The sequence below is a fragment of the Cupressus sempervirens genome, chromosome 3 (assembly GCF_028749045.1).
Source record: "Cupressus sempervirens isolate cs-2001-9-10 chromosome 3, ASM2874904v1, whole genome shotgun sequence".
Classification (NCBI taxonomy): domain Eukaryota; kingdom Viridiplantae; phylum Streptophyta; class Pinopsida; order Cupressales; family Cupressaceae; genus Cupressus; species Cupressus sempervirens.
This window is the reverse complement of record NC_143120.1, coordinates 719,642,902-719,787,080: the sequence shown is the minus strand read 5'-3', so window position 1 is coordinate 719,787,080 and position 144,179 is coordinate 719,642,902. Positions and strand designations below refer to the sequence as shown.

At 35.0% G+C, this 144,179-nt stretch overlaps 1 long non-coding RNA gene and 1 other non-coding gene across 2 annotated transcripts; both read left to right on the top strand.

Annotated features, from left to right (window-relative positions):
* Window positions 1-61,209: 61,209 nt before the first annotated feature.
* Window positions 61,210-61,297, top strand: LOC149568786 (small nucleolar RNA Z103). The gene has a single exon (XR_016363168.1). It is a non-coding gene; the product is annotated as a small nucleolar RNA Z103 (small nucleolar RNA).
* A 7,491-nt stretch (window positions 61,298-68,788) lies between these two features.
* Window positions 68,789-115,125, top strand: LOC149568785 (uncharacterized). The gene is made up of 2 exons (XR_016361703.1): window positions 68,789-69,044; window positions 114,813-115,125. It is a non-coding gene; the product is annotated as an uncharacterized LOC149568785 (long non-coding RNA).
* The last annotated feature ends 29,054 nt before the right edge of the window (window positions 115,126-144,179 follow it).

Sequence of the window (144,179 nt, the reverse complement as noted above, 5' to 3'; positions counted from 1 at the left end):
GTAATCAAAGTGAGAAGAGTGGTTCAAGCAATCCAAGAGGAGGATTTAACCAAAGAGGTAGAGGCAATAATAACTTTAGGGATAGAAATAGTAGTCAAGGTAGATGAACTTCATACTTTTCCACTATGAAGTGTTACAACTATAACCAACTAGGGAATCCCTCTTATAGGTGTCCAGACAAGGATTCTACCTTAGTAAAAAGAAAGGTGGCTTATGCACAAGAAGGCAGTTGATATCCCACTTGATTCAAAAGAAGTTGAGAATATGATGTTCAAAAGAATACTCATTAGGGATCCTATGAAGGAGGAGCCAAGCCAAAGAAGAGCATGTTGATCTCAGATTGGTTTTGGCAAGTGAGTGTCAACACACTTAAGTCATTTAATTAGTTCATGCCAAATTAGTAATACATATCGAGGACAACATATATATATTAGACCATGCCAAGTTACAATGAGTGTCAAATCACTCATGTGCCAAGTCACTCAAGTTCCAAGAAAATAGACCATGGCAAGTGATTCAGGAGCTGAGTAAGCAATGGATGTCAAGAAGTGCAAGTGTTGAGTCAGAGCAAAAATATAGTGCATGTCGAGCATCACTGACTTCATATGTTGAGTGACACAGTTTGGACATATTTTTTTGTAAGGGCACAAAAAACAATGTAAAAAATTTGTGAGTGAACTTAAGGATAGATTATGATCTTTTGGAGATAAGGACGAATCTCTATTTGGATTCCCTATGCAATTACATGTAGCCAATTAGAAAATGAGAAGGTTTAAGAAGCAATATGGATGAATCTCAGTTGTAGATTCATACCTAACCCTAAGTCTCCTAGTCTTCTTAAGGTGAAAAAAATCATAAACTTCATATGAATGTTGAAGAAGAAAAGAAAGAAGTTTGCATGCACAAACAAAGCATTCATAGAGACTTAGAAGTTACGAATAAAAAGGGAATTATAGAATCAATTAGAGAGAAATAGATGATAGATAGAAGGATACAACATTGAGACATCTGATCGAGAAGGATCAAGAAGATAATTGTTTACATGTGATCTATCATTAGGAAAGCAAGTGTGAATTGTAGGATCTATGCTGAGACATTTTAATAGGTGAATTTTGTCAAATCTCTTAACAAAGTAGTCCTAGTAGACTATATGAAATACTTTAACAGAGGAGTTACTTAGTTGTAAGTTAAAGTCCTCTAACAAGGCACACTTCTAATAGGGTGTTGAAATCCTCTAACAAGGTGAGACCTAATAGTCTGTGTAAACCTTTAATAGGGCATACCTTTCATAGGGTAAATCATGATTCATGGTCAAAAAATTGTAACCTTAATTGGATACACTTTAAAACTACAATAGTGAAGATTTGTGGGTGTCATCCCCACCCCAATTTTACCTTCTCACTTAGAGGGTTTTTGGGTAATCATATCTAGTGTTATGTGTGTGATTGCTTACATGTTTTGTGTAATTTAGATGTATGCGCTTTACATGTTATTCCAATTTATCTATTGAATGAATGAGATGGATGTGTGGTGAAAGTTTTATGGGTTCAAGTTTTTTGTTGATTCACCCCCTCTCTAGAAGTTTACCTTTCCTATTGTAATTCCAATAGAGCCCTATTCAAGGTCAAATACAAGGTGAAAAATAAGGTATGTTAGGTTATCATTGAATCAAGTTCTACTGATAATATAGTGTAAAAGGAAGCAATAGATAAGTTGAAACTTAAAAAGCTTCCTCATAACAATCCTTACAGAGTCACATGGCTAAATAAGGGTCATCGTGTAAAGGTAAAGGAACAAGCTTGGGTTGACTTCAACATTGGTAGGTATAAGGATAGATTTTTATGTGATATACTACCCAAGGATGCATGTCATCTCCTTTTAGGGAGACCATGGCAATATGACAGAGAGGCCCAATATGAGGGCAGGAAGAATGTTTAAAAATTCAAGAAAGGGGAAGAATCGTACACCATTTAATCTCTATTAGAGGGAGAAGGAACACCATTAGTAGAACTTAATGGACTCATGATAGGTGAGAAAGAGTTCCTAAACACCATGAATGAAGGGGAAGGCACAAGGTATGTCATTATTGTCAAGCCACAAAAATGCACAAAACACAATCAAATCATAGTTGCCTAAGGAGATGCAAGACCTATTGAATCAGTTTGAGGAATTTTAAGTGATGGGAAGCACACATAGCCACCTAAGAGAGCTATCAATCATTAGATAGACTTCATCCCTCAAGCATATTTTCCTAATAACGAAGCCTATAAGATGACACCTAGTCAACATGAGGAGATAGCCAAGCAAGTGCAAGAATTGTTAGACCATGGATTAATAATGAAGAGTGTGAGCCCATGTGTAGTGCTAGCTATCTTGGTGCTAAAGAAGGGAGGTACTTGGATAATGTGTACTAATTCAAGGGAAATTAATAAGATTACAACTAGTACAGATTCCCAATCCCAAGAATTTAAGACTTACTTTATTGCTTGGGAAATGCAAAGTACTTCACCAAAATTGACTTAAAAAGTGTCTATCATCAAATAAGGATTAAGGAGGGAGATGAATGGAAGCTTTCTTTTAAGATCACTAAATGTTTGTATGAGTGGTTAGTGATGCCTTTTGGTTTGTCAAATGCCCCCTTCACATTCATGATGCTCATGAATGAAGTTTTTTCTGATTACTTGGGTAAGTTTGTTATAATTTACCTTAATGATATCTTGATTTTTAGTAGTACAAAATAAGAAAATTTAAGGCATTTGAGTCTGGTTTTAAAAGAGTTGTCTAATGCTAAGCTCACCATTAACTTGGAAAAGTGTGATTTTATGAAAAAAAAATTGGTCTACTTGGGTTTTTTCATCTCATAGGGTCATTTCAAGATGGATCCTAGCAAGGTGGAAGCTATAATTAGTTGGCCAACACCTAATTTGTATTAGAGGTAAGGAGCTTCCATGGATCAACATAATTCTATAGAAAGTTCATTAAGTAGTTTAGCCATATTTGTGCACCATTTTTGGAGACCATAAAAGGTGGGGTTAGAGACAAATTCAAGTGGACTAATGAAGCCACTAGGAAGTTTAAATTATTGAAACAAAAGATTGCCACCCAACCTCTTTTTGTTTTACCTAGCTTTGAGAAGTCATTTGCTATTGAATGTGATGCTAGTAACCTTGCTATTGGAGTAGTCCTTAGCCAAGAAGGTAAGCCAATTGCATTTCATAGTGAAAAGTTGAATGAATTCAAGAGAAATTATTCTTCCTATCACCTTGAGGTGCATGCCTTGGTCCAAGACTTGAGGAAATGGAGGCATTACCAATTGCCTAAAGTGTTTTTTGTATAGTTCTATAATCAAGCCTTGAGCTTTCTAAATTCCCAAGATAAGTTGAGTCACAAGAACATGAAGTGGGTGGAGTATATCCAAGCACATACCTTCACTATTAAGCATTAAAAAGGAATTGCAAATAAAGTTGCAGATGCATGAAGCCACAGGTTGTTGACTATAGTGTAGATTAGGAGTGTGTGAATTGAAAACTTCAAGGAATTGCATCATGATGATCTAGACATTTCCAAGCCCTATAAGATGTGTACCTATTATACAAACCATTTTCATCATGAGTATTTTGATTTCACCTTGCTAGAAGGCCTCTCATTGAAATATAATCAACTATGTGTCCCAAAGGGATCCATAAGAGAAAACCTAATCCAAGAGAAGCATAATGGTTCTTTGAGTGGGAATTTTGGAGTTCACAAAATAGTAGATTTGGTCCAAAGGTTCTACTACTAGCCTACATTGAGTAGGGATGTGAAGAGGCATGTGGAATGTTGTATCATTTGTTAGAATGCCAAGGGAATTGCCACCAATGTAGGGCTCTACCAATCATTTCACATTGCTCAAATACCTTGGGAATGTTTGAGAATGGACTTTGTGGTGGGGCTACCTAAAACAAAGCAAGGTTATGACAATGTTTATGACATTGTGGATAGGTTCAGAAAAATGGCTCACTTTATGCCATGTAAAACTACTCATGATACATGTGCCATTGCTAGTTTTTTTTTTAGGGAAGTAGTAAGGATACATGGACTACCTCTTAGCATTGTGTCTATTGGAATACTTAATTTATGAGTCATTTTTGGAAGACTTTTTGGCATAAGTTGGGCACTAAACTTCCATTTGGATCTACCTACCATCCTCAAATGAATGAGTAGATAGAAGCTTGGGAAACCTTTTGAGGTGTTTAACAAATAATATGGTCAGATTTGGGACCACATAATTAGACAAGTAGAGTATGCCTACAATGATACCATAAACAGAGCTATTGGGAAGAGTCCTTTTGAAGTGGTGTACAGAGTGCATCTTAGAGGCATTCTTGAACTCACAGACATGAAAATAGGTGTAGAGGACAGTGGAGTGGCTAAATAATTTTCTCTTTCCATGAAAGAGATTCATGATATGGTCAAAAAAACCTTGGAGAAGAATACAACAAAAATGAAGCATTGGGTAGATACAAAGAAGAGAGATGTACAATTTTTAGTTGGGGACTATGTCATGGTCCATATTAATAAGAATAGGTTGTCCAAAGCAGAGTCATACAAATTTCATATGAGAAAGGTGGGGTCATGCAAAATTCTGGCCAAGTATGGAGCCAATGCATACCAAGTTGATCTACTAGCAGATATGGGCATCTCTACTACCTTTAATGTTGCAAATTTGGTAGCTACAAGAGTCCCATTCCATCTTCTACTATAGTAGAAGATGCAAACCTACAAGACATTGTAGCCACCTCTCCTAATCCTTCTACAAGAAAGCCACAAGCTAAGAAGATTTTGAGTTCTAAGGTAAATAAGGTGACTAAAAACAAGACTTACATGAAGCATCTTGTCAAGTGGCATAGAAAACCTGATGGTGAAGCCACTTGAGTTGTAGAAGCAAACCTCAAAAAGAATGGAATTGACCTTTTTTTGATTCCCTCTTAAAGTTAGAGAAGGAATTTTTAGCTCATTGGGGGAGTATGGTGCAGGAGCACCTAGGATAGATCATTAGGAGGAAATCAAAGACTTGATAAGACCTAGTAGGAATAAGGAATCATGCATGTGAAGAATTATTCTAATGCATGATGGGAAAATTAGTTCTAATGTTTACATTTATTGTTAATTAGGGAAAAAGTGCAAAATTTTATTTAGAGAGCTAAATAAGTGATTTAGTAAGCTTGTCATATGAGCTTGGAATGTCCTAATGTTAGAGCTAGATATTCATCTTGGATATATTAGCCTAGTGTTTGAAGCTCAGTGTCATATCATGTGTATTCATGGATTTATTATTGATTTTTTGTTTGCAGATTTGGTATATAAAATTTAGGCTAAATTTTGGAGGCCTTAAAGTGCTTGGATGACATTTGAAAACTCAATGGATGGGTGTTTGCATGCATTTGAGCCTATAGATCAAGAGCTAGGGTTTTCAAAAAGTGTTTATAATAGCCAATCATAGCAATGGTTTGAGAGTTGTGGGCTTCCAAAGTTGGGCCAACCAAAACATCCAAAATTAATGTAAAAAATGTATTTGGCTATCTTTATATGTATTATTAGGTTCTTTTGGCCCCAGGTACTAAGTTTGAATGTCTAGAACCTTCCCAAGCGGCATAAAATTACCTATTTAAGAAATGTTCTAACATTGTCTAGGAAAACTCTGGGTGATAGTTCGGAGCTTTGTCTTGAAAATTACTATAATGAAGGCACCCATTTGGGTTAGCATACAATTATTATAAATTTTGTAATTTCACATTTGTGGTGATACTAAGAAGCTCATATTTTGTTCTCACAATTACTGTTGTTTCTTTGCTTCTGTTATGTATTTATGGTATTAAGAGCAGCACCCTCCATTAATAAGCATAGCAAGGTAGTTAGGAATGAAAATGGCATAAACATGGCCTAAATACCTCCCATGCTTGATTTGGATTCTTAACATGAAGTTTATCAAATCTTAAGGTGTCAAAATGCAAAAGTTGTCAATTTTGCAAAAAATGCACATTGATAATTTTTGCAGTTTTTGCAATGTTTCTTGTCAAAGGTGCAAAGTTGATTAAAAGAAACTAGGAATTTGGTAAAAAATTAAATTTGGTTCAGTTAGTTCTGAAATGAGTATGTAAAGCCTTCCAAGTCAATTTGTATGGTTGGAAATTTTGGAGTTGTATAGATGCATATAGCAAACAAGCAAATCCATCATAGTTGAATGAAAAGTTTGAGTTTTTTATTGGAATGAAATTGGATCAGTGTTTTTCCATTTCAATCTAGTTTATGAATTGTATATACCTTGTTTTTATTTTGGTTAGGAGTTCTCAACAATCCATCTATGTTCACAATAAATGTTTTATTAAGTTCCCTATTTGCTGGCCAATACCAAGGCATACCTTGCAAAATGGTGTTTACTAGCATTCCCCATAGTTGAAACTTCATGAAACCTTGAAGAATGCTAGTAGACACCCTTTCTACTATGTATTAAGAAGGATGGAAATAGGAGTTAAGGGCCAAGCTATTTCCTTGGAAGCCCTAGGCCAAATAATGGTGTACTCATCTAGAAATTGAGCCAAGGAGAGAAGTTTTCTTGCAAGGGTGAAGTGATTTGAATGGGATAGGTGTTATGGAAGGTTAGAGAATAGAGTAAGTATTCTATGGTTAGAGGGAGAAACTCTAAAAGTTTCTAGGAAGTGAGGAAGAGAAAATTTTCTTTTGATTGGTTTTAAATGTTGATAAGCCCAAGAAAACCCTTAAAAATAGAGTTAGGGCATCTTGTAGAAGTTGGAAACCCGATACCTTAAGAATATCAAAGGCCTTTGTAAAGGGTATTTCAATTTGGATTTTTTTTTCCACCTCTCAAAACTAAATTTAGTCCATTAGGAGGGCTAATTAAGGGTTACTAGGCCTAATAGGAGTTTTCCATGAGTTTGAACAAATTGTATTGATCCCTAATGAATGGATTGTTGAAAATGGATGAAAAGAAGTCTAAGTCACCCTAGGAAAAGCTTCCAATGCTTGTAAGAACAAGTGACCCATGAAGGAGGCCTAGAATGAAGTTTCAAGTCAATGAGAAAGCCTAAATAGATAGGTTAGCAAAGGGGAAAGTTGTCCTTAGTTGATTAGGGTTAACTTGTGTAAGTAGGGGATAACTAGGAGTGTTTATTCACTACCTACATTACCCTATGCTAATCCAATCACTATGGTAGATACCTAAGAGAAAATCCTTAATGCTTTCAATTCTTGCTATTGTCCAAAAGCACCTTCATAGACAATGCACATTTTGAGTTTTTGCTTCTTTATGTCGTTAGAAATACTTGTCTCTCATTTAGATGCTAGGGTAGGTAGACATTCCCTAAATGTCTATTTTGCTTGCTTTACTTTTCGTGCTAACCTTTATTTTTTTATCTTGCATTTATTGTTTACAATAGGTGTTGGGCATTTTGCATGGCTGAAAATTTTTCGGTATGCTTACATGGCTACCATGTACTCTCAACTACAACATTCTCTATTTTTCTTAATTAATTCTCTTTGCTATCACAACTCAATAAAATATTCAAACGTACTTCAATTTAATTCTCTTCTACAAGGGCATTTTCTAGTTTTGTCAAATTCACTACTTGTTCTATGTATTTAATCATTCTATTAGCCAACCCATAATTGTATACATATAGGTATCCTTTGGAGGAATATGAAGCTCTACTCTCCCAAAATATCACTACGACAGTCGTCTATGGAAATACTCAATGGACCAATAAAAGAAAACAAAACATATTTTAGAAAAGTTTAGAACTATTTTCTTTCTCATTATTTTTAAAAACTTGTAAAATATTTGTTAAATCTTTATATGATTGCAATCAATATTTGTTTAAAACATTACGCAAATTGGTGTTGAAATATTTAATGCATAGTTGGTTTGTCCCTCGAGCCAAACACCCACCTACCACCTTTGATGACCTACACAACATTTAGAAAATTTAATACGGGTAGGTGAGTTTCAAATTTGGAAAAGAGGGGGAAACATTTTTGGAAATGAGAAAAAAAGGAATGTCTCACATTCATTTGACCAATCAGTTGAGTAGATTAAGAAGTTGCATGAAAGAGTACAAAAGAAACAAGTTGATTAGTAGATCAAGTCAAGTTCATAAGATAGAAGGAATTGTTGTCTTGCCTGAAATTACACATGTTTCTACCTATCATTCTATAAGTTCATAGTTTATTGTTTTTGATCTATTGAAGCAGTGATTGCTCCAGACATTAATGTTTGCAGCCATTAGAGATGCAAGTTTAAAGTTCTAAGTTCTAAGTTTCACTAGTTTAAAGTTTTAGGGTTATTTTAGGGTTTTTTGGTTGAAGCCGAATGCTCCCAAATTTTGTAATGGTTTGAATCAAAGTTGAATATCAAGCAAGTAGGCATTTGTGAATGCATTTTTCTTCCTTATTTATTGCATTTAAGAAGTTTATTGTTGAAAGCTCCAAGCTTTGGCTCTCTAGTTTATTCACGTTGAAAATCTAGTCTTTATCTAAGTTATAATTTTTTAGTTGAAGCCAAGCTTACTCATCATCCATTTGAGCCGAGTTACCCTTTGAGTGCTGATTTCACTTGGTATCTTCTTATGCTGAGCTAGCTCGATACCTTCTCCTATCACTCGACATCTATTGGTGCTAAGAAAAATTACCACTCGACACCTTCACGTGCTAAGAAAAACTAGCACTCGGCAATAGTTAGTGCCAAGCAAAATTATTAAAGTTGTGATTTAATATTTTACAATTGGGTCCTACATTAACCATTCTTGTATTGAATCTTTTCAAGTGTTTATTAAGGGGTTTTGGGCATTTGAAGTTCCAATGAGCTTTTGAATCTTCTCTATTATTTACTATGGAGGTAAGTTATATTAATGGTTGGAAAACACGAAAGCTCTACCTATGTAGACACCTTTAAATGTGTATGAGATGCCTCATGGAATTCTCACCTATATGTATTTTGAGTAGTATTTTGTGGAATAAATGACATTAGCAAATGTCTATCAAAGTAACACATAGAAATTATCTCTTGGTATTATCTTCTAACGTTGTATATCTATGGCTTTCCTAGTCTCTTTGTTCATATTTGTTCATATTGGTGGAGGAATTCATTCTTTTTTAGGACACAGAGGTTCATTTCTGAGTGCATCCATTCAAGTACTACAAGACTTTACAATGCATGCTCTTAAGTCATTTTCTTGAAAAAATACAACCAATGTTATCATCTTCAAAATTTATTTGGTTTAGTTTTGATTACTGATGACTTCTTCCTTTCATTCAGAGAATGTAAAACCCTTGGAAAAATTAAGTTTTGACCTCTTTATTTCTTTCATTTCTAGTTGTAGAACATATAGCATGATATCCTCCATAAGTCATGGCTTCTTTGACTCTTTTGTATTATCTGTATATAAATGTCTTTCTACGAGATCTTGAACTACAACTTTGTATAGTTCTAATTGAATCATTTGTATCAAATTTTTTTTTAAATGCCTTATAAGCCCTTGGATGCCTTGGCATTAAGTACTTTATCATTTCCTTTTCTTTCTCATCTTAAAGCTGAATTGTCTTCTATTGAATGAAGTGTCTTGTTATTTCTATGTTTATGATATATTCTCTTTTTTTAGTAGTCTTTGTTCATGTGACTGAGGTACCATATCAAAAGTGACGTTCCTTTCTAATTTCACTTTAATATTGACATACTTGTCATAAGAAAACAACATTATCAACCATCCTATTCTGGTTATTCATCAGATCTAGTTTGTTGTCCAAACTTTCCTTCAATGAGTAATTAAGGTTTAGGCTTCCTAGACAAGATATTCTCATAATTAGTTGTTGACATTCTCAGAAGCTGAATCTTGAATTTTATGTGAACATAATCTTCTTTTACTACTAAAATATTTCATCTTGCATTCTTGCACTGCCCTGTATCCTACTCTCTATCCTTAGTAAGTTACTAAATGCATAATCCAAGGAACTTTTCAATGATTTTTCTTTTAAAATTAAGCAAGCTTCAAACCATAATTGAAACTACCTTATCTCAGTCAATAATAAGTTGGTTCATACTCATAAGGATGAGTGATGTGTTTTCACAAAGGCAATTTCAATGTTAAGTCTCAAATCATCTCAGAAGTTGATGCTTAATAATATGAATTATTGAAGAATTTGATGTAATTATAACTTGTTCTTTGGTCAACTTCTGTTTCCATTTAGTAGGAATAATAGAAATATTATAATTTCTTTCTTAATAATTCCCAAAACAACTACAACTTTTTAATCCTTGCTTGCTGGAAAGCTAACATATTGTTAAATAATGTTAAGCGATTAATTACACCGAAAGAATACCCTTTTTGAAGTTTAAAAATTCAAAAATGCATCTATGATCAACAACTCACTAGAATCAATGCAAGACAATTCAAGGTAATCTGACCATCCATCACTTTTGACACACTTGTCATATTACATTGTGCATTATTTATTGAATGACACACTTGTCTAATTGCATTTGCATCCAATGCTCACCTGATAGAGTGACACATAGGTAACATGGATTAATTCAAGTATTTTAAAAAATATTTATCCACATCTACCTTGTTTTTGTATGGTTGTTTAGCATAACCACAATTTGAGGGTTAGTGTTGGCATCGTCTATCCAAGAACATAATAGGATACTTGCCAAAGAAGTTCCATACAAATATGTCCATCTTGAGCAGCCCACAACTCAAGGAAAATGTTTTTTCTCTAGAATATGCAAGCCCACAACATGATAGCTCAATGAGGTTCTCCTTTATCTTTTTTATTATAAAGTACTCATGTTATTGGCTTTAATGTCAGCTTATTCCCCCAATATAGTAGAAGAGTTCTTCATAGCTATCATCGGTGCCAGAATATTTTTTGCATGGATACTCAAAAGTGTATAATTTGGCCATCTAAAATGATTTTGTAAACATAAGATGTTCTTTTTTCTAAGTTATTTAAGTTTATGGAGTGGTCATACATGTTGTGTTATAAGTTTTGATGAGGATCATGCATATCTATTTGGTGCTCAAATTGTTTCCATCTTATCTCTATACTTTTTACTAAAATATTTTAAGAAAATTACCACATGCAAGGGTCATTTACATAGATACATAGGAGCTTAAAAAGCTATGAAATCTTTGGATTGTTAACTCTTCAAATTAATTTTATGTATCATACTTGAATTTCCTTATAGATTACTACATCAATGATGACAGGCATTTTTATAAAGTATATAGATGTAGATTGTGTCTAATCCTTGGTTGCATTATTCTACTATAGTTTGTTTCCTATATTAAATGTGCAAATCACTCATTAAACTTATCATATGACCTAAAATTAGATTTTTTTATTTGTTAGAAATGTCTATCAAAAAAACTTTCTTTACAAACATGTCAAGAAATTGGATTAAATGTACGAAATGTCTACCAAAAAGATTTTTTTGGACATTGGATTAAATGTATGCATACTGTACATCTGTGGAAATGAAGCCATTTACTTTGTCTCATGAAAATGGCCATGCTTATCTAAGTTCATGATGTGAATCAACAATAAAGTTCATATCATATTCTATTATTTAATACCAATGATATTCTTTAGCATACCTATTGCACCCTTAAGTGTGATTGCCAATTTATAACCAAAGAGAATTTCCATGCTCTAAGTTGTTTTGATAGCGTGCTATTGCAATCTCTGTATTATTTTCTAATTTTAGTTATGCTTTCAATCTCTATATCATTTTATAATTTTAGTTAGGCTTTTCTTTTTCTTAAGTTATCTTAATTATCGTAATTGGTAATTGGTAATCAAGTAAATGCTCAAACAACAAATGGACTTTATATTTGTTTTACAATAATACTTGCATTAATTTATAAGGGTATTGTTCTTTATTAAGAACATTCTTCCCAATTTTAGTATTTATAACTAGAGAGAATTTCTAGACTCTAAGTTGTTTTGACAACATGCTATTGCAATCTTCATATTATTTTCTAATTTTAGTTAAGCTTTTCTTTTTCTTAAGTTAGCTTAATTATCATAATTGGTAATTGATAATCAAGTAAACACTTGAATAACTGAGCTTTATATTTGTTTTACAAAAATACTTGCATTAATTCATAAGTGCATAGTTCTTTATTTAGAACATTCCTCCCAATTTTAGTCACAAAAAATTATATATTTCTTCAATATAAATGTTATTCTGAAATGACTAACATAGAATTTTTTTGTGAATAACTACAAATGCATGTAAAGTCATGATGATATAAACAATTGCATGCATGAGGTTAATAGATCTTTATAGCATTGCAAATGAGAGGGCTCAAAAAAACATGGATAAAGTTATGCTCCTTGGGTTGTAGTCTACTGATAATGGAGGTCACTTAGAGATACAATTAAAAATATTCCAAATGAATGTATTTTCTTTCTTCTTTAATTATATCCAAAATTGATCTCAACTAATTGGCAAGAAGCATGATTGAGTTTAATTTTTTAATATTTTTAATATATTTTACCCTCACAAATATGTTCCCTCATTAATTATTTTTTGTTAGTTGGCTAGTTTGTAATAGACCATAATTCACATGTCCCATGGTTTCTTAGCAAATTTATTAATTTTTCCCTTATAAGTTTAAGTTGAAAGAATTAAGAATTAATAATCTAAGATGACAATTTCTTATGGTTTTCTTAAAATAGAATCTACAAGTAATAAAATTGTGTGCTTTTCCATTATATCATTTTTAGATCTAAAAATTAAGATATGTATTTTTGGTTAGTACGTAGGTATTCCAAAGTCTTCAAAGATCGGAAGACAATACAAAGTGATGTCATTAGAAAAGAATATATGTATTTAATAACTTGCAAGTTCCCCTTAAAATAAGATCTGCATAATTCTACACATAGCCTATCAAACTTTTCTCATGATGTAGAATATAGTGATCTCTTAAATTTTTTCGTAAAGAAAGTTAAGTCTACATTAATCCAACATGTTTCCAAACTAATAAGTTAATTTTTCTATTTTTACCATTGCAAATTAAGTGCATACTCAAAATATGCAATAAAGTGCATGCTCAAAATTTGCAATATTTCTTGAAAGAGTATTAAGACCAATATTGTCTCATAGGAATGGAAAACACTCTATTTTTTCCCTCCAGCATAGTAATTATACTCAAATTAATAATAAAGGTTTCTATTGTTCATTTATTCAACAACTTTGGCTATCATATCTGCCAATAAAAGAAAATTGTTTCATCTATATAGATAAGCCCACAAATTGGAAATGTGTTAAAAAAATGACCAAACGAAAAAAGATAAAAATTGTAAATGTAGAAATATACGAAAAACTAATACTATTTGAACAATTTGATATCTATAAAGTATTAAAGAAAGGACTATATAGATTAAATACATTTACATACAACATTAGAGACTAATTGTTTGACTCAGAATACTTACTTGACAACAAGTATATGTCAACTCTATTATGTGAAGGAACTATTAAATAATTTATCACATGTCTACAAAGACATGAAAAAGAATTAGATTCCCAAACACTATAGACTCATATAATCTTGAATTGGGCTCCCAAATACTATATGAAATACTATGTTATTGTATAATTATTTATATTTTCAATGTTAGAAGCATTTTCATGTTTTAATTTCCTTACCATTTATACCACATTAGACTATGTAGTATATGTACTAGGATATTACATTAGCACCTTTGAGATTTCTTTATTTAATGATAGCGAAATCAAGAGTTTTTAAGACAACACACTTATCTGCATCTTTAGAGAAAATTGTAGTCTTAGGTATTGTTGTTTTAACCACACATACTAGAATCATGTATAGTATCTACAATAATGTAGTTTAACTAGACAGAGAAATTATTTGAGTCAGTATTTTTTGTTTTTAAAAAAGAGTGAATATATATATATATATATATATATATATATATATATATATATATATATATATATATATATATATATATATATATATAATAAACAAATACAATAAAGTTGATTCAACACGAAAGAAAATACTTCTAAACTACAGGTAATCTGATTTTCTATAGATATATAGTAATTATTGAGACATGAATAAAGTTGAGTGATCCTAGATTCCTATATATATATATATATATATATATATATATATATATATATAGATATATATATCTTTGAAAATACTTATAAAAGAAGTAAAATGAGTGAAAGTGATAGTAGATGTAAAATATATAGGTTAATTGAAATCAAAGTAAGTGACAATGATGTAGAACTAGATGAGACTTACCGATGTAGTTTTTTTTACTATAGAATTTTGTGTGTCAGAAGTAGATTGTGTTAGTTGTAAGTAGTGAGATATAAGCACTTGAGATACAAAAAATAGGTAGATTTTATTATCCTTTTAAATGGTGATGGTTTGGAAATATGGAAATGAACAAAAATAAATAGTAGTATAATTTTTTATATAAATTGGTTAAAAAATTTTAATGATTGTATTTAAAACAAGAATAAATGTGTATTCTACCAAATTAATTTAAACTACTACAACAAAGCAATGTTTGAATAGCCAACTCTGCTATGATTTTCTATTTTGTATGATTATTTTGTCATTTTACTTGATTTTTTTTTACATAACTCTTAAGCATACAAAATATAGAAATACTACAACAAAGTTACCAAGTGAATGTCTAACACAACATTTGCAACTATAATATGAAAAATTTGGTGTAGGACATGTAATTTTCTTTTACACCAATGTTGATAAATCCTCAGGTGCAACCATATTTTAAACTTTGGTGTGTATTTTGTTAATTTTATGATAATGAATCATATTATGTTGTTGGAGATTCTATGTTCTTATATCATCAATAATTATTAGTCCTTTCATTATAGCAGAAGACTTATGTTTTCACTTCATTATGGCTATTAGTTTTAGATTTTTTGAAAGGTAAATCAATGGTTAATCTATAGTGTATGTCAATATTCTATATCAAACCTAGATTTATTTGGATTTATTTGTTCTTTCATTTTTTATTGTAATTTTTCTAGTGGTTTTAAATTTTTTTCTTATAATTTTTTTTTAAAAATTAGCCATGATAATTTTATATGCATGATGACATCTTTGTATAAATTCTTTGATAGTTAACTATATTTTCTTTAGTCCCATCTATTTAATTTAAATTGATTATCTTCTTTGATAGTTAAATCTATTTTCTTTAATTAGTTTGATCTCTTTGATTTAAATTGAAGATTTTATGATCAATATTTTTTATCAACCCTGAGAGCAATTAGGTTGATATCTTTTTTTTGTACTCTTCTTTAGCTGCATTTAAAGTTGATTCATGTATCAAATTGGTAATAAAATTTCCTAATTTGTTTTAATAATCGCCTTCTTTGGGTTGTTTGAAATCATGGTTTCAGAATGATTGTAATCAACTCCTTGCTATAGTTTGGAATGTATTATCCAAAAACTAATTCATAATTAGTTAGTTCAACCAAGTTCCAAATTGAAAATATGTATCATTGAACCATGATGTCAATTGCCTTGTTCCATTTATGGGATGGAGATCGTTTTAATTTCTCTATAATTTCTATATCACCGGGCTTCTTTAGTAGTGTTTGATGTCTAAAATGTCTCACCATATTATGGGTTGCACATGATATGAACTGATTTTGATATGGAAATTGACTCTATAAAGTTTCTCATTAAAAGCATATTCAATATGGTATAAAATTTGTTTGCATGTAGAAACACTAATTCATATCCCCTTGGATAATTGTTTAATCTTTTGTTTTACATGTTTATAATAATCAGTTTTATAAGGGACATGACACCGGTTTAGAAAGAGAGTGAAAATAATTTAAATTACTATGGTATCGGTTCTCATGGGTGTTGTTTGTGACCCATACTCAAAGACTTTCAGGTGTTTTTCTTGATTCAATGACCAAAAATTAGAATGGATCATTTCCCTTGAATTCGTAACCGATTCAAATATTAGTTGAATGATATTCTAATTACATATGATTGGCTATAAAATGAACTTTCTAAATTATTTTAATGTTCCATGATCGACCTTGGTTGGCAATTCATATCTTATGACATGCATTGAATTTTGTATGATTTCAGAGTTTATGTCTGGGAAGATATCGGGTATGGAAGATTTGATGTGGTTTGGTATTTACTCGACATTGATATATGATCAAAGGAAATAGTTCATTGGTGAGGATTACTAATATTTATGTTGCATGAATTTTGATTAGAATGAAAAGGAAATGTGTGATTGAAATCTGGTTCTGATGAACTTTACTAAAATGGGGTTTTGGATTATAAAATAAGTGTTGTAGATCGTCTGGAGTTGAAAAGTAATGTCAAAGAATGATTTTTTTCCCTCCTTTTGTCAATTTTTGGATGAGCCTACGAGAGTTGAATTTCATGTTTTTGAATTGTTCCCTATCTACTTGCATCATATTTCAATTTCAAACATAATGTTAAAGGTTTACTTGATGTAAATGGTTTCTTAAGTTGTGGCATTATTTCAAATATTACCATTTTAGTCAAAGATTTAAGTTTAAAACATAATATAAGGGTTTACTTGGTGTAAATGGTTTCCTAAATTGTGGCATTGTTTCATACATCCTATTTTAGTGAGATAATTTTAGTATTCATTTACATATATAAAAGTTGTTTCTTATATATAAATATTTGAAGTATAGGAATAAGCTTGTTTTCTATAGGTTTCTAGTGCCAAGGTTGAATATATTATAATGTTTAATAAAGAAAATAAGTCTAACATATATTTGTCCCAGTGTTGTCTTTCTAGGGTTCTGATTGCTAGACATTTTATTATTTTCTGTTTACAATGCAAGGTTACCTCCTATAATTTTCAACAGGTACAATTACGAGTCTCAAAACATTATAGACAATTACTAGTCATAAAAGACTTAGGCTATTGTCCATATATATTTAAAACATTGACTCCCCTAAACATATCTTAACTTCAATGTTTTAAAATGCTTATTTGTTCACAAGAGGCAGGGACTCCAGTTGTAGCAAAGCAACCCTTGTTTCAAGTGATTTCTATGTAACAACATCCTCAACTTCATAGAAATCTAGGCATTGAGGGGTCTTCCTCTTAAAGTGGGAGGTTATTGTGCCCATCCTTTAAGCCCCATTGTTTAAGAAAATTTAGTCACTACCAACTACTTGCTTTTGAAAATCACATTACAAATGGGGGGCACACTAAAAAGTACTTTAGCAATTAATAAGTCAAATTTGATTGAATGCTTCTATACACCAAAGTCACATTTAATAATGGCATTATGATTTAATGATGCCTTAACCTATATAAACTAAATTCATAGTTGTTGCCATCAATTTGATCAGTAAACAATTCAAGAAAACTACAAATTTAATTATGGTTGCTTGATTGGAATCTAAAGAACACCGGTCATAATTATTTACTTCTACATTCAAATTGATTTAAATTCCAAAGAAATGAAAATTTAAGATTGATTATTTTTAAGCTTGGTTCTTCATAGTTCAAATGTGACATTTAGATAAGTGGGGACAATTTTTTTTTTTAAAATTATGCCTCCTTTAACTAAGCCACATTTATGTTCTTTTTTTTTTGCTTCTATTGACTTCTTCCTAGGTATTCACAACACAATGCTAATAAGTAAAATGACAAGACTTATGTCTAAATTAAGACCTATGGATGAGTTCAAAGGAATTATTTGGAGGAACAACTGATTTAGTCGATACTGATATTAATTACTTCTGAAATGTATAAGTTATGATTTTGATTTTGAGTTGATGCATGTGTTAGATCTACTAAATGTTGTAGAATAGTTATGATGATTTGGTTTTCGAATTAAAGATCTAGGCAAAAGACAAGAAAATTAATAGTTTTAAATATGAGTTTGTTTAATAGTTTTAAATATGAGGTAAATCAAACAAATCATACATTGCATATTTAGAAATAATGATAATTTGTTTTCCCTAGATAGCCTATTGAGGAGAAGGAATGGGTAAACTCTTAGTCCATTGTTTTCATGAAATCCTAGATTGTGCAATCTTTACCTTGTAGTGTGGTTTAACATTTGTTGCAACAAATAAAGCTTTACTCTGATTACAGCCTGTGTGGACACTCCTTCCATCTTCTAGTGGAATGCATGATTCCATGACTTGAGTAGCGTGCTAAATATGGAAAATAGTATAGCTATTTGTATTTGGTGTTTGCCTCAACATAACCAATCCATAAATATCATTGATAATCCATCCATACTAATTCCATCAATTTTACAAACCATTATTTATGAGACCTTTAGATCTAACATGAGCTAACAACCTTTGCACAATTTTATTGAAAATTTTAGGGTTTGAGGAAGCAAAGAGGCTAGAGTCTTCTAGAGTTTTCTAGGGAGAATGAATCAGTCAATTTGGGGACCGTTCTTGAGGATTTCTTTAATTAAATTTTATCAATATGTTGTTGATTTTTCTTTTTTATTCTAGTTTTTGAACTCCTTAATCCCAACAAAATTGTTAATGACCAATCACAATATTGAAATTTGTGCAAAGATTTTTTTCAAAAAAAAAAAAAAATCCAACTTTTTGATTTTAGAGGCAAAAGAACATAAATTTATTGTCTTATTTGTAAGAGAGGAACTAATAAGACATGGACTAAAACTGATTTTGTGCATCTGAAAGATATGAAAAATTAAAAAGTTAATTGTAATAGCTAAATTTATTTATTTTAAATAAAAAGTGGGGGTCTATTCCTCATGCAACCATTCTATAATAATGATCATGCCAAAAGTAAGTTTTTGCAATGAAAAACATAGTTTCATGTAGCATGCTTAGGGAAAACATCATAGCCATTTGAATTTAGTGTTCGCCTATACATAGGTTGTCCTAAAATCTTGCCTATAATCCATTTAAACTAATTTTGTCAGTTGGACAAACCATTGTTTCAGAGAGCCTTAAATTTGACATGAGGTAGCAACCTTTGTGCAGTTTTACTGGGGCTTTGAAGAAGTAAAGAGACTAGAGCCTTCTAGAGTTTTCCACGAAGAATGAGTCACTTAGTTCCAAGATTCTTTAATTAATATGTATCTCTTTTTTAGTGATGATTTTTCTTTTCTTTTTTCTTTTTTTAAAACTCCTTAACCCTAGCTAAATTGCAAATGACCAAAGTACAAATTTAAATTTTTACACAAAAGTAATTTTCAAATAAAAGATCCCTTAATTTTATGGTTTCAAACTTTTCAACTATATAAAATTAATTCATGTAAACTTATAACATAAGATCACTACCTTATAGATAAGATACAAAATAATAAGACAAAGGCTAACAATGATTGCTTAGATCTAAAAGATATGGAAAATAAAAAAGTTGATCACAATAGCTCAATTTTTTTTAAAGAAAAAGTAAGTCTATCCTTCATGTGATCATTCTAGAATAATGGTCATACCAAACATAACCTCTTGGATATATTATTCACTCATAATTATGCATCTAGAATTTATATGATCAGTTGTAAAAATAACTATTTTTTACATTTAAAGTGGTTCTACAAGTATAGAAGTAATAGGAAAACCTCTTGAAAACAAAAACTAAGAGTGATTTAAACTGACATCCTCCTTGGTTGTTATTTTATGCATGGAACATTGACAATGTTTGATTATGTTTAGAATTAAAAAATTGAAATTTGCAATTGGACATAGTAGAAAAGCTTTTTTGGAATTCTATTTGGTCATGAAGAGCATGCAGACTTGCTTTTATATTCATGGTTTCTATTTTTAGTAAAGTTGAAATTAAAAGTAGGAAAAATTAAAGGCACTTCCCAATATCCTATATCAACTTCCTTCAAATATCGAGAAAGTGCTTGAGCCTCAACAACTATGATGAATTATGTAATAGTATTCAACTAGCATTGTTTTGTGAAAAATAAAATCATAGACCTAAAATTTTTCTTGGCAATAACTATTGCCGAGTACCAGTTTTGCTTGGCACATGAAGGTGCTGAGTGGTAGTTTTTCTCAACACCAATGGATGTCGAGTGATAGGAGGGTGTTGAGTGAGCTCGACATAAGAGGAAGCTAAGTGAATTTGGCACAAGAGGAACTTGGGACAAATATATGCCAAGTGAGCTTAACAACAAGCAATGTCGAGTGTGCTTAGTAGCCACTACAAAGTGGTGTTTGGCAGAAGAGGATGCCGAGTGACCTTGACAATAACTATAAAGAAGGAGCCCAATCAAAGACTAGATTGAGTGACCAGAATAACAACCTAGATTTTTCCAACATTAAAACTAGAGAGCTGAAGTGTGAAGCTTTTAGATATGAGCTTATCAAATGTGAAATATTATGTAATGAAGAGTAGAAGGAGAACAATAGATTTTAGTATACTTTCTTGCATTCTTGATTTCTATTAAATATGATAAACTATTACAAAATCTGAGAGCATTCAGTTTCAACCATAAAACCCTAAAATCTTCAAACTCGTTAAAAAATTTAAACTTTAAACCTGCAACTCTAATGGCTGCATAGAATAACACCTAGAGCAATCATTGCTTCACAAGTCGAATCAAACAACAAACGTATAGAATGACAAAAGATCCAACACATGCAACTCATGAAACTAAAACCCTTATGTCTTTTGAACTCTTTACTTAGATCTTCTGATCAATTTGCTTCTCTACAACTACTTCAATCCTTCTCTCTACTTTACTCTACAACTTCTCTCTTGCTCCACTCACTAGTCGAATGAATCAGATCATTCATTTTTGTCTCTTGCCAAAAATATTTTCCCCATCTTTTCTAGATTTGAAACTCACCTACTATGCATTAAATTTTTCTAACCATTCTGCTAGTGGTCAAGGTGGTAGGTAGGTGTTTGGCTCAAGAGGAAACCAAAATGCGTGAGATATTTCAACACTTCCCCTTTTTCTCAAGCCAAAACAACAAGGATCACTGCTGATCCAAATCAACTACACCAAGATACTCTCTTAGGTGTACAAAAGTTCCAATGCCTAAAGGCTTTGTGAAAATGTCTACTAGCTATTGCTCAGACTTGCAAAATTCCATTTTGATATCCCCTTTCTCCACCAACTCTCTAATGAAGTAATATCTAATCTCTATATGCTTTCTTCTCCCATGGAAGACTAGATTCTTGGACAATGCAATTGATGAGATGTTGTCACAATAAATTATGGTTCCATCCTCTTGCTTTTCATTCAAATCTGTCAAGATCCTCCTTAACCAAATAGCTTGACATGTTGTTGCATTTTTTGCTATATATTCAGCTTTTGCTATAGATTGAGCAATAATAGGTTGCTTCTTGGATGCCCGTGAAATTGCACCTTATCCCATATGGAACATGTATTTGGAAGTTCTCTTCATATCATCTAAACTTCCAACTCAATCACTATCTGTGTAACCAACCAACTTGAAATTATTATTTGTAGTATACAAAATCCCAAATCCCTTGGTACCATTCACATACCTTAGGATCCTCTTTCCTATTTTCCAATGGGAATCCTTTTGTGTTTCCATAAATTTGGAAAACCAAACTTACTGCATGCATCATGTCTAGCCGAGTTAAAGTCAAATACATCAAACTTCCAACCATACTCTTGTATAGTGTTGGATTTATACTTTTACTGCGATCTTCCTTGCTCAACTTTAGACCTACTACTATTGGTGTTGGGGCTGCCTTACTATTCTGCATTTTGAATCTCTCCAAGATCTACCTTTCATATTTTTCTTGAGAGATGAAGATGCCATCATGCATTTGTTTTACTTCTATGCCTAGAAAGTATTTCAAGAGACCTAGGTCTGTCATTTAAAATTCATTTTTCATAACCTCTTTGAACTCACCAATAAGGAAATTGTCATGTTTGGTGAAAATTAAATCATCAACATACAAGACAACAATCAACATATTACCATCTATTGCCTTGATGTAAAGTGTGGGTTCACCATCACTTTTGCTAAAGAGATTGCTCATCAAGTATGAGTCAATCCTATTGTACCACACCCATGGAGCTTACTTGAGCCCATATAAAGCTCTCTTCAATATATACACCTTGTGTTCTACACTTGCAACTTCATAACTAGGTGGTTGTTCCACATACACTTCTTCCTTCAATACACCATTCAAGAAGATGAACTTCAAATCAATTTGATATACCTTCCATTTGTGTTGGGATGCAATTGCTATGACAACACACATAGTTTCTATTCTTGCAACTAGGGCATATGTCTCATCATAATCTTTTCCATACCGTTGCTTGTACCCCTTGACCACTAAACGTGCCTTATGCCTATCTATTTTTCCTTCAGCATTGCACTTGGTCTTGTATACCCATTTCACTTTAATTACTTGTTTCTTGGGAGGCAATGTAGTTAACTACCATGTCTCATTTCTTTCAATGGCATCTATTTCCTCATCGATGGCATTACACCATTTCTCCTCTTTCACAACTTCCTCAAAATATATTGGATCACTATGAGAAAATAATGCAAAATTTGCACTCTCATCATAATCTTCATCATACCTTTCTTCTTGATATATCTCCCTTATACTTTTAGTATTTCTTGGCAATAGGGAGGTGAGAGTGAGATCTAAATTTTTAGTATTACTATTGCTACTATATACTAGCTCAAGGCTATCTTAAAGTTCTTGAAGCTATTTCTTGGCATGTTAAGGGCCACTTCCCTTTTTTTCTTTGTTTGCAATCTATATTTGCTACTCCATCTTCTTGCTAATCATAAATTTCATCTTCTTCCTCTTCAATGGTAGGCACTTTACTTGAAATACTTGAAGATTCATCTACCGAGCCATCCCATGACTAATTTTCAAGAAATTCCACATCTCTTGAAATGATGATCTTCTTTTCAATTGGATCATATAGCCTATAGACCTTTGATTCTGAGCTATACCCTATGAAGATGCACTTCACGCCTTTGTCATCTAGCTTTTTCCTTTATTTTTTAGGCATATGTGCATATGCTACACATCTAAACATTCTCAAGTGTTCAACTGTCCATCTGTTCCTTGACCAAGCCTCAAGAGGTATCTTGTCATGAACTAATTTTGTAGGACACCTATTGATCAAGTATACTACTATTGCTATAGCTTCTCCCCAATACTCAGTTGGTAGCCCTTTTGCTTTCATCATGCTTCTAGCCATTTCAACAATGGTCCTGTTCCTCCTCTTAGCCACCCCATTTTTCTACAGAGTATAACTGGTTGTAAGCTCTTTTCTTATGCCATTTTTCTTGCAAAAATTTACAAACATATTGGAGGTATACTCCCCTCCTCTATCTAAGCTAAGGACCTTAATATACTGTCCACATTCATTTTTAGCTAGTACTTTAAATTCAAAAAATGTATCAAATTCTTCATATTTATTCTTCAAAAAATACACCCATGTCCTATGATTGAAATCATCTATGGATTTCATAAAATAAGTACTCCCCCCAATAGAAGTAGTTTACATAGGGCCTGCCAAATTAGAATGCACTAACTCTAATGGTGCTCTAGCCCTTCTAGAATTTTAAGAATTAAATGGAAGCCTATGTTGCTTATCCAATATGAAAGTCTCACACTTGTCATATGAATCTACAATGCTTGGAAAACCATCTACCATTCTTTTCTTGGACAACAAATTTAAACCAGCAAAGCCAAGATGTCCATACTTGAGATGCCATAGCTTGGAGGGGTCTTCAATCACACTCCTAAGAGCTGATTTTTGGTGTACTATTGTACATGCATGCTTGGGAGGTGTAGCATTGACTTGAGAAGAGAAACATGTCTCTATTCTTAACAGGAGCATTTGGTTCTTTTTCATTGGGACTATTGCAAGTAATCTATTGCTCCCATCCTTCTCATGAATGACACACTTGCCATTTTCCATCAGCACCTTGTATCCATTTTGGATGAGTTTTCCAACACTCATCAAGTTGTGCTTCATACTGAGGGAAAAATACATATTCTATATCTCCTTCTTCTCACCTTGGTTGGTGTGGACCATAATAGATCCTTTACCCACTATGGGAATGGTTCCATTATTTCCCATTTTAATTTCAAACTTAAAAGTCTTATCAATGAAAGAGAATAAACTTTCATTAAAACTCACGTGGTTGCTACAACCGTTGTCCAGGTACCATACCTTAGGGCTTCCTTCTTCACCAATGTTACACATGATGAAGGTTGTGGGGTTGTTTGCATTCCCATGTTCACATTAGCCACATTAGCATTCTACTTTGACTGATCACCTTGTTTCTTCTAGCATTCACTTGCATAATGCCCATACTTATGATAGTAGTAGCATTCAACATTTTTCTTATTGGAGTTGTAATTCTTCTTACCTCCTCTAGAGTTTCTTTGAGACGTGCTTGCTCCCTCTTGGTTGCTTGCTCGTCCTGAGCTTTTTGCACCAACATTCTATTGACCATTCCTTCCATGACCTCTACTTCTTGAGCCTCTACTGAAGCCATTTCTACCTCTCCCCCTACCTCATGAATTATCTTGAGCCTTCAAAGATTGCTCTTGGGAAGATCTATTTATCTAGTGCTCATGGGTTTGAAGAGTTCCCATCAACTCATCCATGGTCAATGTGGTGAGGTCATTTGCTTCCTCTATGGTCATCACAAGGTTTTCATATTTCTAAGGTAAACTCTTCAATATTTTCTCTACTATTCTCTACTCATCATATTCTTCTCCATTTGATTTGAGCTAGTTTATCAAAGTGGAGATTCATGAGCTAAACTCTGTAATAGGTTCATTGTCCCTCATGTGAAGGTTCTCAAACTCTCTTTTGATTATCTCTAGCTTCACTACTCTAACCTTATCAATCCCCTTGAAGTTTGTCTCAAGGATATCCCATGCTTCCTTTGCATAATTTGCTACTACAATCTTGAAGAAGACTATCTCTATCATCACTGCCTCAATTAGACTTAATGCCTTAACATCTTTTCTCCTTGACTCTTTCAACTGAGTCTTTTTTGGATTTGTAAGAGTAGCATACTGAGCTAGTTTTGTCACATCATTGAACCCATTTATCACAAACACCCATAAATCATTTACAACCATTATGGTTTTCATTTTCTTTGCCCATGTATCATAATTTTGTCCATTGAAGAATGGTGGTTGCTGCCATATATTTCCTACATCTCCTGCCATGTCAATTATCCCAAAAAAAAAACCCTAACTCACTGTGGATGTGGGCCCTCAAAGCTTTGATGCCATGTGAAAAATAAAATCATTTACCTAAAAATTTTCTTGGCAACAACTATTATCGAGTACCAATTTTTCTCGACACCATGTGAAGGTATTGAGTGGTAGTTTTGCTCAGCACCAATGGATGCCAAGTGACAAGAGGGTGTCGAGTGAGCTTAGCACAAGAGGAAGTAGAGTGAACTTGGCATAAGAGGAACTTGGAAAAAATGAGTGAGCTCAATAGTAAGCAATGCTGAGTGTGCTCGGTAGCCATAGCAAAGTGGTGCTCAACAAAAGAGGATATCGAGTGAGCTAGGCAATAACTGTAGAGAAGGAGCCTAGTCAAAGACTAGAGTGAGTGACCAAAATTACAACCTATATTTTTCCAACATTATAACCAAAGAGACAAAGTGTGAAGCTTTCATATATGAGCTTATTAAATGCAAAATATTATGCAATGAAGAGTAGAAGGAGAAAAATAGATTTTCGTATGCTTGCTTGCATTCTTGCTTTCTTTTAAATATGATAAACTATTACAAAATATGGGAGCATTTGGCCTCAACAAGAAAGCCCTAAACTATTCAAACTCATAAAAAACTTTAACTTTAAACCTATAGCTCTAATGGCTGCATAAGATAACACCTGGAGCAATCATTGCTTCATAAGTCAAATCAAATGACAAACTTATAGAATGACAAAAGATCCAATACGTGCAACTCACAAAGTTGAAACCCTTCTATTTTCTTATGTCTTCACTTAGATCTGTTGATCAATTTTCTTCTTTGCAAGTACTTCAATCCTTCTCTTTTCTCTGCTCTATAACTTCTCTCTAACTCCACTCACTAGTCGAATGAATCAAATCATTCCTTTTTGTCTCTTGCCAAAAATATTTTCCCCCTCTTTTCTAGATTTGAAACTCACCTACTATGCATTAAATTTTTTTGACTGTTCTTCTAGCCGTTAGGGTGGTAGGTAGGCATTTGGCTCAAAGGGCAACCAAAACATGTGAGATATTTCAACATGTTTAGTGAATAATTTAAAAGTATACTAGGGTAGTTAAGATGAGTTTCAAAGAGCATTGGTGACTTCCATGACAATGATTCAATTTTAGATTTGTGGTTGTAAAGCTATAATTAAGAAAGTGAATATAAAATATAAATAATATTTTAATCATTTTAAAAGAAAAAAAAATGTTTTTGAATTAAAAGCATCGAAAACTAGGGGGCTAGCCCTTAAGCAGTAAAACTGGTCAACTACTAGTAGAATACCAACAACCAAAACTACCCCCTACCACTTAATAAAACAAAAACATAGTTTGAAAACATAATTAAAAGAGTATCAATAGGCCTAACATACATACTACCTATATTGAAATTAGAAAAACTATGGAAATATATAAACAAAGGCATAACAACCTTAAACCCAACCAAAATCAACAACCAGCAAATAAACAACATGAAAAATCAGAAGGAGAGAAGCATTAAGGCTTCTTAGCCTTCTTCCTCCCTAGGTGGATGTTTACCCAATCTTTTGCAAGGAAGTTAAATAGCATTTTGGAGTCCTCCTTTGGCAGATCTCCCTCCATGTCTTTTAGCAGGTTAAGTTTGGTGGTAGCTACATGTGCCACTTTGACATTGAACTTTGTCAACAGATGCATTCTTTGTTCCAGTGCATGAATTATATTCAACACCTCATTTCCAACCTTCTTCTTGATCTCCATGTTGACCTCCTACATGTCGTTAGGGAAGTCATCCACCTACACCATAGTAACATCTTGCACAATTGATGGGTTAGCATTATCCTTAGAAAAAGCCCTAACAGATGTTAATAGCAACTTTTATTAGAGATGAGTGGAAAACAAATAGTTTTTCAATATAATTTCATTTTAAATAAGTTTCTTAGGATGATGCTTTACCAATCTTAAGGAGGAAATAGGGTGAATTTTATAAGCAATTCTTAAAACATTGAATATTTGGTAGGAGATAATTTTGTAATCATATATTAACAAAGATTAAACATTTTCCAAATGAAAAAAATAAAGATGTTTAACTTTAAGAAAGAGTTGAGAGAATATGGTGATTGTTCTCTATGTAGATAGGCTTGAAAAAAATTTCTATTGCTAAAGGATCCTTGAGTGAACAACATGAACAAAGTATAACAAATGTGTTGAAAGATTTTTAAAATTTTCTATAATATAGTTGAATATTGAAACATATTATAACCTAGAGGTTGGATGGCTCTCAAAGTGAACTATATGGTAGTAGTGTAACATTTTGAAGAAAGGGCATAAAATTGAATCTCTATTACACCAAATCAGATCCACAAAACCTTTAATGTCATCTTTTTAACTTTTTTGTAGATTAGATTTAGATCATGGGCTTTTGTTTTTTTTGTTTCTTATACATCGAGGTTTTTCTTCCAAGAGATGGTGATTACTTTCCAATATTAGATTATTTATTGCATAAATCAATCATATTTAGATAATTTAAAATATCCATCTCAAGAAGTGAGAAAAAAATATATAGTTTCTTTTTCTCCTATTTATATAGCTTGTTCTCATGACAAGATTTTGTTTTTGCTAGCAGTATTGCATTTTGACATGTTATAGATTGATGAAGGGTGCTCCCCTTAATATCGTAAACTCATAACAGAAACAAAGAAACAACAACAAATGTGAGAACACAATATGGAATTCTTATTATCACCACAAAGGTGGAATTACAAAATTCTCAATTACAATATGCTAACCCACATGGGCACCTTCATTACAGTAATCTGCAAGACAAAGCTATGAACTACACCTAGAGCTACTGTAGACAATGTTACGGTCTTTCTTAAATAGATAATTTTATGCCGCCTGAGAAGGTTCTAGATGCTCAAATGTAATACCTATAGCCGAAAAACCATAAAAAAACATGTAGAGTTGGCCAAATACATCTTTGACATTTATTTTAGGAATTTGGGGTAGCCCAACTTTGGAAAGCCATAACTCTTGAATTGTTGCTCTAATTGGCTATTATAACCACTTTTTAGAAATGCCAGCTCATGATCTTCAGGTCTTGAATTGCACAAGTGACCTTATATCAAGTTTTCAGACCTCACTCAGACACTCTTAGGCCTCCAACAATGAGCTTGAAGATTTTTCTACAAATTTTTCCACCAAAAATTTGTAATAATTTCTCTGATATTTAAGCTAGAGCAATGAGATTTTTATGGTAGGCTTATAATTTTGAAATGAACCTTTACGTAGAAAATGAGAAAATCTTGAGCTCATATGAAAAGCTTACTAAAAATAGTAAGTTCCCATGAATAGTAACCACCCTATCTACTAGTCCTTATTAAAATAGAAAAAGACTAAAATTAAGAATATTTTTGGGTGATGCAAGATTGCTCTTACACCTCGGATGCTCTTGTATTAGACACCTAGGGTAATTTGAGAAGTGACCCCATCACATCTTAGGTACTAAGAGGAAAACCAAGATGGTTAACCTCCTCCCCGTCTAGCCATGATGAATCCTCTACTAGTATCCCTTTCCATTTGACCAGGTATTCCTCATAAGTTTTGTTCCATATACTTTTGCCAATATGATTGTCTAGTATTGAAATTTTGTGATGGGGACACAACCCAAGCACAGAATGGACACAACAAGAAAAGGGAAATTGTATTAACTGTGAAAATAAGCTAGTACATTCAGTACATAGATAATAGACTTCAAAACATGCCCTAAGGGCTTACAATAGCACAAAACTGGAGATAATTTCTCCTTTTGATACCTCCTCTCAAACTCCACTCCGAACTGCCTTTTACAATGCCAGTAATGTCCTTAAATAGACCCTGGAGGGTTAAGGACTAGTAGTACATTCTAGAAAGTGCTATTAGGCATCCACTGACCAAGTAGAAGGCTCTAGAAGCCGTTTTAGAAGTTGGCACAAATCGAGAAGAATCTAAAAATGGTAACCGAACTTCCAGGAGGCATAACTTTTGAACCGTAGCTCTGATTGACGAACCGTTTACATTTTTGGAAAGCTCTCGAAGCACTCTATAGCCCTATGGACCAACTTTGCTCATCCCCCATTTTTTGGCCCTTTTCAAGGTCATTTAATGCCCCTAACCTGACTTTGAAGCATTCTTAGGAGGTCTCCAGTAACCGAAAAATTGCAATAACTTTCAAAACGTGGGGCCTTTTGACCTGATTCTTTTTCTGGAATGCTCTAAATTACAATTACATTCATCCAGCCAATTTACACTTTCTAGTTCACCAAAATGATGGCTCAATTACATACTCCTATTTTTTTGGCATTTACACGTATCCCAAGGTGTTTAAATACTCTATCCTAGAACACTGATAGTGGAACTATGAGAGTTGGAACCTTTATTTGACCCAAATGGGTATCAAGAAATGAAAACACATGAAACAAAAACTAAGTCTAAGTACTTTTTTTTTTTTGGGTGACACAGGATTGCCCTTATACCTCTGGATGCTCCTGCATCAGACACCCAGGGTAGATTAAAAAGTGACCCTGACACTTTATGAATGGTAGAGGAAATCTCAAATGAGAAACCTTAGCTGCTGAAATCCAAGTTGAGTCCTCTATCGGTCATCCTTTCCACTTGACCAAATACTCTTCATACTGCCTATTTCTGGTACTCCTACCCACACGATGATCTAGAATGTCTTCTATCTCCTCCTTCTTAGAAGTAGGAATTGGACATGGCTCTAACATCAGTTCCTCATCTACACCATCATCATGATACTCTGTTAAGTCTGCAATGTTAAAAATAGGAGAAATGTGAATACCATCTGGCAACTCCACCTCATATGCATTTCTTGAGTCATGTTTCTTCAGAATTTTGCAGGGGCCAAATTTCTTCATTTTTAGCTTGTTGTAAGTGCTGGCTAGAAATCTTTCTTTTCGTAAGTGTACCATGACTAGATCCCCTACTTAGAATTCCTTATGTCTTCTCCTTTGATCAGCCCTAGCTTTATACTCTTGATTCATCTTGGTAATGTGTGCTTGAACCTCCTCATGTAGACACTTAATATGTTCAACAAATTCTTCAACTTCAACACTTGTCCTTTCCCCTTGCTCTATCTTCCTCAATTCTAGTGCAGTCCTTGGGCTACTTCCATATACAATTTGGAATGGTGATCTACCAATACTCCCATTTACAGAGTTATTGTAAGAAAACTCGGCTTGTGGTAGAATCAAATCCCACCCCTTGGGCTTATCCCCAACTAAACATCTCAGCAAATTGCCCAGACTTCTGTTTGGTCGTCAGTCTGTGGGTGATGTGTGGAACTAAATTTCAAGTCTATTCTCAACTTTTTCCACAATGTTCTCCAGAAATACCCCACAAATTTAGTGTCTCTGTCAGAAACTATACTCCTTGGAAGACCATGTAGTCTTACCACCTCTCTAAAAAAAAAGTCTGCAATATGGACAACATCATGAGTTTTGTGGCATGGAATGAAATGTGCCATTTTGGAGAACCTATCAACTACCACAAATACTGAGTCACTACCCCTTTGTGTCCTTAGCAATCCAAGAACAAAATCCATACTTATGTCCTCCCATGGCTTTGATGGAATAGGCAATGGCTGATATAGTCCAGTATTGTGGCTAAATCCCTTGGCAACTTGACAAACTTGGCAACTCTGTACAAACTTCTTCACATCTTGTGAAATCTGAGGCCAAAAATAATGTTCTCTAAGAATGGCAATGGTCTTATCTCAACCAAAATGTCTTGCCATCCCTCCACTATTTTTCTCTTTAATCAAATTTTCCCTCATGGAACTCCTTGGAATGCACAATTGGTTGCCCTTGAATAACATACCATCTTGAATCAGATAGTCTAACCACTTAGTTCTATCTATAGCAATAGGCTCTTTACAAGCTTTCCACGCTTCAACAAAATCAGGATCTTCAGGGTATAGTTTCTTGAGTTCATCAAACCCAACTACTTCAACCTACATTACTGTAAGCAACAACTGTCTCCTGCTTAGTGCATCTGCAACCCTGTTAGATTTTCCACTTCTATGTTTCAACACAAATGTATAGCTCTACAAGAAATCTACCCACTTCATATGCCTCTGATTCAATTTACCTTGGCTATTTAGGTACTATAATGCCTGATGATCAGTATACAAAACAAATTCTTTTGGCAATAAATAATGCCTCCATTTCTTTAAGGCCTGAACTATTGCATAGAACTCTTGATCATAAACAGAATACTTCTTCTTTGCATCATTCAAATTTTCACTAAAATATGCAATAGGCTTACCTTCTTGGCTTAATACAGCCCCAATAGCACTGCCACTAGCATCACAATCCACTAGAACACCTTTCTAAAATTTGGAAGTGCCAACACAGGTTGTTCTATCACCTTCTTCTTCAACATTTCAAAACTTCTTGCAGCTTCTGTAGTCCATTTGAACTCTTTTCTATCCCCTCTTATTGTGTTAGTTAGGGGTGCACATATGCCACTAAAATTCTTAATAAACTTCCTGTAAAAACTAACCAGACCATGAAATGATCTTACCTCAGTAGCAAACCTTGGAGTAGGCCATTCTAAGATAGCTTTTACGTTCTCTGGATCCATTTTGAGACCTTCAGGTGATATAACAAACCCCAAATAGACTAACTCCCTTTTTGCAAAGATACACTTCTTCAAATTAATTAACAGTTTCTTTTCCCTTAACCTTTCAAGGACACTATGAATATGTAATAAATGTTCTTCCAAAGTCTTGCTGAAAATTAAAATATCATCCAAATAGACAATAACAAATTTTCCCAAGAACTTCTTAAGTACCTCACTCATAAGCTGCATGAAGGTGCTTGAGGCGTTCGTCAATCCAAAGGGCATGACTAATCACTCATAAAGACCCTCCATGGTCTTGAAGGCCATTTTCCACTCATCACCTTCTCAAATCAATATCTAGTGATAACCACTCTTGAGATATATCTTTGTGAAGTACTGAGCTCCACTCAAGCAGTCCATAAGATCATCCATTCTTGGCAAAGGAAACCAATATTTGATGGTTATCCTATTTATAGCTCGAGAGTCTATACACATCCTCCACTCTCCATCCTTCTTTGGTGCTAGTACTGTAGGTACTACACATGGACTCAGGCTCTCCCAAATCAAGCCCTTCCTTAGTAGTTCCTGAGCCTATCTATTTAGCTCCTTAGTTTCAGTAGGAGTCATCCTGTAAGCAGCCTTGTTAGGCAAACTAGCTCCTGGGATTAAATCTATCTAATGACTGATTTGTCTTACTGGTGGCAATCCTTCTGGAACATTATCAAAGATAATATCTCCAAACTCACCTAGTAAATCTAAAACTTCAAGTGGTATTTCACTACTACCTTCTTTATCTTTCCTAGGAATCAAAGCATAGCACATATGCTGATGTTTCATTCCATCTAAAAACTTTCTTCCATCAACAAGACAAATCCTAGCACTGCTACATACCTTTTCACCTTCCTTTTTCATGGGCTTCAATTTGTGGCAAACTCCATCTTTTGTTAGAGAGTATGTGTTTGCATGACCATCATGTACTGCATGCCTATCAAACTGCCATGGTCTACCCAACAATAGATGGCAAACATCCATTGGAATAACATCACAGAGAACTTCATCATGGTAACTCCCAATTTTGAATTTCATGAGACATTTTTCACTTACCAGGACCTTATGATCATCTCTCACCCAAGCAATCTGATAGGGCTGGGGATGTTTCTCCCTCTTGAGCTTTAGCTTAGAGACCATCTCCTCTAATACCAAGTTATCAGTGCTACCACCATCAATGATCACATCACAACATTTATCCTCACACTTGCATTTGGTATGGAACAAACTCCTCCTTTGTCCTAGTTCAATCTCACCACTTAGTAGGACCCTTTCATTTACCAAGGTCTCTCCTCTCTTTGCATCCTCTGAATATGATGACTATGCATCCTCATCCACATGAGCAACCCTAGCTTGACCCTCAGCTCTCCTATCTGTCCTTCCTTGTCGTTGAGGTCATTCAAAGGCACGATGACCTTCTTCATTACAATGGAAATAGGTACCATGGAAGCCTCCTCTTCCTTGTCCACATCCTCTACCTCTTCCTCTCTAATTTCCAAAGTCTTGATCACAGGAGCGGTTGAAACCCTCATTCCTTTGGTTCCTGCTAGTACCCACATCTTCATTTTTCTTTTGGGTTTCATTTCGGCCTCCAGATGACCTACCACTTCCCCTTCCTCCTTGACCATGCCCTCTTTGTCTCCCTTCAAACCTCTTATTTAGCTTCTCTTCAACTTGTAGGGAAAATTGGTATGCCTCTTCAACACTGGTCATTCTTACCAGAATTAGTTCCTCCTGGATGCTAGGTCGCAACCCACTGATATAATGAGCAACCTTCTCCTTATTTGCTTCTACATGCCCTGCTCTAATCAAAAGTTGATAAAACTCCTCTATATATTCTTGGACTGATCTTTCTACTTGCTTTAGCCCATGCATCTTCTTAAACAAATCAAGCTCGTAGTCCACAGGAATGATCTGCTTCTTCAATTTGTCCACCATGCGATCCCACCTTGTGATCTTCTCCTTTCCTCTTCTATTTATTTCCAATTTAACCTCTTGCCACTAGATTTTGGCATGGCCTTTCAATTTGGCCTTTGCAAACTTAACCCTATCTGGGTCCGTGATATCCTCATACTCAAAGTATTCTTCCAGTTCATTGATCCAGTTGATCAACTCATCTGATTTTAGATTTCCTGAAAATACACCCACATCAATTGTAGGTCTTTTCCCAAATTTAGTAATGGCCCTAAAAAGCCTTTCCTCTACCTGATTCAGAACTTCCCCATCAAATTCTGCTTCTGGTCCAATTTCTTCTTCTTCATTGTCATCCTCACTGTCGTCACCTGCGGCAACATTTGTTCCTCTATGGAGCTCCTCCTGCAATCCTTGTACTTGACTTTGGAGGGCTCTAACCTCCTTAGGATTAATAGCTCTAGCCCTTCCACCATGCTCTCTTCATGGAGGCATCTTCTTAACTCAAACCCACAACCACATAGTCCTGGTGCAAACTACCTCACAGTCAGCACTCTGTCTACATACTCAGGAAAACTAGCTCTGATACCACTTGATGGGGACACAACCCAAGCACAAAATGGACACAACGAGAAAAGGGAAATTGTATTAACTATGAAAATAAGCTAGTATATTCAGTACAGAGATAATAGACTTCAAAACATGTCCTAAGGGCTTACAATAGCACAAAACTGGAGATAATTTCTCCTTTTGATACCTCCTCTCAAACTCCACTCCAAACTGCCTTTTACAATGTCAGTAATGTCCTTAAATAGACCTCGAAGGGTTAAGGACTAGGATTACATTCTAGAAAGTGCTAGTAGGCATCCATTGACCAAGAAGAAGGCTCCAGAAGCTGTGTTAAAAGTTGGTGCAAATCTAGAAGAATCCAAAAACGGTAACCGAACTTTTGGGAGGCATAACTTTTAAACCGTAGGTTCGATTGACAAACCATTTACATTTTTGAAAAGCTCTCAAAGAACTCTATAGCCCTATGGACCAGCTTTGCTCATCCCCCATTCTTTGGCCCTTTTTGAGGTCATTTAATGCCACTAACCTGACTTTGAAGCATTCTTAGGAGGTCTTCAAAAATTGAAAAACTGCAATAACTTTCAAACCGTGGGGCCTTTTGACCTGATTCTTTTTTTGGAATGCTCTAAATTAAAATTACATTCATCAAGCCAATTTACACCTTCTAGTTCACCAAAATGATGGCTCAATTACATACTCCTATTTTTTTGGCATTTACACGTATCCCAAAGTGTTCAAATACTCTATCCTAGAACACTGATAGTGGAACTGTGAGAGTTGGAACCTTTATTTGACTCAAATGGGTATCAAGAAATGAAAACACATGAAATAGAAACTAAGTCCAAGTACTTTTTTTTTTTTGGGTGACACAGGATTGCCCTTGTACCTCTCGATGCTCCTGCATCATTTTGGGAATGCACAAATGGCTTCCTTTGAACAACATACTATCCTAAATCATGAAATCCAACAATTTTGTCCTATCAAGTGTAACAGATTTTGCACAAGCCTTCCATGCTTCACCAAAATTAGGATCATCTAGGTATAATGTATAAAGTTCCATGAATTCAACCACCTCTATGGGCATTTTTATTAGAAAAAGTTGTCTTCTACTAAGAGCATCTGCAACTCTGTTAGACTTCCCACTCCTATGTTTCAAAATAGATGTATAACTTAGCAAAAAATCAACCCACTTCAAATGCCTTTGGTTTAATTTTCCTTGACTATTCAAATATTGGAAAGCTTCATGATCAATATACAAAAAATCTCTTTAGGAAGAAGTTAGTGTCTCAACTTCTTCAATGCTTAAACTATAGTATAAAATTCTTGATCATAAACAAAATATTTTCTTTTTGCATCATTGAATTTCTCACTAAAATAAGCAACAAGTCTACCTTCTTGGCTCAAAACAACTCCAATTGCAATACCACTAGCATCACAATCTACTTGAAATACCTTGTTAAAATCTGGAAGTGCTAAATTAGGCTACTCAGTAACTTTTGGTTTCAACATATTAAAACTCTTATCTGCTCCTATAGTCCACTTAAACTCTTTCCTATCCCCTCTAATTATTTTAGTTAAGGGTCTACAAATACTGCTAAAACCTCTTATGAACTTTTTGTAAAAACTAGTTAGTCCATAAAAAGATCTTACCTCAATTGCACTTCTTGTAGTAGGTCATTGAAGGATAGCCTTCACTTTCTCTGAGTCTATTTTTAGACCTTCTGCTGAGACTACAAATCCCAGGTACACCAACTCCTTTACAAAGTTGCACTTCTTTAGGCTTATCATCAATTTTTATTCCCTAAATTTATCAAATACCTTGAAAATTTGAATCAAATTCTCTTGCAATGTCTTACTAAAGATCAAAATATCATCTAGGTAAATAATAACAAACTTACCCAGAAACTCCTATGAAAGTGTTAGGTGCATTGGTTAGCTCAAAAGGCATGACTAACCACTCATACAGTAATTCCCTTATCTTGAAAGCATCCTTCCATTCATCTCTTTCTCTAATACAAATTTGATGGTACCCACTCTTCAGGTCTATCTTTGTGAAATACTCAGTCCCACTCAAACAGTCCATCATATCATCCATCCTTGGCAATGGAACTCTATACTTGATTGTGATCTTGTTGAAAGTTGAAGAATCTATGCACACCCTCCATTCTCTATTATTCTTTGGTGCTAATATGGCTGTTATAGCATATGGACTTAGACTCTCTTGAATAAACCCTTTTTGCAACAACTCATGAACTTGTCTATTCAACTTTTCACTTTCTGTTGGTGTCATTCTATGTGTTGCCTTGTTTTTCAAACTAGCACCTGGAACCAAATCTATCTAGTGATTAATCCTCATCATTGGGGGCAATCCATTAGGTTCATTATTTGATACAATATTTGAAAACTCTCCCAACATATCTGCAACTTCTATAGGTACCTCCTCTACTTCTTTACTATATTTTGGAATTGTAGAAAAACACATATGCTCATGCTTCATACCATTGAAAAAATATTTTCCATCAACAAAAAAATTCTCACAACACTACATACCTTTTCTTCTTTCTCCTTCAATAGCTTCAACTTATGCTTCACTTCATCCTTGGTCAGACTGTAGGTATTTTCTCACCCATCGTGTACAACATGCTTGTCAAATTGTCACGGCCTACCTAGCAACATATGACATATGTTCATAGGTATGATATCACAAAGTAACTCATCTTGCTCACTTCTAATCTTGAAATTCACTGAGCACTACCCATAGACCATGGCCTAGTGGTCATCTTGTACCCAAGCAATATAGTATGGATGCAGATGTTTCTGTCTCTTTAGCTTCAACTTTGTGACCATCATTTTTGATATTAGATTGTCAATACTTCTATCATCAATGATCACATCACAACACTTATCTTTACATCTGTACCTTATGCAAAACAAGCTCCTTCTTTGATCAAGTTCATTTTCACCACTCAGCAAGACTCTTCTGTTAACTAGGACTTTTCCTCTTTCAATGATAATTTGGCATCTTCATCAATATGTGCAACTCTAGCCTAGCCTTCTATTCTTTGATTTTTCCTTCCTTAGAACTAGGAACATTCAAATGATCTATGCACTTCTTCTTTACAATGAAAAAATTTCCCACAGAAACCTCCTCTTCCAGATCCTTGTCCTCTACCTCTTCCTCTTTGATCTCTATTCTTTTGAGCATGGAAATGATTAGAATTATTTCCCCTTTAGTTCTAACTGGTACTTCTAGCCTTGTCCTTGTTCTTCTAATCATCACTACAGTCTCTATAAGATCATCTACTAGATCTTCCACTACAACCCCTTCCACTATTCTTGTTATCAAACTTTTTTTCTCAATTTCTCCTCAACTCTTAGGGAAAATTAGCATGCCTCCTCAATATTGTTCATTTAAACCAGACCTAGCTCATCCTAAATACTTGACCTTAACCCATTAAGATAATAGGCCACTTTCTCATTATTAGCTTCTACATGGTTGATTCTAATGAGAACTCAGTAGAACTCTTTAGTATACTCTTGCACAATTTTTCTCACTTGCTTCAACCCTTTCATTTTCTTTAATAGATCAAGCTCTTAATCCATAAGAATGAATTGTCACTTTAGTTTAGCTATCATTTGATCCAATCTAGTAATTTTTTCCTTTCCCTTTCTATTTCACTGAAACTAAACCTCCTACCACTAGATCTTTGCATGTCCCTTCAAATTCTCTTTTACAAACTTGACTCTTTTAGGATCCTCAATATCTTCATACTCAAAGTACTCCTCTAGTTCATTGATCCAATCAATCAACTCCTCTAGGTTAATATTTCCTAAAAATGTGGGAACCTCAAACTTAAGTCTTTTTCCAATCTTGGAGATGGCCTTAAAGTCTCTCTTCCTCTGGGTTAGAATTGCTTGTACTTTAGCATTTTCTTCTACTTCATCCTCATCCTTGCTTTCATATCTTACAGAAAGATTCATTCCTCTATGCATTTGTTCTTGCAATGCTTGTATTTGTCTTTGAAGAACTCTAAAACTCTTAGGTGTAACACCTATAGCTCTTTTGCCATGCACTCTTTATGGAGGCATTTTTCGTGCTTTCATTGAAACCCTAGTACAAAGTGCCTCACAATCAGTGATTTATCTACACACTTAGCCCAAATGATGGTCCTCATGCAAATAGCCTCACAGTCAGCAATATGTCCACACACTCAAGACCTCTAGCTCTAATACCACTTGATGGAGGATGTTAGAAATACTATTCTACCAAGATAATTGAGAGGGGGGGGGGGGGGGGGGGGGGGTGGGGGGTGGGGGGGGGGGGGGGGGCGGTGGTGGGTGGGGGTGGGGATTGAATCAGTTATTTGATTAAAACATCTATCAACCTTAATTAATCTTAACCATTCAATCAAAGTAAATTATACCAAATTTGTTAACTAGGGAAACCCTTGATTAGAGGGAAAACCCCTATGGGAATGATGCTCACAAACATATATGGATGTATATATTCCTTGTTAGAGGATGGACCCTATTAGGAGTCTATAAATATAGTAAGTACATAAGAGCCCCTATTAAGAGACTTTGAATCCATGTTAGGGGATTCCAACCCTATTAGGAGTTGTGCCAACCCTATTAGAAGTTGTGGAAGGAAAAAGGATCCATTGTCCAAATAGCTTCTTGGGCAAGACCACTGAACTTCACTATCAAACTAATCTCTCAACTATTCCTTATAGAATAATTGTTTTTATTGTGCTTCAACAACTTTTCTCTATCTTGTCAACTAGACCAATCAAACCTTTTAGACTAGGTTACAAACCTCGGATCCAAATATCAAACCTCATATCTCAAAATAAAACCTTAGCAACAAATTTTTCTCCAACTTCACTCTGCTCTACTTATCCCTGCATATCAAAATTATCTTCTATTTTTCTCTTCATGTTTCATGCAATCATTCATACATAACAAAGGAAAATATCCCTCCTTTATAGCAAAACCATAAAATAATTCCCTGATTTGTAAATTACACCTTCTCAATTAATTATTATAGGACCTCATTAAGAACATGTTATACTTAACGATAACATCAATCTATCACCTTGTAAATTAAATCACTTTCTATGCATGTAATATTATGATGTGTGAGATTATCCATGTCATCTCCAACATGTCTTTTATGCACCTTTAACCTTGTTTCTTAGAATAACAAATCTGCTAAGACATATAACAAGTTTATCATAACATGCTTCTATAAACTCTATCTTAGAATAGTCTTCCCCAAAACTTGCATAACTTCTTCTAGACTTATTATCTTTTACTTTAGAGGTTACTTTCATATACTAGACACTTAGTAGTATCTCCCTTTAACCTCTCTATTGAAAATACTCAATGATCTTTTTGTATCAACTTGATCTTTATCGCTATTCTTCTCTTAGATACCACATAAAATTGCTATGTTGACATCAATGACAAACACAATCATGAATGTAACATATCATCAAAATAATGATCTCATCATGTTTCTACAATACTCCCCCATAGGAATATCATTAGTATTTGTGATTCCAACAATCTCCCCCTTTTTCATTTATGGCAATGTAGATGAAAAACATCTAGCTCCAAGAATACCAACTGTTAAAGACTATTTTCCTTTCTTTTCAAATCCTCTTCATCAATCATACACACTTCTCCTCAATGTGCTATATATCAAAATATTTTTCATGCTGTAATCTCTACCCCATTAATATCAATGTCAAAGGTTTGAACAACCATTTATCACTGCTACAATTGTCTCTAACCTTCTGAAGTGTTCAAAGACACTGTTCAAAACAACATCTATCAAGAGTCCTAGATGAATCTGTCCATCATAGATACTCCCCCATAAATAAAGCATCAGCATTTTAACCAGGAAAATAATAGTGCTTTGTATCACTGGACTCATGCACTCTTGTATCATCTACTCTAATTTAGGTAGGGGCATAACCCCTAGCATACCTCACAAATACTCAAAAGTCTCTTTGGGAAGAGGCTTGGTGAAAATATCTTTAATCTTCTCTATGGTGCTTACATACTCCAATCTGATTTCCTTTTCTACAACTTTCTCTCTCAACATGTGATATTAGATAGAAAAGTGCTTAGTCTTAGAATGCAACACTGGCTTCTTAGACATATTCACTATGCTTGTGTTATCACAATGTATGACAGTAGGTTCACTGAATTTTATCCTTATATCCTTCAGCATCTACTTCATCCAAACACCTTGGTTACAATTGTTTGTTGCTACAACATATTCTGCCTCTTATGTACTTTGTGAGATATAATCTTATTCTTTCTTAACCAAGAGACCAATCTTCCTCCAAGAAAAAATGCTTCACCACTAGTGCTTTTTCTATCATCCATACTGCCTACATAATCAGCATCATTATAAGCATATAAAGTGAGATCATTAGATCTATCATACCATAATCCAAACTCTAGTGTTCCATTAATATATCTAAATATCATTTTAATTATTGCATATTGTGCTTCTTTGGGATTATCTTGAACTCTTGCAACAATTCCAACTACATTCTCTATATCTAAGATTGTGTTAGTCAGATATTGCAATCCTTCAATCATAGATATGTACTTCTTCTACTCAATAGTAGGTGTCTCATCCCTTGTAGATAACTCATGTCTAGTTATCATAGGTGTTCTAACTAGTTTACATGTTTCCAAACCAAACCTTTTCAATAGATCTTTCAAACAATTAGTTTGAGAAATAAAGATTCCTTTATCCTACACAATCTTTAATCCTAGGAAGTATTTCATTTCCCCTATCATGCTCATTTCAATTTCCTTCTTCATTTCTTCTGCAAACTTGTCACTTTCATTATCTTCTCCTCCAAATATGACATCATCAACAAATGTTACCAAAATCATCAATCCATCATCTATTTATTTCCTATATAGATTACTATCTGTCATACCTTTGCTAAATCTAAGTTTTGTCAAATGCTTATCTCACCTTACATACTAGGTTTTGCTTGCTTGTTTTAAGCCATACAATGCTTTCTTTAATCTACATACCATGTCCTTGTCATCTATTAAAGGAAAACCTTTAGGTTATTCTATGTATACCTCTTCTTCAAGTTCTCTATTCAGAAATGTTGACTTGGCATCCATCTGATACACTTTGAATTTTTTATGTGCTACATAGGCTAAGAATAACCTTATTGCTTTAATTCTTGCCATAGGAGCATAGGTTTCTTCATAGTCTATTTCATCTTACTATGAGTAACCTTTATATACCAATCTTGCTTTGTTCCTTACAATTTCACCTTGTTCACTCATCTTATTCCTAAATACCCATTTGGTTCCTATCACATTCTTGTTTGTTAGTCTAGGGATCAATTCTCATGTCTCATTCTTCACTATCTAATCCAATTCTTCTTTCATAGCTTGGTTTTAATAGTCATCTTTGCATGCCTCATCTACATTCTTTGGTTCTACTTGAGATATCAGAGATAGTTCTTCATTGATTCTTCTTCTTATAATCACACCTTTATCTCTGTTGCTAATGATTTGCTCTAGTGGATGATTCTTTGTCATATTCTTTCTAGAACTAGGAGTTGGTATCTAAAATCTTGTGTTAGGTTCTAAAATTTGTTCCTTCCTTTCCTCACTTTCATTCTAAAAATTATTGTTAGTCTCAAAGAATACTTCACCATTCCTTGGTTTAGTAACAACAACATTTTCATCATCACAATTGTAGTCAACTATTCTTTCTTGTATCCTGAATTTCTCATCAACTCTTACACTTGCACTTTCAACAAAAGTCTTAGTTCTCATATTATAACATTTATAAGATCTTATTTTCACTAAATAACTAAGAAACATACCTTCATCACTTCTAGCATCAAATTTACCAACATCATCATTTCTTTTGATATAATATTTGCTCCTAGAAATTTTAAAATACTTAACTATAGGTGAGTGGCAGAACCATACTTCATAAGGGGTCTTGTTTGTGTCTTTCCTAACCTGCACTCTTTTCATAGTGTAGATTTTTGTATTCATAGCTTCTCTTCAAATTGTCTTGGATACATCATTCCTAGCTAACATAGTTCTTGTTGCTTCTATTACTAACCTGTTTCTTCTTTCTACAATGTCATTTTGTTTAGGGGTTCTAGGAGATGAAATTTTTCTTTTGATTCCATTAGCTTCACAAAAGATGTTAAACTCATTTGAAGTAAACTCTCCTCCTCTATTTGATCTTAAACATTTAATCTTCATACCCGATTCATTCTCAACTCTATTCTTGAATATCTTGAACTTGTCAAATGACTTATATTTTTCTTTAAGAAATATAAACCACATCATTCTAGAAAAGTCATCAATAATAATCATGAAGTACCTTTCACCATAGAATCCTTTACTCTTTTTAGGACCACTAAGATCTATGTGTATAATATCCAACTTTGTTGTAGTAGTAGACTTCTTGTTGGGAAAAGAAGCTTTGTTATTCTTTGTGAATATACACTGTTTAAAAATTGTGTTACTATGCTTTAAAATCCTAGAAAAATCTATGAATAAAAAAATATTACTAGTTTTCACAATTTTGTCAAATTTTATATGACAAAATCTCATGCCATAACCAACTGTCATCTACCTTTGTAGCCAAACATGTCATTTCGGTGGGATTTAGTTGAAATAAATTACCTCTAGATCTTGTTCCTATTCCAATTACCTTTCCATCTTTTTCTCTTATCATTCATGTCTTCTTTGTGAATTGTAACTAATAACCTTTATCCACTAGTTGTCTAACACTCAAAAGATTGTGTTTCAAACCATCAACAAAATATACATCCTTAGTGTTAGTCTTACCATCAAGAGTTATAGATCCAATACCTTTAACATAGCAAGTTGTATTGTTTTCAACTCTAACAATGCCTCCATCATAACTTTTGAAGTCAACAAACTTGTTCATATCACCAATCATATGATGTGAACAACCACTACCAATTATCCAATCAGATTTCTTTTCAAAAGGTGATACCAAAGCCATTTTCTCTAGACTTTCTTCTTTATTAGCCACAAATCCTATTTCATCATCACTGGCACTTACTACTTGTTCATTAGATTCATCTTCTTCATTGGCCTACAAAAAATCTTTACCTCTTCTAGGTTTGAAATTTCTTTTATACTTTTTCTCTCTTTTAGGACACTTAGATGCATAATGACCAAACTCATTACAAGTCCAACATTTAAAGAATTTATTACCATCATTTTCTCTTCTTACAAGAAGGGATACTCCTTCTTCTATCCTTTTGTCCTCATCAAATCTACTACTGCTAGTAAAATCACCTCTAACACTTGTGCTCCTTAATAGATTAGCTCGAATGTTTAGGGCACTAAAAGTTGTCTTTGTTCTAGAAAATTCTCTAGACTGTCTAAGCTCATTCTCAATTGCTTCATGTCTCCAAAGCAATGTTTCCTTGGTGAAATCCTTGGTACAACTGATCAAAAACTATATCATTTGAACTTCTTGCTTAAAATGGTGGCACTAAAATCTTCAATATCTTTTAGATCACCTCATCATCTTCCATGGTTCCTCCTTGAGATTTGATACCTGTAGTAAATTCTGATATTTTTCCTACATATGTTCTTATAGATTCATCTTCCATCATTTTAACATCTTGAAATGCACAAATCTAGCCTTGTAACCTCATTTTCTTACAATGTTCATCACCTTCAAAACTACTTTCCAAATCTTATGAGAAGTATCAAGTGTTTTTACCTAATTGTACTTTGTTTCAGAAAGTCTAGAAAATAGTGGTTCTCTAGCTCTCATGTTGCACATGAAAAGTTCTCTCTCATCCTCAATACAAGTTTCTAGTGTACTTTTAGTAATAATTGTCTTTTTTTATTATGTCAAGATCCAATATCCTAGACCCATATATAGCATATGTGTCTTCATCTTTTCCTTCCATCTATCATAATTTGTTCCATCAAACTTCAAACTATCCTTTTTGAATATGTTAGCAACGGATCTCCCAAAGTTGTTAAACTTTATATTCAAGGACCTACTACTCTAATACCAATTGTTAGAAATAATAGTCTACCAAGATAACTTAGAGGGGGGGAGAATCAGTTATGCAATTAAAACATTTATCAACCTTAATTAATCTTAACCATTTAATCAAAGTAAATAGAGACTATAACAATATGTACATACACAATTAGACTAGATTTGTTAACTAGGGAAACCCTTGATCAGACTGATCTCTCAACTATTTCTTGTAGAATAATTGTTCACACTATGCTATAACCTCTTAAATCTATCTTGTCAACTAGACCAATCACTATCAAACCTTGTAGAATAGGTCAAAAAACTTAGATCCAATTATCAAACCTTGGATCTCAAAATAAAACCTTGGCAATGAATTTTTCTCCAACTTCGCTCTACTTATCCTCACATATCAACTTTCTCTTCTATTATGCTCTTCATGCTTCATGAAATCATTCATATATAACAAAGGAAAATGTCCTTCTTTTATATTGAAACCATAAAATAATTCCCTGAGTTGGCTATTACACCTTCTCAATTAATTATGATAGGACCTCATTAAGAAAATGTTATACTTAGTGATAACATAAATCTATTTCCTTGTAACTTGAATAACTTTCCATACATTTAATATTAGGATGAATGAGCTTAGCTACATTTTTTCCAACATGTCTTCTACATGTCTTTAACCTTGCTTCTTAGAATAACAACTCTTCTAAGAGATATAACAAGTTTACCATAACATGCTTTTGTAAACTCTATCTCAAAATAGTCTTCACCAAAACTTGCATAACTTCTTCTAGACTTAATATCTTTTTCTCCTATGGTTAACTACATATACTAGACACTTAGTAGTATCTCCCTTTACCCTTTCTAATGAAAATACTCAATAGTCTTTTCATACCAACTTGATCTTTACTGCTATTCTCCTATCAGACACCACAAAAAATTGCTATGTTGACATTAATAAAAAAACATAGTCATGAATGTAACATATCATCAAAATAATGATCTAATCATGTTTCTACAATAATCCCCCATAGGAATATCATTAGAATTCATGCTTCAAACAAAGGATGCTCCCCCTAATACCATAAACTCATAGCAAAAACAAAGAAATAACAGCAAATGTGAGAGAAAAATATGGACTTCTTATTATTGTAGCAAATGTAGAGTTACAAAATTATCAATTATAATATGCTAACCCACATGGGCACCTTCATTACAATAATCTACAAGACAAATCCATGAACTACACCCAAAGTTGTTCTAGACAATGTTCGGGCCTTTCTTAAATAGGCAATTTTATGTTGCCCAAGAAGGATCTAGATGCTCAAACTTAATACCTATGGCTGATAGACTCTAACAAAACATATAGATTTGTTCAAATACATCTTTGACATTTATTTTAGGAATTGTGGGTAGCCCAACTTTGGAAAGCCATAACTCTCAAACCTTTTCCCTAACTGGCTATTATAACCACTTTTTGGAAACATCAGCTCTTGATCTGCAAACTAATAACTATGAAAGTGCCCTTTTTTAGAATTTTCATTCCTCATTCAAGCTCTCTAAGGCCTCCAATCATGAGCCTAAAGATATTTCCACAAATTCTTCCATTGAAAATCTATAATAACTTCTCTAATACTAAGCTAGAGCAATAAGATTTTTATGGTACGCTATAATTCTAAAGTGAACCTTCATTTAGAAAATGAGAACATTTCGAGCTCGCATGAAAAACTTACTAAAAATAGTAAGCTCCCATAAATAGTAACCAACCTATCTACTAGTCCTTATTAAAATAGAAAAGACTAAAAATAAAAATATTTTTGGGTGATGCAAGATTGCTCTTACACCCAGGATGCTCCTACATCATAGGTTTAGAGACCACTAATTTTTATAATGATACATGTCATAGGTTTATTGGTACATATGTACCTTTTATTTCAATGTATAAGGATCAAGGCTTTTCAAATCTTCTCATCAATAAAAATAAAATATAATTACATTGTAATTGATTTACAACTAGGGTTAGTAAGAGTGACATGATATTTAAAAGTAGGGTTTTTGGTGGTCATAGAATAGCTTTTATGACCACTTTATCTAAGGAGGCAAATGAAAATGATGAGAATAGAAAAGATGGTGTTTAGTCTAAAGGAAACTTTATTAGATTTTTTTTCTTGACCTTTTCTTTTTCTAGGGAATTTTGTATCCCTTCTAATGCTTGATGACCATCATCATCTATGGTTTGATGCTTGATACTTAGTGTCAAGAAGTCATTCTGATTTTTGAAACTACAAATTAAACACCTTAAGACACAAAATCAATTTTAAAACCACCTATTTATATATGCTAATAATGGGTGAATGCAGATCAATAGTTGATGTCAATTAGCAATGCTCCCTAATCTTGAAGTCAAATACAAAATCACAGTCATACTTCCTAATCCATACTAATGCAATTAAATAGAATGTCATTTTGAGACAAACTACATATTGAATTACACCAAACATAATTTCAACCCAAACTAAATGCCTAATTATATGAAACACCATTTTAAGCATACCTATCATTGGATATTGTTCCTTACAATATTAAACATTCCCATTGAAAATCATAACTGGGGAGATTAACATTTATATATGTATTTCACTTGTCTTAGAATCTATCATGGGTTTGAAGAATCCCTATATATGTTTCAAAAGATTTTTTTATGTAAGGACAAGCCTTGCTCCTTAACCCTAACTTCTCCTAGAGTTCTTGTTGTCACAAAAGCTTGCACCCTTGTCCAAAGTTTTTACCTAAGGACAACCTTGTCAAACAAGGAAACAACCTCCAGGGTGTGGGACTTGAACTATGAGGTTGAGTCTCTAGAGAAGGTTGGCTTCCTTTATTATTAGGATGCACCTAAACTACACTTGGAGAGGAAAAGGGAGAAGGAATAGATGAAAGTAAGCTACCTAATCTATTCTAACAAGGCAATGCACCAAAATAGAGTATTCAAACAAATCTCTACCCATACATGCACATTTGAACTATTATGATATCAAAGATATACAGATTTAGACTTGTTTAAATCCAACAATCTCATGTAGACTAGACAACCAAAATGAATAACACAATAAAGAAGAGAGTTCACTTATATATCATTCATAGTAAAAAGAGATACAATCATACAAATTGAGGATAGCCACAAAAAATTGAAGAAATTAAAATAGATTATACACAATCATCAATGGTTAAAAGGGATAAGGAAGAATATCATGAATGGTTCAGAGGAAAAGAGAATTTACAATGTGCATGCCAAGGAAAATAGAGAAAAAAAATTCCCTTTTGCAAAGATTTTGAAATGTCTTCATAGCGCAAGCATAACCTTTGGATTTCCTCACAACTTACCTAATGAAATCAATACCATTAAAGGATGATTGGATGTGATCTAGGTAATAGATTTGATCAAGTACACCTGTGGAGACAAGAAAATCATCAAACTTTGACCTAGAAGGAACCCTGAAGTGATAGAAGTGGCACCATTAATGCTTTGATCAGGTAGATGGATAACCAGGTAGTGATCAAATGTCCTTTGTGTTGCTTCTAGCTCCTACATTCATATAGAGTGGTTGAGATTGATCATGAGGGTCAAATCATGTAGGAAACAACCTTCTAGCTTGACAAATCATTAGAACTCAATAGTCAATCAAGTCAAGCAACCAAAACAAGCCACATGGACCTATAAGGTTAATTTTTTCCACCACACCATAAGGTCTTTGTGAGTTTGACCATCTTATCATCTTAACCATGCCACTCTTTAACTTTAACCGCAACTACCTCACAAAATTGTAACTTAATTGTGACCTAACTATCATTGTTATTGCTGCATACCACCTAGGCCCACAAGGACACATGACCTCATGTTGCTTCTCCACATTGTTGAAAAACCTTGCATCTTCAAAATGTGGGAAAGAAATTATCATCAGTCATCTTGCATCTAACAGTTTGAAAACATGTAGTCCACTTATCCACCATGTCAATACCTTAGCTAATCAAAGCATGCCTATATGCCAACTCATCCTGATAGCCTTCTACCTTGTGTGTGGCCCACAAGAAAACATGACCCACATGACACATGGGATGATGTCACTTTCCCACATTACTTAAAAGTTGAGCAATGTCAAAATGTGGGAAAGTGATTGTCATAGATCTGTATAAGATTTGATGGTAAAGAAAGTTGTAAGGCTGAAAAAATAAACTTAGGACTATGTAGAAATATTAAAGTTTATTTCATTTATTTAATATTTCTATTGAATATTTGAATATTTAAATATGGAATGTGACTGTTGGACCAAGTTCTTATCATTTGAATTCAATTATTTGGTGGGAAGCAATTTTGGTTAACTTTCCTAGCAACTCAAAGGGGATGCAAGCATGTTACATATGAACTAGTGGCCTATGCATCTATTGGGAAATTGAGTCATAGAAATCTTAAAAATATACCCAATAAAACCCAAAAATTACAAAAAAAATGCCTAGTAAAACCGTAAAACTATTGTTTGCAACTACAAAACAAGAAGCACAACTCTGTACAACAAAATAGGTACTCATGCACTTTTTGGAAAACAAGAAAAAATCAAGAAGAAAACTAACTAACTATATACATTAAATATTCATTTCTATTAGAAATAGGGCTTGAGGTATATTCCATTGACTAGAATAGACAAGATTTCACCATTGAGCATGCTTAATTGGAAAGCATTAGCCTACTTCCAATTGATAATCACATAGGGACCACTCCATAGTACATCAAATTTTGAGTGCCTCTCTAGTTTTTCTCTATTTACATCCCACTTTAACACAAGATCACTCTTTCTAGAAATTTTGAACTTAGCCTTTTTATCAAAGCTCTTCTTCATCTATTGTTGGTGTGCTTCCAAGGTCTGCATGGCTTGATTTTTTTTTTCCATTAGCTCCATCAACTCTACTATTCTTATAGACATAACATCACTTTCAATTAGTTCCAATTGATGAACTAATTCTAGGGATTCAAACTCCAATGAGATAGGAAGCCTTGCTTCCCTGCCATACACCAACATGAAAGGAAAGTTTCCAATAGCCATTTTAGGTGTTATCCTATCAGCCCAAAAGCTAGTTCTCAATTTTTGGTGCCAACACCTTTGATTACCTTGAATAGTCCTCTTAATGATTCTGATCAAATTCTTATTGGAGGAATCAGCCAAGCCATTACCCTGGGGGTAGTAATTGGAAGCAATGCTAAGGTATATGCCATGATCAATTGCGCATGCATGAATCTGAGCTTGAAAAAATGATTTTTCATTGTCTAAAATTATGGTGGAAGGGAAAGAAAACCTTGTAACAAGTCAATCTACAAATTTGACAACTAATTCATAGTAGCATATTTTAATGCAATTGCCTCTATCCATCTTGTAAAGTAATCCATAGTAGCAAGAATCCATTTATGACTAGGACTATAAGGAGGATTAATAGGACCTATAAAATCTAATCCCCACTAAGTAGAGGGTTGATCAAGTTGGATAGGATGAAGTGGAATGGTGGAATGCCTCTACTTACCAAAAAATAAATCACATTTTTCACATTTTCTACACATACATATGGAAATCATTAAACAAGGATGGCCAGTAATATCCTACCCTCATTATCTTCATAGTAGTTGTTCTTGCTAAAAAGTGGCCACCATCAGGACCATTGTGAAGCTCCTTAATCATTCCCTCTACTTGATCTACACCAATACACTTTAACCAAGCTTCATTAAAGTCCTTCCTAAAAAGAACACCATCAATAATGGCATAAGGAATGGACTGTAATATAAACTATCTTCTTTTTCCCCATCCAATCCTTGAGCATATCCATTTCCTAACAAGAAGATCATAATGTCATCTATCCAATTCCTTGGATTCTCATCTCTTGCTTCTTGTTGTTTTATCAATACCATAGCAATTTCCTCATATGATTCTTGAAATGAGACCATCTACTTGCACAATCCTTTCTTGTTTACCAACCTAGTGATCTAGATGTCCACATCATATTCCATCACCTTAGTGATCCAAGCTACTCTTTTCTCACTAATATCTTTTCTCAAAAATAAATCTTTACACTTGCATGAGTGACCAATAAGTGGATCTTATTGTGGGATAGAAGGTGCCTAAATTTCTTCAAATCTCTTATGACTACAACTACTTGCTTCTCCACTATGTAATTGTACTTGTCTTCATACTCCTTAAACCCTTTACTAAAGAAGGTTATGGGATGCTTTTCATTTTTATCGTTTGATTAAGTCAAGATAGTAGAAATGCTTGACTTATCACCCAACGTGTAAAGAATAAATTTTTTCTAAAAATTTTAATTGATGAGAGTAAGGGCTGAGGCTATGGCTACTTTGATCTCTTTAAAACTTTCTTTCCCTTCTTTGGTCCATGACAAGACCATATTCTTTGTAACCATAGTTGTAAGAGGTTTCACCATGGTAGCTAAATTAGGAATAAATCTCCCACAAAATTTATTCTACCAAGAAAACATTGCAAACCTTTCTTTTGGTTAGGAAGAGAGAGAAAGTATTATTTTTGTTCTTTCTAGATCAATGGTTAGGTCATCCTTGGATACAATGTGTCCTAAAAATTTCCCTTTCTTGGATTCAAAAATACTCCATACTCTCTACATCTTATGAATACTTTTCTAAGATGGCCAAAATGATCTACTACATTATTTAAATATACTATGATATCATTAAGGTAGACTAAAACAAACCTTTCAATCATGTTCTTGAAGGCCATATCCATTGCCTTTTGAAATATGGCACTTGCATTTGTTAGTCCAAAAGACATTTTACTATAGGCATAGGTGCCCCATTTGGTGGTGAAAGAAATCTTATATCTATTAGCCTCCTTGACTAACACTTGGTTATAACTTGAGAATCCATCCAAGAAAGAGAATCTCTTTGAACCACTAACCTTAGACAATAAGTGTTCCATGGAAGGGAGAGGGTGATGATCCTTAAGGGAGGCTTGGTTAAGATCCCCAAAGTCTACACATAGTCTAATTTCTCCACTCTTTTTCCTAATAGGCACAAGGTTAGCTACCCAAGAGGAATTCTTGATAGGGAAAATGATATTGGCATCAATCAATTTGGATAGCTCTTTTCTCATTAATGGCTCAATCTTAGGATTTATTGGCCTCTACTTTTGCCTAACAGGTTTGACACTATCAACTAAATCTATGGTATGTTGAAATAAACTTGGGTTAAAACCCTTTAAATCATCATATGTCCAAGAAAATAGAGCATTAAATTCTTGAGATGAACAAAACTTTGTTGCTTGGTTTTAGAACATACCTTCCCCATGTTTAGGGTCTTTCCATCAACAACTACAACAAAAATATGATCATCTTTATTTGCACCAAGGTTCATGCCTCTATCTCTTTCTTGGTTATCAGGATTGAAGGCACTCTCTAAGGTAATGAGACCCTTAGGAAACTTCTTAGAACTGAGATTGATGATATGATCCCCATACTAGTCATGTAGCCTTGACTAATTTCTATCAAGTAACTTTTCTTCATTCTATAAGAAACTCACAATTTCTGCATTTGATTCAAACACTTTGTAGTTGATATTATTATTAGGAATAGAAGGCCTAACTACCACTCTAATATATTTCTTCTTTTCATCTTCAAGGCTCCTTGGCATGTCCTAATATGCACCCACTACTGCAAGTATATGAACATGTCTATTCTCTTTTCTAGAAATTCTTTGATATTAATGCATTGAAACCTTCAAGAAAATCCCATAATCTATGTTTATAAGACTTGAAAAAACCATTCTTAGTGAAATTATGATTTTTCACCTAATTGACAATTAACTTACTATCGCCATAAATATTTAAGGCTTGAATTCCTCTTTTTTGAGCAAGTAGGAGACCTTGGACCAATGCCTCATATTCTACTATGTTACTAGTGCAGCTGAATTGAAACCTAAATGAGTAGTACCTTTATAGCACAAGAGAAATCAACATCATACCAGCCCCATACCCATTTTTATTTCTTGATCCATCAAAGTACATGCTCTATATCCCACTTTTATCCTCTTTGTTCTTCATAAGGTTAGGGAAAGGATCATCCTTCTTTGATATACAATAAGTGCCAAGGCATGTCTCTAGGGTTTCTGATATAGTATCAAACTAATATGTGTTAACCCATTCATCTAGGATAAAATCATATATCTCTACTGGAGAAGTGGTAGGATCATTTATTATGTCATTTTCATCTATCTCTAGGATAGTACAATTCATATTGATGAGATTAGGAATGTAGGGCTCAATGCGATTAAGGGCTAAGGGTTCTAGTCTAGTTGAAGCTTTAGTTCCATATCTTGTTCTAAAAGACATGTATAACCAGTCAGAGGATATGTAACCACCTATTTGGGTGATGAAATCTCTTGAGAGGCAAATGGAAAAGTGTGGCTTGACTTCAGCAACCAATATATCTTGGACTACAATACAACCAGGGCATGCATGTAGGGTCATTTCAACATTCCTAAGGATTCCTACAATTTTGACAATACTACTATCCAACTAAAATACATCCCTAACAATGGGCTCATATTTTATTTCTAGGATATATGCAACACACTTGGGCATCACTGAACTGCTAGCCCTTGAATCAATCATGCAATTATGGACTAGATTATCCCCTATGATCAAATAAACATAAAATGGAGGAGGTGTAACCTTTTTACTTGTTTCTACCTCCCTTGATGGTTGAATGAGACTTGTAGCATTTTCTTCTCTTGATGGCTAATCCTTTGGTTCAATGCTCTCCAATTCTTGTTGCAACAACCTCTTTTGCATAGGAATAGTAGAAATAGCATCCCACATAAAAATATTCACTATTTTTTTTGCATCTATTCTACCATAGTGAATGACACATTGGGTTCTTTGGCAGAAACTTTGGGAGTTGGATGTGTTGAAGGTTAAGATGGAATAACTTGGGGACCATACATAGCCCTTCTACCATTATTATGTCTTTTTTGCCAAGGAGCATTAGCAAGTTGATTAGCACTCTATTTTTGATCCATTGCTTGTACATGAGGTATTGTGTTTGATGTTGAGGCCTAATTAGGAGGAGGAGGGGAAGCATCTTCAATAGCTCTTCGTTTGCTCCTAGTATTGTGAGCATAGGAATCCTAGTTTACATCACAATGCTCTTCCACCTGATGATTCATGAAAGAAAAACCACCTTGTTGAGAAGCATCATCATTGTGTTGCTGCCCTAAAACCTTCTCTTTTGTAGTTAGCACCAAGTAAGACTCTTCCCTCTAGCACATGAAATATCCATAGGAATAATTATAGGAAGAGTAGAAATCCTAATCTTGAGCAAGATTATTTTAAGGGACTAAAGCCATATTTGGGTTGGTATTTTTAGTATGGGTGTTGTTGATATCTCTACTCTGATTGTAGGGGACATGACTCTAGTTTGGGGATCTATTATGTATGGGACCTTGATTCTAAATTTGGGGAGGCTTACTATTTTGCATGTGTTTCCTCTTTATAGTCACCAACTCATTAGCCATTTTTTGCACCACTACACTTGTCCTCCATCTTATTTTCTTGATCTTGCATCCTCTTATACACATTCTACATCAATTTTTGCATGATGGCCTCAATCATATCAACTCCATTAGAAGATGTGGAGGCTATTGGGACAACATCAAGGGGCTGACTTGTAGAGGAAGTACAAATAGGGGTTATAATTGGCTGATGATTGGGCATGTTAGGAAAGAAGGGCTTTGGAGGCCTTGGAGCTAATTTCCCTCATTGTATCAAAATATTTTATGCTCTTATGACACTCTCATAAGTATTTGGTAAAGTGTCTCCTCCCATAGATTACAAAGTGGTAGCAATATCACTATTAAAAGCTCTGAGGTAATACAAGAATGAATCACCAGGAGAAGGCTTTATTGTAGTTGGTATTTATGTCTTCTAAAATCTATAATTAAATTCTATCATATATTCATGGGGTGCCCTCTTGAAAGTTGTTAGCTACTCTAAAAGTGATAGGCAATCACTTTTTCCCCCAAAATTCTTACAAATTCCTACCCCTAACCCATCCCAATCAGCAATAGAGATATAAGGAAAACCTCTATACCATTGTAGTGCTTTCCCCTTTAAGGATGAGGCTAGAAGCCTGACTGCTACACCATCTTTAGATATTCTATGTATATTACAAACATTTGCAACTTCTTGGATGTGTTCTAAGGGAGAGATGGAAGTTTCACTAGTAAACTTAGGTATACATTTAAGAGTTGATACTAGTATGTCATGCCTTTAAGCCAACAAGAGAGAAATTCCACCATTAAAGGTGGTAAATGCATCAGCTCTGGCCATATAGGAAAGTGGTCTATTGATATGAGTAGATGGTATTCTAAGTTGAGATATAACAACAAGAGGAGTGGAGATGGATCTTGTAGGGGTATGTGTTACTACTACACTCCTAACTAGTGATAGAGATATCCTAGTCTTTCTTCTTCTAGGATTTGAAAATGAAAGATCTTCCTATTGAAACTTACCTTGAGAGGATGCCCTTGTTTCAGCTTTGGACATGAATCAAGACAACTTTGGTCTAAAACTAAATGTGGAATGAAGTAGAGTCACCAAGTTCTTGGATATGAGCCTCTTTAAGGCCTGAAATACTAAGAGCAACACTATTTCCTCAACATCAATCTTGAAATTCTTCTTTGACACTAGTAGACTTGAAACCTTATGAATATTGTCCAATGAATCGTGCCAAAAACTATTGTCACAAAATCTTGTACCCTTGTCCAAAGTTTTTACTTAAGGACAACCTTTTGAAACATGGAAACAACCTCCAAGCTATGGGACTTAAACTATGAAGTTGAGTCTTTGAAGAAGGTTGACTTCCTTTGCTATCAAGATGCACCTAAACTACACTTGGAGAGGAAAAAGGAGAAGGACTACATGAAATAAAATTTTCTAATCTATTCTAATGAGGTGATGCACAAAAATAGAGTGTTCAAACCAATCTCTACCCATACATGCACACTTGAACTATTATAATATCAAAGATATACAAACCCAAACTTGTTTAAATCCAACAAGCTCATGCATATCAGACAACCAAAATGAATAACATAAGGAAGAAGAGAGTTCACTTTATATCATTCATAGGTCAAAAGAGACACAATCATGCAAATTGCAAATAGCCACAAAACATTGAAGAGAGGTAAATAGATCTTACACAACCATCAATGGCTGAAAGGGATAAGGAAGAATATCATGAATAGTTCAGAGGCAAGGGGAATTTACTATGTGTATGCCAAAACATGCCAAGAAAAATAAAGAAAAAAAATCCCCTTTTGCAAACAATTTGAAAATTCTCTATAGCTTAGGCATAACCTTTGGATTGCCTCACAACTTACCTAATGCAATCAAGACTATCAGAGGACAATTAGATATGATCTAGATAATAAATTTGATCGAGTACAACTATGGAGGCAAGAAAATCATCAAACCTTGACCTAGAAGGAACCCTAAAGTGATAGAAGAAGAACCATTAACACTTTGACTAAGTAGATGGATAACTAGGTGGTGATCGAATTTCCTTTGTTTTGCATCTAGGTCCTACATTCATATAGAGTGGTTGAGATTGATCATGAGGATCAAAACATGTAGGAAACAACCTTCTAGCTCAACAAATCATTAGAACTTAGTAGTCAGCTAGGTCAAGCAACCAAAACAAGCCATGTGGACCAATAAGGTTATTTATTTATGTTAACCTAAAAGGTCTTCATGAGTTTGACCACCTTATCATCTTAACCATGCCACCCTTTAACTTTAACCACAATTACCTCATGAAATCACAACTTAACCGTGACTTGACTAGCATTGTTACTACTGCCTACCACCTGGTCCTACAAAGGCATGTGTCCTCATGTTACTTCCTCACATTGTCTAAAACCCTTGCACCTTCCAAATGTAGGAAAGTGACGATCATTGATCATCTTGCATCTAACAGTCTAAAAATATGCAGTCCACTTATCCACCATGCCAGTACCATGGCAAATCAGAGCTTTCTTCTATGCCAACTCATCCTGATAGCCTTCTACCTTCTTTGTGGCCCACATGAAAATAGGACCTACATGACACATGGCACAATGTTTCTTTTTGCATTGCTTAAAATTTGAGCAATGTTAGAATATGGGAAAGCTATTGTTGTAGATCTGTACAAGATTTGATGGTAAAGAAAGTTGTGGGGCTAAAAAAATAAACTTAGGCTTATGTGGAAATATTAAAGTTTATTTCATTTATTTCATATTTATGTTGGATATTTGAATATTTAAATATGGAACATGATCTTTGGACCAAGCTATTATCACATGAATTCAATTATTTGGCAGGAAGGCATTTTGGTTAATAGTTCTCTCTAGGCCTCTTCTCTAGCCTAGTAGGGTTATTACACTAACCCTAACTTGGAAGGATCCCAATTCCATTCCTTTCCCCTTTCAACTTGTCCACACCAATGTAAAACCTAACTTCATTCTAGCACTGCTCCTTAGATGCTCTAATGGCTTGCCTATACCAAATACCCACATATTGCCACAATCTTCTTAATATGAAGGAGGAGTATTTTCCCTAGGGTTTTGAGTCCATTAAAACTAACTCATCAAAAATTGCTCCAATTTAGGCCTAAAAGGGTTGCATAAATTAGGCCTCCAAGCTCACTTTTTCCCACTTAACTTAGAAAAAATATTAAAGAGGTGGAAAAATAACTTCACATATAGATACCCTTTTGGGAGACCTTTAAGATTCACCTAGTATTAATTCCCCATCATTTTTGTAAAGTGGAATGTCGATTATAAGCCTAGAAAAAATAGTTTGCTAATTTGTTGGCAAAAATCCCTGGGATCTATTCAAATCCCCATTATAACATGTCACTAGGAGGTCTCCTTTGGCACAAGGCATATCCAATCTCATTTCCTTCTCCCTATCCAGTTGGACTGAAGCCTTCATTGTATTCAATTCCCTCATCTGCTATTGTAAACATTGGGTTCCCTAACCACACTCCCTAAGCTTTCCTAGGGCATTACTAAATCTTGGCCAAAATTTCTTTCTAGGGCCCATTCAGTTGGATGGCTATAGTACAAGGAGTCTTCTCACATAATCCAATAGACCATACCATTGCCATAGTCAAAAAGTGAGTTAAGACTCCATTTTCCCAAACTACCTAGTTCATGACAACGAAGAAAAAACAAAAATATTTATAATAAGGAAATGAAATGGATTCAAAAACCTACCTAATCACACATATTACTAGATAATAACATATACCAACATGTGAGAAAAGTACAATATGGAAATCAATCCATCTAGCACCTTCAAGAAGCAAAAATATAATATTGTGATCAAAATAACACTAAGATGTGCTTGATCATTACTTAAAAACCTTTCACACTGCCATTGAACCTTTTTTCAAGGTTGAAGGAGGCTTAAGTAGACCCAATACACTAGCTCCAACTATTTTGAGGTAGTTTTACAACCACTTGATTGAAGTTACACTTTTTTACAAAACAAAGTTTTCATGACAACTTTTGCAATTTTCGCAAAGTTGTTATGCAACTTGACAACTTTTTATCTAAATGGACCAAGCTTGGTCAAAGCCTCCCGAACCTTTGAAAATTATTTTAACATTTCATCTAGGACATAAATCCACCATTCTATCTCTTCCTTTCCCAATCTAGCTCTCCAAATGTATAAAAATCACTTTTATCGAAAATGACAATATTTGCATTTCACCTAGCATCTTTGGAGAATTAATTAATATTGCATAGTCTTAAGGACCTAGTTAGACCTCCTATGGAAAAGATACACATTAAGACTCACTAATCCCTTTATTATCCAAGTGGCTTGGCTAAGGTCACTACAAGCCAATACTCAATTTAGGAAACCCAAGTTGTTAGATAGCCTTACATAGGTGCTCATGCACCAATTTTCCAAAATAGAGTAGGCTTTTTATAAATTGTAAGAAAATTGAGTATTTCAAGAGCCAATCATTGTGTAGAAATTTTGCATAATTTTTTGCTAGAAACTCTCAACTTTGGAAATTCACTAGAGTTTCAATAAAGGAAAATGAAATGATTGATAAAAAATTGAAAGAGGATTTCAATTTGTTTGAGTGTTCCTCTAGAGCACATACTGATCCAGGGTATTACATTCACTTCTGTAAGAAGAAGCAAATTTGAGGAGCCTATTTGGATGAAAAAGTGGAAACTGAAGACATTCATAAATCTTGAGAATGAAGAGGCCCATGAGGTCATTCATGAGAAAGACATATTCATAAATCTTGAGAACGATGAGGCCCAGGAGGTCATTAACATGAGTATAACAAGAATTTGAGTGAGAAGGTTAAACAATTGGAGAAAATGGAATTAGAAGAACAAAGAACATAAAATGAGCATAATAGGAACCAAACAAAGATGAAGAAATTGTGACCAAATTAGAAATTGAGAGTGTTATGAAAGTAGATGTGCTTAATGCTTTTGTTAATGATGATATTATGACAATAGATAGTTTATGTTATCTATTATGATGTATTATAAATATTAGAATATTTCTAATATTTAGTTAACTTGTAGTTAACTGATAGTTAGGATAAAAATGTTTTTTTATTCTTGACAATGTTTCCTAAGGAAACATTATTTACTCTTTTGTATACATTAATCACTATTAATTTAATAAGCAAGTATTTTACCAATTACTTCAATGAGAAATTTGCTATGGAATCTTTGACAAATATTAATATGCTTGAGGGAAATAATAAATTCATTTATCAAAATTATGGCACATGGAAGTAGAAGATGCAAACAAACTTTGAATATTAGAATATATATGATAATTTTTTGGGTGTTACATGTTTGACTACAATTGGTACTTATCAAGATATAGGTGCTTCTCAAATTATTCATTCTTGATGATCAACTCACTTAGATTCCATCAAACAAGAATTCAATCCAAGAATACCTAAATAAGATTTAGAAAATCCATCATCAGTTGCTTGCCATTGGACACAAGATGGAGGAAGATGAAATCATGGTACTAACCCTCAAAAGTTTACCCAAGTCTTACGAGAATTTTATCGACTCTCAACACCACTTCTACTGGTGTTGATTTGAGGTTCACATATCTCTACAAACTTCTACTTTAGCAAAATTAGTGGAAACAATAGCTTGGTAGCAGTTCTAGCTCCACTTCCATAGTACAATATTTTGCTATGAAATCTTTTTAAAAAGATAAGAGGTCTTCTTAATAAAAGTCCTCTGCTCCAACATTAGACAACTCCAAGAAAAGAATAGTAAATGCATCTATTGCCACAAGTATGGTCACATGAGGGTTGAATGTAAAAAATGTGTAGCTGCCCAATCTATGTAATATGATTTGCAACCTAGAGTAAACAATACAAAGCACCTTGAGTATACAAAATCTACCTTTTAAGCCTTAATAGTTGAAAACCTGAAGTTGTTTGCATGGTACATTGATTTGAATTCCTCTTTGTCATTTCACCCATTTCATGTCATGACTCACTGATTACTTGCTTTGATTCTTTCTTTTTATTGAGGGGAAGAGTACATTGTTGTTGGTGAAGGAAACATTCAACTTCAGTCTATTGGGAGGAATCTCATTTTCCTCAATGTGTCATTAGTTCTAGGGATGGAATTAAATCTACTCTCAATCAGTCAGTTGTTGCAATAGTCTCCAAAATTAGATGTCACCATTAGCTCACATCAATGTACCATTACCGATGGGGAGACTTGATATGTTGTTGCAGTTGGCCTTAAGGATCATGGTCTTTTTAGACTTGCTAATACTGGTGACTCTTAGGACTTAGCTATGGACACTCGATCACCTCTTTTTAGTTCACTTTGGCATCAATAGTATGTGCACTTAAATGTACATTATTTATGTGAGGTTTCTTGAGAAGAGCTTTCCCTCAATTACTAGAGATTCTAACTCAACAAATTTGAGTTTGTGATGCATGCAAGGCTAGAAAACAACATTGCACACCTTTCAAAATTTATGATTCATCACATGGTTCTAATGTGCTTCAACTTGTTCATGTCAATATCTATAGCCCAATGACCACTCCTCTTGTTATTTGTTGATGATTTCAGTGCAAAAGTGTGGATTCATTTTCTTAAAATAAATCATAAGTGTTTACTGTATTTCAGAAGTCTATACCTCTAAGTTTGAAAAGAAAGAAGAGCATTTTTATATGATTTCAAAGGAAAAGAGTTGACAAAATCCATTTCTAACATAAGCTCAAGAAAGGAGAATACGTTGTCAAAAGGATAATTAGCCAAAAGGAGAATTTATGTTGTTGAAAGGATAATTAGCTGATAGGCTTTGACCTAGGTGATAGCCCACTAGGAAATCCTCACACTGCTGCCTAGGTCACTGCTTGTTACCGGTGTCCAACGTTTGAAGTTTTCTACCACTGCCAGGATGTCCATAGCAGAGTTGTCATTATAGCTGTGTCGCCAGATAGCTGCTTCCAAGAGGGATGGAGGGTCCACGGGTGTCACCATGGACATTTGATCTGCGGACTGATGGAGGCCACGGGTCTACCATTAGGGCATCGCCGGCTCTACAGATATGCCATATACCACCGCAATTGCTTTCATTGGAAAATAATTTCTTCTTCTTTTTTGGTTGTTATGCTTTTAAATAAATTTCTTGGCTATTTTCCTGTATGGATGGAAATGAGGATTCTTTCCTCGAATGATCGACAATGATTCAACTATGTGCATTCTCTTTGGAGATAAGCCAAATTGCCTGATCCATCACTTTGTAATCATTCTTCTTTCTGATTTATTTTTTTGACATTTTTTAGCAGCCAAAGCCTTAGGTTTATGTTTGTTTCGGCCATTAATATAGGACTTCCGATTTTTTTGTTTCTTTCCCTTAATTAATTTAGGGATTCATGCTTTTGGTATTTTTTCAGCCATAGATTAATGGTTTCATAACAGAAGATCTAATCCTCCTTTGCATCATTGTGAGAAATAAAATTATCTTAGATAAATTTATCGTTGCTTTGTTTCTTTCATTATCCGAGATAAAATTAATCATTCGTTATTTGTACCTTCAGTGTTTATCATCTCATTTTAGGTTTTTCAATTTAGGTTCATAATGTGGACTATCATTATATTACCATCATAGTTAATATGATGTCTTGCCAGGTACCAAGGGGACCATTACTTGTTTTGCGTCATATTTGATTTGCACATCAATTTTCAACTACTGTATGTCAATAGATGAGGATATCAATGTGAAAAATTATCTCTTTTATCTCTTAAACTTGAGAAATTATCTCTTTTATCTCTGTTAGGGATGCTCTGGGAGTTGGTGATAAAACATTTGTCTCCTTTAGCACTATTGTTTATGAAGCTATGGTTACAGACTGGATGCGAAATCTTGAAGTAGGCATTCTTGCTCTCATAGAGGATGGAGTCAAGCTGTTAGTATACGCAGGGGAATATAATCTTATTTGCAGTTGGCTTGGTAATGATGCTCCAAATAACATGCCATATCTATTTCATTCAGTTGAAATTTTTTAGTGTGAAAATTTAAAGTTAATCTTTCAATACTTTCTTTTAGGTAACTCAAGATGGTTGAATTCCATGGATCCTTCCTTGTTGATGACAAAGAAGAAAGTTTAACAACCAGTCACGAATCCCTTAGTTTCCTCAAGGTAAAATGCACTCTGTGGTTAACAATTGTTTTCCATATATAATTGTCTTATTTTTAATTCATGGAATTTCTGCTTTGGTGTCCTAGCTAGGTCCATGATGCAGGTGATATGGTCCCAATGGATCAGCCAAAGGCAGCATTAGAGATGCTAAGATGCTAGACAAAAGGAAATACTCTTGATGATAGCTCTGAGATGCTAGAAATAGTTATAAAGACAGCAGAGGAAACTTCTTTATAGTAGTTTCTCTATAAAACCCACAAAATGTTGAAAATCATTTTCAACAATACAAGCTCTTATGTAAATATTTTCATAATTTAACTTAATGACTGTATTCCGAATGCATGCTTAGCTAAAGTTTGTATAGGAAATGTAAGGTTCTTCAGTGGCTCTATTTTCCAGCATATTATGATGTTTAATAGGTTATGTATGCATATAAATTTCATATACCTATGCATATCCCCTATGGAGCCTGGAATTTCTCCTGTGAATCTATTCCTAGAAATATCCGATGATATCAGAGCCTTGAGAACTCCCAACTCCTTTGGAATCTTGCATGTTAACTGATTATCTAATAAATCAATAATAGTAAAGATGGAGAGCATTTTCAGATACTGCATTTGTTGGCCTTTGTTAAACAAGTCTATCACATTTCCAAAGAATAAATTGGCAATATAGTAATTGTATCCTATCAAATAGGAATAGGTGCTCTGATTTATCATTGTTTGCAAGCCAGAGAAGTTGGTAGGAAGTTTTTCGATTAGATTGTTCTTCGAAAGATCAACGATCTAAATTTCAGAGCTACAGTATCTCTGAAGATATCATGCCTTTAAGCTTATTGGGCCTTAAATTGAAAATACGCAACTGTTGGAAGTCTTTAATCTAGTCAAGGATGTACCCTTCAATCTTGTTGTTTACCAAATCTAAAATTTTCAACTCTTTGCAATATCTGAGAGAGGATGGAAGGGATCCCCTGATATTGTTGTTACTCATGTGGAGGATTCCCAAGGTAGTGATGTTTCCTATGTCTTGAGGAATTTCTCCATCAAAATCATTGCTTGTAATGTTGAGAATTTCCAGAGAAGAGAAATTTGAAACACTTGAAGGCAGGCTCCTTGATAGCTTGTTGCTGGTTGTAGATGGAAGATGAGAAAGCTCTGCTGAAATTGTTTCCTGATAAAATTAAGCTTGTGAACCTAATGCCTATCAATTGTTGAATGGAACCGTTGAAGTGGTTGTTGAAGCAAAATCTTGCATACAAATTGGAAACAAACTGTATCCACTGCACATTGCACATTGCAACAGCAACGCCTATCAGCTATACTCTTGGACCCTATCGCCAGGGTACAAGCGCTAGTATAGATGCTATGATTTACACCATAAGCACACAATATGAAAGGAGATCATTAGTTTAAGTGGGTGTGATTCTATTTCCTTGTTGCAAAATTAGTGCTTCTTTCATTCATTATAGTTTGTTGAATCATGAAAATGAGGAGAGGAAAATGAAGTCATTGTCCCATCATTTAATAAGAAATTTGAAGCTTTCCCTATACTTGAATTGAAGCTTTATTTACTGAAAAAGGTGAAGCCTCCAAAAAAGCTCTAAGGCCTGCAACCACACCGCCATCTATTTGACCATGCTCCTCAATCTCAAGCGACGCCTCACTATGAGTCATCTTCCTATGTTGAATCTATCACCAAATGATAGGATTCCCATCCACATTTGGTGGAGTTATCAATCAAAAGTTGATGACCTTCCTCTATGGTAACACCAATCCGCTACAAATAAAAACTCTAAATTCCCAAAGTTTGTAGGAAAACACCCAATTTCACCCATCCTAAGGAAGCATTTGACAAGTGAGCTTTTGGTGATGTGCCCAAAGTCCATACCAAGAGGGGTAAAGATTTCCCTAGGTCACCTCTTATCAGGTGCCATGGACGATAACTCATCAATATAATCCCGGGCTCCACTAAGTAAACTACCGCCTCCAACCCAACACCCCTTTGGGTTCAATGCATGGCCATAGCATCACTTCACACTTCAAGCTTCAAGTTTGCAACCATTAGGGCCATTGCTAGAAATAGTGAAAAAATATCGAGGTTAGACCTCAACCTCTAATCGAATTATCAAAAAATTCTTCTCCAAACACAATTTCAAGGCTACCCAAAATTGTTCATGGCTCTGTAGAAAAACTTTCTCCATGTAGGTTATATAGATTGAACCCTTGAACGCTGATTCCTGCCCAACAATGTTGAGAGAGAAGTTTTCCTCCATTTCTGCTAATTCACAATGCTTCACAAGTCGAGAAATGGTTCTTGTTAATTTAAACTACGATTTCAATGTGTTGTCAACACTTCTATTTATTACTAACTATATTTCTACTTTTAAAATATAATTTATAACTACAAAATGCATTAAAATTTGCCAATGGGAGACCCACTTTTTAGTAAATTGTTTATTAAAAATAAATTAGTCTTAGTCATTTCCTTTATAAAAGTGTGACACGCATTTGTAACACTTAATTTTTGTACTAGCCTTCCTATGGGTAAGGCAATAGCGACAATGTTATCTAATCATGATTCATTTGATGGAGCTAAATTGTTTCCCTGAATATATATTAGGTGAATAGAACTATATTTTCCTTATCTCATTGGACATGAGTACCTATACACTTGAATTCAAAGATTAGCAAATAATAATATTATTTTAAGTATAGAAAGAGTCATCAAGTATTGTATTTTTTATGCAACCATTATGAAAACAATCTTATTAACATATTAAAAATTATGCACCATATATAATAATTTGCATTTTATTCTACATTCTAAACAAGAAGATAAAATCAATGGTAGAGATTTATTATATGGACATGAAAAATATATACAAATTTTAGAGAGACGGGTAACTATTATTAACCAAGTTTTTTTTTTTTTTTTTAATTCCATTTTTATTTTCTTCACATTTAATAATTCATTTTGTTCAGAATTTGCATTGCACAAAACAAAGATAATGTTATTTTAAAAAGTCTTCCCATTAAAACGTACATTAAATATAATGCAGAGGTTCTAGAAGTCATGGGAGAATACATGTGTTCTTCGTTTGAAATTAAGATTAGATATGATTTTATCTTAAATGCCCTTATTACCATGTGAAATCATAGAATATATTTTTAATTACTAAGTGATAGTAGAAGACTTTACTATTTGCACAATCCCAACATCAACAAAAAAAAAAAATTTAAACGAAAAAGCATAAAAGTTTAATATATTTGAATTACAAAAAGAAAATCATACAATCTTGAAACAAAATTTGAAAATAGTATTTATTTTATGTATATATTTAAATATAGTCTTCTTCTTTTTCTTATATAGTAGAAAAAATAGTCTATTTTGTTTTAAATTAATGTAAATAGAAAAAACAAAAGCATTATCAAAAGTTATATGTCCATTTTCATAAGCTGGCTTCTGGAGTAATTTGGAACAACAAAGAAAAAGGGAGATAGCCTATGAAAATCGAGTATAACTTTAGACATTTTTTCCCTATTATCATCAGTAAAAATACTATGCAATTTGTTTTCTTTATTTACTATGTAACAAGATAAACAAGGCTACATATAAAGATATGAGATTTAGTACTATTTTTAGATTTTGTTTTAAGTGGTTATGATTTTTTTATCATTCAAATATATGAAAAGTTAATGCTTCTTCATTTGTTTATTTTAGATCATCAATTTTGAAAAGTATTTTCTATAATAATATTGAGATTATACAAACATTAGAAGTCTGCTATTACACCTTAGTACTTAAAATTATATTTTATAATTTCACATGTTTATACTTTTACTTTCAAGTGAGAAAGAACAAGTGTACTCCAATGATTGTTCGCTCTATATTTATATTTCTTCTGATACACATAATTTTACAAGGCTTAACATCATGTATATGTAGAAGATATATTTTTATGCCATATTAAAATTCAACTCTATTTATAATATCCCTCAATTTGATATTTTTATGAATCTTCATGACTAATGTATGTCAATTCAAAATATATAGTAGACAATTATGAAAATGGATTATGATATAAGTTGGTGTCTTTAAATGCTTTAAAATAATGCATGTGCACAAAACCATGCAAACCTTCTATTTGCATAAAAAAAGACCCCTAACCTCATATACCCCTAACCCACTTCTCTCTTCCATTGTCCCCTAACCTCTCTCTAACCCCCCTCTCTCACCGAGCTCTAATTGCTCTCTCCCTCTCTAACCTCTAACCCCCATCTCTCTAACCTCTTACACCTTTCTCTCTGACCCGTAGCCCCTATCCCCTCTCACTTTAACATAGAATCGCTCTCTATCTATCTAACGAACCCCTAACCCCTCTATCTCCCTCTCAAACCCCTATCCACTTTCTCTAGATCTAACCCCTAATCCCCTCTCTCTAACCCCTAATGCCTTTCTCTCTCTCTAACATCTACCCTTGTAGATGTTACATGGTTGTGTAGCATAACCAAAATTTGAGGGATTGTGTTGGCATCGTCTACCCAAGAACATGATAGGATACTTGCCAGAGAAGCTCTACACAAATCTATCCATCTTGAGCAACCCACAACTCAAAGAAAATATTTGTGCTCTAGAATATGTAGGCACACAACATGATAGTTCAATGAGGCTCACATTTATCTTTCGATTAAAGTGTACTCATGTTATTGGCTTTCATGCTTGGTTATGCCCCCAGTATAGTAGCAGAGCTCTTCATAGCTATCATTGGTGCTAGAATTTTTTTGCATGGAAAAACTGTGAAAAATAAATCACAACACATAAAATTTCACTGTTGAGTGACAAACTACTCGGTACACAATGGATGCTAAGTAATAGGTAGTGGGTGTCAAGTGAACTCAGCACAAGAAGAGGCTGAGTAACTCGGCACAAAGGGGGCAACTCGACAATAGTGTATGTTGAGTGTGCTCGGCAATGAAGATGTCGAGTGAGCTCGGTCACTATTGTAGGGTGATGCTCGACAGAAGAGGATGCCGAGTGAGCTCGACAAAAATAACAGAGATATAACCCAATCAAAGACTACACTGAGTTGGTAGTATAATAGGCTGCCATTAAAATGCAGAAAGCCGAAGGATGAATATTTCAACTATGAACTTCTCAAATGGAAAACATGCAATGCTAAATAGAAGAAGAGAACAATAAGATATGTTTGTTTGCTTGCTTGCTTATATTCTATTCAACAAAATTATTACAAAATCTAGGAGCATTCGGCTTCAACCAGAAAACTCAAAAATCTCCAAACGGATATAACTTTAAATTTTAAACTTACAACTCTAATGGCTGCATACAACAATGCCTAGAGCAATCATTACTTCACAGGTCGAATCAATAATAACTTAGAGAATGACAAAAGATCCAATACGTACAACTGCAAACATGAAACTGAAACCCTTCTGTCTTCTGAACTCTGACTTGATCTACTAATTGATTTCCTTCTCTGCTATGTGCTCTTGTACTTCTCTACTTTGCAAGTGATTTCTTCTTCTCTGCTGCTCCAACTAATCAAATGAATTAGATTCATTTCTTTTGTTTTCTTGCAGAAAACATTTTTCCCTCTCTTTTCAAATTCAAACTCACCTACCGTGCATTCAATGTTTTTGACTGTTACAAGTCGTTAGGGTGATAGGTGGGCATTTGGCATTAGGGGCAAAACATAATCGGAAGTGTATAATTTGGCCATCTGAAATTATTTTGCAAACATAAGCTGCTCTTTGTTCTAAAATATTTAAGGTTATAAAGTGGTCGTACATGTTGTGTTATTTAGTTTTATGTGGATCATGCTTATCTATTTGGTGCTCAAATTGTTTCCATCTTATCTCTATACTTTTCACTAAAATATTTTAAGAAAATTATCGCATGTGAGGGTCATTTATAGTAGTTCTTATTATCTACTTTTCTTTTTAACTTCAGCCCTAAAATGTCTTCCACTTTTGTAGTTTTTGGAGGGGAAAACACATTAAAAATCTCTTATCTGCAGTCGGCACCCCCTATTGTTACAACTAACTCTGCTACTTAATGGATAATTTCATATGGTATCCGTACCCATAAGTTCTATCCTTGCTCTAGTAGGCTTAGGTGGACTTCAATCCTATTTTCCACTGCGAATATCGCTTTCTTTAGGATTTATGATGGAAAACTATCGTGTAATGGTTCCCTAGCTGAAATGCTTGATCAGAACTCTTATGTTGTGTGTCAGTGTATCCCATAAAATCATATGGTTATCCACAGTTGGAAGATCTACTGGTTCAGCTAAAGGAAATGCATGAAAATCAGGCTCCAATTGTGGACCTAATTTTTCCTCTGCTTTACAATTTGGGCAGAATTACTGCAGGCCACATGGCTTGAGTTTTGGCAGTTGCACCACATGTTTTCCTGCTGGCAGTGTAGAGCTTCTGGGAGGGCGTGACATTAATTCACGCAGATTTTTGCGGCCTGCCAGAGATTTTGTTCCTACTTTTCACAATACCTATCTTTACTACCTTTACTAATAGTTCTCAATCGTTCTGATAATTCGTTGAGGGCAATGACTCCACCTAAGATTGGCCAATTGAAGGCGTTGAGACTACGATTCCATCCCCACATCTCTTGCCAATTGCACGCACATCCAGTGGATCAGACTTTCATTCAACAATTTGACAGGGAGAATACCAAAAGAATTCGGCGGCCTTTGCAACTTACAGCATCTCCGCTTGTCCTTCAATGATCTAAGCGGGAGCATTCGAAATGCTCTAGGGAAGTGCACGTCTCTACTGGATTTGGCCCTCGGCTATAACAGTCTCACAGGTACCATCCCTCCTCTCAGTTTTCACGATTTCCGAAGTAATTGAGATGGAATTCGCGAAAGATTACAGTCGGGCTCTTTCTATGGAGAATTTGTTGTTACAATTTATTCTTTTTTCTTCTTCCTGTTTTTGTCCAGAGCTTTCAAGAAGTATTAAGAAGAAGAGGGTTTCAGAAATGTTGGTAAAGTGAAGTGACTGTAAATGTCTAGTTTTTTGTAAATATCTGTAAATATTTAGAGTCTCACCCCACCTGTAGCTATGGTCGAACCGCCAAACTGTGCGCTCAATAACTTTGGCATAAATATCAAAGATTTCCTTGTGGATTTGGAGTAGGCATAAAAGTCAAAGATTTCGTAGTGTGTGTCTAAATGGTTAGGTTTCAAGACATAAATTGCTTATGGGATTCTAGTAATTTGTCCTCCCCTATAAATATCCTAAGTAAAGATCAGGTCTCATCCTTGAATATGATATAAGAAGTCGTAATGCCAACCACCACTATCTAGGAGAGCCATTGATCACTGCAGCACTGCAAAATTTGTTCAGCAACACAGCATCGGCAAATCTCAACCCGTCTTGCACAGTATTGTTGCTAGAAGCTCTCCGCTGCACTATTGTTGATATGAAATTCTTAATGTCAAAATATAACGGTATATATCATCGACATTACTAGCAGTGATACTGTTACATCAGCAGCTGAAATGTTTATCACAACAACCAAATAAACTAACCACATGATTACAATCCATATGATTCATTTCCTTTATTATCTCTTCCTTCTGAACAACATCAAATATATTTATCTCTTATTTTTTCCATTAAGATTAAATAATACTGTGATATTTTCAATTATACGAGTCCATTCTTTGTCTTTGATGCCTTCTGAGTGATTTCAGACAGTCTTTATATAAGTTACACTGGAATGAGCAGTCATGTTCCTAAGTTATGAATAGTCTCTCTTTACTAATTGTATCCTTTCATGGTCTCTTCATTCATAACTGGTGTTTGAATATTGTGATGGTGATAGCTAACAGTAATATTCCGGGGTACTTTGTCATAGATATATAGGAGCTTAATAGCTATGATATCGTTGGGTTGTTAATTCTTCAAATTAATTATGTATATCATACTTGAACTTTCTTATAGATTACTACATCAATGATGACATGTATTTTTATAAAGTATATAGATGTAGAATGCCGCTAATCTTTGGTTTCATTCTTCTACTGTAGTTGGTTTCCTATATTAAATGTGCAAATGATTATCACTCATTAAACTTATTATATGACCCATAATGAGATTATTTTATCAGTTAGAAATGTCTACAAAAAAAACTTTCTTGACAAACATGTCAAGACATTGGATAAAATGTATGCATATTGTACATCTGTGGAAATGAAGCCATTTACTTTGTCTCATGAAAATGATCATATTTATCTAAGTTCATGACGTGAATCAACAATAAAGTTCATATTATATTCTATTATTTAATACCAATGATATTCTTTAGAGTACCTATTGCACCCTTAGGTGTGATTGCTAGTTTATAACCACAGAGAATATCTATACTCTAAGTTGTTTTGATAGCATGCTATTGCAATCTCTGTGTTATTTTCTAATTTTAGTTATGCTTGAACAATCTTTGTATTATTTTCTAATTTTAGTTAAGCTTTGGTTTTTATTAAGTTAGCTCAATTATGGTAATTGGTAATTGATAAACAAGTAAACACCCGAACAACAACTGAGCTTCATATTTGTTTTACAAGAGTACTTGCATTAATTCATAAGTGAATTGTTCTTTATTAAGAACTTTCTTCCCACTTTAGTCACAAAAAATAATATATTTCTTCAATGTAAATATTATTTTGAAATGATTAAAATAGAAAACAAAGTTGAAGAACTACAAATACCTCTAAAGTCATGATGCTATAAACAATTGCATGCACAAGGCTAATAGATACTTATAGCATTGCAAATGAGAGGGCTCAACAAAACATGGATAGAGTTATGTTCCTTGGGTTGTAGTTTATTGATAATGGAGGTCACTTAGAGATACAATTACAAACATTCAAAATGAATGTATTTTCTTTGTTCTCTAATTGTATCCATAATTGATCTCAACTTATAGGCAAGAAGCTTGATTGAGTTTAATTCTTCTATATCTTTAATATATTTTGCCCTCGCAAATATGTTCCCTCATTAATTATTTTTTGTTTGTTGGTTAATATGTAATAAATAGACAACAAATTGATAACAATATACTTCACATGTCCAATGGTTTCTTAGCAGACTAATTTATTTTTCCCTTTAAGTTTAAGTTGAAAGAATTAATTGTCTGAGATGATAGTTTTGTGCCCCACTTTTCAGCCCCTAACTGATTAGTAAAAGTGAGAACTTGTGCTTTAGTGAGTTCCTAGTTGTTTTTGAGTCTAGGTCTAAGCCTTCTTAGGTGGAATGAGTCTCCATCAAATTTCTCCTTTTCTCCCTCCTCACATTTCATAATTGGGTGGTTCTCCATTTTGTCTAAGGGGTCATATGGGTAGGTTAGTGCCTGATCTGATGGAGGTTCGTGTTGCTTATGCAATGATCATTTACAAGTTATATATGCTTTTAGTCTATCACTTTCTCAATGGAAACAAAAGCTTGCAGAAATTCAAAATTCATCTTCTCCTCGGTGGGTTTTCAACCCATGAAGACAATTTCCCGCAAAGGGCACCAAATGATGCATATGGATCAAAGCAAGAAAATAGCAAGGTACCCTATGGCGAATCTAAGTTCCCTTTACGATTATTTACAAAAAAATTTTAGGATTCATCACAAGCTCTCATAATTATTCCTAGTGGAAAACTCAAAACCAACTTCTCCTCAGTAGGCTTTCAACTCATGAAGTTGGTTTTCTGCAAAAGGCAATTCTAAAGGAAAAGAAACAAAAAGTGGGCCCCTATAGAATTTTTGCACTTCCCATAGACATTTTCGAACTCAAAAAGAAAAATGGTCTAAAGGCCAATTTAAAGGGAAGCATGGGTAGAGAATTGGAAATTGTCTTCTCCTCGGTGGGTTTCTAACCCATGAAGACAATTTCCTAGATCTTAAAGAAAATCAATCTGGAAATCAAATTGGACCCACAATTTGTGCATAAATTATCTTAAGATGATATTAGAAAGAATCTAACCATTACAAGAAAGAGTTAATGCACCAGAATTTAACTTAGCGAATATTTTCCCATGGAGTACTCTATTGGTAAATTCCTAAAACTTAAATGAAAATGGGAAGATAGAAAGTTACCATTGGACCAACGTAATAGTGAAAAGACCCCAAGATATCTGTTAAAATCACACATTTACTATTTCAACGGATCTCTACTTCAAGTCATTTGTGTGGCGCAAATTTTGAAGATCAGCAGATGAATTGAGGCTCCCATATATATGGATACATGAACAGTTTAATAAACTAATGCGATCAGATTTCCACAATCCATCATGGTTATGTAAATCAGTTTCTGGATTAGATTGTTTTGAGATTTTTACCATCAACATTTCAAATCACACTACGTGATCCATCATCACTTACTTTGTTTGACATCTCTTGCTTTCTCATCCTGATGATGGATTACATAGTGTGATTCGAAATGTTGATGGTAAAAATCTCCACACAATCTAATCCAGAAACTGATTTACATAGTTTAACAAACTACCACTCTTTTTCTTGAACTATTATTCTATTAAAGTCCTTAACTTTTTCAAAAAGCTAGTATCTGTTATATTAGCTATTCTCCTTAGTTTCTTAATTCAAAATTCAATTTCAAAAGAATGGAAACCAAATTTGCAGGTTTTGATGGGTTGAACGAGATAAAGTCCCAAATGTAGGACTTCATAGATACATCCCTACATTTTTATGACATGAAGGATTTCCATAGGAGAGTGAAGTTAGAACCAATCCATCCCATTATTGAGAAGCTCCAAGGATGTGGGTTAGTTGAGGCAGTTGGTTTTCTAGTTCCAGTCCAGGCCCCAGAGTTAATCTATGAATGTATAAATCATTACAACCCAAACACAAGGCAAATTGTGCTACCAGATGACACGGTGTTGATTTCCATCGACAGAGAAAATGTGGTGAATTGCCTACAAGTTCTAAAATGAGAGGACTCTTCAAATTTGACATTTAGAGGAGCCATTTCTGAGTTCTTTGCTAAGAAGATGATCTAGAGGAAGGAAATCATGCAGACATGGTTCCAAAAACCATGGAACACCAAGAGTAAGGTTCCTAAGACTTTGTTTGGGACTAATCTAAAACCTAAGATTATTGATATCTTGGTCCTCTTATACAGATTGAAAGGTGAGGTAGAAACTTTAAATTTTGTTGAGCAATATTTCTTTTTGGTGCAAGCCATCTGCTTTGACACCCAATATATTGATCGGGCTCATGAGGTAAGCAAGATTATGTCCAATGCTCTTTGTGCTGCAAAGTTCTACAACACATTCTATATGTCCTCTTTCCTCATTTATATGTTAGCTTCTTTACAACAATGGCTAGGCCTTCCAAGAGTGGAAAATTTTCCTGATGATGTGAAGTGTTATGAGTTTTACCCATACTTGCAATTGGAAAATAGTTATGCAGAGTATGTTAAGGTTAATGATGCATTCACCATGAGAATTGGTAAGGAGCTTCAGTGATGTCCAAAAAGGAGATTTAGTCTTGAAGCCATGGTAGCCATCAGAAAATTTGGGAGTTATTTCATCCAATTCTCATCCTTTTCGTATTTGCATCTTCTAGCTTTTGATGGTTTCCCCTTGAAGCTGCTGAGATATCCCAGTGATATGATCATGTGATTGAGATTGTATGACAAGCCACTCGAGTGAATGTGTTGAGTGGGAGTCTGAGGAAGAAAGGGTACAAATTTCTTATGAAGGTGGGAGCTTTCTGTTGTAAAATCCATTTTGATGCCAAGAACATGCTAAAGGTGTTTGAAATGAAGTATAAGTTGGAGATGTATGAAGTCTTGGTCCTCTTACATAGATTGAAAGGTGAGGTAGAAGCTTTCAATTTTGTTGAGCAATATTTCTTTTTGGTGCAAGCCATCTACTTTGACACCCAATATATTGATTGGGCTCATGAGGTAAGCAAGATTCTGTCCAGTGCTCTTCATGTTGCAAAGTTCTACAACACGTTCTATATGTCCTCTTTCCTCATTTATATGTTAGCTTCTTTACAACAATGGCTAGGCCTTCCAAGAGTGGAAAATTTTCCTGATGATGTGAAGTGTTATGAGTTTTACCCATATTTACAATTGGAAAATAGTTATGCAAAGTATATTAAGGTTAATGATGCATTCACCATGATAATTGGTAGAGAGCTTCAGTGATGTCCAGAAAGGAGATTTAGTCTTGAAGCCATGGTAGCCATCAGCCAATTTGGGAGTTATTTCATCCAATTTTCATCCTTTTTGTATTTGCATCTTCTAGCTTTTGATGGTTTCCCCTTGAAGCTGCTGAGATATCCCAATGATATGATCGTGTGATCAAGATTGTACAACAAGCCACTCAAGTGAATGTGTTGAGTGGGAGTTTAAGGAAGAAAGGGTACAAATTCCCTATGAAGGTGGGAGCTTTTTGTTGTGAAATCCATTTTGATGTCAAGAACATGCTAAAGGTGTTTGAAATGAAGTATAAGTTGGAGATGTATGAAGTCTTGAGGCCCATGTTTGATTCAAATGGGTATGCAAGGGAGGTGTTGTAGATTGAAAGTGTAATCAAACACATCACCACCATTGAAGACTAGTGGGCTGATCACAAGGACGAGTTCGATCTATGATTGTGCTCTCACCACACTGACAATTGATCAAGGAAAAATGTATAAAGTTAATATTGATGTAGAAGGAGTAGAGGATGATGGTTAGAACATGTATAGTAACACTTATCTAACCAAGCTAAGAGGCACTCTGATGAACTCAAAACCTTATGAAGATGCAGGAGAGGAGCTAGATATAATGATGGCCTAGATTATCAAACGGACCAAGAAATGGGTTGAATGGACCATAGCTAGAAGGAGTTGAAGCAAAAGTACAACCGCTCAAGCTTCTCCAATAGTTGTAGTGGCTTCCTCTTCCCAAGGCAATACATTGGGTACAACCTTGGCCATTACCCAAGGGCTGGCTCAACCATTAGATGGAGGTGATCAATCTCCCAAAAATATATTTCCATAGCCAAGACTTGTCAAGATGGGTCCCTCCTAGTGATTGGAACTCCATTAAAAGCTGAAAAGAAGAAGGCAGAGGAACCAAAAGATAATGTAGTCACTCTGGCCCTCTTGCCTCATAGTAGTCCAGTTCCATCTATAAGTGGTACACTTCTCCTATCAAGTAGTCCCCAAGTGCAAGTAGTGGATTTAGAAGATGGAGGAAGCAGCGATAGCGAGTCTACTAAATCTGTTGAGGCAATAAAGTCCCCAAGTGCAAGTAGTGGATTTAGAAGATGGAGGAAGCAATGATAGCAAGTCTACTGAATCTATTGAGGCAATAAAGAACACTTCAGAGGCAGATAAGGGCCTAGATTCTTCAAAGCTCATTTCACAAGCCTCGAAGAATCCTTTCTCTTTGATTGCGAGAACAATCACCCTAATCAAGAGAAAGATGTTTAGCATATATTCCCTTGGGACTGCCTCCAAGGTGATAAGCACAGATTCATGGCTGGAGGACACCCTAGATAGAAAGAGGAAGAGAAGAGATGAAAGAGCTCCCAACAAGGATACCTTATCTCTTGTTATTCGCTTTGGATCAGCACTAAGTAAGGTAAAAAAGAAAAAGACCTTGTCCATCCTTGGACAAGATCCTGAAATAGGGCATCTGACAATGGAGATTGGAAAGCCTACCAAAGAGGGAAGAATTGAAGATATGTGTACAGATGATTTTGCCTTACACTTTGTGGATCTTGGGGAGGCCATACATGACACCAAGGTTGGCTTATGGAAGTCAACAAATGAAGAGATTGAAGGATAGCTAGAAAGTCTTAAGTTGTCGATGGTCAAGATGAAGGCAGAAATCCATGAACTAAATGACTTCATCAAGCAATTGGTCACTCCATTGGCAAGCATTTTTGAAATGCCTATTACTAGTGATCCTATTGCTACTGATGTCCAAGCACTCATCTCCTAGCTCCAAGAAGATAAACACTTTGGGCAAATTGGTAGAGAATGGAGTAGGAAACTCAAATTGGAGGGACTCACTATTATAGAATAGATTGACAATGCCAAACTAAGGTTGGAAATAGAGAAGTACAACATTTCAACAAATAGAACCACCTTGGCCGTGAAGAAAACTAAGAATGATGATTGTGTCTATTTGTTGAGGATGATTATCCACATGAAGGTTAGGGAGACTATCGAAGCAAAGATCTTGCCTAAAGGAGATGAGCCTTTATTTGAGTGGCTTTAGAGCATGCAGTTCAAGTTCAAAATAATCATGGTAGTAGAGGAAGGGCTTAAGGAAACTGAAGCTAAAGTGAAGAAGGATCAGGATAGAGATTATGAACTCCTAAGACGTCTACATATGGATTCTCAGACTAGTGGACAAGTGAAGGGAATCTTTGGGATAACTGTCATTCTAACAAACTTCTCCAATTACATAGATAGTTTGATGGGGATATCTTCTAGTCACTAGAATAGAGTTTTTGAACTCCAAAAACTTGGTTGGTCTGTACACGTGGCCATGGAGGAAATACAAGACCAATTCAGTATTGTTAAAGATTTGGCCAAAGAGCATTCTAAATGGCTCTTAAGATATACTAATGTACATGTACATTGGCATGAGGAACTTATTCCAATCATTGTGACCGACAAAGCTTATAAGACAAAATCAAAAAAGGGAAAGAAGGCGAAGTGACTCATATTCTACCTTTTTTGTATTTTTTTGTAATGATTGTAATGGACAAATTCGCTTCTTTCCATTTGTCATTTCTAAAGAGATGAACCGATTAAACTTCTTTTGTAACGGTCATCTTAGAATCCTTTATGTATTAAAATGAAAGATTAATAAAAGGTCAACTAATTTTTTGGTGTGAAATACTTGATGTTACAGAGACAATTGAATGGTATTTTGTGTCAATTATTTCCCATTCCATTCTATTTTATGTTAATTGGATGATTTCTCTTTCATCTGAATTAAAACAAGGAACAAACAAAGTTTCATTCCCCTGTTTTGACATAACAAGCAAAATATTATAGTATTGTCATCATAGGTTCAAGAGAAATCCTTTTTGTGTTTCTCTTCAAGTTATTCTTTCTTTCTCTATAGTTAGTTTACTACTAAATCAATTTAGTATTAGTTAGTATGCATTATGAAATCATTGAGTCTCATGGGTTCATGAGATGTGTGAATTCATAAACTTAATCAATCTTAAATTCCATTTCTTGCCTAAGTTAGTTCATGTCTAGGCCTAGCTTGGCTTACCTCGAGTTAAGAACACACCCCATTTTAGATTTAGAAACAAACATAATTCACTGCAAATCATATTGGAATAGAGAGTTGTACCTAAGAATTCAGAGGAAGGTTAGTCTTTTCAGAAGCAACTTTCCAACTGTTGTAACTAGATATTGTTCATAAATTTTGGCATCTAAGAGTTAAATCAAAAGAACAATCTATTTACCAATAAATTTCTTATGGTTTTCTTAAAATAGAATCTACAAGTAATAAACATTGTATGCTTTGCCTTTATATCATTTTTATATCTAAAAATTAATATATGTATTTTTGGTTAGTGTGTAGATATTCCAAAGTCTTCTAAGGCTTGAAGACAATATAGAGTTTCCTCATTGCAAAAGAGGGTATCTAGAATGATCATCTAATGTGGAAAATAAAAATCAAGAGTATGCACCAATTGCCCTTTAATGTTCACTTATCTAGGCATGGACTCTAAAAATAGAAATAAATATCCTTTAATTATGTTTCCCTCAAACTCTTCAACAAGGATGCAAGGAGAAAACATAAAGAAGAAAACTTTGGAGATTAAAAGGAAAATGTGTTCTTTTTAAAGCCTATATCCAAGTGTGGCTTATTGATTTTAAGCCCTTTTTTCAATGTTGGGAAGACACACCAAACAAGTTGACCAAAAGAAAGAAATGATTTTATATTAAAAAAGAAGACTGGCCACTTGTTACAATTCAAATAAGAAGGGTAAGTTTGAGCCAAAGTGTCTTGGTCCATACATGATTACTGCAACATTTGGATCAAACATGTATAAACTCTGTACTACTAAAGGAGAAAAAATCAAGGAGTTGGTCAATGCTCTTCACCTAAAAACATTCTATAGCTGGTATTTTACTAAAAGCTATTTGTACATAGCTAAATATCTTGAAAAGAAAAAAAAATGAAAAATGTCATGAAAAAAATCTATTATCCTCGTGAAAACCTAGTAATAGTCACCTTGATAATATCAAAAAAAAAAAAAAATGAGAAATACAAATTGATTGACAAAATTAAAAAATAAAAAATGAGAAATATACAAAAAAAAATTAAAAGATGAGAAAAGAACCAAAAAAAAAAGAAATAGAAAAAGTTTCATTAATGAAAAATTGGCAAATAGGTGACATGGTAGCAAAAATAGAATCTCTACCAAGATAGTGAAAAGCTAGTAAATAGGTGCCTACTGTTCAACATGCACCATCTATTGGCAAAACTCCTGTCTCTTGTACAGTTGTTCTTTCTTTTTGCTTTCCTGCTTTGAATGCATAACACCAATCACTTTCAGATACTTCTCGTACCTTCATGGATTGAAATCAGTCCTAATTCTAGGGGAAACTTACCAGTGCTAGGGGGATGTTTGATCCAGGGGATATTTTCACCAAAAATTGAAGTATCTCCAAAACTCCAACAATCAACACCATTTTAAAGTTTTCAAAATTTTGCACCCAATGCAATTCGAACAGGCAGAAAAGGAGTTCATATGCAAAAGTTATAGCCAGTCAAAGTTTGGTCAAACTAGGTACAAAGGTCATCAAAAGGTGAAAAAAATAATCATCTCGAAAGTGGTCAACAATGGGTTTCAAATTGAAGATCTCATCGAGAGGTTTCCAACGATGTTCATTTCGTCAAAAATGGAGTTCGTATTCGAAAGATATGTCTGATTGAAGTTCGAGATGATGAGGTGGAAAAAATAATAATAAATTTAAAATAAATAAATAAATAAATTGTTGATGGTGCTGGGATTTGAACTCGCGACCACCAGTCCCCAAAATTTGACTGGTGGCCGTTACACCACTGGTGGCCTTTGAAACATGTTAGACAAATGTTTATTATATGGTTTGAAATGGTGCTAAGTTTAGTTAAAGGCTAGAGGTCGGTGTGGTGGTTGGAACCACCGACCTCCCTCTATTACATGCGTTTTCAAAATCTCCTTTGCCATTGTGCCACGTGAGTGGCTTGTGATATTTTTAGCGCAAATTTTATTTAAAGTATATCAAGCCCGATTCCCTCTTGCCTAAATAAAGGCATATATTAAATAAGGACAAATTTCAAAAATAGGAATGAGTCTTATTTCAAAGATAGACTATTGTAAGGGTCTAAATTTGTAAAATCTTGTTTTGCCCTATTATTAGGCAAATATTTTGTATAAAAAGAGGGTTTAGGGGCCTTTTGAAGGCATGGAAATTAAGGGAGAAATTATGCAAATGGTGAGAGAGATTTTATGTATTTGGAGACTTAGTGATTTTTCCTGCACATAGAGGAATTTTGCTGCGTGTGCTTGAAGAGAATTGTCACAAATCATTTGTATTGATTTATTGAAGTTAATTGATCGGTCCCCCTATTGGAGCTGGACCTGGAGACGTAGTCCTTCCTGGATGAACTCCGAAATCAAATGTGTTGTGTCTCTATCTCTCTTTCTATCATCTCATCTTGTGTTTTCTTATTTGCAATTACATTAATTTTTCTTTATTAAAGCTTTAAAATTAACTTTATGTAATTGGTTAACATTATCTGTAATAGTCCTAGATCCTAGAAATCAAATCAAATTTGGTATCAGAGCCAGGTTGGACTAGTATTGCAAATTTGAATGTTAACAAGATCCAGGTTGAATCAAGTCGAAGGTGATCTTGAAGAATATAATCCTGAGATCGGAAAATGAAGAGCTAATCCACCATTTCAGATGGAAGATAAAGGTGGTGGACAAGGTTCAAAAGATCAAAATGTCTAGAAGACTCTCCAAAGTTTGCAAACAATGGTAGAAGTTTTGTTACAAGAAAGAGAAGAGAAGATGCGAAGGCGTGCAACTCATGATGACAAAGGGAAAAAGAAAGGCGCTGATGATGATCCTGATCATGAGCCTCCATCTCCTCCCTCTTCTCCTTCTTCCCCTTCTTCTCCTTCATCTACACATTTTGAGTCTTCTAATATTTTTAAGGGTGGACATAAGCCTCGAATAAAGTTGGATGTAAAATTTGACTTGCCAAAATATTGTGGGGAATTAAATGCTGAGAAATTAGATGACTGGATTCATCAAGTAGAAGTCTACTGTAGAGTCCAAAACCTTGTAGATGATGTTGATAGAATTCAGTTAGCCACTCTTCGATTAGGAAGTGTAGCTCTAACTTGGTGGGAGAGTAGGACCCAGCATGAAACTTCAAAACATGGTAAGTTAAATATGTCTTGGTTAGAATTTGTTAGTGCTTTAAAGAAGCAATTCTACCCCCTAGGCCATATGCAACAATTAATGATGAGCTGGCAACATTTTAGGCAAGGGAAAGGTCAATCTTTCCAAGAGTACACCCATGAGTTTTGTAAAAGGGCTATTTCGTTAAATGTCCCATTGTATACCTAGGACACTTTACTCAAGTATATAGGTGGTCTTCATTCTTACCTAAGGCACTCTATTCTCGTCCTGAATCTTTGTAATTTGGATGAAGTATGTGTCCAAGCAACACATTTAGAGTCAAGAGGTAAGGGTACCTTCATTGATAAGTCTGACAAAAAGCCATCTAAGTCTGAGGAAAATTCCAAAGGCAAAGGGAAGGGTAAAAAGACAGCTACGGTAAAGAAAGAGGGTGAGAAATCCACATGCTCACATTGCAAGAAAGAAGGGCATGATGATTCTAAGTGTTGGAAGTTGCATCTTGAAAAGAGGCCGAAGCGATTTGGTGGAAATAAAGGCAAACAAAAGACTGCTGCTGTAGCTCAACAGGATCTTGGATCTAACTTCGGAGATGAAACAAAGATCATTGCTACCAGGATCCAAGGTAAAGGAAAAGGTATTTCTCTTTCATCAGCTACCAGTTCTTCTAGCATAAGTGCAAGTACAAGTGAAGATTCTTCTCCTAAGAATGACAAGAAAAGGAATGAATTATTTCACATTCGAGTTGTCATCAAGCAAAATAAGGTTGATACATTATTTGATATGGGTTCTCAAGTTAATTTGATATCTAAGGAAATTTTTAAGAAGCTCAATCTGACTACAACACCTCATCCAAAGCCATATCCTCTTGGATGGGTTTGCAATGATGCGCAATTATAGGTAACCACGCAATGTAAGTTAAGATTTGCTATCACTGCAAACTTCGTAGATGAGGTAGAACCTAATGTAGTCCCTCTAGATATTTGTGGTCTTGTACTTGGGAATCCTTATTTGTATGATCGACAAGCTATTTTCTATAGGGGGGAAAATAAATATCATCTGTTTAAAGATAAAATTGAATACATTGTACGGGCACATAAGGTTAAGACTAATCTGGCACTAGTTAATGCTAGTCAGATGAAAAGGTTAGTCAACTGTAGTAAGAATTTTGTGCTGATGATTGTAAAAGCCAAAGAAGATGAAACATCTGAGGCATTTAAGGGATGTGATCCAAAACATAAAGATGAAATGGTCAAAGTTGTTTCTGCCTACGATGACTTGTTTTAGGAACTGAAGGGATTGCCTCCCAAAAGAGAGATACATCATGAAATTCAGTTGCAGCTAGAAGCGCCACTTCCTAATATCGACATGTACTGCTTATCAGTCTTGTAGAATGAGGAAATCAAGAAGCAAGTTCAGGAGCTCATGGAGAAAGGAGTTATTCATCCTAGTACTTCTCCTTGTGGTTCTCCTATTGTATTGGTTCCAAAGAAAGATGGGACTTGGAGAATGTGCATTGACTACAGGGCTTTGAACAAGATAACGGTAAAGAACAGGTACCCTCTTCCTAGAATTGATGATTTACTTGATCAGTTGAAACATGCAATTTATTTCACTAAGCTAGACTTACATAGCGGATATCATCAGATAAGAATAGCAGAAAATGATATTTGGAAAACTGCTTTTAAGATAAAATAGGGACTTTACGAGTGGTTGGTTATGCCATTTGGGCTTTGTAATGCACCAACTACATTCATGAGAGTCATGAATGATTTCTTTCATCCTTTTATTGATGATTTTGTCATTGTATATCTAGATGATATTCTTGTATTTAGTAAGTCTTGGGATGATCATGTAATTTATGTAAAGAAAGTTCTTGATGTATTGAGAAAAGAAAAACTCTATGTAAAGATGTCAAAATGCGAATTTGCAAAGACATCCTTAGTGTACTTAGGCTATGTCATAGGAAATGGTTAATTGAAAGTAGACCCTGCGAAGGTCGAATGTATTGTAAAATGGCCTAAGCCAAGTACAGTTACAGAAGTCAGGAGCTTTTTAGGTGCAGTTCAGTACTAGAGAAAGTTCATTGCAAACTTCTCTTATATTGCATCACCATTGCATGCATTGACTAGTACTAAGGCAACTTTTTAGTGGGGAGGTCCACAATAGAACGCTTTCGACACTTTGAAGGAAAAGTTGAGCACCGCACTAGTTCTGGCTTTACCAGATTTACATCAACCATTTGAGATTGAGATAGATGTAAGCGGGTTTTTCATGGGAGCTATACTCATGCAAGGAGGTAAACCAGTCTGCTACCACTTTGAAACTTTTTTGAGAGTAGTAAGTAACTATCCTACTTATGATAAGTAACTTTATGCTTTAGTTAAGAGTGTTAAAAAATGGAAGCACTACTTAATGGGAAAGGAAACTATAATCCACACTGATCACTAGCCCCTACAATATTTGCACTCACAATCTAAGTTGCAATAGAGTAGGCATTTTAGGTGGATGGGTTTTCTACAACAGTTTCATTTGGTAATTAAGTATAAAAAGGGTTCCCATAACAAAGTAGTAGATATGCTTTCTAGGCCTCCTATTAAGAATGCTTTGATAATCCTTCAGAATAGTTCTATGGTTCATGAAAGTTTTTAGAAACAATATTCTAATGATGAGGACTTTAAGGATATCTATACAACTTTAATCTAGGGTAAACATGTGGAAGAGAAAGATTACCATGTGCAGGATAATTTTTTGTACCACTTGGGCAAACTATGCATTCCTAAAGATGAACAAGCACATGTAATCCATGAAGCACACACCTCTTTGATTGTAGGACATTTTGAGGTAAGTAAGACATTAGCTCAATTGCAGAAATATTGTTACTAGCCTTGTATGCTGGGAACTATCACCAAGTATATAAAAGGATGTGTAATGTGTGCAACCAGTAAGCCAAGTAATAGGAAATTTGGTTTGTACACACCATTACTTGTACCATCCCGTCCATGGGAAAGTGTGTCTATGGACTTTGTGGGGGGTTTACCTATGTCTAGGAAGGGTCATGATTATTTGTATGTAGTAGTTGATCGGTTCAACAAAATGTGTATTTTAATGCCTTGTAAAGAGAAAGTCACTGCTAAACTAACTGCTCATTTCTACTTTCAAAATGTATGGGTTTATTTTGGGTTACCCACTTCCATTGTATTGAATCGAGTTTCTCGATTCTTAGGGGAATTTTGGTCATCTTTGTGGGGACTCATGGATACCAAGCTAAAGAAGAGTATAGCCTTCTATCCACAGACTGACGAACAGACATAGGTAGTCAATAGGACAGTGGTTCATCTACTTAGAGGTTACTGCCGCAAGCATCCTAAGTTGTGGGATGAAAGTCTTCACTATGTGCAACACGCTTACAACCATGCAGCACACTCTTCTACAAAGAGGTCTCCTTTTGAGACTTGCTTCAGATATTTGCCAAAAACACCAATGGATTTTGCTTTTGGAAAGGACAATATCATTGATGGACACCATGATGCAGAAAGGGATTTGAAGTTCATCTAGAAGGTCCAAGAAATACATCAGGCAGTAGAAGCACAGTTGGAGTAGAGCCAAGAAAAATACAAGGCTTGCCATGATAAGCATCACATTGATCATCAGTTCCAAGTTGGTGATAGAGTTTGGTTACATATCAGTAAGGAAAGAATGCAAGGTGAAGGAAGGGAGCTCAAGCCTATCAGGTATGGTCCTTTTGAAATCCTAGAAAAGATTGGTACTAATGCCTTCCGCCTTAATCTTCCTCCATACATGCAAATTTACTTAGTTGTCAATGTTGAGAATCTGAAGTTCTATGAGCCTCCAATGGTCTTGGATGAAGACATCAGTGTTCAGGTTCCATTAGTTGATGATCTTTCACCAGAGTATATGATAGAATTGCTAGAAGATGTCATCCTTGATAGGAATGTTAGAACTTCATGAAGAGGACCAGTTGAATACCTTTGAGTGGGATTGAAAAGGATGCATCCAAGCAAGGAAAGATGGATGGAGATTGGTAAAGTGAGGGAGAAATACCCTCACCTACTTTCCAAGTAATCCAAACTTTCAGTGATCTGAAAGCCTCTCAGTGGGGAGGCTTGATCCGGGGGATATTTTCACCAAAAATTGAAGTATCTCCAAAACTCCAACAATCAACACCATTTTAAAGTCTTCAAAATTATGCACCCAATGCAATTTGAATGAGCAAAAAAGGAGTTCATATGCAAAAGTTATAGCCAGTCAAAGTTTGGTCAAACCAGGTACAAAGGTCATCAAAAGGTGAAAAAAATAATCATCTCGAAAGTGGTCAACAATGGGTTTCAAATTGAAGATCTTGTCGAGAGCTTTCCAATGGCGTTCATTTCCTCAAAAATGGAGTTTTTATGTGAAAGATATGTCCGATTGAAGTTGAAGATGAAGAGGTGGAAAAAATAATAATAAATTTTAAAAAATAAATAAATAAATTGTTGACGATGCCGGGATTTGAACCCATGACCACCGGTCCCCAAAATCTGGCCAGTGGCCATTACACCATTGGTGGCCTTTGAAACATGTTAGACAAATGTTTATTATATGGTTTGAAATGGTGCTAAGTTTAGTTAAAGGCTAGAGGTCGGTGTGGTGGTTGGAACCACCGACCTCCCTCTATTACATGCGTTTTCAAAATCTCCTTTGCCATTGCGCCACGTGAGTGGCTTGTGATATTTTTAGCATAGATTTTATTTAAAGTATATCAAGCCCGATTCCCTCTTGCCTAAATAAAGACAATTATTAAATAAGGACAAATTTCAAAAATAGGAATGAGTCTTATTTCGAAGATAGACTATTGTAAGGGTCTAAATTTGTAAAATCTTGTTTTGCCCTATTATTAGGCAAATATTTTGTATAAAAAGAGGGTTTAGGGGCCTTTTGAAGGCATGAAAATTAAGGGAGAAATTATGCAAATGGTGAGAGAGATTTTATGTATTTGGAGACTTAGTGATTTTTCCTGCACATAGAGGAATTGTGTTGCGTGTGCTTGAAGGGAATTGTCACAAATCATTTGTATTGATTTATTGAAGTTAATCAAATTAGTCCCCCTATCGGAGCTGGACCCGAAGACGTAGTCCTTCCTGGATGAACTCCGAAATCAAATGTGTTGTGTCTCTATCTCTCTTTCTATCATCTCATCTTGTGTTTTCTTATTTGCAATTACATTAATTTTTCTTTATTAAAGCTTTAAAATTAACTTTATGTAATTGGTTAACATTATCTGTAATAGTCCTAGATCCTAGAAATCAGATCAATGTTAACATGAATGTTGATGATATTCCTATCAAGGAGTATACTAGGAATAATGAAGATGAGATATAGTGATTATATGTTTCATTTATCACAATAGTTTCCATTGGTGTCAACATACATGTTATTCTATGAACACTAACTAAAAAACTAATAGAGCTTGGATTTGCATAGTTTGAGGATTAAAGATGATGCTGTGCACACTTGGTGGCATGTTCTACATAGTGTCTAGATGCTACAATTGTGTGTGTGTGTGTGTGTGTGTGTGTGTGTGTGTGTGTGTGTGTGTGTGAGAGAGAGAGAGAGAGAGAGAGAGAGAGAGAGAGAGAGAGAGAGAGATTGGTTTGAGTTATTGAAGATTTGGTGAAGGCATATTTCAAATTTTTTTCCTAGAAAATAGTTATTGTTGTTTGGATTATCCATGAAAATAGAGATGGAATCTAGTTGAGTGCACTAAAACAAATATTGGATATATAGTAAAGATAGTCAAGTGAGAAAAGTCAGATGTTGAACATGTGAAGAGTTATGAAGACTGCAAGTTGATAGTTTGTTTGCAATTATGAAAATATGGTATATTAAATAATGTAATATCTTAAGATGGTCCTATTTTATTATTATAAATTGAGAAAGGCTCAAGGCCAACTCAATTACTTGTTTAGGACTTGGTAGAAAGAAAAGATCTTTTCCTTGATGTAAAGTGTGGTTTGATTTGTAAGATCATATAGTGTATTGTTCTTGCTTACATGTCCATATTTTTTGGATTAGAGAAGAATTTGGTATAGTTTAGGCATGGTGAGCTTACAAAGTGTCTGTATCTAGCAAGATAAGTTATTTTTGGACAACTTTTGATGTATGCTTATATTATTCTATGAGGATAATACTTAAGTTGTTTGGATAGTGGGTCTTTCTATCTTGCCATGAACTCCTAAAAGGGTTGGTACAACTCCTGATAGGGTTGAAATATCCTAACAGGGACCGATATGTACTGAACATATTTCATTGACTCCTAACATGGTCCATCCTTTCACAAGGACCATTTATATTAGCACAACATCTTGTGTTCATCATTCCCACTAGGGTTTTCCTAGTTAACAAATTTGGTTTTACTATGTATGGTTTTCTTTCTATGGTTCTTGCACTTATTGATTACATATTTTATATTTAACATGGATATTGAGAGTTTTTTCAATCTAATAAATGATTCAACCACCCCCTACTCTCAGTTATCTTGATGGATTTTACTATATAAGATTTGGTATCAGAGCACTATTTCTTCATCTAGACTAGATGCATAATGCTTTTCCTATGGGATAGTATTTGTGTTTGAGTTAAGTCATAAAGGACTCTTGGTACTGGCATTTAGCAATATCTTTGGACACTTGAGTTTTTTGAAGATCATATGCAGAATATTGACATAATGATACCTTTGTCATTGATTTCAATGGGGGAGAGAATAATACATGAAAACATTCTTTGGGGGAGAGAAGAAAATATTCTTTCAAGAGAGAATAACACATGGAATATCACTCTATTAGGGAGAGATGTTCTTAAGGGGGAGATTCAAATTTGAGTATGTTAGCACAAGGATCAAATAATAGACATATTTACAAAACCTTTGCTTAAGGATGTGTTTGAGTACCCTACAAAGAATAATTCTTGGGAATTGGTTCCTAGACGTAACCTAATAAGAATGTTGTTGGAAAAATATGCATATTTATAAATAAGATGAATTAAGAAGGCGAGGTTATAAGAAATAAAAAGCAAGATTGGTACATAAAGGTTATTCACAATAGGAAGGAATTGACTTCAAAGAAATATTTGCACATGTTGCTAGATTAGAGGCAGTTAGAACATTTTTTGGCACATGCAACTAACAATAAGTTTATATTTTATCAAATTGATGTAAAATAAGCCTTTCTAAATGGAGAATTTGAAGAAGTATATATTGAGAAGCCCGATGGTTTTTCCTTGAAAGATAAAGAAGACATGGTTTGCAGATTGAGGAAAGCATTGTATGGATTGAAATAATAACCTAGATACTAGTTTGCAAGACTAGATAAGTACTTGACAAGTTTGGGATTTGTAAAAGGAAATGTTGATAGTAATTTGTATTTAAGGAATAATGAAAGTGGTTTACTAATTGTTGAGGTGTTTTAAAATGATGTAATATTTGGAGGAAATGATGAAGCAAGCAAAGAAAAATTTGAAGAAATGAAGAAATAATTCTAAATGAGTATGATAGGTGAGATTAAGTACTTGTGATTGCAAATTGTACAAAAATTAGGATGGTACTTTCATATCACAAGCTATGTATCTTAAGGACTTGTTGAAGAGATTTGGTTTGGAAATTTATAAACCTATAGGCACACCTATGTTTACTGGATATAAATTGTCTAGCAAAGATGAATCCCCTACCATTGAGAAGAAAAAGTATAGATCTATAATTGGAGGATTGAAATACTTGACACACACTAGACCTAATATAGCTAGTGTAGTTAGAATTGTGACAAGATTTGACACAAATTCTAAAGCGATGCATTATAGAGAATTGGAAATTATTTTTAGATATTTGAAAAAATATACTTAGTTATGGACTATGATATGATAGATCACATGATTTCACCTTATGTGCATACACTAATGAAAATTTAGTATGAAGTGTAGATGAGAGAAAAAGTACCAGTGGTGGAGCATTCTCTTGAGAGGAATATTGGTGTCTTGGGTAAGAAAGAAACAAGACTGTATTTCATGGACTATGATAGAGGTAGAGTATGTAGCAATAGCATCTCTTCAAACATGTCATGTAGAAGGTAATGCATCCCTTAAACATTAGTAGGAGGAGAGGGATTGATAGGATAGGTGGGAGATTCTTTTGAAATAGGAGGAAATCTTTTGGAAGTAGAGATCTAGGGTTCGATGATTAGAGGAGGGTGACAAGGACACAAACTTCTTCCATAGATTAACATCAAGAAGAAAAAATACAAACACCATTGACCTTTTGGTGGACGATAATGGTTAGGAAATAATAGGGGTTCAGGGTATTGAGGATTGGGTCAATAACTATTTCCAGGGGATCTACAAACCCCCATATAATCAGATCAATAGCAACACACAAGAAAGTATTTTAAGGTTAGTGAACTTGGTTCTAAGTGACCAAATGAATGAGGCCATGATTGGTAAGGTCAAGGAAGAGGAGGTGAGAAAGGTAGTATTTAGTATGAACTAGTGCAAAGCCCAAGGACTTGATGGGTTTTCCCTAACCTTTTTCTAAAATTCTGGGAGATTATTAAGTATGACATTATTCACGTTGTGAATGAATTTATGAGAATGGGCAAGTTGAAATGAATCTTGGAAATACAATTAAATGCTAACTTATATTCCAACTTAGACCATCTACTATAACTGTTCTCACAAATGCTACAAGCATACTCACAAAGTATGATGCTATAGGAAGAAACTTACAACTTCTACTTGAAATACTAGAAATGATTGAAGTAAATTTACACTATTCTAGTCTAATCCACCTCCCAAGTGGGCCCCCTTGGTCGGCTTTTTCTAATCTACTAACACAAAATGTAAACCAAGAACTATTTCATTATATTCCAAAATTCCGTACATAAGAACAATACATAAAATTGTAAAACAATTCACAACGAGAGTCAATAGTTTCTTTTCATAAAATTTGTTCCAAACTCCTAACACTGTCGATCCAATCTCTATAAATAGAGGACCAACACTTATTCTAAAATAGGAAAGAGAATAATCTAACTACAATTCCACTAGAGAAAAAGAAGGAAATATAATAGTTAGTGGTACAAATAATAAAGTCTAGATACCAATTCGACACAATAGTAAACATAAAGGGAATATAGCAGCTCTTCATCCCTACATTACTAGAATAATAGCTCCTCCTTTGTGGTGGCTGTGTCTCTTGGTACATTATGGTTCTTCCACTACAACTGGACTTTAATGTTCCTCCTTGAATGTTGTCAACCATCCTGCAACTTCTTCTCTATCAAGTTAGTTATGATGCATAAATATTTACAAATAGGCATAATCAAATTAAATCCAAATATTAGAACACATATTCTAATGGTTATGTGAAATAATGCATTATATGTATAATATTGGAAAAATATGACATAGTATCTACCCATAGGTTAATAGTTCTGTCTGGACTTAATCATAAGTTCAACTCTAAACGTAAGTTTAGAAATGCCTTGGTAGTATTAAAATAGAGTATTTAAAATTATCATAGAATAGAGGCAATAATTAGTCTCATCATCTACCCCCTGGTAATTTTGATGCTTGTCCTCAAGCATTGCATCTTCTAGTCATTGATTAGAAATCTCCAACTTTAGTCATCCCTCTCCTACTAGTTTTGAAGGTGCAGTAGAATCCTTGTGTTCTCTCCTAGACTTCCCTTCTATGGTCCTCCTACAATCTATCAAGTCATTTAGAATTGATATCATATAGGGCCACATGAGCATTGGTGGCTGCATTGTTAGTGGGTAACATAGTTCTGGTGTAATCTACCTTCCCAACTGTATGTATTTTGGAGCTTGGTGAAGGGTTGCCTTTAAGTTGATAGGACTGTGTGGCTCTAATCTTTTGAGTCCCTTAGGTAGTCTCCCCCATATGATTTTAACACCAACCATGGCTCTCTGAAAGGTAAAGTAAGGCAGGTTACCATATTCTACATATACCTTTTTTTTGGCCTCAAAGATTCATTTTCTTATCTCCTTGTGCTTATCCCCATAGGTCAGTTTGAACCAATCCCTAAGGATTTCTTCTGGTTTATTGCTCTCAGCTCTTAATGATAAGGGTTCTATTCTTTCCTCATCTTTTTAATTGTTCAATTGTCTATTATAATTAGCTTCATTGTGCATTGAGGACATTAGGGCCCTCAGGTATATATCCCCTATGTAAGGTAAAGGATTCCATTGAGTTTCTGTAGGGATAATGAAATTGTGCACATATAATTCATAGAGTAAATTTTGTTGCTAGGATGGAAGAGTTTGGTATAAACCATAGAATTTTTGAGCTAACTTGAATTCTCCATTTGTCTTTAAGGGCCAACATAGGCTAGAATAAAAGGAATTGTTGTTTTAAACAAATAACATAGATCCTAGGTGGTGGTCTACAAGTGATTATTTGATCAACCAATTTGAGGGCATGATCCATCTTTTATTTCTATTTTTCCAATTGCTCTCTCAATTCTACAATTTCTTCACCTTGATAAGCTATGACCTTCTTGATTTCCTTTTTCTCCTCTTTCCATGGGGTTGTTGTCAACACATGTTTATTATAGAAGTGAAAAAGAAGCATTTGCAGGGTAATTGGGCCACTTTCTTCCTCAGTTATTTTTCTTCCTTTGTTCCCGACATGATTGTTCTAAGAAATTTATAAACCATGTTTTCTTGTAGGGAACTAGGCAAGTTTTTGAACAAGTTAACTAATGCATTATTAGGGCTTTTTCATCTTTACAGCCTAGAGTATCTTGTTGGCCTACTGGGGAATTATTTTGGCTTTCATTTACCTCAACCCTACATTCCTTTGAAGGAATGTCTAGAATTTTAGGTTGATTGGGGGAATCATCTAGGATAATGTGTACTAGGGATTCTTCATTATATTGTTTGGGAGAGGTAGATTGAGTTTCTACTAACACTTTAGAAGTTTGTCCTTTCATTCTAGGGCTTCTTCGCATAAGGGTCTCCTCAACCACCACAACCTTCTTCCTACTACCTCTTTTTAGTGTCTCTATTGCAGGAGTGACTACTGTAGGACCTGACTTTGTTCTCTTTTTCTTTTACATTGTAGGGTTTTGTTTTTCTACTACCAAAGCTAAGGTTTCTTCATGTAATTAATGTTTCTTCTTTTCTTGGGTAGAGGTAGGTACATTTCTCTTTTGAGTAGGGAAAGGAACATTTTCTTTCACATTTCTAGTTTTAGCACCTTGGGTTCTTTGCTCATTGGTTATGTCAATGGGGACTACATTTTCTTCACTTAGATGTTCATTAGGGGTAGCCTCAGATTGTAGGGTTTTATACTAGAAAAATTCTACCTATGACATGGGAGAGGCATCCCTAAGAGATCTCTCTAGGAGAAATTTGATTAGGGGATGGTGAGTAACAGAGTTGTCTTTCTCTTTTTGAGCTTCCTCAGCACTAATGCATAACATATTGTACAAGAAATTGGGAATAGTCACCGAGGAATTATGCCTTACATAATTGAATAACTTAAAATGATGTGCATGGAAATATGAACATCTTCCTTCATAGGTAAGATACCTGACAATATGTATGGAAAAAACATTGTATGGTAGTAGAAGAGACGTTCTTTTGTAACCCTGCTTAGTAATATCCAATAGAGGGTCAGATCATTTGAAAAATTGGGCCCTAGCTGATCTTGCATCATGTGCATTAGGGTAGTGTTCTCCCACTATTGGCAAACATGTTACTTCTATTATCCATTCTTCGGTGGCAACAACTTTCAATCCCTATACTATAGCTTCACCTTCCTCAAATGTACTTATAAATTTAGTGGCCACTTCATCATCAAACTCTATTAGTTTTAAGAAATACCCTAGCTAGCCACATGCATTAAATCTTCTCACTGCCTCTACATCTGAAAGTAAAACACTATGCTCCACTAGTTCTCATCATTGCAATTTTCCTCTCATTTGTGCTTGCCAATTTTAATCTCTACTTTTCTTGCACTATTACCTTCTTCCCTTTTATGAATTCAAGCTTTCTTTTGTTTTTGAAAATAATAGATCCTTTTCACATTTCACATTCTTTTCTGCTAATTTATGTCATGAAAAACATGTCACAAGAAATAATAATGTGGTTTTAATGAAAATAAATCATAGATATGTGAGAATCATCGCAAAATTGAATTTGGGTCACATCATAGCCTGACAGTGAGTAATTATTCGAGAACAAGGGTATGACACTTGACACTTGCATGCTATGGCAATTGGTTTTAATCAATCAAAGAGAATGTATAGATTTGAGGATCTTTAATGAATAAATAGAAATTTCATTGGGAATTAGTAACCTTCCTTGTCCCCTATGAAACATAGAAAAGTGTCCTCACTTGTCATACTTGACATTAGGTATGGAACTAGCATAACACTGCAATAATATATTTAATGCAATAATAGATATAACCAATGCAATCTATGCCTAAAAAAAAAAATGTTGAAAAGCTTATACTTGCTAATTGATCATTGTGCATGCCAAAAGGTGGCAAGAGTTGAAGGTCAACCGTGACAGCATACATTAGCAAACTCACTGTGTTATTGAAAGCATTGTAAAATGATGGCGTAGAAGATGTGGGTGGTAGAGAAAGAAATGAAATGAGTTTAAAAAGAAGAAATTATAAAGTGAATGGAGAATTTGAACTTTATGTGGACATAAAGTGTTTATTATGGGCATGCTTGAAGGAGTTGTTATTGAAGAGTTGCAGGCAGGAGATCAACACCTTCTGCTATAGAAAGTGTTACCTATTGTGCATTTGAAACTAGCTATTGAAATTGCTATAGGAAGTCTTCTTTTGTTTGGGACCATTTATAAAACTTGAGTTGATGTTCATTGACTAATAACTTAAAATGCACTAGATCAATGGTGGTTAACTAGATGGCTCCATTTGCAAATACATAGCTTATTTCATAGGGACCTAGCCATCATGTCTATAGCTTGCTTAGCATATCTTTAAACCTAGAATCATAAAGCAATGCCTAGTCACCAATTTGAAATTGTTTACTCTTAATGTGAGATTCATTCCATTGTTTCCTTTTCTTCTATATGATTTCTATGTCTTCTAGGGTAGACTTGCACATTTCATCCAAAGAATTAAGATGTAGTAGACACTCTCTCTATGTTGCAAGAAGTTCAATGTTCATTTCTAGTGTTTTTCTTAAAGTTTTTTTTCCAAAATCAATGGGTAGCATTGCTACTTTTCCATACAATGGCTCAAATGGTGTGAATCCTATGGTATTCTTCCATGTTTTTCAGTATGCCCAGACAACTTTTGGTAGTCTATTGTTCCAATCCTTGTAGTGCAAATGAACTATCTTTGTTAAGATGGCCTCTATCTCCCAATTTGTAATGTATGCTTGTCAATTAGTTTGAGGGTGATAGGGAATTGATTTCTAGTGTCTGATATTATATTCCTTCATGAATTCTGTAATCAAATTGGAAGTGAATTGAGCACCCTGGTCAGTGACAAGTTCTCTAGGTACACCATATCAAGTAAATATTTCTTCATATAGAAATTTGGCAACTTTATAATCACAGGAATGCTTCATGGCTTTGACTTCAACCCATTCTGTCAGGTAGTTAGTGCACACAAGGATATATGATTTCCTATTGGGTGGAGGATCTATTGGACCAATGAAGTCCATGCCCCTTTATCAAATGGTGTTAATGCCAATTTTGGATTGAGATACATTCCATCAATTCTTGTTGGTCGGCCCATCCTCTTACATTTATCACACTTTTGTGTATAGTTTGCTCTATCTTTATGAAGTGTAGGCCAATAATAACTAGTTGTTAAAATCTTCAATGCTATTCTTTTTGCTGCAAAGTGCCCTCCACATGGTTCATCATGACATGCATGTAGAATGTCATATATCTTATCTTGTCTTATACATCTCCTCATAACTTGATCAGGTCCAGTGTAAAATAGTATGTTATCAATCTAAGAGAAATGGAAAATTTTCTCTACATGTAGCTTTTTTTCCTTGTAAGAGAAATGTGTCGGCATTTTGTTAGTTGCAATGTAATTAGGAATGTCTACATACCATGGGGTTTTGAAAGCAATATGAAACAAATGCTCATCTAGAAATGTACCATCTTCATCATGGTGGATTCTTGATAGATAATCAGCTACCACATTCACTTTCCTAGGTTTATCAACGATGGTGATATCAAATTCCTACAAAAGAAGTAACCATCTTGCTAACCTACCTATAATAGAAGGTTTCTTCATGAGATACTTAATTTATGCATGGTCAATATGCACAGATATGGGATAACCAATTATGTAATGGTAAAATTTGTTTAGAGCATAGACTACTGCTAATAGTTCTTTTTCAGTCATTGTATAGTTTAACTCTAGTACATGAAGGCTCTTGATGATATAGTAGATTGCATTTTCAAGATGTTGAGATTTTTTTCCTAGCACTGCACCTATGGCATAGTTAGAAGCATATGTATGTATTTGAAAAGGAAAAGTCCAATCAAGACCCCTAAGTATTGGTGTACTTGTCAACAATAATTTGAGATCCTGGAAGGAGTTATCACATTCCTTTGTCCAGGTAAATTTAGCCTCTTTGGTGAGAAAGGTATAAAGAGGACTAGCTATCTGACTAAAATTCTTGATAAACCTCCTATAGTAATCAGCATGTCCTAGGAAAGATCTGACCTCTTTTTGCTTTGTAGGAGTAGGAAGTGTGAGAATTACCTTTAATTTTGCAAGGTCTACCTGGATTCTAGCTTCAGAGATAAAATGTGCCAATACCACTCCTTCTTACATCATCAAAAAAATTTCTCATTGTTAAGAGATAGATTGTGCTCTTCACATCGGATGAGTACTTTCTTCAAGTTCTTCAAAGCATCCTCAAATGTGAGACCAAATGTAGTGAAGTCATACATGTATATTTCCATGAAATCATGTGATATGTCAACAAAGATGCTAATTACAACTCTCTCAAAAGTAGCAGGTGCATTGCATAAGCCAAATGGCAATATAGAATAGGCATAGGTACTCCAAGGACATGTAAATGTGGTCTTCTCTTGATTTCCTAGAGCAATAGTTATCTAATTGTATCCATTGTATCCATCTAGAAATAAGAAGTATTTCTTTCCAGCCAAAGTATCCAAAACCTAATCAATAAAAGGTAAAGGAAGGTGATCCTTCCTTGTGGCATTACTTAGTTCCCTATAGTCTACACACATCTACCACTTCTCTCCTTTCTCATGTACAATAACTATTAGAGTAAGTAATTAATTATTAATTATTTATTCTATTACTTAAGCTTACTTAGGTAAATGCATTTATTTAATATTTTGTATTTAATAGTTGTTGTGGTTAGTTGTTGACAACACGGGAGTTTGTTCCCTTCTAGCATGTTCCACCTTTTGTGGATATGTGCTGAGTTGTCATCCTTATCTTCTACCACCTTCTAGCTTGTTCTACAAGCTTCCTTGAGGTCTTTATAAGCGACCTCTCTCTCATTGTATTTTCATCACATCACATTATCACATTCTCATATTGTAAATACATTTTTCTCTTGTGTTTGCATTCTTGTGGTCTCTCATGTCTGTTTAGGGTTTTTCCCTTGCTCCATGCTCTTCCTCTCCTTGGCTTCTCTTTGACAGGTTCTCACATGCAGGTGATCTTGGGTGTCTTCGGAGTTGGCTTTCCTCAACTCCAACAATAATTAATGGTGATACCCATTTTGTATCAAAGATTGGATAGATGAATCTAGCATCTAACAACTTCTATAACTTTGTCTTAACTATTTCATGCAATGCTAGATTTATTCTCCTTTGAGGCTATTGGAGTGGAAAGCTTTCATCATTGATGTATATCCTATGGGTGTAGAGTTTAGGGCTCAATCCTACCATATCCTTATAATCCAAAGAAAAGGCTTTTTCATGATGATTGAGGAGCTTAGTTAACAATTCCAATTGTGAGATTGACAACTTATTGATTACATGGAGATTATGACTAGGAGAAAGTTCCATAGTAGTTGTTAATTCTACCATTGACACTTCTAGTACTAGACTTGTAGCTAATTCACTTGGAAATAATTGGTCAATTATTTCAGGGCATGCTAGGTAGACATAGTCTTCATAGGTACATAGTTGTAAGATAGAACTTTCAGCAATGTCTTTGGCCAGTATACATTCATTGGTAACAATGCTATGTACTACATCATCCTCTTCTTATATTTTTAGAAAAGATTTCCTATGCAACATCATGAGCTGAGCTACAAAATTTAGTTCTTCCTCTTCATCTCCTATATCTGGCCAAATAGGTTCTCTCAAGTCTAGTTGGGGTTGGGCAGGTGAATATAGCTCTAGCTTCCTTATGGTTTGACCATTTGAAATTGTCATATTGCTTGATCTGCAACTAATTTTAGCATCAGTGGTGGCTAACTTGGGTCTCCCTAATATGATAGGATAGCTAACAAGTTTGACTTTGGGTGATAAGATAAAAAAATCAACAGGTTATTCCCATGAATCTAAAGTCACTATCACATCTTCTATGAGAACATCTAGAGTGATAGTTGAATAGTCTATAAGTTGTAACATTGTAGGAGTTGTCCTTAAGCCTTCCATATGTAACCTGTGCATTGTATCTTTACTCATCACATTTATTGCTGCTCCTAAATCAACTAAAGCATTTTTCATAGCCTATCCATTTATGATTAGGTTAACTACTAGACTACCAGGATCTAAATACTTTGGTATCATTACCTTCCCTAACATGATATCTGCTAAATGCCCAACAACATGGATTGTTTGAGGGTCTTTCTCTTTCTGCCCTAGCTTCTTAAGACATGCTTCCTTAATAGCTTTTCCATAAAGAGGGTCATCCTTGATAGCTTGAAATAGAGGAATTTGGATGTGCATGTTTTTCAGCTACTCAACAATGTTAAATGTCTCTTCCTTTTGGGGTATAGATTTCTCTTTATTTAGCCTATGTGGAAAGGGAGGATTCATGGTGGTATGGTCAGTAGTCCTACTAGATATATCAGTTGGTAGATTGATATTTGGCAATATAAATTCTAGAAGGGGTGTTGCAGAAATGTCTACAATTTTTGTGATAATGGGACATTCTGGTGTAGGAAAAGTTATACTTGATCTTAAATGAATGTTAGATACCTCTAATGAATATGTAGGGCACTATTGAGCATCTATAATGTACATTTGTTTCTATAATTTATTGTTGTTTGGATTTGGCTAAGGCTAAGCAAGAAATTGAGTTGGCTTAAGATTAGCATTATTTTCTGCAGGAGGTGGCATTATTGCATGTTGTTAAATGGGAGGCGGTAGTTGTGGGTTACCAAGATTTTGGTTAGGCCATTGTGGAGGCCCCCTCCATTGATTATTAAGCTACCAATTTGCTTATGGTGGTTTCCATTGATTCTATTGATTTTTCCATTGGTTGTTTTGCTGGTTTTGCCACTAGTTATTTTGCTAGTTTTGCCACTAGTTATTTTGGGAGTACTAGGACGGATTTTGATAGCTTTGGTTTTTCCTTTGATTATTATAAGGATTTGAAAACTATAGAGGATCTTGAGGTATACCTTGTCTTCAGGCCCATGGTTGATGTTGAGCAACAAAGAACAATTGTTCGTTGTCTCTATCTATCTTAATGTACTCAGTTGGCAAATGTTGATTCTCCAAGTTAGCTACTAGTTTACATGCACAGTCTTACTTCTATTTGCAACAATGAGGATAGCACTCTGACAATCATGATTCATCTTTTGCATGCTTCTTCTTTGCAGTCATTGTGTCAAGATGTGTAGCGACATCATTTATGATGTTATGCTTAAAATCTGAGAGTAGATTAGATATCTTGAGCTTTGAAATACCCTAACTAATCCCTTTAGTGGTTGTGGACCAATTTTCTCTACCTTTTTTAATAGTTGACCTTGAGTAGTTAAGATAGATTTTCTTGAGGTCATCCCAAGTGGATTGATATACATCACCACCATCCATCAGGTCTAATGTTTCCAGAAAATTATCATTTACCCCTCTTAGGAAGACTATCTTCTATGAATCCTTTACCAATACACGCTGAGGGTTCATCTACATTGTATACAAGAAATGTGAAACATAGTCTTCCAATGTTTTGTCCTCCTTTTGTGATATTCTAAAGATATCATCTCCTCTTGAATCATTCACCTTGCAATAATCTTTGTATTTATCTAGAAATAGAGTTTGTATTTCATCCCAGGTACCTACTGCATTGGCTCCTAAGCCCATGAACCACCATAAGGCTGATTCTTTCAATTTTGCTGGGAACAACTTGAGCTTATGGACATTAGTGTTACAGTCAAAGCTATGATAGAGTATGTCAAACTCAAACAAGAAAGTATTAGGATCCATAGTTGCAAGACCATCAAACTTTGGGAGAGTAGCTGCAGGTATATTTTTGAGATTAGCATTAGTTATGAGACTCAGGAGAGGAAATGGAAAAGTAGGTTGTGCTATTACTAGAGGTACTTGATTATGGGGTTGCTGCTAAAAAGGAATGTTGGCTACAAGATTGTTAACAATAGGTAGATTTGGACTAGAACTATCAAGAAAGCTAGCCAAAGTTCTAGCAAAATGCTGAAGACCACTTGTGTCCAAAGGTTCTACTCTAGAGGAAGATCATGTAGGAAAATTAGGGCTGGCATCCTCCAAAGGAAACTCAACTTCTTCTTCAATTTCTTCATTCAAGTTAATAGATTCTCGTGGAAGAAATCTACCATAGTCATCTTGTTGTCTTCCTCTTCAATGCATGAAATTGAATTCTTCACACTTGTGAAGAAAATTTTAGGACTAAAATCTCTAAAAAAAACTTAACTAAAAAACTATGACCCAAAAAGATGTTCCTAGCTTGACAACATCCCCAACAATGGGGCCAAAAATGGTTTGCTTCACAATAGGTGTGTGATAATCATGCTCAAGGCCTTACTTAGGAATAATATATTCAATCTAAGGATTATTCTCCCCAATGTGAGGTGCATTTAATTTTTCAACCCAAGGACATATACTTGAAATGGTTAGCAAGGTATGTGCACTAGGTTTCTTAAGGAGTCATTATGCTTATGCTCAGGGAAAGTAAAATGCAATGAAAGAACCTACACTAGTGCTATAGGAAATTAACACACTAAACTTTTTTTTGAAATGAATGTTGGAAATACAAGTAAATGGTAACTTATATTCCAACTTAGACCATCCACTATAACTATTCTCACAAATGCTGCAGGAACACTCACAAAGTATGATGATGTAGGAAGAAACTTGCAACTTCTACATGAAATACTAAAAATGCTAGAAGTAAATATAAACTATTCTAGTCTAATCCACCTCCCAAGTGGTCCCCCTTGGTTAGCTTCTGCTAGCTACTAAGATAAAATGTAAACCAAGAAATATTTCATTATATTCCAAAATTCCTTACATAAGAACAATACATAAAACTATAAAACAATTCACTATGAGAGTCAATAGTTTCTTTTCATAAACTTTCTTCCAACCTCCTAAAACTATTGATACAATCCCTATAAATAGAGGATCCAAACTTATTCTAAAATAGGAAAGAAAAAAAATTGACTATGAATCCATTGGAGAAAAAGAAGGAAATATAATAGTTCATGGTACAAACAATAAAGTCTTGATAACCAATTCAACACAATAGTAAATGCAGAGGGAATATAGCAACTCTTCATCCCTACATTCTTGGAATAATAGCTCCTCCTTTGTAGCAACTATGTCTCCTGGTACTATCACAGTTCTTCCATTGTGACTAGTCTTTAATCTTTCTCCTTGAATGTTGTCAAGCATCCTCCATATTCTTCCCTACTAGGTTAGTTATGATGTATAAATATTTGTAGATAAGCATAACCAAATTAAATCCAAATATTAGAACACACGCTTTGATGGTTATATGAAATACTACATTATATGTATAATATTGGCAAAATATGACATACTATCTACTCATAGGTTAAGGGTTCTATCTGGACTTAATCATAAGTTCAACTAAACATAAGTTCACAAATATCTTGGTGGTATAAAAAAAAAGTATTTAAAATTATCATAAAATAGAGGCAATAATTAGTCTCATTAAAACTTATATCCTTGTGTCCCCCATAGGCTATCCAATAATTTGTTGATGACACCTTATTTGACATATCTTTAGTCTGTGAAGCTAGAAAGTGGAAAGCAATTTTGAATAAGTATAAGAAGGTTTCAGGAAAATGTATAAATTATTGAAAAAGAAAAGTGTATTATTTCAATATGGACACTAGCCTGAGGAAAAGAGTGACCAGAATCCTAGAATGCCAAGAGACAAGTCTTTCAGATACCTATTTTGGCCTCCTACTCACTATTAAGGAAGTTTCTATACAGTACTAGAATGGGTTGGTTGAATGCTTTCATAGGAAGCTTGTGGCCTAGAAAGGAAAACTCTTGAGTAGTGTAGGGAAACTCTAGCTTCTCTTAGCCTCTTTTTAGGGAATTTTGGTGTACTTCTTCTATATTTATAAACTCCTAGGAAGATATAGCCTAGATATTCTTTAAAAAATCCAAAGAAATTTATTGTGGCCAGAATGAGTTTGGTGAGTTGGGAAAAACTCTGCCAACCCAAGGCCTTAGGGGAATTGAATATATAAAGGACAAGGTATCTGTATAAGGCCCTCTTGACTAAGGTTGGTTCGAGATTGATGAACTCTTTGAGTAATAGGTGCAATATTATGAAAGCCAAGTATCCTAGAGGGGACTCGTTTGAGCATCACCTATGGACCCATGCTCTACCCTAGGGTTCAAAAATTTGGAACAATGTGGTGCACACCCATTAAATTTTGAAGATTAGTACTTCTTGGGTGGTTGGGGATGGAAATAACATCAACTTCTGGGAAGACCAATGGATACAAGACAACCCCCTCATGCACACTAGGTTCCAACCCTTGAGAGAGGCTTGTACAAGACATAATGGTACTTTGATTCAAAGCAATATGATCGCTAATAGGCAATGGATAAGAGTTTATAATTAGGAAAATGTTGGGATGAGGCTAACTCTAGAGCTCCATAAACTACTCTAGAGCTATCACATCCTTTCCATTCTAATTTTTGACTCTTTGGTTTGGAGACTTACCCCCTAAACAAAATTCACGCTGAAATCTTCTTATCTTTATTGTGTTAGGGGGATGTGGCCCTAGGAGATTGGAGGAAGGCCTTGTGCCCATGGGTATTTCCAAAGATAAATGTCTTCTGGTGGATGACCCTCCATGGGAAAATTTTCACCACTGATAATCTTAAAAAGAAAGGGTTTCAGTTAGCCAACTATTGTGTGTTATGCTGTAGAGAAGCACAATCTATCCCACACCTCCTCATTCAATTCCCTTTTGTGTTAGAAATCTAAAGGGGGATCCTTGTATTATGGGAGATCTAGTAGTGTGTCAATGAGAACTTGCATCAATTTATTAATTGGGATGGGCCCTCTAATCACCCATATCTTAAAAACTTATGAAGAGTAATTCACCAATATGTTTCATGGAAAATTTGGAATGAGTAAAACAATAGAATCTTCAGGCACAAAGCCACTCCCAATTTGTTAGTGGTTCAATAGGTGACAAGTCCATTAAAGGAATGTAGTGGGATCTAGCAATGGACCCCCCCTACCCCATGAATCCCTCAGGAAGATAAGACATGAAGTGGGTGTCCACTTGGGACTTAAGCCTGATAGTGGCAAAGTTTGATAACTCTAAAGCTATGACCAAGCATAGAATGACTTAACACCCCCTTGCTAAAAGTTGGATAAAACTTAACTTTGATGGGTTAGCCTTGGTTGGGAGAACAGTAGTTAGGGGCATATTTTGAAATAGTATAGGGAATTTGGTGGTTGCCTATACTAGGAATTGTGGAGGGGGATTGAACAATGAAGCTAAAACTCTATCCTTGCTATGGGGAATGAGAAATATGAGAGCTAAAGGAGTTAATAGATTGGTAATCAAGGGGGATTCAATGTTGATTATCAAAGTAGTGAAGGAGAGGAATGGTGTGGCTAGAATATGAAAATGATAATTAAAGAAATCAACACCTTGATGGAGGGGTGTCAAGAGGTTCACATGGATGACATCTACCATGAAGGAAATGGAGTTGTAGATGATTTGGAAAAATTTGGTCATAATGTCACTAAAATAATAGAATGGGAGGATGTCATCCAAAATGCATCATCAATTCAAGTGATGGTGGAAAGTGAGCATACTTCTCACAACACTTTATGAATCATTACAATAGGTGGTGTTTTAATGTGAATCTGCATGGGCAGGAAAAACATTAGATTTATTATCATAAAGTTGATATTTGGCATGATTTTGTGAAGATTTTCTTTTAAGATTCTCTTACCTAGAGCTTTAATCATTTCTAGAAAAGGAACATTGGTGCAACTTTGGTTAGAATGAGAAAACTAACTGGGAAATATTGCAAGGACAATTTTCCCAAACCTCACTCCAACTATATTTGGTGATAGTTAATTTTGTAAAGAAAGGCACTAATCACATGTGCCACTAAGAGAGGGATTTTAGAAACTATGATAACTTGTGATGTTATGATGGGTTTTGGTTGCCATCACAATTTCAACTTAAAATTGAAATCCTTAATCCGTGGTGGCAATTTGGTCTACAAAAAGGAGATGTCGAAAGACTCTAAGAAGTTGGTGGTTGAGATTTATGAAGAAATTGGTGCCAACGACTACATTGAACTAGTGAAGGTTGGGGATTACATTAGAAAGTGCAAGGTTTCATGGATTTACCTATGGGAAGGAGGATTTTTGTCATTCATGGAAGGTATGGAAAAACATGAGGATCACATCTTCATGTAATTCATTAACTCTTGGACTAATAGGAAGGTAAACATTAATGGGGTGGTGTTTGAGGAGCTTGTCACTATGGTTGGAGAGTTATCCCTAGAGGGAAAGAATTATCACAAGTAGGAAAGTGTGTTTGACAACATGAGTCTGAGGAAGCTCTTCAATTATCTATGACAATTAAAAATGCTAAGAGATATATCAATCTCAATATGGGGACCATATCTCTCAATCTCACTGTTGGATCGATCTAATTTTTGGATATGTTTAAAGAGACCTAATTATCTAAATCCTCTCCAAAGAGTTTTGTCAGATTCTTAATGGATCAAAAGTTACACATGTTTGAGGGTAGAACTATCAAACTTATCCATAATAGTTGCAAAATGATGACAAAAATATGTGTCATGTTTTAGGCAGCATAGATTTTAGTCTAACTATTGGATTAGGCTGATTTTAAGAAATGTTTTATAAATCCTAGCTTTTTAAATCCTCTCTAAATGGTTTTTTTAGATAGCTTACAACTTAAAAGTTACAAGAATTTTCTTGAACTATCAAAATTGTCAATCACAATTATGAAATCATGACAACATCTCATCACCAAATTGCATATTTTGATATATGTATTTTATAAAGTAGAAAAAGGAGAGGAATTTGTAAAGAGGAGGGAAGAAAAATAAGAGGTTTTCCAAGAATCAATTATGATAATTGAGAAGTCACCCAAAAGCTAAGAGGATAAATATGCAGCAAAACATCAAAACAAGGGTTCCTCTTTTTTAAAAGTTGTGTTGCTATAAGGAAGAAGAAATTTATTGGATTGTAACAAGTGATAGAGGAATTAGTTTGTTATTCTGTATTTCTTTATAACTCTAGGGATAAGTTAATTGTGTGATTCCCTATTATGAGTTCATAATAAAAATATATTATGTCATTAGATCATCTGGTATGAAAGTGTAATTCTAAGATTGTTGTTGATCATATGGTCATTGGTTCCATATTTTGAATTTAGTCCTTTGATTATTCATAGTTCTAGAATAATATTATGTCTTATCTATTTCTCTATGATGCAAAGGGAGTTGAATGATTAGTCATGTGGCTACTTTATATTCTCTCTTTCTTTATTCTATTCTTAATCTAATAATCACATTCATTCCATGTTGATTGGTGAATGTCAGAAAACCTTCCTATCTTCAAGTAAAAAACATAATTAGTCATCTAATTCATTAATATTTCTAAGAGGAAGCTATACCTCTCAATTTAGAGGATAATTGATAACTCATCCCTATTAGTTCTATTTGTTCTTTTTTTTTTGGGATTTTAAGAGTCAATTTATTTTATTATTGTTGAAGGAAAAATCTATTTACTATTATATTTTTGGTGAATCTATTGGTGATGCAGAAGCATCCAGAGGTATAAGGGCAATCCTGTGTCACCCAAAAAAATGTACTTAGACTTAGTTTCTATTTTATGTCTTTGCATTTTTGGATACCCATTTGGCTCAAATAAAGGTTCCAACTCTCATAGTTCAACTATCAGTGCATTTAAAAATCCTGAAAAAATAGGAGCATGCAATTTGACCATCATTTTGGTGACCTAGAAGGTGTGACTTGGCCAGATGAATGTAATCAAGATTTAGAGCATTCCAGAAAAAGAATCAGGTCAAAAGGCCCCACGGTTTGAAAGTTATTGCAGTTTTTCGGGTTTTGGAGACCCCCTAAGAATGCTTCAAAGTCAGGTTTGGGGCATTAAATGACCTCGAAAAGGGTTGAAAAATGGGGGACGAGCGAAGCTCGTCCACAGGGCTATAGAGCGCTTCGAGAGCTTTCCAAAAATGTAAACGGTTCGTCAATCGGAGTTACGGTTCAAAAGTTATGCCTCCCGGAAGTTTTGCTACCATTTCTGGATTCTTCTAGAATTGCACCGACTTCTAACGCAGCTTTCAGAACCTTCTATTTTGTCGGTGGATGCCTACTAGCACTTTCTAGAATGTACTCCTAGTCCTTAACCCTCCGGGGTCTATTTAAGGGGATTTCTGGCATTGTAAAAGGCAGTTCGGATTGGAGCTTGAGAGGAGGTGCTAAAAGGAGAAATATTCTCCAGATTTATGCTATTGTAAGCCCGCAGGGCATGTTTTGAGTTTATTTTCTCTGCACTGTTTGTACTAGCTTATTTTCTCAGTTAATATAATTTCCCCTTTTCTATTGTGTCTATTTTGGTTGTTGGCTTGTGTCCCCATCAAGTGGTATCAGAGCGGGTTTTCCTGAGTGTGTAGACAGAGCGCCGACTGTGAGGCAGTTTGCACCAGGACTGTGTGGTTGTGGGTTCGAGTTAGAAGATGCCTCCACGAAGAGAGTGTGGTGGAAGGGCCAGAGCTGTTGATCCTGAGGAGGTTAGAGCCCTCCAGAGACAGGTACAAGCATTGCAAGAGGAGCTTCGTAGAGGAGCAAATATTGCCGCAGATGACAATAGTGAGGATGACAATGAAGAGAAAGTAATGGAAGTTGACGGGGAAGTTCTGAATCCTGTAGAGGAAAGGCTTTTTAGGGTCATTTCTAGGTTTGGGAAAAGACCTACAATTGAAGTGGGTATATTTTTGGGAAATTTGAAACTAGATGAGTTGATCGATTGGATCAATGAACTAGACGAATACTTTGAGTATGAGGATATAAGGGACCCAGATAGGGTTAAGTTTGCAAAGGCCAAACTAAAAGGCCATGCCAAAATTTGGTGGCAAGAGGTTCAACTGGAAAGACTTAGAAGAGGAAAGGAGAAGATCACAAGATGGGATCGCATGGTGGACAAATTGAAGAAGCAGTTCATTCCTATGGACTACGAGCTTGATCTGTTTAAGAAGATGCATGGGTTAAAGCAAGCAGGAAGATCAGTCCAAGAATATACAGAGGAGTTTTACCGACTCCTGATTAGAGCGGGGCATGCAGAAGAAAATAAGGAGAAGGTTGCTCGTTATATCAGTGGGTTACGACCTAGCATCCAGGAGGAACTAAGTCTGGTAAGAATGACCAGTGTTGAAGAAGCATACCAGTTTTCCCTACGAGTTGAAGAGAAGCTGAGTAAAAGGTTTGAAGGAAGACAAAGAGGGCATGGTCAAGGAGGAAGGGGAAGCGGTAGATCATCTGGAGGCCACAATGAAACTCAAAAGAAAAATGAAGATGAGGGTACTAGCAGGAACCAGAGGAATGAGGGTTTCAACTGCTCCCGTGATCAAGACTTTGGAAATCAAAGAGGAAGAGGTAGAGGATGTGGACAAGGAAGAGGAGGCTTCCGTGGTACCTGTTTCCATTGCAATGAAGAAGGTCATCATGCCTTTGAATGCCCTCAATGACAAGGAAGGACAGATAGGAGAGCTGAGGGCCAAGCTAGGGTTGCTCATGTGGATGAGGATGCACAATCATCACATTCAGAGGATGCAGAAAGAGGAGAGACCTTGGTAAATGAAAGAGTCCTACTAAGTGGTGAAAATGAACCAGGACAACGAAGGAGTTTGTTCCATACCAGATGCAAGTGTGAGGATAAATGTTGTGATGTGATCATTGATGGTGGTAGCACTGATAACTTGGTATCCGAAGAGATGGTCTCTAAGCTGAAGCTCAAGAGGGAGAAACATCCCCAGCCCTATCAGATTTCTTGGATAAAAGATGATCATAAGGTCCTGGTAAGTGAAAAATGTTTAGTAAAATTCAAAATTGGTAGTTACCATGATGAAGTCCTCTGTGATGTTATTTCGATGGATGTTTGCCATCTATTGTTGGGTAGACCATGGCAGTTTGATAGACATGCAATACATGATGGACATGCAAACACATACTCTTTGACAAAGGATGGAGTTCGCCACAAATTGAAGCCCATGAAAAAGGAAGGTGAAAAGGTATGTAGCAGTGCTAGGATTTGTCTTGTTGATGGAAGGAAGTTTTTAGATGGCATGAAACATCAGCATATGTGCTATGCTTTGATTCCTAGGAAAGATAAAGAAGGTAGTAGTGAAATACCATTGGAAGTTTCAGATTTACTAGGAGAATTTGGAGATATTATCTCTAATAATGTTCCAGATGGATTGCCACCAGTAAGGCAAATCAGTCATCAGATAGATCTGATTCCAGGAGCTAGTTTGCCTAACAAGGCTGCTCACAGGATGACTCCTACTGAAACAGAGGAGCTAAATAGATAGGTTCAGGAGCTGTTGAGGAAGGGCTTGATTCGAGAGAGCCTGAGTCCATGTGCAGTACCTGCAGTACTTGCACCAAAGAAGGATGGAGAGTGGAGGATGTGTACAGATTCCTGAGCTATAAATAGGATAACCATCAAGTACCAATTTCCTTTGCCAAGGATGGATGATCTTATGGACTGCTTGAGTGGAGCTGAGTACTTCACAAAGATAGATTTGAAGAGTGGCTATCATCAGATACGGATTCGAGAAGGAGATGAGTGGAAAACAGCCTTCAAGACCAAGGAGGGTCTTTATGAGTGGTTAGTCATGCCCTTTGGATTGACAAACGCCCCAAGCACCTTCATGCGGCTCATGAATGAGGTACTTAAGAAGTTCTTGGGAAAATTTGTTATTGTCTATTTGGATGATATTTTAATTTTCAGCAAGACTTTGGAAGAACATTTGCTGCATATTCGTAGTGTCCTTGAAAGGCTAAGGGAAGAGAAACTGTTAATTAATCTAAAGAAGTGTGTCTTTGCAAAAAGGGAGTTAGTCTATTTGGGATTTGTTATATCACCTGAAGGTCTCAAAATGGATCCAGAGAAGGTAAAAGCCATCTTGGAATGGCCTACTCCAAGGTCTGCTACTGAGGTAAGATCATTTCATGGTCTGGTTATTTTTTACAGGAAGTTTATTAAGAATTTCAGTGGCATATGTGCACCTCTAACTGATACAATAAGAGGGGATAGAAAAGAGTTCAAATGGACTGCAGTAGCTGCGAGAAGTTTTGAATTGCTGAAGAAGAAGGTGACTGAACAGCCTGTGTTGGCACTTCCAGATTTCAGAAAAGTATTCTAGGTGGACTGTGATGCTAGTGGTAGTGCTATTGGGGCTGTATTAAGCCAAGAAGGTAAGCCTATTGCATATTTTAGTGAAAAATTGAATGATGCAAAGAAGAAGTATTCTGTTTATGATCAAGAATTCTATGCGATAGTTCAGGCCTTAAAGAAATGGAGGCATTATTTGTTGCCAAAGGAATTTGTTTTGTATACTAATCATCAAGCATTATAGTACCTAAATAGCCAAGGTAAATTGAATCAGAGGCATATGAAGTGGGTAGAATTCTTGCAGAGTTATACATTTGTGTTGAAACATAGAAGTGGAAAATCTAACAGGGTTGCAGATGCATTAAGTAGGAGACAATTGTTGTTTACAACAATGCAGGTTGAAGTAGTTGGGTTTGATGAACTCAAGAATTTGTACCCTGAGGATCCTGATTTTGCTGAAGCATGGAAAGCTTGTAAAGAACCTGTTGTTGTAGATAGAACCAAGTGGTTAGACTATTTGATTCAGGATGGCATGTTGTTCAAAGGTAGTCAATTGTGCATTCCAAGGAGTTCCATGAGGGAAAATCTGATTAAGGAGAAACACAGTGGAGGGATGGCAGGACATTTTGGTCGGGATAAGACCATTTCCATTCTTAGAGAACATTATTTTTGGCCTCAAATTACACAGGATGTGAAGAAGTTTGTACAGAGTTGCCAGGTTTGTCAAGTGGCCAAGGGGTTTAGTCAAAATACTGGCCTATATCAGCCATTGCCTGTTCCATCAAGGCCATGGGAGGACATAAGTATGGATTTTGTTCTTGGATTGCCAAGGACCCAAAGGGGTAATGACTCAGTATTCGTGGTGGTTGATAGGTTCTCCAAAATGGCACATTTCATTCCATGCCACAAAACTCATGATGCTGTCCATATTGCAGACTTGTTTTTCAAAGAGGTGGTAAGACTACATGGTCTTCCAAGGAGTATAGTTTCTGACCGAGATACTAAGTTTGTGGGGTATTTCTGGAGGACATTGTGGAAGAAGTTGAGAACAGACTTGAAATTCAGTTCCATGCATCACCCACAAACTGATGGCCAAATAGAAGTGGTAAATAGAAGTCTGGGCAATTTGCTGAGATGTTTAGTTGGAGATAAGCCCAAGGGATGGGATTTGATTCTACCACAAGCAGAGTTTGCTTATAATAACTCTGTAAATAGGAGTACTGGAAAATCACCATTTCAAATTGTATATGGGAATAGCCCAAGGACTGCACCAGAATTGAGGAAGATAGAACAAGGGGAGAGAAAAAGTGCTGAAGCTGAGGAATTTGCTGAACACATCAAGCGTCTACATGAGGAGGTTTAAGCTAACATTATCAAGATGAATCAAGAGTATAAAGCTAGGGCTGATGCAAGGAGAAGACATAAGGAATTCCAAGTAGGGGATCTTGTCATGGTGCACTTACGAAAAGAAAGATTTCCAGTTGGTACTTACAACAAGCTGAAAATGAAGAAATTTGGCCCCTGCAAAGTTTTGAAGAAACATAACTCAGGAAATGCATATGAGGTTGAGCTGCCAGATGGTATTCACATTTCTCCCATTTTCAACATTTCAGATTTGATAGAGTATCATGAGGATGGTGTTGATGAGGAGCTGGTTTTAGAGCCATGTCCAATTCCTGCTTCTAAGAAGGAGGAGATAGAAGACATTCTAGATCATCGTGTGGGTAGAAGTACCAGAAACAGGCAGTATGAAGAGTATTTGGTCAAATGGAAAGGACGACCGATCGAAGACTCAACTTGGATTTCAGCAGCTGAGGTTTCCCATTCGGGATTTCCTCTACCATCCATAAAGTGACAGGGTCACTTTTCAATCTACCCTGGGTGTCTGATGCAGGAGCATCCAGAGGTATAAGGGCAATCCTGTGTCACCCAAAAAAATGTACTTAGACTTAGTTTCTATTTTATGTCTTTGCATTTTTGGATACCCATTTGGCTCAAATAAAGGTTCCAACTCTCATAGTTCAACTATCAGTGCATTTAAAAATCCTGAAAAAATAGGAGCATGCAATTTGACCATCATTTTGGTGACCTAGAAGGTGTGACTTGGCCAGATGAATGTAATCAAGATTTAGAGCATTCCAGAAAAAGAATCAGGTCAAAAGGCCCCACGGTTTGAAAGTTATTGCAGTTTTTCGAGTTTTGGAGACCCCCTAAGAATGCTTCAAAGTCAGGTTTGGGGCATTAAATGACCTCGAAAAGGGTCAAAAAATGGGGGACAAGCAAAGCTAGTCCATACGGCTATAGAGCGCTTCGAGAGCTTTTCGAAAATGTAAACGGTTCGTCAATCGGAGTTACGGTTCAAAAGTTATGCCTCCCAGAAGTTCGGCTACCATTTCTGGATTCTTCTAGAATTGCACCGACTTCTAACGCAGCTTTCAGAACCTTCTATTTTGTCGGTGGATGCCTACTAGCACTTTCTAGAATGTACTCCTAGTCCTTAACCCTCTGGGGTCTATTTAAGGGGATTAATGGCATTGTAAAAGGCAGTTCGGATTGGAGCTTGAGAGGAGGTGCTAAAAGGAGAAATATTCTCCAGATTTATGCTATTGTAAGCCCGCAGGGCATGTTTTGAGTTTATTTTCTCTGCATTGTTTGTACTAGCTTATTTTCTCAGTTAATATAATTTCCCCTTTTCTATTGTGTCTATTCTGGTTGTTGGGTTGTGTCCCCATCAATTGGGGAAGAAAGAAAAGTCTTAGTGCTTTCTTTCTTGGATATCTAAAGGTATGATGAAGGTTGGCGACTTTGATTTGTTTTGGAAAAAGAAGTCTAGTGTGTTATGGTTTTGGTTGTGGTCTAGCCATGGGGGCTTGGATTGGGCCATTTTCTTTACCCAAATATTCAACCCTCCCTAAAAGATCAAGAAAATAATTCTCAAAGTTTTTTGGTGACACAAACCAAGACCCCAACAATCACATCAAAGTGGTTACAGTTTCTTATGAGATTCTTGGTGTGTAGGAAGAGAACATCTTTGTTAGATTATTTTTTGGAAGCCTCACTAGAAGTGCAATAGATTGGTTCCAAAATTTTCTAGATGGTTGCATTACCTACTGGAACAATCTTGAGGTAAAATTTATTCAAAGGTTTATGCCTGTACTTGATGTTGCTGTATTGCTAATTAATTTCTTCCAATTTAAGATCAATTAAGAGGAATCGATGAAGGATTTTGTTGATAAATTCAATAGAATTGTTGGTAAGATTCCTCTAGCCAACCAACTGGATGAGAATAACTAGTTGTGTATATTCATTGTTACCATACAAACTAAAGTTAGATTCTTGCTTCTATGATTAAAAATACAGAGATTGCAAGATGTACAAAGGGAGGTTGTTAGCTTGGATGATGATATAATCATTAGCGGGTTAAGATTAGTAAACCCTCATAGGTATAAATATGCACTTATGAACAACAACATTATCTGAATGTGAAGCTTGCTAAAAAAAGGCTTGTTATCAAAGAAGAAAAATCAACACCCCCTATTTCTATTTGTCAAAATATGATAGTTTTTAATGAAGAGGATTTGATAATGCCTCCTATGATTGAAAACAATCTTCATCATATGAATGGAGCATAGCATTTACATGTTGAGTATGATGATAAATATTTTTATGAAACCCCATAAGTTGAAAATAATTCTTTTAATATGTGAGAAGATTGTTTGCACATTGAAAATAATGATGACCACATCTTTCAAACAACAAATCTAATGACTTTCCTTGGTGTATCTCTTGTTGAGGAAAAACTTGGTGGTGATAAATGAAATGACAATTTATTGATGGCCTCTCCATTTTCAGTATTTGAATCTTTTTCTTTTGGATCCTATAATGTAATTTGAGCCACTAATAGTATTTAGAAAGGTATGACAAATTAGCGAGACTAAGAAAGGTGTAGTGGTGATAATGGTAAAATAGAAAATCCCTTCTAGGTTGATTATGAATATTTTCGATTTGATTGCATGAACAGTGGAGAATTGCAACCCCAATCATCATTGACCCACATGAGTGGTGATTCTTTGTACAAGGTAAAAGTAATTGAAAGATGCTTGTCAAATATTAAGTAAGAAGATGCCCAAAAGTTAGGTTTTGAGTTGTTTGATACATTGAATTTGGATAAAGAGTTTTTAGATTTGGTTGTAGCAAGCCAGATGAAGTTATTTCAACAAATGTTGATCTTATGTTGAATGAAGTGCCTTCATATTTTTACAGTGATTTAAATTTTGAAATATTCTCATATGTCAAGGTTAATCCATGCACTAGAGATTATCTTGAGAATGATGTAGTATCTTCATTGGTGATGTTGGGGTATTATTTTGTTGATCCTAGAAAATTTATGTAGAGGGCATATTAAAAAATTAGAATGCTACAATGAGATATGTTTGTTTGGGCCTGACATACTGATTCAAAAGTTTGTCTAGAACATGGTGGTCAGATCCATACTCGTGACTACTTTCAGATGGTTTCTTGGAATGATGCATTCTATTTTTCAACCTCTTTTTCGTACTAACACATACTTTTCTCAATTGGTTAATCACTTTCCATGAGCAACTAGGTGTGTTATTCAAGGTATGGGTTTTTTTCTCTACCCTTTGTACATAATTTTTTTTTGTTGCGCCCAGGGGTAGTTTGTTTTGCAATTGTGCATTTAGTTTTTTTTTTTTGCTGGTAGTTTAGGTGTTTTTGGGTTTTCCTCTACTCTTTCCCTCTCTCTGGGTAGCCCCTTTTACTTCTATTATATGCGAACTATGTCTCCCAATGGATAGAAACTAGTCTTTTACTAGAGATTGTTGGATTCTTCATGTCCCTTATGACCCACATCCCTAATCAGAGCTAGATGTAAGCATACTTTCAACACTCAATTATCAAACTTCAAAATCAACCCCATAAATCAATCTTTAGTTGGTTATTGTTACTAATGATGCCTTTGTAAAGTTTGAACTATGCAAAAGCAGTGTCTTATGCTCATGATTGAACTTGAACTTGAACCTAAAAGTTGAAATGTTTAATGTTTAAAGCTTCAAATGCAGTTTAGATATGTAAGGTGCATGATTTAGAGTTCAGATTCACATTTCAGGGTTAGTTGTAGAAGTTCAAGGTTTAAAGTTCAAATTTCAAAATGTAAATCTTGGTGTAGGGGCAATATATCCAAATTCAACTGTTGGATTTTTGTCCATTTTGGATATGTTATTAAGAGAAAAAATTTTCTCCTTCTCACTAGAGTGATTGGAATTTTTTTATTAGATGTAAAATATATTGATGTTTTAGTATGAGCTTGTCAAAAAAAATAGACAGCCTAAAGTTCATGTTGAACTTGAACCTTGAACAATCAAGTTCAAGTTCATGATCAAGTTTGTTGTTTAAAATGTGGTGGTTTAGAGTTTCAAGTAGCCCAATGGTTCAATTTTTGAGGATAAACTAGTTCAAATGGTTCAACCAATTCAAGTGTTCAAAAAATTTAGAATCATCTTGGTTTGAAAGTTCAGGTTGGAAAGTTGTCATGTTGAACTTGAACCCTGAACAAATAAGTTTAAATTCAAAGTTCAAGTTTGCAGGTTCAAATTGTCTAGTTTTTAATAGCAGCAACTTGTAACTACATATTTTTTGATAGGAAATAAATGGTCTCAATGCAACATCATAAATTTTAATACAATTGTTGGATTGAGCTAATTTTTAGATATGATTGAGACAACCTAGTCCTTTAAATCCTCTACAAAGATTTTGTCCAGATTCTCAACATATCAAAATCTATGCATGTTTGACTACAATATTGTCAGAATGATCTATGACAGTTACAAAATGCCAACATAAATATCAATCATAGTATGGGGGCCATATGTCCTAATCCCACTATTGAATCAATCTTATTTTCAAATTTTTTTGAACAAACCTAATTATCTAAATATTATCCAAAGATTTTTGTTAGATTCTTAACAGATCAAAAGTTACACATGTCTGAGAAAGAACTATCAAACATATCCATAATAGTTACGAAATGATGACAAACATATGTGTCATGTTTATTGGGGCATATATTTCAATCTAACCATTGGATTGATCTAATTTTTTGAAATATTCTATCAAATCCTAGTTTTTAAAATTCTCTCCAAATTTTTTTGTCAGATAACTTATACATTAAAAGTTATGAGTATTGGTATGAACTATCAATACTATCATGACAATGATGAAATTATCACAATATCTAATCACCAAATTGCATATTTTGACAGATGTATTTTATAAAGAAGAAAAAGGAGAGAAAGCTGAAAAGAGGAGGGAAGAAAAATAAGAGTTTTTACAAGGCTTAGTTATGATAATTGAGAAGTCACCTGAAAGCTAAGGGGATAAATATTCAACAAAATATCAAAACAAGGGTTCCCATTTTTCAGAAGTCCTATGGCTGCAGGGAAGAAGACATTTTCTCTATTGTAATAGGGGATAGATGAATTAGTTTTTTAGTTTGTATTTATTTTTAATTATAGGATAGGTTAATCATAGGATTCCATATTATGAGTTCATAATAAAAACAATTTATGTTCATTAGATAGTGTGGTTTGAAAGTGTAATTATGGGATTGTTGTTGATCGTATGGTCATTGCTTCCATATTTTGAATTTAGTCCTTTAATTATTCATAGTTCCAGAATAATATTATGTTCTCTTTGTTTCTCTATGATGTAAAGGGAGTTGAATTATTAGTTGTATGGCTACTTTCTATTCTCTTTCTTTATTCTATTCTTAATCTGATAATCATATTCATTCCTTGTTGATGGGTGAATGTCAGAAAACCTTCATATCTTCAGGTGAAAAACATAACCAGTCATCTAATTCACTATAAATCTTTCTAAGAGGGAGCTATACCTCTCAATTTAGAGGATAGTTATCAATTAATGATAACTCATCCAACTGTTAGTTCTATTTGTTCAACTTTTTGGGCATTTAAGAGTCAATTTATTTTATTATTGTTCAAGGACAAATCTATTTAATAGCAAGGGGATAGTAATGTTTTGATAAAAGGGGAAGTATAATGAATTTCCAAAAATCTACTCAGTAGGAGTACTAGATTGAGAAACATAAATGAGGCATCTACTCAGGAGGAGTAATGGAATAATAAGGTATGACTAATAAGTCATGAATTTTGCAAATTTTGAAGTTTTGAAAATTTTGTATGGGAGCCGAGTTGCAAATACATATTGGGGTAAGTGCACTAAGTTGTGGTGCCAAAAGGGGGGTATAAGTGGACATCTTTTTCTTGAAATTAGCAATTTTTGAACTTCAACAAGAATTTGAAGATAGTTACACTCAAAATTTTAAGATATGACAAAAACAAAAATTGTAGTCCTTAGAATCTAATTTCTAAACTACTAATTTTTTTCCAAAATGGTTTAGTTTTAGGTCCTCAGAAAAAGGGGCCAAAAAAAGTGGTACTGTTTATCCCAAAAAAACATAACACAGTACAAAGTGTGCCCCCCGCTAAAATTTTAACATTTTTTTTTGAAATTCTTTAATCGCTCTAGTCAAAAGTTACTTAACACTATGTAGTTTATCCTAGATTTTTTCAAGTAATTTTATCATGTGTATTTTTTTGTAATGAATTTTTTAAGTAGACACATCCCAAAAATGTGAAATATCTATGTGCTCCCCCTAGAAATAATTAAAAACTAATCTAAAATCAAATTTTTTTTTTTCAAAGTGTGTAGAATGGAGTCTAGTTTTAAAAAAATTAAGTTGTTGCAAAATTTGATGAATGAGCTAAAATCTATAGCCCAATTAGTACATGGTGGTTTTTGACAAAAAATGAACATACATTCAAAATAAATTATAGATGAAAGGCTTGAAATAGTTCAAATTAAAAATAAATTATATCGTTATATAGCTAACACAAAGACCTATAATGTCATGTAACCTAATCTTATCAATGCCCAACCACGAGGAATCTTGAAGGAAAGCACACAAGAAAAATCAATCATTTTTTGTATGTTTGCTAGAAAACATGTCTTAGACCTGTTTATAAACTCCAAACCTTTGGGTTGGATGTCCAAGGCAAAACCAAGCCTTAGGCCTAGTTTTAATGCAAAACTTTCGATAGCACATGTGCCCTATACCACACACACACTATAGTGCACACATGTTATTGAAAGCATTTGAATTCTTAATAGTACATGCACACTATAGTGCACATGCACTATTGAGACCTAAATAGTGTAGAGTTGCAAAGCAAGAGTGAGAGAGAGCAAGGGGGTAGGGGAATGGCTGTGTGTGTGTGTGAGAAAGAGATAGAGAGAAAGTAGGGGATGGGAGAGGGGAGAGAGTAGGGGATGGGATAGAGAGGAAGTGAGAAAGATTAGGGGTGGTAGAGAGAATATGGGATGGGAAAGAGGAAGTGAGAAAGAGTAGGGGTGGTAGAGAGAGTACGGGATGGGAGAGAGAGGAAGTGTGAGAGAGTAGGGGTGGAAGAGAGTATGGGATGAGAGAGAGAGGAAGTGTGAGAGAGGAGGGGTGGCAAAGAGAGAGTATAGGATGGGGGAGAGAGATTGAAAGAAGGGGATGGGAGAGAGAGGAATTGGGAGAGAGTACAGGGTGCGAGCAAGAGAGTAGGCAGTGGGAGACAAAGTGGGAGAGGGAGAGTGAGAGAGAGAAGGATGGGAGTGCATGTGTGTGAAAGAGAGAGAGTAGAGAATGGGAGAGGGGGAGATAGAGTAGCTCGAGAGAGAGTAAGGGATGGGAGAGAGAGTAGGTGATGGGAGAGGGAGAGAGAGGGGGGATGGAAATGTGTGTAAGAGAGAAAGAGAGAGAGAGTATGGGATCTAGGAGAGAGTGTGAAAATGTGAGAGAGAGTAGGGGGTAGTAGAGAGAGAGTAGAGAGGGAGAGAGTGAGAGTGAGAGTGAGAGTGAGAGTAGGCAGTGGGAGAGGGAGTGGAAGAGGGAGAGCAAGTGAGAGGAAAAGTAGGGGATGGGAGAGGAGAGATGGGAGATGCGTGTGTGTGTGTGGAAGAGAGAGAGTAGGGAATGAGAGAGGGGAGAGAGATATAAAGAGAGTAGGGGATGGGAGAAAAAGAGACTAGGCAATGGAAGAGGAAGTGGGAGAGGGAGAGAGAGGGGGGATGGGAGTGTGTGTAAGAGAGAAAGTAGGGGATGAGAGAGAGAGTGTGAGAGTGCGAGAGAGAGTAGGGGTGGCAGAGAGAGAGTAAGAGTAGGGGATGGGAGAGAGAGGGAGAGAGTGAGAGAGAGAGATAGTAGGTGGTGGGAGAGGGAGTGGGAGGGAAAGAGAGAGGGGGAATGGAAGTGTGTAAGAGAGATAGAGTAAGGGATGGGAGAGAGTAGGCATTGGGAGAGGGAGTATGAGAGAGAGAGAGAGAGAGAGAGAGAGAGAGAGAGAGAGAGAGAGAGAGAGGGGGGGGGGGGAAGAGGGAGTGGGAGAGGGAGAGAGAGGGGGGATGGGAGTGTGTGTGACAAATATAGAGAGTAGGGGATGGAAGAGGAGAGAGAGAGGGGGGATGGGAGTGTGTGTGTCTATGAAAAAGAGAGAGTAGGGGATGAGAGAGGGGAGAGAGAGAGTAGGGGATGGGGGAGAGAGAGTAGGCTATGGGAGAGGAAGTGGGAGAAGGAGAGAGAGAGGGGGAATGGGAATGTGTGTAAGAGAGATAGAGTAGGGGATGGGAGAGAGTGTGAGAGTGTGAGAGAGAGTAGGTGGTGGAAAAGAGAGCTCATATGAGATGGGAGAGAGAGTGAGATTAGGGGATGGGAGAGTGTGAGAGAGAGTAGGGGATGATAGAGAGAGAGTGAGAGTAAGGGATGGGAGAGAGAGAGTAGAGAGGAAGGGAGAGAACTTGAGAGAGATAGTAGATAGTAGGAAAGGGAGTGGGAGAGGGAGAGGGAGAGAGATGGGGGTATGGGAGTGTGTGTGTCTGTGAAAGAGAGAGAGTAGGGGATGGGAGAGGGGAGAGAGAGAGAGTAGGGGATGGAGGATAGAGAGTAGGCGGTGGGAGAGGGAGAGAGTGAGAGTAAAGGATGGGAGAGAGTGAAAGAGAGAGTAGGGGATGGGAGAGAGTGTGAGAGAGAGTAGGGAGAGGGAGATAGAGAGAGGGGGATGGGAGTGTGTATGATAGATCTAAAGAGTAGGGGATGGGAGAGAAGAGAGAGAGGGGGGGGGGGACGAGAGTGTCTGTGTCTATAAAAGAGAGAGAGCAGGGGATGGGAGAGAGTGTGAGAGTGTGAGAGAGAGTAGGGGGTGGTAGAGAGAGAGAGTGCGGGATGGGAGAGATAGATTGAAAGGATGGGAGAGAGTGAGAGAGAGAGTAGGGGGTGGCAAAGAGAGTACAGGATGGGAGAGATAGAGTGAAAGGATGGGAGAGAGTGAAAGAGAGAGTAGGGGGTGATAGAAAGAGAGTATGAGATGGGAGAGATAGAGTGAAAGGATGGGAGAGAGTGAGAGAGAGTAGGGGGTGGTAGAGAGAGTATGAGATGGGAGAGATAGAGTGAAAGGATGGGAGAGAGTGAGAGAGAGAGTGTAGGGGGTGGTAGAGAGAGAGTATAGTATGGGAGAGAGTGAGAGAGAGAGTAGGGGGTGGTAGAGAGAGAGAGTATAGGATGGGAGAGATAGACTAAAAAGATGGGAGAGAGTGAGAGAGAGAGTAGGGGTGTTAGAGAGAGAGTACAGGATGGGAGAGACAGAGTGAAAGGATAGGAGAGAGTGAGAGAGAGAGTAGGGGGTGGCAGAGAGAGAGTATGGGATGGGAGAGACAGAGTGAAAGGATGGGAGAGAGTGAGAGAGAGTAGGGGGTGGCAGAGAGAGAGAGAGATTATAGGATGGAAGAGAGTGTGAGAGAGAGTTGGGGATGGGAGATAGAGAGTAAGAGTAGGGGATGGGAGAGAGAGAGAGAGAGAACTTGAGAGAGAGATAGTAGGCAGTGGGAGAGGGAGTGGGAGAGGAGGAGAGAGAGGGATCAGAGTATGTGTGAGAGATCTAGAGAGTAAGGGATGGGAGAGGGCAGAGAGAGAGGGGGATGGGAGTGTGTATTTTTAAAAGATATATTTTAGGGGATGGGAGAGGGGAGAGAGAGAGTAGCCACACACACACACACACACATAGAGAGAGAGAGAGAGAGAGAGAGAGAGTAGTGGATGGGAGAGAGAGAGTAGGTGTTGGGAGAGGGAGAGAGGGGGGATGGAAGTGTTTTAAGGGAGATTAGGGGATGGGAGAGAGTGTGAGAGAGAGTAGGAGGTAGAAAAGAGAGAGAACAGGATGAGGGAGAGAGAGTGAGAGAGAGAGTGTGAGAGAGTAGGGAGAGGGAGATAGAGAGAGGGGGATGGCAGTATGTGTGACAAATCTAGAGAGTAGGGGATGTGAGAGAAGAGAGAGGGGGGATGGGAGTGTGTGTGTGTGTGTGTGTGTGTGAAAGAGAGAGAGTAGGGGATGGGAGAGAGTGTGAGAGAGTAGGGGGTGGTAGAGAGAGAGAGTATAGGATGGGAGAGACAAAGTGAAAGGATGGGAAAGAGTGTGAGAGAGAGAGTAGGGGTGGTAGAGAGAGAGAGAGTACAGGATGAGAGAGATAGAGTGAAAGGATGGGAGAGAGTGAGAGAGAGAGAGTAAGAGTAGGGGATGGGAGAGAGAGAGAGTAGAGAGGGAGAGAGAGAACTTGAGAGAGAGATAGTAGGTAGTGGGAGAGGGAGTGGGAGAGGGAGTGGGAGAGGGGGAGAGAAAGGGGGGATGGGAGTGTGTGTGAGAGATCTAGAGAATAGAGGATGGGAGAGGAGAGAGAGAGGGGGGGATGGGAGTGTGTATCTATAAAAGAGAGAGTTTAGGAGATGGGAGAGGGGAGAGAGAGTAGCAGATGGGAGAGAGAGACTAGGTGGTGGGATAGGAAGAGAGAGAGTGGGGGATGGAAGTGTGTGTAAGAGATAGTGGGGGATGGGAGAGAGTGTGTGAGAGAGTAGGAGGTAGCAGAGAGAGAGAGAGAGAGAGAGAGAGAGAGAGAGAGAGAGAGAGAGAGAGAACAAGATGGGAGAGAGAGAGAGTATGATTGAGAGTAGGGGATGGGAGAGAGTGTGAGAGAGAGTAGGGGATGGGAGAGAGTAGGGGGATGGGGGAGAAAGAGAGAGAGATAGTAGGTAGTGGGAGAGGGAGGATGGGAGTGTGTGTGAGAGATCTAAAGAGTAGGGGATGGGAGAGGAGAGAGGGTGAGAGAGTAGGTGGTGGGAGAGGGAGAGTGAGAGAGAGAGAGAGAGAGAGAGAGAGAGAGAGAGAGAGAGAGAGAGAGTAGGGGATGGGAGAGGGGATAGAGAGTAGGGAGGATGGAGAGTGATGTGTTTTGACATAGTGCATAAGCGCTATGTGAAATCACCTAAAAATGTTCAAAAAGCAACTTTGGGGCTCATTTTATCCATTCTCTGCTTTTGGTATGTTGTGCACTCTATTATTTTGACAAAAATCATAGGTTTCAACATAGCAAACACTCTTTCAACACTTTTTGAAGCTAGCAAACACTAAATTCAATAATTGGATACATGATTTGAAGACATTTGAATATTCCTTGTATAGAAAAGGTTAGTGCAATCCATTTTAAATATTGTTTGTTGATATATAGATACAAATTTGATTATAATTTGACATGTTTAATATATAGTGAATTTATTGAAAATTGTATATTTAAATGAAATGTTAGTTTGAAATGATTAGAAATTTGACAAGTTGTTTGATATATATTATGTATTCTTTCAAATAATTATAATTTTTATATGTATTTGAATAATTTGTAATTTAAACATTGTAAGTAATTCAGATGTTTGAATAATTTGACATGTAGAAATCATCATCATGCCAAGGAAGAAACCAAAAACTCAAACAAATGAAGACAGGGAGAGAGATTTGGCAATTAAAAGAGATAAAATGAAATTACTACGTGAAAAAAGAAAATTGCAAAGCAATAATAAAGAATTGACTTTCAAAGAGGATCAAGAACCACCGGTACAAAGAAATAAAGAGGAAGAATTCAAAGGGCAAAGAGAACAAATGAGACTGTTATACTCAAGAAGACAATTGAATTGTGAAGCTACACCATCTTCCAATATTGGAGTCATATCATCCTCTCATGTTGAAGAGACATTTATTTGTAGATCCGATGATATACACACTCCATCATGTCATGTTGAAGGCACAATATCAACACATCAAGTAGGTAATATTCCATCTTTTGCATCTTATTGCCAAGGCACATCATCTTCAGTTCAAGGTATGCAATACACTCAACCTTATGTTGATGTTCAAAATGTTGAGGGAATTGAAGAGGTTATAACACCTTCTAGAATTTTTTTTAGAAGACCAAAATATTTGATTGATATTGATACTAACATTTTGAAATCAATGCTTGACAAGATTAGCAAGTGTACTTGTCAAAGAAAAGTTAATCATATGTGGAGATTATTTTTTGAAGAATTAAATATTACAGGTCAATGCCAATTATTTGTTGAAATGATGAAGAATTTGAAATTTAGGCCTATCATGAAGAGTCTTGGGCTAAGAACGATGGATGATTCAAATGAAAAAAGCATTGTAAAGAATCTAATGAGTGCTTATGACAAAGTGGGTTCTAAATCATGCACCAAAGATAGTAATATCACAAGATGAGTACTTACATCGACAATAATAATTAGCCAAATGAAGAAAGCTCATCTCATGAGAAAGACAAGCAAAATATTAAAAATTGGTAGAGGTACTCTAAGGAGAGCTGTGCTAAGGCATGAGAGATTGGAAGATCCAACAAAAGATGAGTTATGGACATTTAGTGGTAGACTACCATGAAAGGATAAAGAAATTAGTGAATCTTTGAAATCATTGATTAAATTTTTTTGGAAAAATAACACACGTGTTTCTCGTAATCAAAGAGATGTTGTAAGGAGGATTGGTAGCCAAAATTGTAAACCACATGTGAAACATTTTTTGGACTCAACTCAGACACAATTTTTTGCAAAATTTATTGTTGTGTATCCTCAAATTCAAATAAGTCAAAATTTTTTTGAGATGGGTAAACCTTTTTATGTGAAGATAAATCACACATGAACAACTTGTCGTTGTAGGATACATATTGAATTTTCTAACCATTTTGATGTTTTTAGGCATATATGCACGTTTTTGCATTCTCAATTTGTTTTGCAGGATTGTTACATGAATGAGCCACCAAGATCTTCAAGGAAATTCATATCCAACATTTTATTTGGAATAGGGGATGGCCAAAAATTTTACAAGTCATCATGCTTGGATGGTACGTGCTTATTTTGTGGTTCTTTGCAACTTTTATCAACTTGTCAACATATGGATAGTACACATGCAATTAGAAATGAAATAATAGATTATAGAAAATTTAAGATAGTGACATATGCTCTAAAAGATGGGAAACATGGTAAAAGATGTGATTTAGTCATTGAAAAGATTCCAGTGTATGAGTTCATGAAGATTTTTCATGAAAAGATTATTTATGAGTATGTAAGACATACCCATAGAGCTCGATGACTAGATTTGCAATTCAAGTTGTGGAAGGATACATTTCTACTGGATACCATTGTTTTAGTTGTATATTTTGCAAAAAACTACACACTACAACCACAAAATGAGGTGTAAGCAAAGTATTATACTTCTCAATAGGTTTCCATATTTGTTCACATAACATTCATGCATTCACCTACAAGTACAAAGGATGATAGGAAGATTATGAGGGAGTACCATTTTTACATCAGCGATGATCGATCACATTCTATGGAGTTTGTACATGGTTGTTTTCAACTATTTTATGGAGATTTGGCTAATAGGCATAACATATCGTCAACACATTATTTGGTCAGACAATTGCACATCTCAATTCAAGAATGCATGGATGTTCTATTGGATGAGCAGGATACACAAGTTGTGTAGAATTCAATATATGTGGAATTTCATAGAGGTCAGTCATGGAAAGGGAGAGCACGATGGTGCAGGCACATGCATCAATATTGATAGACACAAAATCCATCATCCAATGGTGTAATGCTACAATGGCTCCAGGTAAGGAAGGTGAGTCTATGGTTCATAGATTTTTTTGGTTGATAGATAATACTAACATTGCACCATATCAAGATTGTTGCACACTAATAGGATCTAGTGAGTTACACTCTTTTAGAAGCTTTGATGTAGGTTCATGGATTATCCACACATGAAAATTGGCATGTTATTGTCCATCATATGCAAAGGAAAATTGGAATGACTGTGAGTCAATTAAATGGGTGGACAAATGGGATATATAGGTTTTAAACCCAACTGACACCTATCATCCCCCACAAGCATTGGAAATGGTAGAGATGGATTCGTCTATTGACTTTGACCACTTGTCAGATCTAGTGCAACCTGGTAATATTTATATTTATATATCTTTGTAATTTCAATATGTAACTTTATAACTTTTACGTAAGTATTTTTTGAATTAATGACTGCATTTTGTACATTTTCCACTGCAGGCCATGTTTTTGCTATTATTGCACCTAAAGACAATGAAGAAGGGACATATTATTATTTGTGTCATTGTGTCCAAGCCAAACAAAAATTGGATCACTTAGTTATAGATGGTGAAGGTTTAGAGTACCATGTTAGTGCGGTGGTTGTAACCGGCACATGGCTTAGACAATATTCTATGAAGAACCCTAACTTGTAGTTATTCGAGGATTAACAAACTGAGAGGAAGATTCTTCATTATTCAAACCTTGTTGTCACATAAAATATCCACTTGATAAAATATGGTTGAAAACCACATAATAAGATTCTTTGGAAAGTTCATGAGTTAGCCCATGAGGCAATACTTGAGACATTAAAATGTCGAGCAGATCCAATTGTCTCATTAGATTGAATAGGGAGAGAGAGAGAGAGAGAGAGAGAGAGAGAGAGAGAGAGATCAATTGGATCCAAATACAATGTTGCAACCTCTTCCCCAAGATTGTCCACATGACTAAGGTGGACCATATTGTTATGATGTGTAAATGATGAGATTTAGTTTAAATCATAGATTTGTTTAGAATCTAGATACATTATTTGAATTTATATTAGATTGTTTAAAAGGACCCATTTTTAGATTAGTCGTTTGAATAAGTGAAAGTTTAAAATTTTTTGTTTGGATCAAAATGCAATGAAAGAACATGAAAATTGTTAGAATGTGAATGCTTTGTGATGTAAAGTCATGATTGTGTGCATGTAACTAGAAACTTCAAATTGGCGAAAACAAGGATATAATGGGAGAAGTTTTCAATACTCATCAAGAAAGGGTTATCATACAACTTAGAAATCAAGGATTTGTACAAATGGATAATTCTTAATGACAAGCTAAATTCAATTTTTGTCATTCTCTAATTTTAGTGGATTAATCTTATCTTAGATTTTTTACTGTGCTAACTCTTCATTTGCAGTTCACCAAAGAACAGGGCTAACAAAGTCAAAGCACCAGTGATAAAGGGTGAGACACCAAAATCATCTACAAAATGGTATTACCAATTCACATCCTCAATATTTATTAGTGCTTTTTGTTCAAGTACCATTGTGTGTTAATCATCTTATGCCTGAAATTGTAGAGGCTCACAATCATCAAAAAGTAAGAAGGAAAATAGGTCTCGATCTAATGATAATGGGGCAGTTATAGATATAGTTCTCTCTAAGGATAATGTTGATCAGTTGATGTATAGGTTGAGAGAACCAAAAGACTATTTAGGTCTACTGAAAATAAATCAAATTTTTGATATTTTAGGATATAAAATGTATATTGATGGATTTGACAAGAATTAAAAGTATACCGACAATCAATTTAGTCTTCCATAAAATGGTTCTTATATTAACAAATTTTACTATATTTATTGATTTTGTTCCAACATTTAATGTGATTTAAGTGATGTAGTTATATATTGGGTAGGTTCAACGTATGCTTTGAATTGTAAAGAACAAGTTCTAGAATCACCATATAAGCTAATTGAATAGTAAAGAACAAGTTCTAGAATCACCCTATATTCTAAAACAAGAGAACTAGAAATGATTTATTCATGATCATCATGAGATGACCATCTCAAAATTTTTTATTGAGCTCATTTTCTTGGCTACAAGACTAATACTCTTAATTTTCTTCCAAACCATGGTTGCTTGTAATAGATACCCAAGAATACTAGTAGTCATTGCATTCCAATTTGTTGGACTTTGACTAGTAAATTATTATCATAAATTAGGAATGTTGGAAAGGGTTAATACTTGATTATGTATATTCATCCCATGTGTGTTCCATGAGGTTTGTACTATTGTAACATTTTAAGATTTAATTTTGTGGATTTTTCCCTCATGTTGTACATGATAGGTTTGTTCAAGTGACATATGATGAGGTTGTCTGTATAATGTAATGATTGAGTTGAAGTGATTTATGAAGTAAAGGGCTATTTAATGTAGCTATTTAAATCATGCATATTTGATGGCCATTTCCCTCTATTTTGTAATCCTTTTTCACAACACTATTTCTCACATGGTGTTAGTTGTTCAAGTTCATGAATGCTTACAATATCCATGACTATACAACAAGTGTGTGTGTTGGCCAACAATTGGAAAATTTGTGTTATCGATTGAGCTACTAGATCTTATCAGTTTCATTTTTTTCCTTGAGAAAATTCTTACACTTAGCATAGCTACTATCTTTCAAAATTTCTTCCTTATCCTTATAAATATTGGATTTGAGTGTAGTTTCTATATTTGGTAGCTTATTACCAAGAGTAGTCATCTCATAGAAAAAAAGTCTTCCAACCTAAGCTTCTCTTGAAACTTGTTTTATAGTTCTTAATTTCAAAATAGATATGACTTTTTCATGGTAACATGTAGGAAATGATCTCATAATTTTACTCATGTTCATCATCATCACTTAATGGTGTAGGGGCACCAAAGTCATTCTATGAAGATACACAAACACACCATGAAGGTTAGAGGAGTGAGTAGGACAAGGAGATATCCAGACAATTCAAATGGACAAGAATTAAAAGTTATAATGATTTTCATGACCAAACAATGTAATCAAATGACTAAAAGTCATACTTGTAATGTCCTTAAAGGACCAAGAGTTTGTTTGTATTGGACTAATGTTGTCCAAAACCTAAGTTATGTTTACAAGAATTTTGGAAGTGGAGTTAGTGGTGCAGGAGCACCTAGGAGGACAAGTGAATCATTGAAGACACTAAGGACTAAGGAGGAGATCTTGACAACAAAGCCAATAGATTGGAATATTTTGAAGCCTATTATGGCCTTTTGTAATGAAAAATGCAATGTAATGAATAAATGTCCAAAAGGTCCTAATAGAGACCTTAGATCTAAAATGCAATGTAAATGGGCTAATAATTCCTTAGGAGTCTAGAAAGACTTATCAATAAGTTTAATCAAGACATAGGATTAGTTGAAAGGTATTAGTATTCATTAGGAGTCAGTTAGAGTCTTTTTGTTAAAAAGTTTCAAATTTGAAATAAGCCTAACGACTAGTTAGGATTATGGGCTTTTTATGATTGTTTTAATGTTTTATTAGTTTTAAAGGCTCACAAATGAATAGAGGAGGTTAGAATAGGAATTTATAAAGCCTGGAGAGGCCTAGGATCTGAACAAGAAGAAGAATAAGAGGGTACTATATGGAAATTCCAGATTTAATAATGTTTAGTTTTTCCTATCATTTGCACTATTTCTTTGAATGAATTCATTGTATCTTCATTGACTACAACATTCAACTCTTGTAGGGATGAATTGAGACTTTCATAAAGTCATTTCATGGTTGTTTAAAGTGATCTTGAAGCATTAAAAGTCTCATTGTCTTGTTATTTACAATAACAATGCTATAACAGTCCAAAGAAATTAACTATTTTGAGGGGTTTTATGATGATCTGATCCATTATTTGGGTATTTTCTTGTTTTTTCCTAGGGAATGAATCTATAATAACATGTTTCAAATTCTACTAACCAATTTGAGTGCAGGAAGAAACATTTAAGGGGTAATCACCGTGACTAATTAAGGAAACTCAGGTGCAGAAATAGGTTCCTACACTAATCTCATAAGGAAAGTATGATGCAAATCCTATTAAAATCTTCTACACTTACATATTCAATATCATGTAAAAAAAAATATTGCAACCAACCATGCATACAAAAAATATATAGAGAAAGAAACACATAACACAAAGATTTGCCGATGGGGAAAAACCTTTCGGTAAAACAAACCCACCCCTTTAGAACCTGCACAATGTATTATCTTCAACAAAAGGTTACAATACACTTGCAATGCAAGTTCAACATCAACAATTGAAGACTCTAGTAGCAACTCGCAGTACCAACAATACACCTTTTTTGCATCATCTCTCTTTGCAACCCTAAAACCCCACTATTGGGGTAGAGTGTATAGTACTCAAATATCTTAGTTGCCACATGTCTTCACCTGTCATTGAATCTTCCTAACATAGCTCTTATGTGTCATAGGAATCCGTCATAACTGTTTTAGCCATGATCTCCTTACACACAATTCAAGATGTCAACACATCAACATTATTTGTAAGAAATACATTTTACAAAACAAATAATAAGAATAGGAATTATACAAGGTTGAGACAGCTTATTCCTAACAACTAATAGTGGGAAAAAGAGAGGAAAATGCTACTACAAGTACACTAGTAGAACATTTACCTTAATGAGGGTATGATTTTATGTTTGGATGAGTTAGGGAATGTCCTAAATATGTTTTTAAGTCTTTGAACAAGTCTTAGAAGTGATTGGAAGTGGGAGAACCATAAAACCCTTGTTTTGCACCATTTAATGAGAGGGTTTGTTGGAAAGCAAGCCTAGAAGAGTCAAATTGGAAAAGGGAATATGGAATCCTTAGTTTGGAATCAAAATACCATACTATGGAAATTTTGGAAGTCTGGAGGCAAGTTTAAAGCACACTTTCTTTGTAAAAGTGGCCTAATTATGCCTAATTCTGAGACAAACTGCCCTGTTCCGTACAATCTTTAGAAAGGAGTGATATCTTGTTTTTAGACATGTTATACAAATTTGAAAAAAGTATCTGAAACAAGTGTTTATTTTCTTGGTGTTTTGGAAATTTTGTGAGATAAGTCCAAAAAATAGTGTTTGTTGACCTACTAGAGAGAGCAGCCTAGTCAAGGGGGGTAACTTGGTTTGTGATGAACTTGAGTTTTGGGGTTATAAAACCTATTGAAACATGTCCATTTAAGTTTTTTAAAATACTTTGTGAGGTTGAAATAGATAGTTGAAGGTATATTCCAAATTTGTGCATTTGAGTGCCTTTAAGAAGCTTAGTGAACCTTGTGCACCATTCAACTTTGTGAATTTATCATTGAAGTTTTGTTGTTACTACCTTGGCTCTGCATCAGTTAGTCTTGTGGATCCAAAGGTGTGGAGTTTAGTGGGTTAAGCCTTTTGAATGATTATCCTCTGATAAAAGATTGAGTGGGTTGGGTCATTATTTTAGTTACACTTAAGGAAGATGCATATAAAATTGGCTAGTTGTCTCTACTATCTCATACTCTTCCTAGGATCTCCCATAATTCCTTGAGTATCCCTATGCTTTTTTTTAACCTCATGGTTCCTATTTCCAACTATAGAGGATTGAATATCAACCTCTATATCTTCTTGATGCATTTCATGTTACACTGGCTTTTCCATATTTTGTGAATCCTCACCACATGATCCTACTTTGTATTAGTAACTATACTTAAGATTCTTTCTACCTTATATATAGAATGATTCTTTCTCTCAAGAACTCCATTTTACTATATATTATAAGGAATATTTCAATCTCTTTTGATTCCTTCCTTGGTATTCCCTTTGTACTAGATCAAGAACAACCTCAAATCTAGTGTCACTCATTAGAAAAGATGCTTTTGTAAACTTCCCCAAAAAATATCCTTTACATGCATCATAATGATCTGTGCATATCTCTAGAATACATGTCACTATCTCTTGAAGAAATTTAAGTTATCCATGACAAATAAGGCCCATCCTCCTATTCCATAGCTCTCTAAGATCTCTAGGATTATTTTTACTCATGAGTGCCTTAGGAGTATACAATTGCAACCTATAAAGGAAGTCACTCCTAACTCCAATATTTATGGGCAATATATCCAATCCTTATACTTGATTAGAACATGTTCCCATCTAAAGAGTAAATTATACCCTTTATTGTAAAAGGTTGATATAGAAATTATATTCCTACCTAAACTTGTAACATAAAACATACCATGAAGTAAATTATCTTTCCATTCTCCTTCTAAAACTAAAAAATCTATTTCATAATTGGTTTGAGTTTGGAAAAGTTCCCATAGAAATATGGAGACATGTTTCCTCCTCTTTATGAATGGATAAGTACTCTCTAATTCATTTCATATGTTATACAATGCCAATGACACCCAACTTCTACACTATAATACAATGCCAATGCTAATCGATCAGCATTAATTCATACAACTAGACACCTAGCAAAGGCCCACACTATATTTTTACCTCTTTAGACACCATTTAACCACTTCTTAAATATTCCAAAAGATTAAACTCTGACTTTGTTCCAGCACCAACTAACACCCACTTTCAGTCACAGACCTAATTTGCCAGATTAGGCTGGGTTACAAAGGAAGTATGAGTAAATGGGTTCATATACCTAACTCCACCCCTTGGAACTCTTCTTTACATCTAATTAATCCTCCTACACCCTTCACCTAGGTCAAATCAATCAGTTTGGAAGCCTGAACCTTCTTTCTTCTTCAAATCTAGACTAGACATAATGTAATGTTTAGTTTAGGGCTTGCTGGTAAAAATAGGTAACCTACACCTACAGTTCTAAATATCTACCATCTTGAAGTACCCTACCCTAAATTTCATTCCCCAAAGTGGCATTGAAATCCCATGGTGGAATTGTAAGTTAGGAGGCCATCTTGAAGAAACCCTCAGATTTAGGGTAAATCTGACCAACCTTTGCAGCAACTAATGTAACTTTTGTTGTAGATAAGGTAAAGACTTCAAACAAAATGCAATGGAATGTTAACTCAATCCTATATCAAACCATACAAAAATTTCACTACTACCAATCCGTACAGGCCATACAGAATTGAAACAATAGAGAAAAAGGTAGAAACTCTAAGTTTTATTCAATGTTTGCTACTCATTGGTCAAGTGATCACATATAAGTATGGATATCTAATATGGTTGGATAGCTTTGTGAATATTCTTTTTGTTTCACTTGGAATGAGGTTCTAATTCATTGTACAACTCAAGATATTTCCATTTTACTAACTATTGTCCCCATTTTGTGCCATTACCTAGGGTTTCATCTATTTTTCCTCATATCTTGAGATTCCACCATGAGAAATTAAAGACCCTTTGTGGAATCTAATTTAGGAAAATGTGTTTTATGTTCCTTTTGGTTTTAGGTCAAAATAATGAGGTTGGAGAGAAAAACTTGATGCCCTAGGCATGCAAGAACCATGTGCATGCTAGAAATTCATAGCAACATCTTCCATAACTTGCTACGAAGAAAGTTTTGAGGCTTGAAAATTAGTATGTAATTATCTTACATGATCCCCCTCATGTTCCAATTTTTGGTTTGAATTTTTTCTCAAAGGGTAGGGTACTTCCTTTGCTAATGGATGCCTAATTGCCTACATTCCTAAGTGAACCTTAAAAAACTTAGTTGCTACATCCTTCTCTTGAGATCCCAAGGATTTAGCATGTTGTATAAAACCAAAAAGGGTATCCAAACCAGTGATTCTTTTCTTTGGGTTGTGAGGAGATGTTTGTGATTTTCCATGTTCAAGCCTACAAGCCTAGTCTTGAGTTTGTGAAGCAACTAGCCAATGAAAGTTGCATAGTTTGAATCTAATGTTGGATTCATGTTAGTTTGGACCTAAATAGACCCTTTCCATGCTTGGAAGTCACCCCTAGTCATTATTTTTATTTGTGGGGTTTTGTGTCAAATATGCATATGGACCACTTTTTAGGCATAAAAATGAGCAATATAGCTTATTTTTCAAGGAAGAAAAGAATTTTATATTTCTTAGAAGGTTATAAATGTCCTTAGGGTCATTAGGTTAAGTTTTAGGCATCTAGGAGTTAAGATGTCAAAAATTGCAAAAAATTGCAAAAGTTGTCAAAGCAAAATTACAAAAATGCTGACAACTTTGCAGGAATTTGGGAATTGGTGAAGGGATGAGCATTTGAAAATAAGTTATTTTACTGTTTCCAAACCTTTTCTAAGTCATAGAATTGGAATCAAGTGAAAAATGTAAAAATTGCACTTTTTGTGCAAAGTTGCATTGTTGAAAGTTGTAAAAGTTGGTCAAATTTGCAACTTAGTGGAAAAAGGGTCATGGGATCGAACTATCTACTCCATTAGCTCTGGGTGGCTGGGTAAACCCTATCCCCAACCTCATCCTATCCACTTCAGTGCTCAAATGTTCTCGGGAAATCTGAACCAGAACGTCCCTAAGGGTCACTAAATGCCATAGGGCTATGATCTTTGACGGGGCATATCTCAGAGCTCGTGCAAGATATGGATGCCATTCTAGTTCTTATAGGATGGTGTTTTAGAAACCTATAATAGCCTCTCTCTCTTTTTGGATATCACACTCCATTTTCATTTTACGATGCCATCTCAAGTGATGTTGAAACTTGCAGTGTTGGCCAGTACAAAGTTTTCAACTGCCAAATCTCTCTCACCTTTCGTTGTGGGATCGAACTATCTACTCCATTAGGTATAGGTGGCTGGGTAAACCCTATCCCCAACCTCTTCCTATCCCCTTCAGTGCTCAAACATTCTCGGGCATGCCAAACTGGAACATCCCTAAGGGTCACTAAATGCCATAGGGTTGCAATCTTTGATGGGGCATATCTTGGAGCTCGTGTGAGGTATGGATGCGATTCTAGTTCCTACAGGATGGTGTTGTGGAGACCTACAATAACCTCTCTCACTTTTTGGAAATCACACTTTTTTTTCATTTTATGATTCCATCTTGGGTGATGTTGAAACTTGTAGTGTTGGCCAGTACAAAGCTACCAACTGCCAAATCTCTCTCACCTTTCATCATGAGATCAAACTATCTGCTTCATTAGCTTTGGGTGGTCGAGTAAACCCTCTCTAGTTTGAGTTATTTCAAGTAATTTTTATCCCCTTTGAAATAACATGGATGAACTTCCTATTAATTCAATAACATAGAATTACTGATGACTATTCGTAAATAATCGATATTATTTATTTTTATATTGAAATAAATATTAAATAAGGTCTACTCATCCTTTTTCATACTTATACAAAGTGTATATGCCAGAAACTAGATTTGAATTGGTGACACAAGGATTTTTAGTCCTATGCTCTACCGACTGAGCTATCCTAGCTATTCCCCTATGCATCATACTAGCACAGTAACCAAAACATCCCTAAGGGTCACTAAATCCCATAGGGCTACCATCTTTGATGGGGAATATCTCAAAGCTTGTGCAAAGTATGAATATGATTCTAGTTCCTACAAGATAGTGTTGTGGAGACTTACAATAACCTCTCTCACTTTTTGGAGATCACACTTTGTTTTCATTTTACGATGCCATCTTGGGTGATGCTGAAACTTGTAGTGTTGGCCAGTAAAAAGTTTCCAACTACCAAATGTCTCTCACATTTCATCATGGGATCAAATTGTCTACTTTGTTAGCTTCAAGTGGTTGGGTAAACCCTATCCCCAACCTCGTCCTATCCTGTTTAGTGCTTGAACATTCTCGGGCATGACCAACTAGAATGTCCCTAAGGGTCACTAAATGCCATAGAGTTGTGATCTTTGATGGGGCATATCTTGGAGCTCGTGCAAGGTATGGATTCAATTCTAGTTCCTATAGGATAGTGTTGCAGAGACCTACAATAACCTCTCTCACTTTTTTAAGATCATACTCTATTTTCATTTTATGATGCCATCTCAAGTGATGTTGAAACTTGTAGTGTTGGCCAATACAAAGTTGCCAACCACCAAATCTCTCTCACCTTTCATCGTGGGATAAAAATTTCTACTCCATCAGCTTTGGGTGGCTAGTTAAATCCTATCCCCAACCTTATCCTATCCCCTTCAGCACTCAAACGTTCTCGGGCATGCTGAACTAGAATGTCCCTAAGGGTTACTAAATGCCATAGGGCTAAGATCTTTGATGGGGCATATCTTAGAGCTCATGCGAGATATGGATACAATTATAGTTCCTACATGACAATGTTGCAAAGACTTACAATAACCTCTCTCACTTTTTGGAGATCACACTCCATTTTTGTTTTACAATGCCATCTTGCGTGATGCTAAAACTTGTAGTGTTGGCCAGTACAAAGTTGCCAACTACCAAATCTCTCTAACCTTTTGTCATGGGATCGAACTATCTACTCCATTAGCTCTAAGTGGCTAGGTAAACCCTATCCCCAACCTTATCCTATACCCTTTAGCACTCAAACATTCTTGAGCATGCCAAACCGGAACATCCCTAAGGGTCACTAAATGCCATAGGGCTGCGATCTTTGATAGGGCATATCTCAGAGCTCGTGTGAGGTAAGGATGCAATTCTAGTTCCTACAGGATGGTGTTGTAGAGACCTACAATAACTTGTCTCACTTTTTGGAGATCACAATCCATTTTCATTTTACGATACCATCTCGGGTGATTCTAAAACTTGTAGTGTTGGCTAGTACAAAGTTGCCAACTGCCAAATCTCTCTCACCTTTTGTTGTGGGATTGAACTATCTATTCCGTTAGCTCTATGTGGCTGGGTAAACCTATCCCCAACCTCATCTTGTCCCATTTAGTGCTCAAAAATTCTCAAGCACGCCAAATTGGAACATCCCTAAGGGTCACTAAATGCCATAGGGCTGTGATCTTCGATGGGGCATATCTTGGATCTCGTGCAAGGTATGGATGCGATTCCAATTCATACATGATGGTGTTGTAGAGACCTACAATAACCTCTCTCACTTTTTGGAGATCACACTCCATTTTTATTTTACGATGCCATCTCAAGTGATGCTGAAACTTGTAGTGTTGGCCAATACAAAGTTGCAAACTACCAAATCTCTCTCACCTTTCATCATGGGATTGAACTATCTACTCTGTTAGCTCCAGGTGGCTAAGTAAACATGGCTAAATTAATTTGGTTGGGTAAACATGCCAAATCTTTCTCATCTTTCATATGTCTTTCTTGATGTGTTCCTAGATTATAAATATTAATTTGAACTCAATTGACATGGCTGTAATGATATGTAGGTAGTACTTTACAAAGTGTTTAATGGTTATCTAATTTCAACTTATTATATGATGCAACTGAGTGCCAACTCAGTTATCATATATGGTATGTTGTACTATTTTTTTTTTGAGAACTAATGCTTATTATTCATCCAAATTTAGTTGTTATAAAGATGCACATGTTAGTGAATGACTTCTTGCTAATACTATTCTTCTATTAGATCCAGATTTCAACCCTTTTGCAGATCTACAGGCTCAATCATGAGCCCATAGGATTGGCCAAGGGAAAACTATCATTGTATATTAATTGATTACAAAATGTTCAGTTGAGGAAAAAATATTGTAGCGATCGAGAAGAAAATTGGCCATAGAGAATCTGGTTATGAATTCTAATAAGAATGGAACTATTAAGGAATTGCATGATATATTAATCCATGGTGCAAGGAATATTCTTAATGAGCATGGAATTGCTGCTACATCTATTAAATACACAAAGGAAGATATAGAAAACCTACTAAATAGAGAGATTAATTTGAAAGAAAAGGACATTTTAGAAGAAAATGGTTATCTCGGTGCCATCTAGGGTATGTCAATTACTCAAGATGAAGAGACAAAACCTACAGTCAATGGGAAAGAGTGGGAAGACCTTCTTGGACCCATGAAAGAAGTTATAGATAATGAGGAAGAGCTAGGAAGGGGAAAGCGATAAAGGAAAGAAGTAACATATGCATGTGAGCCTATGTTAGATGACGATGATGAATACTCACCATCTGCTAGTAGCTCAAGTAGTGATAGAAGCTCTTTAGTGCACATGTACATAGGCACAAAATTTTTAGATAGAGAAGTAACAAGTGTTATAGAATTATCCACTGAGAAATGTGAAGTGAAGCCTCAGATTGGATCATTGGTAGGCAAAGAATCTAGGTATGCACTTTATTCCAGCATCACATATGTTCCAATTAGAAATGTCTATTCATCAATGCCCTTGCATTTACAAGACTTGGGAAGCTAGGATACTCAAGTTGGGCATGATCCCACAAAGTTTTTGTCAAAATATATCAATGATCTTAATAGAACAACAACAAGTTCATTGCCACCTTTGGTGAGGTAGTTTCACTCATTTTACAATTAAGTCTAGTCGTCTACAATCCAAGGTTTTAATTTACCTAACAAATGGAGAGCTTCTCAAGCTACTAATTTCTTTCATGGAGTTCCTAATAAATCTCAACGTTCTCATTTAGGTGACCAACTACTAGGAGGTCCATGAATAGACCCGCTGATTTCCCAAATTGGCAAAAGGGTAGATGCAATTCTGGAAAAAGTATACCAATCAAAAAGAAATGGAGATCCTAATGAATATAAAGTTATTGCAGATCAAATGGGCATATCTCCTTCACTGAAAAATATAATTTCTTCTAAAGACTTGAGTTTAAATGGAGATTGTTAGTTCCCAAACATATCCCAGTCAAGGAGATGACCTAGATGTTGCTTGAGTAAAGGGGATACCAATTTATTAAGGTATCTTTATGATCCCACTTGCTTTTAGTTACTATTTTTTGAGTAGCTAGCCAACTGCTTCGGTGTGATTTTTGTAATATATAATGTCCTCATACAAGTACATGCCATTTTTTGTAAACATTTTCTATTGTAAAGGGTTAGTGAGCAATATCTATAATGTCCCTTAGTGGGGCTAAAGAATATAACTATTAAAATTGTAAAGCTTTCATGTTGTTGTAATGGAGATTATGTACAATCATTTTGCTAATTCTGATTTGGTCAATAATACTATAAGTGTATACATATGTAAGAATAATCTGGTTTAGTTTAGGACTGAAATTAGTTTAAATGTCAAAAAGTGCAAAAAATGCAAAAGTTGCATTACCAAAATTTTGCAACAAATTGACAACTTTTCAAAAACCACTCCCAACAGCTAAAACTACCATGGGGTGGTTCTACCTACCTAGTAAAGGCATGTAAAGGCTCTAAGCATCTGATAGATGAGATATAATATTTTACTTACCTTTTGAATTAATAAAATATGTTGTTTCTATTTTACTCTAACTGGTTTTCCTGTAGAGTATGACCTAAAAGGACTAGAGGATGAAATTTTTTGCATTGGCTAGATAGTACCATTTATTTGTGGAGTTTTGGACTTGGTTTTAGGGTTCTATCAATCTAGGAGTTCAAGTTATAGAATTTTTTGGTCACTACCTGAGCAACCCTCAAAACAAGGGTTTGGCCAAAGAAATGACCCTAGTTTGAAATTCCACTATTGGAAATTCTTCCAATTTTTCATGGAGTAGGCTAGGGTAGTGTACTATCATATTTCAAAGGCCTAGAGATAGGAGGTTGCAGCAGAGGTTTATAAAGGCAAGCCCTAGGTCGAATATTGCCCATGTATTAGACCTTGTTTGTGCAATTTGATGGAGAAATATGAAGAATAGGAGTTAAGTACTTGGTGAAATAGTGAAACACCTTTATTTAGGTTAGGAGAACACTTTGGAGTTGGAAGATGATTACCTTGTAGACCATGCCTAAACTTGCTAATTAGGCCTGAGTGCATGGTTGGGATTAAGACATGCTAGAATGGAGTAGGGTCTTGTAACTTTGGAGTCCTTTAATACTTCAAAAATGGTATCTAAATCTATCTTTGGTTTGCCAAGTCCTTTGAAATAGTTTTGTGTTATTGGTGGAAAACAATGATAAGAGACCTAATAGCCTACTAGGTCTATTATAGCAATTTGTATTATAGGTTGTTAACAAGGGTTCCAATTAGTGTTTTACCTTATTTTGGTTGTATTGAAGTTGCCCCAAAATACTTTTGGTGTTGAGAGGTCTTGGAACATCAAAACCCACTTTGTTACCTTGTGGGAAGAAGGTCATTGCTGATCCAATCAGGGGAAGTCATATTTTTTTCTCCCTTGGGTGAGTGGAGTTTGTAACCTAATGGAAAGTTGTATTACCTATGCTATATTCATTTGGAAGTGAGTCATAACCCTTGTTTTTTCCTTGTGGATTTAGGAGAATTTGGGTGGTAGGTTGATTTGTTTGGTGCTTCCTTGTGCATACTCTGCATCATCCCCCATCTTGAGTCCTTTCTATGACATGCAAGGGAAATCTTACATAGTCCAATTCTAACTTTTTTAAATATTTAAATTGTTGATTAACACTCTTCTCTCATAGCAATTTCAGAGTTGTCTCAATGCATGTTTGTGCAATAATTTTTTATATGTTGGTAATACAATATATTAATTTGATAATATTTAAGATTAGCCTAAATAATTAAATTTATAAATTTTTTACATATAAAGAATCATTTATGAACATTGCATTGTACTAAAATGAATCTAATCTACACATTAATCTAGGACACCTGCATGGTTGATTATTGTTTGTATGAATACAAAGTTGGTGTAGTTGAAGAATTTGTCCTTGGATAACACAAGATAACACAACTCTTGTGATCTAGTGATCCCTCCCAAGGTATTTTCCATATCACTAATCCTCACAAAAAACTTAAGACATAAAATATATGGGTGAAATAGAGGGTAGGAGCATAGTTATAATATCACTTTGTGCATTGGGTTGATACTATAAAGAGTAAGATTGGTGTAATGTTTATTTGTAGGTAATACCATTATAGACCTTGCATTGTTATTGTGCTTATTGGGGCCTACATTATATTATCAGCTATTTTATCTAATGCTCAGCGTAGTTTGAATTTGATTGCTTCAATTTGGAATAAACTAGCAGTAGATATTATTTTTGTTAAGGGAAGTGTTAGGTATATTACAGTAATGGATTTCTTTCTAGGGCATTTGATCCTTTTGTGACTACCTTGGAAACAAATCAAGCTATCAAGCAGTGCCTCTTAAAATTTGTGAGATCGATCTTGACTGATAAAGTTTATTGCTAATCAATATTGTATCAAAAATTCAAACTAATTAGGTATTGAATTAAACTTGATAAAAAAATGATAGAGAAGGAAAACTTTAAAAATGAACAAGATCATAAATCATATGACGATGACATATTGGAAATGATTAACTTATGCTTAAATAGTGATAAAGTTTATTGTTAATCAATATTCTATCAAAGTTTTGAACTGATTAGGTATTGAATTTAATGTCATACATGAACATATCTAATTTAATGTCATACATGCACATATATAATTTAATGTCATACAGGAACATATCTAATTTAATGTCATACATGAACAAACATATAATATAAAATGATAACCAATAATGTCATACATAAACAAACATATCATATATTAACCAATAATGTCATAAGTCGAATAATGCCATGCATCAAATAAATTTCATATATCAAATATAAAATGTCATACATACATCAAATGTATATCAAATATGTCCACTGATGCCTATATATACATGTCTATCAACTATATCTTTTCCTTCCCACAAGGGGAAGGAAACAAATCTCATGACGTCTTCTATTGTTGTGTGGAGGTAGATGGTGGAGATGATGGGGTCCTCCGAACATGCTCACTCATCCTCTTGTTGAGGCTCTTCTCTAACTCGAGCTGATACAAACAAAGTAGATATGAATCAATAATTATTATATGTTGAAATCAAACATATGTACACACAAAATTAATTATTTTCTTACCACTATCAAATAGTCGCTCTACAAGTCCACCTCAAAGGCTCATGGACGATCAAGCATAATGAGACAATAATTCAATCAATATAATCACTTATAAATAACATTAGAAATTTTGATACTAACTATTATAAACAATAATTAAAACCAAGAAAATTCTTTCATACCTCAGTCAATGGTTGTGAGCTAGCCATAGTTGCGGCCACTCCATGATCGATGGACTATTGGAGATGAGGAGGAGTTCCAATGTCATGAGCTGCATGTCATACAATACACATTACATGTAACATGAAACATAAAACAAATATAATCAAATGAATTAAATTAACATGAAACAAATGTACCTCTATGTAGCTCGTATGATGTCTATGCTCCGAGTCTGTAGTAAATGTTGACAATTCTATAGAGAACTGATGCACATGCATAATTTTTTTTGTCAATAATTAATATGATTACTTAATAAATATATGTATTAATTTAAATGATTAAATTGATACATACCTCTAGACTCATGGACATGGCAAAAAATAGGGCTAGGGGATCACTACTAGGCCCGCCAATACTCTAACCTTGAATTTTGAACAATGTCAATAGATGCTAATTAATTAATCATTCACTATCATATGAAATGTGATCAAATTAGTAAATTATAATTGTAATTTACTTGTGTGTCAATTCCAAATGTGCCACTTAGGAACTAATCAGTGACGAGCCCATCATCCGCACCATCTCCAACATGAGTGCCAAATGTGCATAAGGATCCACATGATGTGCACATGTGACTCTGGTGCACTGAAGGCTCCCCCTCAACTAATGGACTCGTGCAATGGATGAGCATCTATGTTAAAGCATTAATGGTCGCTAGAGCACTAGCCTCTACATGTTCCTTCACAACTAAAGGAATAGTCACATGCTCACCTTGTGGCTTGACCACAGGTGCCCCAACAACATTAGGGTCATAATGTACCCCGGGCCTCTCAAATGATGACCCCCCACCTCTACCTTGGGAGTCTAATATATCAAAATAATTGGAGATCTCCCCAAGGACAAACTCACAATAAAATTTCTTTTAAAAATACATGTGGACCTCGTGATTGTTGCAAGGAGGTGCATGAAAAACCATCTACCATCTATCCCAAAAATTATTTCTAATAGCATCATGTATGCACCAATGGATGGGGAACCATTTAGTACCCTCTCTAATAGTATTTTTTTCATTGGATTTTCTAAATAATGCACGTATTCTACCTTTTGGTATATCTTTTTTTTTAACATCTTGATATGACAATTTATTTGCATAAAATCTTTTTTGTTAATCCCTCTTAACCCACCAAACATCTAACTAACCACTAACTGCAGCTATCTGGGTCTTAATAGATTCGAGGGACGATGCCAATTGAACCCTCATTGGATTGGTTTGTCCAAATTCTTTCAACCGACCAATGAATCCTTCTAATTAAGTTTTGCCTCTTTCTATTTAATTTATTATATTTTCTTGTGTGCTAGGTGGAGGTCTTGTAATTGGTTGAGGCCGCAAAATTTGTTTTTCTTCTTAGGGAGGGTTTTGGTTTTGATTTTCTTGAGGGTTTTAATTTTTTTGAGGGTTTTGAGCTTCTTGGTGATTTTTTGGTTGATTATTGACATTTCCTAATAAAAAATCAATTGAAATCTAAATAAATAATTTTAAAAAAAAAAAATTGTAAAAACCCTACAAAACAATATAAAAAACCTAAAAAACAATAAAAAAAACATATCAAACAATGCAAAATGAAATTTACATCACATACGACATGGGTATGCTCATGGTCTTGAATTTTGCTGGTGAGGAGGCATATTGGCAAGGCAGGTGGTGAAAAGTTTTGTTTTCTCCAATTCACGTATGTGTTGCTATTGGAGGAAGGTTAAAAATAGAGATAAAATAAATGGGCTGTAGGTATGCAGCCCATTTATAAAAAAGATTATTTTTGAAAGCACGTACACATTATAGCATGTATGCGCTATGGCTCAGATTACCCCAGCCATAGCAAGTATGCACTATAGTGCATACATGCTATTGAAAAATGAAAAAAAAAGGTTGTCACCCTTTTGGCACCACAACTCAATGCATATACCCATAGTAATACATATTGTGTGAGTCATGTTGACAATAAGGTTGTTAATGCATGACAAAGTGTTTTTTCCACTCATGTCAAAGTGAGAGATTATTGATCTCATTTTGGTTTTGACAAGGTAGTGACAAATCAATTAAGTCATTATATAGTAGAAATATAGTACAAGTTGAGTGCATAGAGTATGCCAAGCATAAGGCTCCAGATAATACATGCGGAGCAATATGATAGTTAGTGCTAAGAATTAGTAGGTTTTGAGTAGTTAATGCATCATGAGTCATTCAGGTGACAAGCCAAAAAAAGGAGCCAAGTGATTAGTGTTGGTGTTTGAAAATGCTGGAGGCTTTTCAATTATCCCACTGAGAAAGTGACACATCTAGGGGCAACTAACTCCCATTTTCAACATGCCATTTCTAACAACAGGCTAACTATAAGGCATGACCCTTCTTCTTCAGGCTCTGCTAAACCTAGGCAAGTAGACCTGAGATTCAAATGATATCGTACCAGTGCAAAAACATATCACTGAATCTATTAAGCAGATGAAACCCCTATATCTCCTAGTAACTCATGAAATGACACAGATCTGCGGTAGCTAAATGTAAATCTAGAATATTCACAAGTTGAGTGAGGGCATTCTATTTAGGTCCTTCAACATTAAATTTAAACATGATTTGAATTTGATTTTTGATTTTATGTGGGTGGGGAAAGTGGATGAAAACCAAGCATGAACAATGACTTAATGAACCTATATCTAATCAGTGCCTGATCCATTGGAAAAACTTATGAATCTCCCTCATGCATTTTAGATATCTAATACTTATTCCTATATTTAGATATATGATCTATCCATTCACCTTGTAAATAGACATCAATGTTCGATCTAAATCTCATTCTTACCTGATATCCCCCTCAATAAAATTGTAACCCTATTAAATATATGAAGCATTTACATAATTCCTTGAATTACAAGCAACAATGAAGCAACATACAGCTTTAAGGAACTGCACTTATGATCTAGGCTCTTTGTTCAAAGACCATAAAACATCACAGATCAATTGAGAAAGGAGACAAGATTTAGACTGAAACTAAACACCTGTTACTCACTGTATTAATTTCCTTGAAATAACACATGGAAATACATGAAATGACTCATTAACTACCTAATAAACCAGAATGTATAATAACAAATGCTGTCATACAAGAGAGAAAATGGTGGGAATGAGAAGCTAATGAGATGGGAAGGGGGTATCACAGCCAAAGCATAGCTTCATGGTCTGGAACCAACACATCCTAGGGCTTCCACTTAGACTTCATCAATTCCAAGGCCAATTATACTAATTGCCCTCATTCCAGAGACTTTCCAATATTTTCCAACACTTACAAAAGAGAAGAAGGAAGCATAAATAGAGAGGAAGCAATTCCTGGACTCATTTGGAAACTGACATGTGTCTATTCAGAAATCCTTCCCAAGAAGAATCAAAGCTTCTTTCTAACTTCTCTGTATAACTGCATATCAAATCCTCTTCATCCCACCTCTCAAAGGCATCAAAATATCTCAAAATCTAATGATGAGAAAAGTAACTAATTTTGGTGTAAAAATGAACTTGGAGAAAAGTAAAAAATCAGTTAAAATGGTCTTGAGAAGATAAGAAAACAACCCCAAGTTGATTTTCTTCACTTTCAAATTGCAACAAACCTTTAAAACTATCCTCTAACCAATCTTAATCATCAATTACGAACTCAACCTATTGTGTCACCAATACCTTGGATTTCACGAACTGGCCTATAACTTGAACCAAGAAGCACCTATGCAACAATAAACTCCAGATATGGAAAGTTTAGGTTCTCCGAGTTCCAACGGTATGTTCTAAAAGGGTTGCCACTAATAAGACAAATCATTCATCAAATATATTTAGTCCTTGGAGCTATTTTTCCTAACAAGGTTGCTCATAGGATGAATCCTACTGAGATTAATGAGCTAGATAGACAAACTCAATAGCTATTGAGGAAGGATTTAATTCAAGAGAGCCTGAGTCCATGTGTAGTACTTGTAGTGTTGGCCCCAAAAAAGGTTGGAGAGTGGAGAATGTGTACAGTCTCTCAAGCTATAAATAAAATAATCATCAAGTACTAGTTTCCTTTGCCAAGGATGGATGATCTTATGGACTACTTGAGTGGATCTCAATATTTCACAAAGATAGATCTCAAGAGTGACTATCACCAGATATGGATATGAGGGGGAGATAACTGGGAGGCTACATTCAAGACCAAGGAGGGTCTATATGAGTGCTTAGTCATGCCCTTTGGAATGGCCAATGGACCAACCACCTTCATGTGGCTTATGAATGAGGTACTAAGGAAATTTTTGGGAAAAAATTTTATTGTCTATCTAGATGATATTTTGATTTTCAGTAAGTCTTTGGATGAACAATTATTGCACATTCATAGTTTCCTTGAAAGTTTGAGGGAAGAGAAATTGTTGATTAATTTGAAGAAGTGTAGCTTTGTCAAAAGGCAGTTAGTCTATTTGGGGTTTGTTGTATCAGTTGAAGGTCTCAAAATAGATGTAGAGA